Consider the following 144,179-nt stretch of genomic DNA (forward strand, 5'->3'; position numbering starts at 1 on the left):
TTGATAGCTCATGCCTATAATCCTAGCTACTCAGGAGGCTGAAATCTGAGAATCACAGTTTAAGATCAGCCTGGGTAAGAAAGTCTGTGAGACTTTTATCTCCAAGTTCACACACACACACACACACACACATCTGGTAATGGAACTGTGGCTTAAGTGGGAGGGGGGAGGGGAGCCTTGAGCCCAAAAGCTAAGGGATAGCATTCTGACCCTGAGTTCAAGCCCCAGTATTGGCATCCACAAAGAAAAATAACTTACATGAATACAGCTTAATTATTTTAAAAGGTTCCTTTATATGGGCCATCGCACTTGATTAGTTAGTTCAACAGACCAGTGAGATAGTCAATGGTGCTCTTAGACTCTCCAGAAATATGTGTCGCTGCAAAGGAAAATGATTGAGGGCCAGCAATGAGGGAAAGACAAAGCTTTGAGGTCCCTTGAGCTTTCATCACACGACTGAGTTGCCACACTATGACGAATGCATGTATCTTCAACCAATTCATTGTTCATTTGAGTTTTTACTTATGGAACGACATTTAAGCAAAAAAAAAAAAAAGAAGAACCCAACATTATTTTAAAACAATTATTTGGATTAAATCAAAGCATCTCCAAATACTCCCATCCCCAAAATGCTTTGAAAGGCATTATCATTGTATAGGTTTTCTGAATAATTGTCTCATCTTTCCATTACCCTTGATGATTGAATGTTGCCTCTGATAAGGTTCTTTTTTCTTTTTTCTTTCTTTTTTTTTTTGTCGGTTGCAGGACATGAACTGAGGGCCTGGGTGCTGTCCCTGAACCTTTTTGTTCAAGGCTAGCACTCTACCACTTGAGCCACAGTACCATTTCCCAGTTTTGAGGGGCTAATTGGAGACAAGAGTCTTGCACGGACTTTTCTGCCAGGGAAAGCTTTGAACCACAATCCTCATATTTCAGCTTCCTGAGTAGCTAGGATTACAGGTATGATTATTGAGGGTTCTTAACAGTAAGAGTTCATTACCATTCACTTTCATTTTGTTGGCAGTAATGTTCCCTGCCTGAGCAGTCCTTCTTTACGAGACATCTTGTTTTACATGCTTCCACCCTAAACACATGACAAGTGAATCCACCAAGTCTAGTCTGGAAAAGAATAAGAGATCTTACTTATAAAGGAAAATCATTTAAAAAGTGTGCCCTCTACTGGAATAATGGCATCATAACAATAGCTGTGACGAGTAAAATTTGAAAGAATGTACAGTTCTAGTTGTACATATGTTCTTTCTCATATGTGTAAGCTAGAACTCATTTAGACATTTATGAGTAAAAAAAATACAGGGTAGTATTCAAGTACACCCAAATATACTAACAGAGACATTTGTCTGAGAGAATTCAAAAAGTGTAATTATTTTAGAAAAACTAACAACTCATAGAGTACCAGAAAATAAGCACTCAAAAGGTGTGGGGGAGGAGGGAAGGGCACGGGTGAAGTGGCTCACGCCTGTAATCCTAGCTACTCAGGAGGCTGAGATCTGAAGATCAAGGTTCAAAGCCAGCATAGGCACTAAAGACCTTGAAACTCTTATCTCCAGTTAACCAACCACTAGAAAACCAGATGTAGCACAGTGGCTCAAGGGGTAGGGCATTAAGCCTTGAGCTGAAAAGCTCAGGGACAGCACCCAGGCTAAGAGTTCAAGCCCCACAACCATCAAAAATAGTGTGGGGCACAGAAAGGGGAGGGAGATAGATGAATGGAGACAGGAAGGTAGGGGAGTCAAAATATTCCATGTCTATTCAATAAAATAAGAAAATTGAGGGGGTTAGGAAGGAAAGAAAGAATGATTAAAGAGGTGACATCAATCAACATGTATTTATTAATTGATTAGTAGAGTAGTAACTGCTCTACACAACTACTTAAAGATAATAAAAATGCAGTTTTTATTTTGCCGACTTGAACTGAAGGTCTGGATGTTGTCCCTGAGCTTATCAGCTGAAGGCAGACTCTCCACCACTTGAGCCACAGCTCCACTTCTGGCTTTTTTCTTTTGGTGGTTATCTGGAGATAAGACTGTCATGGACTTTGCTAGCCAGGCTGGCTTTGAACCATGATACTCAGATCTCAGCCTCTTGAGTAACTTGGATTACAGGCATGAGCCACTGACACCCAGCAAAAAATAAAGTAAATATACATATGTATTTAAAGGAGCATTCTTAGACATTCTTAAGTCTTCGTTTTATAAAATGCTAATATTCTAGTTCTTAATACTTTTCAAACAAACCTCATATATATATACACAGTCAAGAAAATTTCTAGTTCAGTAGCAAGGTAAGAATACACAATGGAGTTCTCCGCATGTACACAATTACAACTTAAAAAGGTGCATGGTATTCTTAATATGTGGCTATTAGATCCAAACAGTACAAGAGCGAGGACTCAATATTTGCATACCCAATGCTATGGACATGGTATTGGAAATATAAACATAACTACATAGATATAAAAACCTATGACTCTATAGACATAATGTTTTATTTCATAAATTAATATGTATCTATGATATACAAACCCTTAGCCTAATTTTGATTATGTTTTAAAAACTAAGTGCCAGCGATTGTATATAGAGATTCCCTTCTTGAACACTTGTTTGTTAAACACGTCATTTGAAATATGGTGTAAAAATCAATGTTAATAAATTCTTTAATAAAAAATTACATCTTAAACCTAGGGATTTTTTCCTTCACAAATTATTAATGAGAGGAGGCAGAAGATGGCGCCGAGACAATAGGGACGCTGCCTAGCTCTCTCTCACAAAAAGAGAGAACCAGGGAGTCCCACGAGCCAATTATCTTAAGAAATCCACAACAACAAACTCAAAAAGCAATGGAGAAGGACTCAAATTGGAAAAGAAATCCAGATAAAGCTCACATCCAACTTTCTCAAAGAATTCAGAACGCCAGGACCCCTCCCCACCCCTCGCCCCTGGCTCTGAGCCACGAAAAGTGGCAGCAGAGGGCGCCAGGCTGGGCAGCCCCAACCCACAGAAACCAGCATAGGACCAGGCCAGCGAGCCACAGGAGCAGCACCAGAACAGCAAGCAGCGGAACCCAGATGCGGAACACAGGTGGCAGTGGAGATCCGAGGGGAGTGAAAGATTCCCCAACACCGTGCAGCACCCACAGCCAAACGCAGAGGTATGAGTAGTGCAGCGGGTCCCCAAACCCATCGGGAAAGCAGAGCTGGTGCCAAGCAATAGAACTTAACTCAGACCCCTCCATCACACCCGAAAAAGACCGGCAGGAGCAGGGGCCAAGGAATTTAGAATCCTTTCCCTTCCCTCAACAGCCCCCTCCCCCAGGCCAGGCATCGGTAAGACCCAGCACCCCAGAAGGGAGGCAGAGGTGTCCCAGCCCCCACCCGCCCACCAGGTTCCTCTCCCAGGTCTCTGACTGGAGTCCACAGGCGGGCTATACCAAGACTCAGCACCCCACCAAGGGAGGCGGAGCTGTCCCGGCTCCCACCAGCCCAACAGGCTCCTTTCCCAGGCCTCTGACTGGAGACTGACAGGCGGGCGGACTAAGACCCAGCACCCCACCAGGGGAGGCGGAGGTGTCCCAGCTCCCACCCACCCACCAGGTTCCTCTCCCAGGCCACTGGGTCTGGAAAGTGGGGGACGCTGAGACCCTGCCTTACAACAGCGGGTGGGGTGTGTGGGAAAATAGGAACCAGTATCTGTCCCCCTCAGATCTTGAGGTGGGCATCCTCCAGCTGGGAATCCTGAGCAAGACAGCACCGAGGAGCCCCCCACAGTCACAGACTCCTGGCCAAAGCGCCAGAAACACAGCAGGGAACTGAAGGGCCAACCAGCAGCCAGGGTACCCTTCTGAGAATTAGAAAGGCGAGGCTCCACCCTTGGAGCCCATGTCCTGGAAACAGGGCAGACACATGCTGGTCCTGCTGAGAGCCCCTGGAAACTCCCAAACCCCAGACCCTTGGCCGGGGGCCCGCCCCTGGAAGCAGCACAGGAAAACCAACCATCTGCCCAGCACGCTCAGATTGAAGCTCGCAGATCCATCCCATGGCCCACTGTGAGGCCACTGGTTGGGCTGAGAGCTAGTCGTGCAGCAACACATAAGTTTTATCTAATATTTTCCAAACTTTGTACTCAAATACGCTACCTGCTTACCAACTTAGGTCAGTTATCCTTACGCTATACCTTTTCTTTATTTCTATAATAATCTTACACTCCTACGTTATTCCTCTTGTACCTCCCCTGATCTCTCTCATACTATTTTTCTTTTTTAATTTTTTTATTGTAATTAATAGAAGGATTACATTATATTCACCAAATAGGAAGTGCATTACTTCACAAACATTGATATCCTTTCTCATGACATGGTCCCCATTTCCCTCCCCCTCCCCCCAATCATCTTGATTTCTCCCCTTCCCTATCCAATTTCAAATAACTAATTAAGCAAATATAAAATATATCAGATAACAAGGTGAAATATTGTAACAATATGAGATAACCAAGGAATAGCAAAAGAGACGAGAGGTAACATAGTACATTAAGGACAACAGTCACTCATTATATGGCTTTTGTTTCTATATCCTGGAGGTCCTTACATTTATTTATTTATTTATTTATTTATTATTATTTTTTGTATTTCTTTTTTATTGTATTTAATAAAAGGGTAACATGATATTTGCCAGATAGAAGCTGCATTAATTCACATACATTGATACCCTTCCACATGTCTTGGTCCCATTACCCTCCCCCCACCCCCCTCTTGGTTTTCCCCCCTTCCCTGTCCAATTTCAAGTAACCAAATAAAAATGTATCCAATATATCAGATAACAAAGTGAGATATTGTGTCAATATGAGATAACAAAGGAACAGCAAAAGAGATGAGATAACATAGCACATTAAGAACAGCAATCATTCATTATATGGCTTTTGTTTCAATATCCTAGAGGTCCATTCAATTAGCTTCATACTATATGGCCTTATGTATCAAGTTTTTGCTCTATTGCAAATCTCTGCTAGTAGAGCCCAAGGTTTCTACAGGTTATGATGAATGAGGGAAACCATTGAGCCTAAGTTCCTTTGAGTCTGGCTTACTTCACTTAATATGATTTTTTCTAAGTCTTTCCATTTCTTAATAAATGGGGCAATGTCGTTTTTTCTGACGGCAACATAGAATTCCACTGTGTACCAATACCACATCTTGTTGATCCACTCATTAACTGAGGGACATCTAGGTTGGTTCCATATCTTTGCTATGGTGAATAATGCTGCAATGAACATTGATGTGCTAGTGGATTTAGTATGCCCTAGTTTCTGGATGGTTGGGTAAATGCCAAGTAGTGGAATTGCTGGGCCATAGGGGAGGTCTATGTTTAGTCTTTTGAGGAACTGCCATACTGCTTTCATAGTGGTTGAATGAGTTTGCACTCCCACCAACAGTGTAGTAGTGATCCCTCCTGGCCACATCCCCTCCAGCATCTGTTGTTATTAGTTTTCCTGATCCTGGCCATTCTAACTGGAGTGAGGTGGAATCTTAGAGTTGTTTTAATTTGCATTTCTTTTATGACCAGAGATGTTGAGCATTTCTTCATGTGTCTATAGGCCATTTTTGTTTCTTCTTCAGACAAGACTCTCTTTAAAAGAGGTCAATGGTATTGGAAGTATACTTCAGGGAATCATCTCAGAGAATTTCCCAAATATCCAGAAGGGCAGGCCCATCCAGATACAAGAAGCTTTTAAAACCCCAAACAGACCTGACCAGAAAAGAACATCCCACCCCCACATTATAATCCTAACTGGATCAATAGAGACCAAAGAAAGGATCCTAAAGGCAGCCAGGGAGAAGGGATCAATCACCTATAAAGGCAAACCAATCAGAATAACCCCAGTTTCCCACCAGAGACCATGCAAGCAAGAAATGACTGAAAGCATATATGTCATGCCCTTAATCAAATAACTACCAACCAAGAATACTGTACCCAGCTAAGATTTCATTCATAACTGAGGGAACAATAAAAACATTCCATTCCAGGGAAAAGCTGCAACATTATGTGGCAACCAAACCAACATTACAAAAAATTCTCAAAGATGTTCTAGACATAGAAAACCAACATAAATGCAATACAGAGAAAGAAATGGCACCTAAACATCATACCATCTAAGTACCACAAGAACTGTCAAGACACAGGCTCTAATGAAAGCTTTTAAAAATGGTAGGAACTAATAAATATTTCTCAATCCTAACTCTCAATATCAATGGATTTAACTCTCCAATTAAATGGCATAGTCTGTCTAGTTGAATCAAAAAGCAAGATCCATCGTTCTGCTATCTTCAAGAGACACATCTTACCCAAAAAAACAAACATTTTTTTGAAAGTGAGAGGTTGGAATAAACTCTATCAAGCTAACAGCCCCCATAAACAGGCTGGAGTTGCCATCCTCATATCAGATAAAATAGACTTCAAACTAAAATTAGTGAGAAAAGACAAAGAAGGTTACTACATACTACTAAAGGGATCTTTCCTCCAGGAAGACATAACGATCCTAAACATCTACACACCCAATCCCGGAGCTCCAAACTTCATCAAGCAAACTTTACTTTCACTGAAACCATACATAGATTGAAACACAGTGATTGTTGGTGACTTTAATACACCACTCTCACCTATGGACACATCAACAAGGCAAAAACTCAACAGAGAAATCTTAGAATTGAACAACTATATAGACCAACTAGATCTAACGGACATCTGCAGAATATTCCACCCAGCAACAACACAATATACGTTTTTTTCAGCAGCACATGGAACATTTTCCAAAATAGACCACATCTTTGGTCATTAAACAAACCTGGGAAGATTCAGAAACACTGAAATTATTCCCTGCACACTCTCAGACCACAAAGGCATCAAATTAGAACTGAACACACATCTCCACCAACGAAAACCCTGTAACTCATAGAGATTGAACAACACATTGTTGAATCACCAGTGGGTCATCGAAGAGATCAGAACAGAAATCCAGCAGTTTATGAAATTTAACAATAAGGAGCACACAAAATACCAGCTCCTTTGGGACATGGCAAAGGCAGTACTCAGAGGAATATTTATAGCGCTGAGTGTCTACAACAACAAGTTGGAAAAATTGCTAACCAACAAGTTAATGTCTTACCTTAAGCTCCTGGAAAAAGAGCAACAAACCAACCCTAATCCCAGTAGAAGGAAGCAAATTATTAAAATCAAAGCAGAATTAAATAATTTGGAATCCAAAAAAACTATAGAAAGAATCAACAAAACAAGGAGTTGGTTCTTTGAAAGAATTAATAAAATTGACAAACTCTTCGCAAATCTTACCAAAAAAAGAAGAGAGTATAACGAAATAAACAAAATCACAGACGAAAATGATAATATCACGAAAGAAATTACCAAGATCCAGAGTATCATGAGGGAGTACTTTCCAAACCTTTATACCAACAAATTTGAGAATCTAGAAGAAATAGATGAATTCCTAGCCAATATTAACATGCCCACACTGAACCAAGAAGAACTATCCCAACTAAACAGACCTATTTCAAGCACTTAAATAGAAATGCCCATAAGAGACCTTCCACCTAAGAAAAGCCCAGGGCCAGATGGATTCACAGCTGAATTCTATAAGGTCTTCAAAGCAGAGCTCACACCAATACTCTTCAAGCTCTTCAATGAAATTGAAAATGAAGGTTCCTTACCAAACTCATTCTATGAAGCCAGTATAACCCTCATCCCCAAACCAGACAGAGATTCATCAAAGAAAGAGAACTATAGACCTATTTCTTTGATGAACATTGATGCAAAACTTTTCAACAAAATACTGGCCAACCGTCTACAACAACTTTTCAAAAAAATTATACACTATGATCAAACAGGATTCATCACAGGGAGGCAAAGCTGGTTCAACATATGCAAATCAATTAATATAATTCAACACATCAACAGGAGCAGGGACAAAAATCACATGATTGTCTCAATAAATGCAGAAAAGGCATTTGACAAGATCCAACACCCCTTTATGTTAAAAGCTCTGGAGAAACTAGGAATCAATGGAACATTCCTCAATATAATAAAGGCTGTGTATGACAAACCCACAGCTAGTATTATACTTAATGGCGAAAAGCTAAAGCCATTCCCTCTAAAATCAGGAACAGGACAAAGATGCCCACTCTCTCCACTCTTCTTTTTTTTTTTTCTCCACTCCTCTTTAACATAGTATTATAGAATTCCTAGCCAGGGCAATAAGGCAAGAAGCAAGCATAAAGGGGATCCAAGTAGGGAAAGAGCAAGTAAAACTATCCCTCTTTGCAGATGACATGATTCTGTATTTAAAGAATCCTATAGACTCTACTCCCAAGCTCCTTGAGCCGATTCAAAACTTTGGAAGGGTAGCAGGCTATAAAATTAATCCTCAAAAATCAACTGCCTTCCTCTATGCCAACAGTGAGAGGAATGATGCAACAATCTGGAAAGCAACTCTTTTCTTAATAGCCTCAAAGAAAATAAAGTACCTAGGAATTAACTTAACTAAGAATGTAAAGGACCTTTTTGATGAAAACTTTAAAACCTTGAAAAAGGAAATTAAAGATGAACGGAGGAAATGGAAAAACCTCCCATGCTCCTGGATTGGAAGAATCAACATTGTGAAAATGACAATCTTACCAAGGGCTATCTACAAATTTAACGCAATACCCATCAATATCCCAATGGCATTCTTCAAAGAAATAGAGGAGGCAATTCAAAATTTCATATGGAATAATAAAAGATCCCGGGTAGCAAAAACACTTCTTAGCAGAAAGAACAGCACAGGAGGAATTTCAATACTAAACTTTAGACTCTATTACAGAGCTATAATTATCAAAACAGCTTGGTACTGGCACAAGAACAGGCCTGAAGACCAATGGAATAGAACTGAGGACCCAGATATTAACCCACAGACCTATGGCACCTAATCTTTGACAAGGGAGCCAAAAAAATAGAATGGAAGAAAGATAGCCTCTTCAACAAGTGGTGCTGGCAGAACTGGTTAAGCACATGCAGAAAACTAAAGTTGGATCCTTCTTTGTCACCCTGCACTAGAATTAACTCCAAATGGATCAAAGACCTGGAGGTAAAAGCTGACACACTGAAAACTTTACAAGAAGGAATAGGAGATACACTAGGCCTCCTTGGCACAGGTCGAAACTTTCTTAATAAGGACCAAGAATCACAACAAATCAGAGAAAGGCTGGATAAGTGGGACTGAATTAAACTGCAGAGCTTTTGTATGGCAAAGGACATAGCTAGTAAATTAATTAGGAAGCCTACAGAGTGGGAGAAGTTCTTCACCAACCATACAGTGGACAAAGGCCTCATATCTAAAATATATCAACAGCTAAAAAAATTGAATCACTCCAAAACTATTCTCCAAAGTAACAACCATCCCATTAAAAGATGGGCCAAAGTCTGAAAGAGAGTCTTCTCTGAAGAAGAAACAAAAATGGCCTATAGACACATGAAGAAATGCTCAACATCTCTGGCCATAAAAGAAACACAAATCAAAACAACTCTAAGATTCCACCTCACTCCAGTTAGAATGGCCAGGATCAGGAAAACTAATAACAACAGATCCTGGAGGGGATGTGGCCAGGAGGGATCACTACTACACTGTTGGTGGCAGTGCCTCAAAAGACTAAACATAGAGCTCCCCTATGATCCAGCAATTCCACTACTTGGCATTTACCCAATCATCCAGAAACAAGGACATACTAAATCCACTAGCACAACAATGTTCATTGCAGCACTATTCACCATAGCAAAGATATGGAACCAACCTAGATGTCCCTCAGTTAATGAGTGGATCAACAAGATGAGGTATTTGTACACAGTGGAATTCTATGCTGCTGTCAGAAAAAAATGACATCGACCCATTTGTTAGGAAATGGAAAGACTTAGAAAAAAATCATATTAAGTGAAGTAAGCCAGACTCAAAGGAACTTAGGCTCAATGGTTTCCCTCATTTGTCATAATCAGTAGAAACCTTGGGCTCTACTAGCAGAGATTTGCAATAGAGCAAAACCTAGATACATAAGGCCATATAGTATGAAGCTAATTGAAAGGACCTCCAGGATACTGAAACAAAAGCCATATAATGAATGATTGTTGTCCTTAATGTACTATGTTATCTCTCATCTCTTTTGCTGTCCCTTGGTTATATCATATTGTTACAGTATCTCACTTTGTTATCTGATATATTGGATATATTTGTATTTGGTTATTTGAAATTGGTTAGGAAAGGGGGGAAAAACCAAGATGGAGGGGTGGGAAGGAGGGTAATGAGGACCAAGACATGTGAAAGGGTATCAATGTATGTGAATTAATGCACCTTCTGTCTGGCAAATATCATGTAACCCTTTTATTAATTACAATAAAAATATAAAAAATTATTAATGAGAATACTTTCTAAGCAAATACAAAATTGCCTTTTAAAAATGAAAACAGAGGGTGGTGGTGGTAGGGAAACGGGGACAAAAACATGAGAAGGGTTATCATTGTGGGAGAAGGAATGCACCTGAAGAATGTAACTGTAAACCCTCTATACATATCCCAACAATAAAACAAAATAGACACAGAAAATGTAGTAGCAGAAATATACATTGCCTTGTATAGCTGGCAGACTTGCATTCGCCTCTCAGGATTCAAGTCAATTTCCATCTTGTCTGAAAGTTCCATCATAATTTCACAATAATGCTTTCTTGTCTTCTTTTGTGTGCCCTTTTGTCTTTATCATGCTGTATAGAATTATTTGGATATCTTCTGTCACCAAATACCCTCTGATACATTAGAGGAAAAGGAGAAAAACACACATCTTCTCTTTAAATCTGTATTTCCTATGGCAAGTGAGAGAAGTATCACTTATTACAGCTAGAAGGTATCTGCAAGATTACTAACTGGAATATACCCTGCCACCAATGCAATGAAGAAAGAGAACCTGGCAAAGTAATATCCAACTGCACAAATTCTTTCATCTAGCCATTAGAAAAATAAGGCGGTCAGCTCTGCCTTTTGATTCCGATGTTTTTCTGCCATGAGCCATTTAGATATCAATAGTATCTTTCTCTAGTCTACAGTTGTGAATACAGGCAGAGGGCCATGGCCAGCCAACAAGAAGCACATAAAAAGCATGCATGTAATTCCCATCATGTACCCAATGACCCCTAGGCCTGACCTTCCTTGTCTCTGCTAGTCAGAGAGGGAGGGGAGCAAATTGGAAGGTGTTTTTCCAGCCATGATGAGTAATACATGTTTACAACTCAGTAGACAAGTTCTAGCAGGTCCTGTGAGAGTCTGTCCTCAGCAGCAATATGATCACAGAAATAAAGCAAGCACAAAACGCAGTGTTTGGCTTGCATGCAGTGCCTGATTTCTCTTAGGTCTGTCCAGCCTTGGGCTACTTTTAAAGCCTTGTGAGGGGTGGGGGTTGGGCAGGGGTGACTTCTTAAAATGTTTACCCAAAGTTTTTCCTTGAACCTAAGATATCCACTTTTCTGTGGGTGTCATAGTGATGTAAGAAGCTGTATTTTAAACAAACTCAAGGTTATTCTCACATGAAAGTTGAGATCTATTCTTCTAGTCTCTGGTCTTCAGTTTTTTTCTTTATTTGCACTAGTGATTAAGGACAACAGAAGAAACCTGGAAAGAAACATGGTAAGTGTATCTGGATACTAAGTGCCGGGTGGGGGTGGGGGAAGAGACAGAGAAGAAAAAGAAAAAAAACAGCAGAGATATCAGAACTTGAACCCCCAGTTAAATGTTTTGAGGAACCTAGATTAAGTTTGTATCTTAGCTATCATAAATCGTATTGCAATAAATATGAACTTGTGATATTTGGGGGTATGCTGATTTCATTTCCTCTGTTTTTTGATGGTACTGGGAATTGAACTTAAGACCTCATACATGCTTAAACAAGCTCTCTATCCCTTGACCAACACCCCCAAACCTTGTTAGTAGAATGCTAGCCAATGAGCAAAAATTCATTCAGGTACTGAATTTAACTCCAGATCTCAGATCTAAGGGCGGCAGGGAGGGGGGGGGGGAAGAGGGCATATAGAAATCCTCAATAGTGATGGGAGAAAACTGACAAAAAGCAGAGCCATCAAGTTATTTCCAAAATGCAACAGAATGAGGGGCATATTTTCCCATTAAATTTTCTTTTTTTTTCCTAGAGTGCTGGGCTTATTACTATCTCTCTCTCTCTCTCTCTCTCTCTCTCTCTCTCTCTCTCTCTCTGTGTGTGTGTGTGTGTGTGTGTGTGTGTGTGTGTGTGTGTGTGTGTGTGTGTGTATATATATATATATATATATATATATATATTAAAGACCACTCAGAAGAAGAGTTGAAAAATTTGGCAGACATACAGCAATAACATCCACTTAGATGGCTTCAATGAATAAACCCAAGCCAGAGAAATTATTGGGTATCACTCTGGTTCTCCAGGTTCGAAAAGGCTCTGGGATTAAGGAGGGGGTGGTGATAGGAATGGAGATTCAGGCCCATAAGGAAACACATACCCGTGGTATGGTGAACCTATGTAAGATTTTATAACCTCTAGCTGCTCTCAGATGACCGTTTCTTACCAAGATGGTGCCAGGAAAGAATACAAGTAAAGCTGAGCCCCTCCAAGACAGGAATAGCTTACACTGGGTTCAGAGCTGTGAATGCCAGCCAAGAGGGCTCCCCAGCTTTCAGACAATCTGCTGCTCTGCAAAAACCTTAAGTTCTGCACTAGGTTAGTCCCCTGAGATACCAAATATTCTCATGGGTTTTTTTTTTGGCAACATCCCACTAATGGCCGTGAGTCAGTATAGATGCCTTGAAGATGGTTTGATAGGAGGCAAAAGAAAGCAAAGAAAGAAACTCAGAAGAAGAATTACAGCTAATCTTTATTGAATATTCTGTACCATGGTAACTTACTAAGAATTATTTTTAAAAAGAACCAATTATGAAAAAATAAAGACTACATATATACACATATATATGAATTTATAGGAGTGAATATATACACACACATATGTACATATCTATGTATGCCACGAGCCAGTGCTAACCTGCCAGCCGTGTCAATATGCCCCTTGGCAGACTGCCCCAGCCAAGTGTGTAGATGATGACAGTCAACATCTAATAGAAGCCTTTTCAAAGAGCTTGAGCAGAACTGCCCCACATCTATTCCCAAATTCCTGGCCCATAGAAACCTTTTGCTTCTCACGGTTATAAGAGAAGTAAGCGTACATTGCCCAGGGAATCTTGAAAATGCACCCTTTCTAATGAATTCTTTTCCCTCCTCTTCTCTATCTCACTCTCCCAATCCCCTCATTCATTACCTAGGGGTCCTTTCCAATTCAACAATCTACCTCCAGCTTCTTAGGTTGTTTTCAGGAAGAATCCTAGTAAACAAACCATGATAAACTTTTTTCCCTTTCCTTTACATATTCAGATTTGATTTAGAGCATATTAAACAAGGAGCTTAAAATTAGGGCCCAAGTCCATTCCTACAGCATTGTTGTTGCTGTTGCTGTTTTTGCTTTTCCTGCCAAGAAAATAGTCTTAGGAATTTCATAACAAAGCTTTGAGTTCAGCCTCACTAATGTGTGTTAGTAATTTGAGCTCACTTTGGAATCTTGCTTGTGATAGAAGATAAAGAAATAAAATTTTATTTATTTTTTATTTATTTATTATTTGCCAGGCTTGAGCTTGAGCTCAGGGCCTGGGAACTGTCTTGGACTTTCTCAAGGCTAGAGCTCTACCACTTGAGCCTCAGCACCACTTCCAGCTTTTTTCTGTGTATGTGGTACCAAGGAATTGAACTCGGGTCTTTGTGCAAGTTAGGCAAACACTCTATACTAGGTCAAACTCCTGGCCCCATAAATAAAATTTTAAAGACGTCTCTCAAGACTTCAAGAGCAGCCTGTCTGACCACTCTCTGGACAGGTGGACCTTTCCAGTTTGCCCAGAAGGAAATTTGATCAGAAGCCAGAAAGAACTAATTTTTATAATAAAAAATTTGAAAGAAATACACTAGCTATTTGTTGGCTCTTTTGGGGGTTTGCAATCTTTTGACTTTTAGCTAAGTCATAAAATCTCTCTTGAGATCCTTGAGATCCTGGGTTTGGGGCTCTGAAAAATATTTCAAGCATTATTTTAGTGAACAATATCACAAATTCTTATCAAGGTATCCATGTCTAGTCTACTTAAAAGTGGTAGAAGGAATTCACTGAGGGCTGATATGTTCCAACCACTTGTCTCCAAAGGTTGCACTCACTACTCTGATGTGAAACCAGTGTTTCACAAAGAAATAGTTGTTTCTAGAAAGATCAATCCATAGTAGTGAGCATTTCATATACCCAAACCTCCACAGCCCTGACACGCCAAGGCACAAGTTCACAGTATATACCAGTGCCTCCAGCCAAGCTCCTGAAAGCCTTATCTAGCCTTTGAAATAGCTGCAGTTTAATCCTGGAGCCTGAATAAACTTTAAATATTGGGTAAGTTTTTTGTTGTTGTTGGTGGTGGTGGTTATGGGGCTTGAACTCTGGGCCTGGGCAATGTCCCTGAGCTATTCAGCTTATGGCTGAGTCACAGAGCCACTTCTTATTTTCCAGTAGTTAGTTGGAGATAAGGATCTCATGGACTTCAGTGTCCAGGCTAGCTTTGAACTGGGATCCTCAGCTCTCAGCCTCCCTGGTAGCTAGGATTATAGGTGTGAACCACCAGTGCCAGGTGGTAATTTGGGGTAAGTTTTGAAGCCATAGATAAGACATGATTAGGTACAAGGGTGTTTAGTAAGATGGTGCAGTGTGAAAGAGTTAGATCTTTCCAGAGACTGTGGTGGGCACAGCTCCACCATCTATAATGGGGTGAGGATAAGGAGATTCTTAAAAGGGAGTTGGTGACTCACAGGTTCAGGCAATATTGTTTCAGCATGAGGCAGCTATGGGCCAGAGTTGTAAAAGGCAGCAACTGCGCTAGGTCTTATAAATAGCTATAGGTTGGTCTTCTGTATGGGTAGCAGTTGTTTGGTATGGTTTTATGGGACTTTTCAAAGCAGGCAGGCTCTAAATCAGGAGTGGGAGACTTATACTTCCAAGGGCCATTTGGATATTTATGGATATTTATTCTTGGGTTGTACACAGTGACCATTACAGGCCAACGGCAGTGGACAGTGGAGCAGAAGCATCCGTATTTGTTCTGTTCTGTTCTGTACCAAATGGCTTCACAGACCTCATATTGCCTGCTAGGGGTGACATTAAGAAGTTTCCCCATTCCTGCTAAATAGCCCAAAGTGTGCTTATTGGGAGAATATGTAAACCAACATGAAGTGTGAGAATTTGAATTTCATGCCAACATGCTTCCAGCTCACCATCTTCCTTATCTATAATGATGCAAACTTGAGGACCAACACAATTTCATTACACTCACACATTCAGATTTCTGACCCTCATATCAGCATAAACATCGATCCTGCTGTGCCCTTGATAATGAGAACAAGAAACTTCCTCTGAACAAGTCCTCTGTCTTACCTCCTCCCATTATTACCATTTGTTTTTGGTGCAATGACTGGGGCTTGAACTCAGGGCCTGGACACTGTTCCTGGACTTCTTTTGCTCAAGGCTAGCATTCTACCACTTTCACTACAGATCCACTAATGGCTTCTTGGTAGTAATTTAGGTAAGAGTCTCATGGACCTTCCTGCCCAGATTGTCTTTGAATTGTGATCCTCAGATCTCAGCCTCCTGTGGGGGTAGCCAGGTTGGTCTTGAATTGAAAAAAAAAGTTCAGGCTGGCCTAGAACTTGTAATCTTCTTATCTCAACCTCCAAAGTGCTGAGATGATAGGGGCATGCTTGTATGTCTGACTCAGGTTTTTCTTTTTTTATTGTCAGGATAATGTACAGAGGGGTGACAGTTATATTCGTCAGGTAGTAGGTGCATTACTTCCCACACATTGATAGCCCTTCTCATGTTTTTGTCCCATTTCCCTCCCTCCACCCTTTCCCAATCATCTTGTTTTCCCCCTTCCCTTTCCTATTTCAAACCAACAAATAAATGCATATACAATATGCCAGATAACAAAATCAGATACAGTAACAATATGAAATTAACCATAACGGCAAAAAAGAGAAGAGAAAAAACATAGTACATTAAAAACAACAATCACACAAGATAACCTCTTGTTTCCATATCCTAGAGTTCATTTCATTCTCAGTTTTTTTATTTAACTGTCTCCTTATCTAAACCTATTTCTATTTTTTCTAGTTATTATCCTTAAGTAGTTGTATAAGCACTTCTTCCAGTTTTCAGAAGTCTCTGATATCTGATGGCAGGACACGTGGGTGGCAGTATTCAATAACAGCAGTGTTGAAGAGTCTCTGTCCTCTACAGTTACTGCACTATACAGACTATTTACATCACCTGGTGTGTGTGTGTGTGTGTGTGTGTGTGTGTGTGTGTGTGTGTGTGTGTGTGTGTGTTGTGAGGCTTGAACTCAGGGCCAAGGCACTGTCCTTGAGCACTTCTGCTTGGGGCTACTGTTCTACCACTGAGTCACAGCTCCACTTACAGTTATTTTGGGATCAATCAGATAAGAGTCTCACAGGGACTTTCCTGCTTGAGCTGGCTTTGAAACCCGATCCTCAGATCTCAGCTTCCTGAGTAGCGAGGATTACAGGCATGAGCCACCAGCACCTGGCCATTGCCTGGTTTTAATTGTGCGTCTAAGTCATTCAGACTTTCAGGGCATTGACTTGATTTTAGACCGACTCTCCAGCTTCAGCATTAAACAGCTGTCCTTAAATTTGCCCAAGTTGATTACAACAAAGATTCTCTCTCCCAAGAGACAGAAAAGAAGAACCTTCTATCAGTTAAAAATAAGAAAACATTTTTACTGATCTAAAGACAGAGTAATTTTAGGAAAGCAAAACAGTTGACAGTGTTTTTCAGATCCCTGTGAAATCCTTATCACGGGTTGAGTGACAATTGTTAATGACTCTTCGGATATGTATACATCTGATTGTACACCAAATTTGTGGAGACAATGTGATTTACTATGCTACTTTCTGAGGCGAGCTGTTGGTTATATCGCAGTTAAATAGAAGATTCAGATGTGTTCTTGTATATATTTTTGCCCATAAAATGCTTTCGGTCGTGACTCATTGCTGTCGTGACACAGGAGAGTGATAATGTCCACCGTTTCTGTGAGGGAAGGGAATTAATCACTTCTATTATCAGCTCACTGTTGTAACACACAGACAGATAATAGTCACAAATGAGCTAGAAAGTGAATATCCAACTTTCTAGTTTTGGTCTGTTTTGGGCAAAATACTCTTAGTCCTTCTCTGTTTGCTTTTCTATTTTTTTTCCACAGTGCTGGGGATCCAAACTAGAATTGCTAGATCAAAATCTCATTTTGTCGTGAAACAAGCCCCTTGCTAGACAGCTTAGGCCAGAGCCTCAAATATTTGACCTTCTTAACTCAGCTTCCCAAATGCTGGAATTACAGGCATGTGTCACTTTGCTCTATTCACCCGTGACATTCTAACGCATGATTTTTCATTTTCTCTATTATTGTTAAGTTGGCATGTATGGAAGATTATGTTGATGCCTCAGTGATGGGATATGAAGCATTTGTGTATGAGTATCATATATGTGATCATAAAAACACAGGTGTATAACAGTGACAAACTAAAGTCAGACCTCAGAACTTTGGATCAGAGTGAGATCAAATCATAGATAGCTCACTGCAGACAACCAGCCATTCAAACAGTAAAGAAGAGTGGTAAGTAAAAAACTTAATCATCTCCCTGTTTGGACAACTTGGGAGATGCAGATTTGTTGGACAAGGGCCACTGGATAGAGAAGTTTCCTGGATGGACTGGGTCAAAGCTGGTTTCTAGTGTCCAAGTTAGCAGGATACAACCTTGTAGGACTCAGCAGAGTCAAGGATGGAAGACAGACACAGAAAGAACTGGAGAAGCAAATTACCCAGCCTGGCGCTCATTAAGCCCAAGGGCTGAAGGTAAGCCAAGTCTGACAATTGATCCACTTGAGGGACCAAAACACTTTTTCAGATGCTTGCTACTGGGACCAGGCAGGGGGAAATCTCTTTAAAGAAGGACTCCCCCCCCCCCCCCGCCCTTCCTAGTTGAGCTTGGGGTCAGCGAAGTTCTGGCTGGTGTACTTGATGGAGATGGAATGTCTGGCTCATGAAATGGGAAGCTCCCGCGAAATGGAATGGGGCTGGGGGACTGAAGGAAAAGCATGGGAGCCCCAAATCTGGGACCCTGTGCAGGACTGCACTTTCTGGGGTGCCTAGAGACATCATCACAACTTGAATCACGAGCTGTGGAAAATAGCATACTCAAATGTGCAGAAAACACATAGCAATTGGTCGTCATACAGGAAAAACACCCTCTCTCTTAGAGTGTCTCCCCCAGTGCCTGCCATTGAACTGCAATATTGTGTCACCTGCTAAAGAAAACTATACAAGACTCCAGGCTGCTATTATTATTATTATTATTATTGTTGTTATTATTATTGTTATTTATCAGCACAAACAGGGTGTAAAGTTCAAAGGTAGTGAACTGCTAATGTTTACAGCATTGTAACTTATTGTTTTGCCTATTTCATCCATCTATTGGACTGGAAGGAACTATCTCAAAATGTAGTGGCTTAGAGTGCCTGTGGTTCACATCTATAATCTTAGCTATCCAGGAGGCTGAGATTTGAAGATCACAGTTCAAAGCCAGTCAGGGCAGGAAGATGCATGAAACTGTTATCTCCAATAAATTACTCAGAAAAAGCTGGAAGTGGACTCAAGTAGTAGAGCTCTAGTCTTGAGCAAAGGAAGCTCAGAGACAGCACCTACTCCCACAGTTCCAGCCCAAGGACCCACAACAAAAAGTAGAGGCTTAAAACAACAACCCTTCCATTTCACTCCAGAGTGTAAAGAGCAGTGGAACAGTGAGCATCTAAAAGCTCAAGCTTTAGAGTTTCTAAGATGGTTTGCTCACATAAATGGTAAGGTGCCTGGAAAGCTGGGCTCACTTGAGATGCCGAGAATGCTAAAACTCTCCATCCATTCTCTCCTCTCTTGTATTTGAATTGCTTCATCTCAATGTGCATTCTGTATGTGGTTGCCATAGATGCTTTCATGTAAACTTATATCATGGCTTAGGGCTGCCAAAGCACAAGGAGGTTTCCAGAATAGCTTCAAGCTTAGGCACAGTGCCAAACATATTATTCCTTCTGCTTTATTCCACTTGTTAAGGTAAGCCACAGGAGTATTCCAGAGTTAGTATGTAAGATAACTTCTCTAGGAGTCAGGATCAATATGTGGAACCATGGTTCACTGGACATCACCTTTAAGTGCTTGTTTGGCCATTTGGTTTTATTCTCTATAAAAGTGGATTCATATTGCCTGACTCTCAAGCCCCATCAATTTCAAGGAATCCTCACTGAATAGGATTAAAGAAGGGGGAAATTCAACTATTCTTTTCTTCAACTGAGTTGGATTACTTTGGAGGAAGACTCATTTCACAGAATTCTATGCATACCTTGGCCACTAGGTGGCACAATGGTTAAACATTAACTCCACCTCCAGAAACTACCTGAGGATTTTATCTGAAAAAAAAAAAAAATGCTAATTTTCCTTTCTTTCTCTTTCTTTCTTTCTTTCTTTCTTTCTTTCTTTCTTTCTTTCTTTCTTTCTTTCTTTCTTTCTTTCTTTCTTTCTTGTTGAGATAATGTATAGAGGGGTTACAGTCACATTCGTCAGGTAGTAGGTGCATTACTTCTCACACATTGATACCCCTTTTATGTTTTTTTCCCCATTTCCCTCTCCCCACCCTCTCCCAATCATAGTTTCCCTTCCTTTCCTTTCCTATTTCAAATAAACAAATAAATGTATATACAATATACAAGGTAACAAAATCAGATACAGTAACAATATGAGATTAACCATAAGGGCAACAAAAGAGAATAGAAATAACATAGTACATTTAGAACAACAATCACACAGGATAAAGTTCTTGTTTCCATATCCTAGAGGTCCTTTCATTTAGTCTCATCCTATATGACCTTGCGTACCTAGGTTTTGACCTATTGTAATCCTCTACTAGGGGAGTCATAGATGTGTACTAATTAAATGAGGGAAACTAAAAAGCCTATATTTCTTTGGGTCTGGAAAATGCCAATTTTCTTTCTTGTAACAAAGGTTGATTTCATTCACCTTGAAATAATTATTATTTTCTTCTATCACATGGCTCATATGGAATCATGTATTTTTATCTGTTAAATACTTGTGAGTATATGTGTGTGGTGATCTTAGAGCTCCTAACTCAGGGCCTGGGTGTTGCCACTGAGCTTCTTTTGCTCAAGGCTAGTACTGTAACATTTGACTCACAGCTCCACGTTCAGCTTTTAAAAAGTTTATATACTTTATTTTACTTTTTTGTAAAGGTAATATACAAAGGGGTTGCAGTTGCATAAGATAATGAGTACATTTCTTTTTTTATTGTATTTTATTGTTGGGGATGAGTACATGTCTTGTTAAACATTTTCACCTCCTTCATTTTCTCTCACTTTCCCTCCCCCCACCTTCTCTCCCCCACCAACTTGCAAAGTTCATTTCCAACAGAATGTCTTGGAGTATCGTTGTTGATTGGTTCACCCTTTGAACTTTATGGTGGCTAATTGGAGATAAGTGTGTCATATGAACTTTCATACCTGGCATTGGCTTCAAACAGCAATTCTCAGATTTCAGCCTCCTGGTTAGCAGTTTGAGCCACTGACTCTGGACTGGTAAAGACTTTTTAAATGACTTATGCTGTTACATGAATGTCGGGGTTTTTAGTCCTCGGTCCCTCCCGACCTGCAGGAGGGATAGAGAGAACACGCCCCTACAGGAGCCAAGAAAGGAAAGGGCCGACTGACCACCCGCACCCAGCCCTCCCTCGCCGGAGGACAATCAGACGCATCAGGGAGACCCGAGGAAGGAACTGGTTTATTGAGGCAGTCCATTCAGCTAATATAGGGTGCAGGATCCTATCAGCACAAAGGTGGGCAGGGCAGAGGAGGGCCATGTGTTTACTCTCACTGTAGGTCTCAGCAGAGAGTGATAAAGCAATAACACATTCGTACCCAATGGTAATCAAGTCTCAGCAGAAAGTGATTCACAATACCCACGATATAGCTCAAAGTAAGGCATGGCGTTCATACATGACAGTTCTTTTCTTTGTGAGGTTATCTTACCCAGTGACGCAGATTCAGGGGCCAGCCTGACCCTACAATCAGCTCCCAACACATAATGAACTCATTAAAATGAATCTGCCATCACTTTATCATTTGAACTTTAATATGAGAAAAGTTAATTTAGTATTTTATGGCCAATTTCAAATCAGCAAAACTTCTTGGTTGATGAATGTCTTGATTTTGTTTTCCTTTTTTTTTTTTTTTAATTTTGGCTTCATCAGCTCGATGGAGGCCTATTGTCCTTTGCTCTCTGTAATCCCTGCCCACCATATAGCCACTATCCCCCAGCTTCCTCTAGTGAGCACCTTAACTCATATTGACTTCCTCATCTACACTCTGTTTCCTATCATTCCAGATTGCTGAACTCTTCCAAGAGTTGACTATCATACTTAATCTTCAAAACTATCCTGTGCCTGATCCAGCATATACATATACTTGAGATATTGTATAAATCAATGTTCATTAAGATTCCCTGACATGATGAATAAATTAAATATCACTTAGTAAGACATTAATTTGTGCTTTCTTCATGAATGGCTTTCCACCTCTAAAAGAAGTTAACCATGGGTGAAATTTTACCAAGACATGCAAACAACCATGGGACTAGCCGTTTGCAATCTGATGAACTAATTAGATTTATTTGGATTTAATTGTGCTAGGTAAAATATTCTTTGAGTCTACAAATGACATTAAATGAAGGTTCTGTGTGTATTTATATCAATCTCTTTATTACATAAGATTAGCAATTTTGTAAGAACTATAAGATTTTTTTTTTGCCAGTTGTAGGCTTGAACTCAGGGCTTGAGCACCGTCCTTGGGCTTTTCCTCGAAGCTAGCGCTCTACCACTTGATCCACAGCACCACTTCCAGCTTTTTCTATGTATGTGGTACCGAGGAATCGAACCCAGGTCTTGGTGCATGCTAGGCAAGCACTCTACCAGTTGGCCAAACTCCTGGCCCCAAGAACTATAAAGATGTTTTTAATAGGAAACCTGGGGTTCCATGGGAACTGCAACTGGGTGTAGATCTGACTGGAGCTCTTACAGAATGTTAAATGTCAGTAGATAGCCACTAGCTGCATGATCGCTGAATATTTGACATTGTGAAGTAATCCTGTCAAAAGATGGAGTGGGAGACTGTGTGCAATTCTGAGCTTGTTACCTACCTCTTGGACCATGTTCCTTGAATCTGTTCCCTTGAGCTTGTCCCAGGGACAATAAAACCCAACGAAGCAGAGGGAAGGGAGGAGATTTGATGTTTAACCTTGTCTGTTATGAATCTCATTCAAAATATTGACTATAAGATATCACTGCATTTCTTCATCTGCTGCTCCAGTATCTGCTGAACAGGACCAGCACTGGATATTTTTGTTTTTGTTTACATTTTAATGCTACAATTTTCCCCTATAAAATAAAAATTTAAAATCTACCTACAGTGGAATGAAAAGAACTGCTTAAGTGGTAGATCAAGAAAAAGCTGGATGAGGGCATGAGGTGCCAGTCTAAGTCTCAGGATTGTTACACACTCACACGATTGCACAATTGTCCTGGGCAACATAAGCATCTATTATTGAAGTAACCAATTACCTGGACTTCTGACTCAGTGTTTTGAGCTTTGACTGGGTGTCGAGCATGTAGTTACATCCTACTAAAGCATATTGTTAAGGCTGGAAGGTGTGGGGTGGTTATGTAAAGTAATCAGAAATGTAAGCCTTGCTAAGTGCAATCTATCTTGTACAGTTATAAGCAGAAAGTACTCCTGAGTAGAAATAGTTTGTGCTGACTTTTCTGGAGGCTTTTAATTTGTCATCTGCAATGACAAAACCTCCTCAACCCCACCATCTGCGTATGTACTCTAGTCAAGGTTATCAAAACGCTCTCCAAGCACAAAGCCAGCTTGCGCTTGTTCGGTAGCTCAGGCATGGTGAGATCTGACTTCCACGGCAATAAAAACAAAAAGCAAACACAAAACCCATCAAGGCTATTTAAGATGTCTCAAGTGTTTCAGAACATAGAAAGTAGGAAAGATAATGAGTCATCCTTAGGACATTAATTTACGGGTTGTGGCTTTGGTTGATGGTAGTTTAACAAAAGTTTGCTTTAGAGAATGTCCAAGAAGCCACAAGTTCCAGAGGTTGTTTTTTTGTTTTGTTTTGTTTTGTTTTTGTCATTTGTGGGGCTTGAACTCTGGGCCTGGGTGCTGTCCCTGAGCTCTTCAGTTCAAGGTTACTGTCCTACCCCTTGAGCCACAGCGCCACTTCTGGTTTTCTGGTGGTTAATTGGAGATGAGTCTTTAGTGCTCAGGCTGCCTTTGAACCACGATCCTCAGATCTCAGCCTCCCGAGGAGCTAGGATTACAGGCATGAATCCCTGTGCCTGGCTCACAGGTACCAGTTCTCAAGCAAGTGTAGAGAGCTTGTGTCTGTGAACTAATAATTGTTCCATGGCATGTGACCTTGGCTTCTCTTTCAACAGGAATGAGAAGGAGTGAATATTTGCTTATTTTCAGCAAGGCTGAACTGAATCTAGGAAGTAGGTGGAGGGCCAGGTATTTTGTTAATACTCATGTAATTTATCTCGTTTTCAAAATCACCTTGTGCATGGTGGCAAGGATAGGGGGATGGGGGGGAGGCACACTTCTAAGAACTATGCCATGAGTACTTCATAAGGAAGTACTCATGAAGACACAGTGCCCATTTGAGGAAGGCGCTGGGGCTCATGCAGAGATCTGAGAATCATGGTTCATAGCCAGCCTGGACAAGAAAGTGGGTGAGACTCTTATTTCCAATTAACCACCCAGAAAACTGGAAATGGTGCTGTGGCTTAAACTGCTAGAGTATTAGCCTTGAGCAAAGGAGCTCAGGGACAGTTCCCAGGTTCTGACCTGCCAAGAAAGAAAAGAAAGAAAGAAAGAAAGGGAGAGAGAGAGAGAGAGAGAGAGAGAGAGAGAGAGAGAGAGAGAGAGAGAGAGAGAGAGAGAGAGAGAGAGAGAGAAAGGAAGGAAGGAAAGAGAGAAAGAAAGAAGGAAAGAAAGAAAGAAGAAAGAAAGAGACAGAAAGGGAGGAACAAAGGAAGGAAAAGAAAGTATTCATTTGCCTGTTTTCAGATTTTTGGAACACCCCATTGGATGTCTTATTTCATAACCGGCAAGTATTTAATTTGTGTCCAAATTACAGTTAACTCCCAAGTTTAGTATCATTGAATAATTTTCATGTGTGTATTATGTATTGTGCAGGTTTTCTCCCCCCAATGTGCAAGTTAGGCACACATTATTATTCACTCATATACATGAAATTTCTTTTTTATGTATTCAGAGTGATTTTTTTTCTGTCATTCCTGGGGCTTGAACTCAGGGTCTGGATGTTGTCCCTGAGCTTGTTTCAGTCAAGATTAATGCTCTACCGCTTGAGCCACAGCTCTACTTCTTGGTTTTTGTTTGTTTGCTTGTTTTTGTTTCTTGTATTTTATTGGAAACAAGAGTATCATGGACTTTCCTGTCCAGGCTGGCTTCAGATTTCAGTTTCCTTAGTATCTAGGATTACTGATGTGTACCACTGGTTCCTGGCTAGAATACAGTAAGAGACAAAAACAAATGTTTAGAAAGTTGTATGAAGCAGGCTCTCATGCCCTCCATATCTTTGGCTATAGCATCTATGGCTTGTATGATTCTGGTGAGATAAAATAAATCACACAATCAATCAAATGAAACAATAACTTTATTATTACTTACAGAGAAGCAGCAAAAGACAGTTCTAGGATTTGCAGTGAAACAGTTCCCCAAGGCTCAAGAAATCTTCCCAGAGTGGATTAAAACATAGTTCAAAGACTTCAAAAGTACATGGCCCTGAGTTTTATCCACATGGGAACTAGACATGTGAAGCTGAAGCACTGCAGGACAAATCTCTTTTAGGACAGAGAGGTGCAGAGCCAGGAAAGTACTTTCACATTTCCAGTACATTCTACAGTTATTGGAGGACTCAGCAAGAAAAAGGAGAAAAGCTGAGTCACTAAAGCCACCTAGTCCCTTCTCTAGCAATTCACTCAAACATTGAGGATGAATTTGTAGAGTAAATTGACTGTATGTTTTGTGTAAGAACTAAAAAAAATAAAGAAAATACAACAGTGTTAAAACAAACCCATAGATAGGCTGTGTTTCTCTAAAGGGAGAAACCAATTCTTAAAAAAAATGGATCCTTTGTGTTATTTCTTTAGCTTTTATTTCATTAATTTCAGTAATGATTTTTATGCCTTCTATCTGTTTTGGGTTTGATTTGTACTTCTTTTTCTAAGAATTTAACTGTACCATTAGATTATTTGTCCTAGATTTTTTAAAATGTAGGCACTTATAACTAAAAATTTCTCTCTTAGAACTGCCTGTGCTGTGTCACTGTGAACTTAAAGAAAGAAGCACTTCTTTTTCTAGATTGTAGTAGGAGAAATCAAAAGCAATAGTGATTGGGTCTTAAATGGTAGAGCCTTATAGCTTAATATTTTTTTCCAGTCCTGGGCCTTGAACTAGGGCTTGAGCACTGTCCTTGGGCTTCCACAAGGCTAGAGCTCTACCACTTGAGCCACAGTACCGCTTCCAGCTTTTTTTTTTTTTAATGTATATGGTACTGAGGAATTGAACCTGGGTCTTTGTGCATGCTAGGCAGGCACTCTACCACTAGGCCACTCCCAGTCCCTTATAGCTTAATTTTTTTAAAACGCTATGCCTAACTATTACAGGATAGAAGATGAATGTTATTACAGTTAAATATTTTTTTTACTAAAGCATGCTAAAAATAGAAAAGCATTAATGACTCATGTTCCTTCTAGCAGACTTATAGAATTCACAATAACAACAAAGAAAATTCACCATGTAAAAAAAGAATGTGAACACAATCCCATTTATTTTTTTCTGAAGCACAAAGAAGCTCAAATAGCATAATACCAAGAAGCAAATTATACAAATACTGAGAGAAAATGTTCCCATGACTACATATATATATGTATATATATATTTATATATAAATTTTAAGAGCAGCAAGAAGAATTTCAACAACAGTATAGGGTGGTTTCACTAAAGAATGCTTTCTGACAGGATTTTGGGTAAGAAATGAGCAGAAAAATCACTTTTATATAAATTAAGAATGGCATCTATGATTCAAGTCACTTAAGCCCGAAGGACTGGGAGAAGTCCTTTGGCATTTATGTTTGACTTCATTATTGGCCAGTGTGATAGTTTACTAAATTCAGTCTTGATCTATAGCCTAAACCTTCAATTCTCCATCTCATGCCAAGACTGTTGAGAGGAAGGGCAAGTAGGTTTGCCTGTGAAATATCCATAATATCCAATGTCAACTGCATCAGCATTACATCATATAGTGATTGTAAAGGAGATATACAGATGGGGTTACATGTACATCAGGCACTGAGTACATTTTGTCTTGAACAATGTCACATCTTCCCTTATTTTCTTCTAAACCCCACAAATTATATAGTTCACTTTCAATATAGTGTCTAGTGAGTATCACTGCTGAATTAGCTCATCTTCGATCCCACGATATCTGTGTTTTTCCCCTTACTCTCAACAAATCGGTGCTCTGCATTTGAGATCTCTGAGTACTTGTTTAATGTTTTCCATTGTGTTCTTCTTTTACTGCTTTAGAGACATTTATGGAGTGTAAGGTCAAAAGACATATCTAAAGTAGCTAGCAGATCTGAAATTGCAAACTTCACTTTTAGGTCTTTAAAAAGTACCTGAAAATTCTTATCTCTACAATTTAAAAATAATTTCAAATCATTGCCCATCCAACAATTCTTATACCTTAAACAAATTCAGGGCCTTCTTTTTAAACCAGTGAAGGTTTCCTACAAAATATAATAACCTAAAAGCATGCACAACATTGAAAAGATATCCAATAGTTTTGGGTATCATCTAGCTACGTACTACAAGGTAGGCTTGGTACAACATGCCTTCCAGCTTGCCTTTGAAGCTTTCCATATGTTTGGTTCCAGGGTGAAAAAAAGAAGCTTAAAAATAGGAAGAGTCTGATAAAGAGTGAAGATTCAAAGCACACTGCTAGAGATCACATCCATTTCGCATCTTCTAAGATCTCATAGCAGTTGCCAACATGGGTATTCAAAGGGCACACTTCTAAATCAGCCAAGTACAAAGGGAGATTTTCTAAGTTTTCCTTTTTACTGAAGTAGAAAAGAAATTCAGTGTGTCTGCAGGCTAGCAGCATTAACTCAGAAAGGCCCCTTCTTGACAAGAAGGATGTGAGAGTGATCCAGAATATCTTCTTGGATTCTAAAGCTTTGGCAGTTTCAACTGGAAATGTAGCTAGAAGGATGTACAGAAGAGAAGTCTCCTTGGTCTCAGCAAATGCCTAATATCTCGAATATCTTTATCCTTGTATCTTCCATGTTTCCCTCTATTTTATATATGTACAATACATCTTTTTGGATACATTTGTGTCTTTAAAAATGTATCTAAATAGCTGGGCACCTATGGCTCATAAGGCTGAGATCTGAGGATTGAGGTTTGAGATCTGAGGATTGAGGTTCAAAGCCAGCCTGGGCAGGAAAGTCTATGAGACTCTTATTTCCAATAAACTACTCAGAAAAAGCCGGAAGTGGTGCTGTGGCTCAAGTGGTAGAGTTCCAGCCTTGAACACAGAAAGGCTCACAGACGGAGCCCAGGCTCTGAGTTCAAGCCTCAAGACTGGCCAAAAAAATGTATATAGAGGAAAATAACAGAGAAATGAAGCAAACGTGAGAGAAGGATGTAGATGGTGAACTGGAAAGATTTTAATTCTTCCCTGTCAGAGAGCAAACCACAGAAACATAAAATAACAAATGGATTTGGCTTAGAATAGTGCCTCTCCACAATGCACAAAATCAGCTTACATTAAGCAAAGGCAACATTTCAGAGTGCAGAGCATGTGGTCCCATGTATTGTAAATGCCTATAGTACTAAAAACCTGTGCAACATACGGGAACACTGAAGGTGGGGAAATAAAACATGTTAAGTTCTAAGGGATGCAGAGATCAAACTATGTGTGAAACATCTCAACACATCTATTTTTATGTGAAAGGTTATTCAGGTATTAACATATGATCAGGGCAAAAGTGAACATTGGATACATTGGTGTCAGATGTCCATTATTCCTGCTTCTGATACTACACATATTTATATTACTGCCTGTAAATTCTAAGTCTAGGTGAACACTGATGCTTCACATCAACATTAATGAAGAGGTTAAGGCTAGAAACTTGCAAAAGCTGGAAATAGCTGTTGCCTATTTGTTGTTCCCACCCATTATATCTAAAAGCTGCTAAACCTGCATGTGACACCTAAGACACTTCGTAAGGGCTAAGACCTTCGGCAGAAGTCAAAAGATAGAGCAGAAAACACTAGCACTGTAAAAAGAAAATGTGGTAAATAAATTTGATGTGATTCTGAAATTAGAAATACAGACTGAGAGTAGAAATTGGATATGCTCAGTTACTTAATAGCCTACAAAAACCAACAATTGTTTATTGTATTAAAAAGACTAAAACAGGGCGGGGGGGGGAGGGAATGGGCACCATGACATGAGAAAGGGTATCAATGTTTGTGAAGTAATGCACCTTCTATCTGGTGAATATAATGTAACCCTTCTATTAATTACAATAAAAATATATGGAAAAAAAGACTAAAACAATTCCTATCTTTAGATATAGTCTTTATATTATCAAATTTGAAAGTTTTCCTACTAGGAAAAAAGTATCAGGACAAATGACTGCTGAATTAGCATGAATACACGAAAATAACATTTACATTGAAGAAGAGAGAGAAATTACATTCTTAGTTCTGTAAATATGGAATTTGTAGTAAAGTTTTCTATTGCATGGCAAAATTAAACAGTTATACCTAAAATGTAGGAATGTTATGATATATTAAGAAAATCTATTCTCCCTCCCTTTTTGTTTATAGTAGTTGTAATAAATAGAAAATTATAAGATTCACATGAGAATCACATCAATTCTTTCTAAGGATTTATCATAAATTCATCATTTGCTTTTAGTTTTTCTGTTACAAAAAAGAACCCTACAGTAGTTAATTAGGATGCATAAAATCACCTTTAATTTGCTTAATGTTCTCAAATGTCTACTGCAGTTAATGTGTAAGTTCTGTTAAGGTAAATAGTAAGAGACTATACAATTTTTATCATCATGAAATTCTAATTTCTGGGGAAAGTAATAAAAATGGAAAAGACAATTAAATAAAATAGAGTGCTTTCTGCATACAGATTCTGAAGAGTTCTAAATAATATTGAGAAGAATTTGTTCTACAATTTAAAGTTGATGCATTAATATGATGCTAATGCACCAGGCTGATACATTAGCATGATATTTCCAATAACTATGGTGTCCTTTTAGTTAGAATATTTCCCCTTAGGACAGGTCTAGGGTGCCCAGTACTTGTAGTTAGTGAGGACTGACATCTACACAGAAATAGAGAATAGCATTTGTTTCTCTTCTAACTCAACAGAAGCAGTTTTAACACCACACACTTTCAAATTAGGACATTTTAAAAGTACACGGAAATACAACTACTTATAGCATATATTTTTATGAATAATATCCCTAAGAGACTTTAAACCTTTAATACTCAACTTTTTTCAAACACTTTGAAGCACAGAATTATATATTTAGATAAAACAAAACATGTGGCATTCAGCTTCTGACATCCATCCTGAAAGATGTCAGAGCCTAACAATAACACATCTCTGAAATGCAAATTGCATTAGGTGCAGATTTCCAAAACAAAATCTAGAAAGCATTTCAAAAAACCAGTAAATTCTCTTTGAAATGAATATGTTTTGTATATAATTTTCAAGAAATCTGGAATGATTTCCCAAGTTTTGTTCACAGTCTTAGCTTCTCATTCCTCATGAAATACTCTTGGATCCATATTCCATTTCCTAATTTTCACAATTAATAGCTCAATGTATCTAATCATGTGGGGATATCTTTTCCCTCTACCATCTCCCTATATGGAAAAGATTTATTTCAATCATACAATAAACATACCATCAGCAATAACATTCCCTTGAGCTGAATAAAGCTGATCAGCTCAAAAGGGAGACATTTTCATAAGAATATGAAAGCTCCCAGCCAGAGAGGAGAATCAGTGCACTTCCTTCAAACAATTTACCAAGTCAACACTGGAACTAGACACAGAAAGAGAGAGTCATCCAAGAACAAGGTGCTACTTTGACTTTCTAACCATGCCTGGGCACAAGGGAGATGAAGAATCACTTTATCCCAGGAGACATTCATCAATGTTCGGGCATCTTAAACGGAGCTGGAAAATGGAACCACTAGCTTTCCACCCACATAAACCTCCTCAATATTTCGATCATCTCCTGAAAGGAAAAACAAACACACAAAAAATCATTTATAAAGTGCTTTGAGAATCAATCATTAGTTTAATTGCCACTGATTGCAATTTAAAACAAAACACTTCCAAAGAGAGGACACACAAGGCAAAAGCTAGTGTCTCTCACTCTCTTTTATTTTCTTGTCTCCAGAGGTTTGTAATCAGGTCAGGATGGTATAGCTTACTTGAAGATCAGGGTCTGAATTCTTTACCTGTGGTAAACATCACATGAAGTTACATTAACTTTCTGCTGACTTACATTTCTAGCCCAGGTGGAATACGAGTTCTTAAGCTTTTCTTTCAAACAACTGTGAAACCTGATGTAACAAGCATTATCTGAAGAGCGGAGGTCAGGTCTAGCCAGTGCCATATCATTCACATGGGGAATGGTGGGATCTGGCATCTTGTCTTCATGCTGGGTGAAGCCACTGCCTCCTGAATCCCTGGATACAGGGACCAGCACTTGGCTGATAAATTACAAAACCTGTCAGTGCAGTTTCCTGTGATCCTGCCCACCCCCAACCCCTCTCTAGGCCTGATCCTATTTAGGCTCAGACCTGCTCAGGCACAGGTCCCCAGTTACTGTTCCTTGGGCTCATCTCTGCTCTTACCATAGCATCCCAGTTCAGCTCTCCATTGGAGCTGGATTGGTTTGTTGGAATTGTTTTTGTTGTTTCTGTCCTCTGCAGCCTTTTAACTACATTAAGTGTATATGGGGGCCGCAGGCCTTTATAACAATTTGACTGCTAATGTTCTGATAAAGACTCCAGGATTCTACCTCTCAAAATGTGGCTTCTCCTAATTTCTACCTTACAAATCTCCCTATCTCACAATCACTCACCATTGAATTCACTATGGAAGGGAGGGAGGGGGAAAACTTCACTGCCTGCTGTTTCTCTCTTTCTAAGGGAATAGAATCACATGGAAGTTGTTGAACGTCCCTATGATATCCACTGCATACTGTACCCAATGTGGGGAACAGAATAAGAAGAGGGGGTTACACATGAAGCTCTCTCCTCTTCTGCCTTTCTGTTTCTCAGCTTGAGTTTTATGAATAAATGCTTTGGGGGTCATTGTGCATTTCAGAGATTATCTTTAAATATGTTGCCATAATCAGGCCTGAATTTGGGAACTGTTAAACTAAAATGAATCAAGGTAGATTAACAAACACAAAGCTTAACACACTATATACATACAGAAAGTTATGTCAAAGAAAAGGACAAAATTTTTATTTAACACAGAGGTGTCTATTTACCTACCGAGATAGAGAAACTTCTGGATAACAGCCTAAAATGGAAAGTAAAGGTAGTAAGAAATAATAGTTAGTATATTTAGAAAAGAAAATTCAATGTTTGTGAAGTAATGCACCTTCTATCTGATGAGTATAATGTAACCTTTCTATTAATTACAATAAAAATATATGAAAAAAATAAAGAAAAGAAAATTCACAGTAGTCATTGGCAAAGTCCAGGAATAAATTTATTTTCTCAATGGCAAAGTGCTCTATTTCTGTTAATTAAAAAAGAAATAGTCTTTTCAAAAGAAAACCCCAGGGGCTAGGAATTTAGCCTAGTGGTAGAGTGCTTGCCTAACATGCATGAAGACCCAGGTTCGATTCCTTGGTACTACATACATAGAAAAAAGCCAGACGTGGTGCTGAGGCTCAAGTGGTAGAGCTCTGGCCTTGAGAAAGTCCAAGGACTGTGCTTAGGCCCTGAGCTCAAGCCCAGGACCGGCAAAAAAAGAAAATCCCCCAAAACAACAACAACCAAAGATAACCCACTCACTATTAACAAATGTTTACTCCAAACTAGAAAGTTCTTGGTATAAAATCTTGAATTCTTCAAAGGGGACAGTATTATATAAATTAAGGAAATCAATTTAATAAAGTTCTTCAAATATTTCATGTAAATAAAAGAACTATATGAATGACATTATTCTCTAGTATAAAAAGTTCAGACTAATTCTTTAAGGAAATAGAAGAAGCAATCCAAAATTTCGTACGGAATAAAAAAAGAACCCGTATAGCAAAAACAGTTCTTAACAGAAAGAACAGCGCTCAAGGAATATCAATACAAAACTTTAGACTCTTTTACAGAGCTATGGTAACCAAAACAGCTTGATACTGGCACAAAAACAGGCCTGAGGACTAATGGAATAGAACTGAAGTACCAGAAATCAACCTGTAGACCTATGGACACCTAATCTTTGGTAAGGGAACCCCAAAATAGAATGGAACAAAGCCTTTTCAACATGTGGTGCTGGCAGAACTGGTTAAGAACCTGCAGAAAAGTAAAGTTGGATCCTTCTATGTCACCCTGCACCAGGATTAATTCCAAATAGATCAAAGACCTCAGGGTAAAAGCAGATACCCTGAAAACTTTACAAGAAGGAATAGGAGATACACTAGGTCTCCTTGGCATAGGTTGAAACTTTCTTAATAAAGACCCCAAAACACAACAAATTAAAGACAATTTGGACAAATGGGACTGCATTAAACTGCAGAGCTTCTGTATGGCAAAGGACAGACGTAGCTAGCAAGTTAAATAGAAAGCCCACAGAGTGAGAGAAGATCTTCACTATCCATATAATAAACAAAGGCCTCATATCTAAAATATATCTATAACTAAAAAATGGAATCGCTCCAAAAAACAATCATCCATTAAAAGACTTAAAGAGAGACTTCTCTGAAGAGGAAATAAGAATGGCTTATAGATACAGGAAGAAAGCTCGACATCTCTGGCCATACAAGAAATGCCAATAAAAACAACTTTGAGATTCCATCTCACTCCAGTTAGAATAGCCATGATCAAGAAATCTAATAACAGATGCTGGAGGGGATGTGGCCAGGAGGGATCATTACTACACTGTTGGTGAGAGTGTAAACTCATTCAACCACTATGGAAAGCAATATGGCGATTCCTCAAAAGACCAAACATAGAGCTCCCCTATGAGCCAGCAATTCCACTATTTGGCATTTACTCCATCATCCAGAAACAAGGATAGACTAAACCCACTAGCACAATGATGTTCATTGCAGCACTATTTACCACAACAAAGATATGGAACCAACCCAAATGTCCCTCAGTAGATGACTGGATCAAAATGTGGTGCTTATATGCACAATGGAATTCTATGCTGCCATCAGAAAGAATGACATAGCCCCATTTGTAAGGAAATGGAAAGACTTGGAAAAAATCATATTAAGTGAAGTAAGCCAGACCCAAAGGAACATAGGCTCAATGGTCTCCCTCATTTGTAATAATTAGTACACATCTAGGACTCTCCTAGCTATGAGTCTTGAAAATAAGTTACTTACCTTCACTAAGCCTCACTATCTGTACCATTAACACAATGATATTAATTGTTTTTACTCTCTCTGGAGGTTGTTCTTATAATTAAACAAAATTATAAAAGAAAATGTTTAGCCTCACATCTATTTAATGCATGTATCAAGAGCTCAACAGCTGCTGGCTGTATTGTGACTGCTTAGCCAAATGCATTCAAATACACAAGTGCACTACAAAATAAATGTTGCAATGAATAGAAGCATTCTCAATATTCCTGTCATAGAAGGATCATTACCAAATCTGTTTCAGATTGTGATGCATTCCATTAGACTCTTTCTGTTTCAGGGGAGCTGTTAGTGGCTTCCTTGACTCACCTCAGAAATATCACCCAGAACCTCCCCATAGAAGAGATCAATGGGAGAGTCGGAGGCTTTGGGGTTGATCAGAAGAGCATCAAACTCCTTGCCCACTTCAAAATTTCCAATCTCACTTTCCAGCCCCAAAGCTGCAGAAGGGAGGAAAGGGGAATTCTAAGTCAGTACTGCAAGACATCCAACCACACAAAGGACAGAATCTGCCAACATATAACTAGGCTAGGTGGGGAAAGGGTGGCGGGGAGGGGGAATTAGTATCTTAATAGTAGTGAGGTAGAAAATTGTTCTCTCAGTCCAATAGGTCACAAAGCTTCTATTTGCAGAAAGCGGAAAAAGCAGAAGAAAGTGAAATCTAAGAATAAAAGTAGTTCCCTTCATCATCACCATATTAATTCTGATGATGTTTTCCTTTCAGCTCTGTTAGTACAGTTCTGAGCCAGCTGGCCTGTTTTTTTGTTTATCATTCTAAGAAACATGCATGATGCAATGAATGTCCAATCTCTTCCTTTCCCCAATACTTCTACCCCTTTGCTTTTGTGTTCTTTTTGTCCCATGAAATTGCTGACCAGCTTTATTTTTATGGTTGTGAAATAAACTTCAAATATGTAAATAATATTTTTGGATATTTTTCAATGAAAGGATGAACTCCTATTAATGCTTTGGAACAGGAAACTCATCTTTCAACATGAACAGATCCTCATAACTCAAGAGTCCTGATGATAATAGTAGGCCTATTCTCTTTTTTGTAACCTGAAAGGGTTTTTGTTTGGGTTTGCCTGAAAGGGAGAGGGAAGGGCTGAATGTGCCATATAAAGCATTGGAGATTTCCTCTTCCTTTACCAAGTATGCTCTACCATTTTTTCTTTGCTTTTAGCATATAGACAAGCATGCCCTTGTAATGACTACAGTCAATCTAAAATTGTTGCATGCTTAATGGATCAGATAACCAGGTACATTTTGCCAGGGTCAAGACAAGTTTAATAATGTATATAAAAATAATTGGGCCTTGCAGGAAAATCTGAACATTTCAAGAAGAAACAGAAAAGGACATAATCCTTTTAGTGAATTCATAAATGTAGATTGTTGCAAATGAACTCAGCTGGGCTGGTGATCAACTCAAATGCATTTTAGGAACTGCAGTTTTGCTGCCTTTGAAGCAAAATCTTGGCTCTACTAAGATGATTTATAGGCATCTTGGTTTTGAGAGAGAACAAAGTTGTGACGCAACTTCATCTCACTTCACTCGAGCTATGGCAGAGATATCAGCTAAGGAAAAGAAATTCCATCAGAATTAAGCCAGTGTCTCTGAAACACAAATGTCCCAGCTATACTCTAAGGTATAACTGATTTGGTGGGTATCTCATTTCAGTTTGATCGATATCAGGATCTCGATGAGCAAATCCAATCAGTCTAGAATACAAGAGTACTGTTCAATTCCTCTTGTTTGCACCGTGAAACAGACCGTAGAACAACTCAAACCAAACTCAGATGTGCGAATACAACGGTTGGGTAGAGAAGAGAGAGTCCTCTTTGAAAGAATAGATGATTTGAAATTTACAATTTTATTGTTTAAAATTTGAAATTTTAGAAAACAAAACCACAAGGCTTAGGGAAATACAAAGACTATAAACATTACTTTCTTTTATGGTGTCTATTGCAATTCAAAACACTCAAAGTTGCTCTTAAACAGTACTGGTTATGATCATTCTCCATTTTTGCCTTACAATACTATGCTTATCTGTGTCTCAACAGCTACTTTTGATTTTATGGTAATTTCACTGTCATAAAATGCACTGCATTTTTAATATAACTTAAAGTAGTATGATTATACTTTCCATATTTTTGCATAAAAATGCAGTTAAGCTGGAAAACTAAGGAAAGCTGATGAGCAATATTTGCATATCAACTACTTATAGTTTTAAATCTTTCTTCCTTTAAAGTATATGGGCTACCCAGAGATTTGCAAAGGTTATCACAGTGTGGAGAGTGGGGAATAGGCAGAAGTATTTATTCCAGCATTGATTTGTTTTTTGCCAGTCCAGGGGCTTGCACTCAGGGCCTTGGCACTGTCCTTTGACACTTTTTTTGCTCAAAGCTAGTGCTCTGCCACTTAAGCCACAACACCACTTCTGGCTTTTTCTGTGTATATGGTACCGAGGAATTGAACCCAGGGCTTCCTGTGTGCTAGGCAAGCATTCTACCACCAGGCCACACTCCAGGCCCAGCATTAATTTTTTTTTTTGGATTAAAATCTTGGCACATGGTAGTTTAAATGATGTATAGACTTCATTGTCTCTTTGTGAAATTAATAATTGATTGTGAGGCTCCAATATGGACATGAATGTACTGTATTACCTGGTAACTTTTCACATAATACGAGCTCAGTAAATTATGATTATCTCTTTCACTATTAAGATTATTGCCCAGGCTGAGAGAAAATACCTGATATAATGGAAGAGTGGATAATTTTAAAAAGAATTCATATGCATGTCACTGACGTAAATATCCATTAAGGAGATGGCTAGGATAGTCATGTATCACACAAGGATCCACTGTGAATTCAGTGAAAGAATGATTCTTTGACCACATAACTGAACATGCTTTTCTGGGTAAATTTTGAGTGGATCAGATGAGACATGACAGTCACACACATGAGAGACACATGATCAGCAGGACTGTACATTTTGTCTGAGGAAAATCAAGACTCATTACCTTGGCTTCCTCCAAGAGTAGCTAGTCTGAAGACTTCTTTGACTGTGAGGCCTTTCTCATTTACTTTATTAATTAAAAGGATATTGGAAACCATCACTGCTCTTCTGATTGCATCAAGCATGGAGTAGGAATAACCACCAGCCACATCTACAGTAGGCAAAATAAAGCCCAAGAGTAACTTTATGAACATAAATAAGAAACAGGTAAGGCAAGTAAAGTTGGTTTTGCCATTGCTTTAAGTGGCAGACACACTCTCTTTAACATACACAAGGAAAAGCTCCTATCTATGAACATAGGATAGTTACAATCCAAACCAACATTTAAATGGATTAAAGCTTATCATTACTATCATATACCCATTACCCCCCCACACACACATTTTCTAGGGCTACTGCAACAAGTTATCACAAATTTCCTAAACAGAAATCATTCCCTCTCCCATCCCCTTCCCCAGTTTAACTGTGTAGGTCTAGTCTCTGCTTCCATCTTCAAATTGCCTCTCTCTCTATGTCTTAATGAACCATTCCCTTCTTTGTCTCTTAATAAGGACATGGGTTATTAGATTTAGGATCTTCTCCATTTCAGAATGATTTCATCTTGATCCTCACCTTAAATATATCTACAAGATCTTTATTCCAAATGAGACCACAGTTTCAGTTTTGGATATCTTTTGGAGATCTCAGGTCAACCCAAATGGTTAATAAAGTGAAGTGGAAAAAAAATCTCCAAGTACTCATTGAACTCTTGCAGAAATCATTCAGCGATGACTACATAGTTGTGGAGAAAATTCTGATATTCTTTTACATGAGTATAAATTAATTCATAGTCATAAATTATACAGGTCATTCATAAGACCAAAGAAGGATATTCTTAGGAGAGGAAAACAAAGGTACCACAGTTATAGGAACATGAACATATAAAATGATGCTTATTGAAATGAACTTCAAGAAATGGAAACAAGAGGTTTTGTCATTTTGCTTTTTTTCCTTCCTCTTCCTTTGTAGATAGTACTCTGTTTAGAATAACAACACTTTTCCGGATTCCCTAACTCATATGCTCTATATTTCAATACTGACCTAAGCAGAAATTTATAGCCTGCATGGGTTGCCCTTTTTTTTAAATTATCATTATTAGCATCTACTGACTTTACAAAGCAATAGGTTTCACTGTGGCAATTCTATGCACACATATATCAAGCTTTAATCATGTCTGTCTTCCTTCTTCTATCCTCTTCTCTTTATTCCCCTCCTTTAGTCTCCTTCCCAGACTCCTCAAATCCCTCTTTTTCAGGTCATATTTGTTTGTTCACTGGTTTATTTGCCACATATGACAGAAAACATATAATAGTTGTCTCTTGTGTCTGGCTTATTTGGGCTGCTATGGTTTTTGTATTATGCTCTTACTTCCCTATACAGTGGCCCTTCCCTTTGCCTCTCCCCAATCAGATGATAGAGATTCTCAAGAAATTTTTCCAAAGGGTTCTGACAAGAATGTTTTCCAGGCCGGAAATTTGGCTTAGTGGTAGGATACTTGCCTACTATGCATGAAGGCCTAGGTTCGTTTCCTTGACATCACATACATAGAAAAGGCCAGAAGTGGTGCTGTGACTCAAGTGGTAGAGTACTAGCCTCGAGAAAGACCAAGGACAGTGCTCAGGCCTTGAGTTCAAGCCCCAAGACTGGAAAAAAAAGGTAATATTTTCCAAGCCCTTGCAAATTTGAGAGGTTTGTTTCCTTCAAACATGGGGGGGAAATTTGGTTAGCTGTTGTTTTGTTGACTAATTATGGTTTTGCCTCCAAACTCTGCCTTGCCTTTGGTATTGTGTATACTAACAAAAGCATCTAAAAGATAATTGGCATTTAATTATTTATTTGATAACTGTTTTTTTCCTTTGCACCAGTGTTTCAGAAATTTGCTTTTCTCATAATTAAGCTATTCTTTATTAAACTATCTTGCCAAAACATGCTAATTTATTTTAGCCTACCACAGGAGGACACGACCTATAGTATGAGGTTAAAAAACCTTAAATCTATAAGGGAGGGGAAATTGAGATATAAAACTTATGTTTTGAAAATAATGGAGTACAATGTGGCTATTAGGAAACAATTTTGAAGTAGCATTCCCCAAATCAATGAGCTAATGCATCAAAGTTAAGCAAACATTTGGTCAATAAATAACTATTCCTTCCTCTTTAAGTGAATATTGATTGACCCATGATGTGAGCCAGGCACTATATAAACCACTGTGCATGCATTTTTTCCCCTTTAATGCTCAAAACAAGCTTATGAGATAGATATATTTATAAGTGCTATTGTGATGTTGTAGAAGTCAGGAAATAAATCATTAAAATATCAGAACAATTTTCTTAAGCTGTTAGAGCTCCTAAGTGACAGCAAGAACTTTCCTTACATGTTGTAGGCCAGAGGTATATCTAGCTCAAGGCCAAAAAGTGGAGTCATGTGATGCATTTTAAATTCTGTGGACCAAATCTTAGGAAAATCTATAAACAATATTTATTCAACTCATGTATATCTTCTAATTTTTCCATATTAACTAACTTCAGTAAAGGTTTGGATTTTTTTCTAAATCAGAAAGGCTTTTCAGTGAATAAAATAACTAGAAAGATAAAATAACTAAAATCATACTTCCACATCCTGGGATATATCCACAAATTAAAACTTGAATAAAAAAATAAACAAATAAAACCTGTGCCGGGCGCAATAGCTCACATCTGTAATCCTAGATATTCAGGAGGCTGAGATCTGAGAATCTTGATTCAAAGCCAGCACAGATACTAAAGTCTGTGATACTCTTATCTCCAATTAACCACTAGAAAACTGGAAATGGTGCTGTGGCTCAAGAGATAGGACAGTAGCCTTGAGCTACAGCGCCCAGGCCCAAAGTTCAAGCCCCACAACTGACAAATAAATAAATAAAACCTTACTTTAATTGTACATAAAAAGTGGTAAAAGCACACACATCTCTTGTAAATATACATGTATATACATATATATATATAATCATGCATATTATTATGTGTTTAACTGAGTTGTGCAATATTGCAGAAAATGATTAAAAGCAAACAACCTGCAGTATCCATGTGCAGTATAACTTAAGGCTCTAAAATATCAAGATGACAAGTGCATCAACAACAGAAAATAAAGGTATCACGTGATCTCAGTCATATGTTCTTTGATTTCATAGAAGTTGAACATAGAACAGTGATTACTACCAAATGCTGTAGAAAATTGGGGAAGGGAGAGCTGGGAGAAGTTTCGGGATAAGATATTAAGTGATAGGTAGCCAGGGGAGATAAGTTCTGGTGTATTATTGTACAACACATCAGCTAGAATTGGTGACATTGCATTGTACTGTATGTTTCAAAGCATCTAGAAGAAGAAAAAATGAATATGTTAACCACCTACAAACAGAGATGTTTAAGGAGACAGGTATATTCACCCTGAATTAAATGTTAGACAGCATAGTGCATGTATAGAAATATCACATGATATTCCACTTATGTAAGAGTGTTCATGGTACTTGAAAGAAATTGAAAAAATAAAAAGGAGTCTTTAGGCTCTATAAACCTCCCTTCCTTCCATCTTTTAAGTAAATTTTAGTTTGGATAAACCCAGGGACACAGGGCATGAGTATACCAAGATTTTCAGGCCTACGAATCACTTTGAGTAAGCAATTTAAATGCCCAGGTGAGAAAGCAGGTACCCCTAATCCTGCAGCCACTTGGGGTGTCTTTCAGCTTGGCAAGGCACACATGAGACTCCCTGTGGAGGAGTGAGCAGTCTCTTTTGGCCACATTCTGTTTAAAAAGAACTGGTTCTTATCATACCTGAGAATTCCCAGGGCTGGCACAGACTGAAATGTGCTCGTGATGGCAAATCAGTGTGTTGATGTTATTGCAAATTCAGATCCAAATCACACAATGCAGAATACAAATCCAAATCATTCAAACTTAGCCAGAAGAACAAAATAAAAGGGAAGGGAGGGAATCAAGAAATTAAAAGAAAACAACCCGTGAAACAATTGAGGAAAATCATCCTTCACAATCACTACCCTCCAAAAAGATAATATCTTTTGTTTTTAGCATAATGACTTTTGAAGATGAGTGCATTAGTGTGCTCAACCTTTTGCCTTCACATACATATGTGCTCCTCCAGCTTCAGACTTTCTTATTTGGTTAGATACTTAAAAAGAAGTCACTGCCAGATAATAGGATTAGTTTCTTTGGTTGTCTTAGTTTCGGTTTGTGCGCAGTACTGGAGCTTGAACTAGGGTTTCATGCTCTCATTTGGCTTTTTCATTAAAGGCTGGCACTCTACCACTACCACTGGTGCCACACCTCCATTTCCAGCTTTCTACTGGTTAAGTGGAGATCAGAATCTCATGGACTGTTCTTCCCAGTCTGGCTTTGAATTGCAATCGCCAGATCTCAGCCCCTGGAAAGCTAAGATTACAGGTATGAGTTACCAGTGCCTGACCAAAGTCACTATTTCCCAGCACAGGACCGTCGCCTGCAAAAGTCATATTAGTTGTTCCTTCATTGGTTGACCATGTTACCATAGCTTCAAAGGGTAAACTACTAACCTGTTCCCAGCCCTATCTTCACTTGGTGTTTCAGGACTTCAAGAACATTCAGAAAGCCACTGCTCAACCTGGAGAGAGAGAAAGAGTGTGGAGAGAAAGAGAAAGAGAGAGAGAGAGAGAGAGAGAGAGAGAGAGAGAGAGAGAGAGAGAGAGAGAGAGAGAGGAGAATCCTGGTTAAATAGTATTTTCCAACTACCTTAAAGAGTTTGTTATGTGCGTACTGTGTAAACTATAGTTATTTATGTATAAATCTTTCAGCAGACCCACTTTGACTATAGCATTGTCTTGGGTTTCTAAGAATGTCCTTTAGTTTCCCTTATCTTTTGAGAACCATGGTACATCTTCATAAACAGATAAACAAGAGAAAAAGTCTCTTAACAGAGATTAAATAAATTGATTAACCAATCAAATGATATATGTACAATGTGCACAACAGCCTTTCAGTGAAAACCCAAGGACAGAATTCTCTATGGTTTTATGCTTTAATTTGATAACTTTGCAGACAATTGATTGGGTAAAAGAGATTTTATCCAATGCTAAGATCAAACTTCAATTGGGTAAGAAACCCCAGAAATGCCTGATATTTAGATGTTTTTTTCTCTGTGGGTAGAAGTTTGTGTTTTAACTTCGAACATGTTGTACAATTTATGCAAAGGATTCTATAGTCTTCTCTTATGAGACCATGAGGTTATCACTAAAGACACAAGCTTTTCTTTCATGGAAGGCTTCTTTTTTTTCTGTTCTCTTTTTCTTTTGGCAGTCCTGGGGCTTGAACTCAGGGCCTGGGGACCGACCTAGAGCTTTCTCAAGATTATCACTCTACCACTTGAGCCATAGCCACTTCAGGCTTTTTTTTTTTTAGTGAGTGTATGTGGTACTGAGAAATCAAACCAAGAGCTTTGTGCATGCCAGACAAGCATTCTACCACTAGGCCACATTCCTGGCCATAGGGAGTTTGAAAATTCATAGCCTCTGGAGCTCAGTGAAGCACTCCAGAAGGCCTCTTGTGTGTCTATCGGTCGTTCCCCTACTCTTACTGACAGCCACCTGTGCCATTCACAAAGTCCCTAGAATTCCGGCTGTTGACACATGTCAGCCTTAGGAGAAGGATTTTCACTAGGATACCCTGCTCTGCCCTTGTTGCTGAAGGTCAAAAGTTCCAGGGACTTAATGCTCCCACCCAGGCAGCTTTCTACAAATCACAGCAGAATGTTCCTATCTACTTCATAACCCTGTGATTGGGTTGGTGAAGAATGAAACTAGACAAGTCCACAAGGTGACTGATGACACATTCCTTATCGCTTTCCCTTTGTCTGCCCTACTTCTTATAAAGGTACCTTGTAAGATCATTTCCCAAACTATTTGTGCAAGCATGGTTCTTATTTTTGTTTGTTTTGTGTTTTTCAAGCATTGATTTTTAATCCAGCATCCATGGACTAGCATCATGGATTGATGAGGTCACAAAAATTAGATTAGGGACTGGGCCATTTAGGGACTGATTTGTTTTCTTCTTCAGTACTTAAGTTTGAACTCAAGGCTTCAACATGGCCAGAGGAATGCTATACCACTTGCTCTGCGCTGCTCATTAGCCCTTTTCTGTTTTGTTTGTTGCCTTTGGATAGGGTCTTGAATTTCTGCTTCCACAGGCTTGGGATGGGGATTCTCCGAGCCTCTGCCTCCCTCTCACAGGCCAAGTCACTGCTGCTGTGCCTGGGTTTCCCTAGAGCTCTAAGTTACAATTCTTTTCTGACTTCCTTATGAACCCACAATCCTTCAGGAGGTTAACAAATGTTACACATAATGCTTTCATGTTCTACAGAACTAAATTGGTAGAGGTCTCTTCTGGACTCAGCCTTCTGAGCTGGCATCCCTATCAGTCTAAGCAGCTTTGACTGGCGCTGCAGTCTCTTCAAATTGGAACATCTGGAACGCTGGCTGGCCTAGGCATTCTTCCAGTCCCCAGCTGTAAAACCTGAAGGTTACTGGTTTCAACTCCATCTGTTGTGTTTCCTATTGTCCTTTTCTATCCAGACTCAGTGATTTCAGAAGATATGGTACTCTTCAGATGTGTAAAACAATCTTCTTATAAGTGCCCTTACTTCTTTTCTTTTTATTTTCCAGGTAACACAGTAAAATTGCCATCCACCTACTAGTTGTAGAATACATAACTATAGTAGATGGTAGTCAACCCACCACACATTCTATAGTCTACCAAACAATCATTGTCTACTTACGATAAATTAGAATTAGGACAGTGTGAGATGGAGGCTCCTCGTTCACTGAATACGTTAAGCTCTTCTGCAGAAAGGTAGCACGCATGCGCCATTACTGTCTGGAAAGAAGACAGTCTTACGTGGAGTGTTTCACTCAGACTCTGACATTAAGAGTCACAAGCAGGCATCACGAGAAGAGACAGAGCTGTGACATGCCCAGGATCACATTTACAGACCCAATTAGGAGGCTCTAAAAACACAACATCTCTGGCTTCAAATTTTATAACTTAAACAGAGGACTGTAAAGGCATTTTATGTCAAGATTCTCAGCAGATTTGTTAGTCATATTCTTCTTTTCTCTTTCACATTTATTTGTTTCTTTACTTTTGTTCATTTATTTTGGAGTGTTAGGGTTAAATCCAAGGCCTCTTGCACAGTAAATACTCTATCGCCTAGCTTCACCCCTAGTTTTGAAGCTTATTTTTGTTCCTTGGCATTTGATCTATAAAATAATGAGGGTTGGGCCCAGTCAAGGACAATATTGAATACCAATCTGTTTAGCGATGTGATCCGCTTCTCTACTTTAGGAAATTATCATGCTGCTTCCTTTACCAAATCTTTGCATTGAACCACCAGCAGGGCTATACTTGCTTCTATTGTACTCAGAATTTTCTATGCAAATAATTCTGCACATAATCATTATTTCAGCTTCCAGAGTTAATTAATAGAGACACCAGTGGGTCTTGATACATTTCACCAAATAAACTTGAACTCGTGTATGCTCAGTTTCACATAAATGAGGAAATGCAATATTTTATAAAGGATTAATCAAGAAGGTAAATTGATCCCAGAATTTAGGCAATGCCACATTACTCATAAATTTTGAGTCTGGCAATGATTTCTTCAATATGACTTTACCCTCCAAAATTCCTTTTCCCTCCTGCAAACAACATTGTCTAAGTAGTTCTCTCCTTTTGAAGTCATGGTTCAGTAACCACAGGATTATTTGTTAACATTAAACTTGCTCAATTTCTGTGCAAATAAAATTAACATGCAAGTTAAAAGTGAATTTATTAAGCATATGTCAATAAATGTAAAAAAGGGTGGAAGTTATGTTATACATAATCCATTCAGAGTATTAACCTTTCCAGATAGCTACATTTGTATCTCCTCTCAGTCACTAAACTCTCACACAGTGTGTACATTGCATTGAAGACCAGGGCCAAAGGATATATTGCTGTGATGAGATGAGATCATTCACATTACTCTTAATTACTTATAAAGGCAATATAATTGCATATATTTTTTAAAATCCTGAACTTAAAAATAAAAAGTAGGAAGCTCTTCTACTATCTCCAAGAAGAGTAATTTTGAGAATTCAGTATATGAATCCTAGTGGGGTTTTTTTTTTTTGGTCGGCCATGGGGCTTGAACTCTGGGCCTGGGTACATTCCCTGAGCTCTTTAGCTCAAGGCTAGTGATCTACCACTTGAGCCACAGCACCACTTCTTGTTTATTGATGGTTAGTTGGAGATAAGAGTCTCAAGGACTTTGGTGCCAGGGCTGGCTTTGAACTGTGATCTCAGCCTCCTGAGTTGCTAGGATTTCAGGTGTGAGACACCAGTGCCCCTCAATCTTAGTGTTTTCTGAGAGAAACTGTATCTACATATCTACCTTCTACAACAACTATTTCACACATCCTTCCTTGGAAGTCTGTATATGCATTCTTTCTAGGTTATACCTTCTAACTCAAAGGAAGATACATTTGCACAGTAATGGTGCTGTCAAAATGTCCTTGGACCAAATGACATTCCTACTTTCTAAAAATCTAAAAGCCTTTAGATGTATGGAGGAGGATGAAATTCCATGATCTACTAATTACACATGTATACACATGTATACATGCACATGCATATACAACATACACACACATGCGCGCGCACACACACATACACACACTGGCTTTACTCTAGTATGGAAAATATATAGGTATGCATACTATGGAAGTTAATCACTGAAATTTTTAAATTTAGATAGATGTGTCCTACTTTATATAGATTCCATAATAATAGAGAATTTACCTTATTTGTCAGAAGATTGTTTTTATCATAGATATCTGTGTAGTTTTTATAACTGGGGTGTAAGTTTTTCACAGCTTCAACCTCATCCCGATTTTCACTTATATGGCTCTGCAAGAGGAAAATATTCTCATTTTTTTCCAATAACATATTAGAAAGTATATACTTCCTGCAGGAAAATAGTGTGGCTGATTTATCACTCCTAGTGTAAGAAAAACAAGAGTTATTATATGCATATATGTAATAATGTATGATAAAGAAAGTTGAGTATCATGAACATGATGGTATATATGTATAAAATACCTTAAGACAAATTTTTCCAGCAGCGTTTTGAAATTCCAACCAAGAATAGAGTACTTTTTCAAGAGAATCAACAGCCTAGTTATTTGTTGAAGACCTGTCTTCTGATATCAGTTCCTTAAGAGATCACAGAGTTTATTAAGAAGACAGAAAATGAGGTTCGCTCATAAGAAAACTGGAATTTGAGCAAAGAAACGAGTTCTAGTCCAGCTTTTGAGCTTAGTTATGTGTTTTAGGGAGTCAGTTACTTTCTTTGGGCTTCTGCTTTTTCATCTCTGAAATAAAAGTGTCCAGCTAGATGTGTGAGCTTCCAAATTCCTTTAGCTATTAACGTATCATTTATATTTTGTGTTAAAAAATTCACAGAAGTGGGGAGAGGATGAAGTAACAAATTCAGTGTATATTCTACAGGGTGTAAGAAAAGTGAGGGAAGGGGAGAGTTGGGAGAGATGGGTAAGACTGAGGAAAGGCATGACATTAGTCAAGATGCATTACATTCATAAACTGCCTTGTTGAATGGCCTCTCTTTTGGACAACTACCTAAAGATAATAAAAATATTAAAAGAAAAGAAATACTCAATGTGTGTCCTGCAAAATTAAGAAAAGTGAAGGACAGGATAGATTGTGAGGGATGAGTAAGAATATTGAAAGAGGTAACACTGATCAAAATGCACTCATAAGCTGCTTTGCTAAATGGCAACTCCTTTGCACAACTACTTAAAGATGTTTTTTTTGCAAGTCCTAGGGCTTGAACTCAGGGCCCAAACACTGTTTTTGAGCTTACTACCACTTTAGCCACAGCACCACTTCCAGCTACCATACCACATATCAAATCCAAGGCTTTGTTCATGCTAGCCAAGCACTCTCTAACTAGGCCACACTCCCGACCTTAAAGATTTTTTTTTAACCAAAAAGAAAATTCACAGAATATCCAGTCCATAGAAAGATATAAACAAGTTTCCTTTCAGGATGAAACATCACTGGAATTCAGATTTTGGCCCCAGTCTGTCTCTTTTCTGTGTTTTTTGAATGACATCTGCATAAAACAATTCAAAACTAATTGAGCTGAACAATAAAACTATTGTCAAAGTGAGAACCCATAAGAATGCACATGAAAGCAAAACAAGTAAGTCTCAGCTTCCATCCGGGTCTTTCTCTAGAGCAACATAACATCTGAGAGGGTTTAAAGTATTTTTTTTTAAAGTTGTATTTTATTTTCAGTGTGATGTATAGAGGGGTTACAGTTACATTCATAAGGTAACGAGTACATTACTGCCTTGAAGATTGTTACTCCTTGCCATATTTTTCTCCCACTTTTCTTCCCCATACCCACCCCCCACCCCGAGGCGTATAGTCAAGAGCAAGGTGTATGGTTGAGACAGTGTAGAGTTAAGAGCAACTACCCCAACACCTAGTCTAAAACAAAAATAATTTCAGAACAATTGGTGTGAAATATACATTATGAGAAATAACTCATGAGCAATTAGACACTTTCAAAAATGGCAGTTCCATTTCTCTTTTATCATAGAATACTCATAGCAATAACTAAAAGAAAATATAGCAGTTCTCCAAAAACAAGCATTGAATCTTATATGACAAGCTCTATTCCTGACCAAAAGGAAAGAAAAGAAAGGCAACCAGAGAATTCATAATTCATATCTTTTAGTAAATATGTGGGTCTTGGTGCTTAACTCAGAGTTGGAGCTCTTTTTGTTCTAGGCTACTGCTTTAGTACTTTGAACTCCAGTTCCTTTTTTCTGGTGGTTAACTGGACATAGGAGTCTCACGAGTTTCTTATTCAGACTGGAATTGAACCACGATCCCTGTATAACTCAGCCTCCTAAGTAGCTAGGATTATAGGTTTGAGCCACCAGCACCCAGCTGTATACATGTTTATGGTAATTAGGGTTTAGACTTTTGGGAAGTCTATGGGACTAGATCAATGTTACATGACTTACACATTTTTATTTCCATGTATTTTATAGTATTATTTGCATTCCATTTTTTTAATGTGTGAAAAATAATTATTGCTTTATTGCAAAATAAACATTGTTAGGGAATTTTGCCCAACTGTATATAAATATCATTTATATACACATTTACAGTAAGTTAAGTTATATTAGCCAATTGATTAGATGCATTAAACACAGTTTTAAATTATTATATTTCCAAATTATGATTTATGCCGAGAAAACTCCATCAAAGTCAGTGGAAATCTACACATTTCTTCTCCAGAATTACAATCTAAACAATCAGGTACTTCAAAATGAGAAAGAATTTCCTCTATGGCTAACAATATCATGCATTCCATTTTTTAATTTTAATATATTTTTATTGTAATTAATAAAAGGGTTACATGATATTTGCCAGATAGAGGGTGCATTAATTCACATACATTGATACCCTTTCACATGTCTTGGTACCCATTACCCTGCCCCCACCCCCACCCCCGTCTTGGTTTTCCTCCCTTCCCTATCAAATTTCAAATGCATTCCATTTTTTTAAAGATTTTTTTTTTTGCCAGTCCAGGGCTTGAGCTCAGGGCCTGAGCACTGTCCTTGAACTTTCTCAAGGCTAGCATTCCATTTTTTCTTTTTAAAGAAAAGAAGCATTCTGTTTCCAAAGTAGAACTATCATTTAAACTTTGAATTTTATTGCCAGTAGATAGCTCTGTGAAATTAAATCCAGGACTCAAATGATATCTACCACAATAATAATAATAATAATAATAATAATAATAATAAGCAGGACTAGTTAATGGGACCTAAATCTTTGTATAAATCAAATCTTTATATAAAAAACAACAAATGAATAAATAATACCATTCAGCAAAATGGTGAAGAATTAGAACGTTGTCTTTGTCCTGACTTGCCCTTCTCTCTAAGATTATCAGCCTTCAGAAGAGACATTTTAATACAGTATGTAATTAAGCTTAGATTGAAAAAGGGAGTTCCCAATTTTAAGCCAGCTGTAAAATTTTTGAAAAGGAGTTTTATTGCTAACTTGAAACAGCTTAATGATAAAGTAAGATATGCTTTTTTGTTCCTGATCTCAAATTAAGAAACTCAGAACAAAAGGACTTTTAAATGCATTTTTTGTCAAGTAGGAATTAGACTTAAATATTTTTAAAATAATAGCTGGTTCCTCTAAGAATGAAAGTATAGAATACCGAAGAAGGTATCAACCCAAAAGTGAAGTACTTTAAATATATCCAGTGAAGAAAAGGTCCTCTGTCCCTGATCTTGCTATCACTTATACAAATATCTTTATCGCTGTTAAGAATAGTTGACTTATGTGACATTAGAAAGATATCCTGACCTGAAATGCTTCAAAAATAGATCTCAGCAGAACACTGGAGATGATTGGAGATTATAATTTAGAATGCTGAGAAATCTTACAGGTCCAGACAGTGGAAGGAACAAAAATACCCACCTGAATGTGTAAATCATGTTTCTTCGCAATATTACCAAGTTCACCCATCAAAGTCTCAGTGCAGGAAAGGGAAAAACGGGGTGTCACTATGGGCTTCACCCTAGAATACTGGAAAAAATAGAAGTCTTGTGAGAAGCTAAGATTATAAATATAAGCCTCTAGTGTCCAGCTCCATTTTCTTCCTCTTTTAAAAACGTAATTTAGTTTATTATTATTACAGAGATGATGTACAGAGGGATTACAATTACACAAGTCAGGTAATGAGCACATTTCCTTACCATACAGTGTCTTCTGGTCCCTCATTTCCTCCCAGCCCCTCCCCCCTATCTCCACACAAGGGTTGCATAGTTCACTTCCTTCAGTATCCAGTGAGCTCCCCTGTTCTTTATATTTATATAAAATTATATGCATATAATATACATCTAAACTCTAAGATGTGAAAACAAGAGATCTTTCTCTTTTAAGTTTCTGGGTTTTTTTTTTTAAGAGTCTATTTTTCTTTGTGTATTGTGTAGTCACGTGTACATCTTTGGGGATACAGAACTTGAAGTTGAGTGGAAAAGGATGAAAATATGCTTTTAATTGATATGTGGACAGCATGAATAGGCAGCACATACTCAACTGCGTATCACCTAGCAAGTTGATTTATATCCTTTATGTTTTGAGGGCAATTCTAAGTAGTGATAAACGTGTTATGTTTCATGGAATTTAGCTCTTAGCTGAAAATAGATTTTTCCTTGCTATGTTTAGTGCGAGACGTACTCCTCCGGCTTCCTCCATCAGCATTTCAGAATATGTTTGAGCACCTGATCTTAGGAAACATTGCAAGCAGAAAACGAGTTTTGAGTGCTCATGAGTGAGGTGACGTCTTCTACCCTCAACTACGTCAGGAGTGGGTGCGCTGACCACAGCTTTCTTGAGAACAATTTAGCAGGAAGATTGGCTCTGGTATGACTGGAGGTGAAGGGTGGGCAGGAGAACAGGAATCACAGAGGAGTGTTGAGACTATGGATCTACAGAGCCTCAACTCATCCTCCCCAAAGGTGAAGGCATTCTAAGCATCACTGTGGGTCTTCAAGCAGACTGTAAACAGGAGGTAAAGCAAGGGTCAGATTTGCCCGTCTAAGCCATCCACCAGCCTGGTAGGAAGTAGCATTGTTGTCAGAGGCTCATCAATACTAAAATACTGTAAAGGGGATGCTGGTGGTCCTGTGATATGTCAGATATGTATAGATCACAGTAGACAGTGACCAGGAAAAAGAGTGAATATGGCCTGTGCTTCAGACAGCATGAGGCAGGGACAGTGGCCAGAATTAATGGTAAGACTAACTATCACCATGACCTCCAGATCAGACTCCACGCATCAACAGCCTGTGTCTAGGAAGAAGAGGCAGCCCTATCCTCTCCAGAGACCACTCCTATAAAATCAAATGGTCCTCGAAGAGGAAGAGGAAAACTATGGGGGATGGGAAAGCTGCCTTGAGATGATGACTCTCAACTGGGCAGGGATTGGGATTTTCATATGGTTTAGTTTTTAATATTCCCCATAAGCTTATGTGTTGAAAGCTTTAGTCCCCAGCTAATGACATTATTGAGAGGTGGTGAAAACACTGGGAGGGAGGGCCCCGTTGGAGGTTACAAGTCACTATAAGTGTGTCCTTGAAGGGTATATGTTGTCCTTGGGTCTCTTCCTTCCTTTCTCTTTCTTTGCCTTCTGGACACCACACTTTTACCATCACATGCAAAATGGCCCTGGGTTCACAGCTCTGAAATTTTGAGCAAAAATAAACCCTTCCCTCCTATAGGATGAGTAGGATCAGGGATCTTTTGCCCAGATTTAATCAATATGATTACAGTCCTTATTAAACATGTATATGAATGTATATGCATGCCAAATCTTCACACTATTTACAATCTTCGTGGGTTAGATATTTCTGTGTGTACTGTGTGCACACGCATGCATGTGTTTTTTAATGACTAACTCCTCTGAGCTGACTTCTTTGTTCTACTGTGACCACAATTTAAGCTCCTTGGAAAATACTTTTTCATGTGTGGAGTAAGCCAAAGGCACCTACACTAATCTCTATCAAATCCCTTAATAACAAATCCCACAACTAGCAAAAATACATTCCCAATGCAAACCTGGACCAAATTTACTTACATTTCTTTGAAGCATTTCTGACACAAATCTGAAATGAAGCAACAGATGGCAAATCAGAATATTGAATATTTCTCAAATATATGTTTGGAAAGGATGATTTTTTACATGTCCTGATTTCCATGCAAACATTTCTAATGCTGCACATGTTTCACCACCCCTAATTAAAGATTAACATGTAGTAATTACTCTGCCTTCTCATTTGTAACTAAAGATGGAGTACAAAAATCACAGTACAGAATCAGTTGGACTTCTGAAGTATTTCCCATGTACCTACGTTGTGAAACTAACTTAGGCTCCATTTGGGGGACTAAAAAAATGCAATAGGTTTTGTGCCACACAGATTTTAGAAGCATAAACTCCTATGCACCTGGAACTATTTAAAACCCACAAAGTAGATGCTTCTTGTTTCCCTAAAGAGCAGCTACTGGTTTTCACAATATCACCATTGATTTCCAAGGGCAGAGTACAACTTAGTGGCTGATAGAGTTACTGCACCATGATGTACTGAATGACTAGAGGCTCAAAAGAATGGGGCCAGTGGAGCATGCCCTGGGGATCTACAGCTGTGAGCCCAAAGACACCTTTGCAAGCCAGTTACCTCCACTATTTCACTAGGGTATTGGGGAGGTAACTAATGCGGTTGCTGTGGGAAAGATAATTTAGCCAATGTAAGAGTCAATGCTCCTTCAGTCATTAAAAAAAAAGACATGCCTCAGGAGATTTGTATGGGGGTTAAGTATAGCACTACAGAGGTAATGCAAAATGGTTACTGTTATGCATTACCAACTTTTTACTATCTACTCCCTATAGACACTGTATTAAAAAGGATATTGCAGCTACCAAATAGATCACTGCCATATCTGGTTTTCTCTCCCCATATCAAACCCCATCAATCAGTGAGGCAGAAGACTCCCACTATAAAGATGTCCAGGCAATTTACCTCTCTGTCTCCTTAATTGATTCTTCAGTGGTCTCCTTATATTCTGGAACCATGTCATTCAAATCCATACATACTTTGCCAACAAATGCCCGCTGACCAAATTTATCTGCAAAGCATACCAAACAAGAAACTGAAGGCATGCTTTATTCCCACAAAAATAATATATTCCATGAGCTTTTTAGAATCACTCAGAAGTTAAAATCATTATGAGAGGGGCCTGCAGTTTGGCCTAGTGGTAGAATGCTTGCCTAATATGCACAAAGACCCAAATTTGATTCCTCAGTACCACATACATAGAAAAAAGCCAGAAGTGGTGCTGTGGCTCAAGTGGTAGAGCTCTAGCCTTGAGAAAGCCCAAGGACAGTGCTCAGGCCTTGAGTTCAAGGCCCAAGACTGGCAAAAAAAATCATTATCAGAATAGAAATGAGTATCCACCAACAAAGCCCTAAGAACAACAAAACAAAAACCTATTCAGTCTAAGTAGTAAAGGTCCTTCTGCTTATTCAAAATTCCTATACCCTGACTGGCCAGGTTATAATTGGATTTATATTTGTTCAGTTTTTCCATTTCTTATACACTTTATATTTTTTCTGATGCCATAATTTCATTTATTATTATTTTATCACATGGTAAAGCAAAGACCAGCCTCAAATTCTAAGGGTATGTCCTAATAACCTTCTTTCCTTCTCTATGTCCAAACTCACAACTTTTCTCCTATTTCTTACTCAACTAACACCCTTGGAGTGAGTCTCTTTCTTCTCTTTCTCTCTCTCTCCTTATATATATATATATAAATATAATATTACACATAATAGATATATTATATAATAATTTCTTCTTCATAAAACACAGCAGCAGGGCTGGGAGTGTGGTCTAGTGGTAGACTGCTCATCTAGCAGGTACAAAGCCCTGGGTTCAATTCTTCAGTACCACATAAATAGAAAAAAATCAAAAGTGGTACTGTGGCTCAAGGGATCAAGCTCTAGTCTTAAGAAAGCCCAAGGACAGTTCCCAAGCCCTGATTTCAAGTCCTAGGACTGGGAAAAAAGCCCCTAAAACAAAACAGAAAGCCTCACATGGCATCATAATATATGAAGAGCTTAATTATGCCAGGGTGTCCTGTTATTTGCTTCAGGACTTGATCTCTATGTCTCCAGGGTCTCCCGCTATGTGCAGGTGCATGAGGACCAAGCACCATACTATGAAAAAGGCACTACTGTTCTTATCTGTAGCCAGATGAATATTTCTATCTTTGGGGAATTACACTGAATGTTTCTGACAGCTCTCAGCCCTGAGGAACTTGGTCTTCATCAAAAGTGCTCAAAGAATTCTATTTCAGAGTAGAAAGTTGAAGCTACATAGGGCAATGTTCATTGTTTTCACAACGTCACCATAAACGCTCCACAAATCTTTCTGCCTTTCTTGTTCCCCTACAGTTTATTTTAATACCTGGCTGTTAGATTCATCTTCCTTGCAGTGTCACTTTTATGCTGTCACTCATGTGGCTCAAAGCCTTCTTCCAGTCTTTGATGCATATTCAACTTTCTCCACAATTGGAGAAAGCCTTCCCAGCCTCCTCCCCCATGCCACCATGCAAGAATCCATTTACCCATGAAAGCATTACACCCTGCTTCCTCTGTCCACAATGAGCATTTATGTCCCCTTTCCTCTGCAATCTCATTTCCTCTGCCTAGGAGACATTGCAGTCTCTCCCCACTCTGACTTCCCTCTGTACCAAAGGTTTCTCCATGATGATTTCCCGAAGGATGGAGTCCCAGGTTTGCTCTGCCTCTGAAAACTGAAATATTTATTTTTTGAGCATCACTCATTAGGTCTTGGGCATACACTCTCTGAGCCATCAGCAGTGTAATAAGTGCATTCGCCATGGTATTTGCCAGGCACTTCCTATGTGAGAAACACTATACTAGGTACAAGTTTTGGAGTCATCAACCTATAACCAAATCTCAGCTCTGCTTGCTACCTCTGTAATGCTGAGCACATTAAGGAATCTCCCTGAGGATCAGTTCATTCATCTGTACTATGAGGACACCAATCACTGTCTCAGAGGACTATTGAGAGCTGAGTTGACACCATGTCTGACATCTAGCAACAGCATCTACATGTTACTAAAATTATTCATCAATGTAATATTCTGTCTGACTCTCAAGGACAAGACACTTTTTTTTTGTCCCATGGTGCCCTCAGCAGCTACACAGCCAACTGTGTGGAGCCAACAGCCAATAATATCATATAATAAACTGCCGCAATTAAAAACAATGTCATTATTTAAGCAATAAAAAACATTTCAGGGGGAGGGAAATGGGGACCAGTACATGAGAAAGGGTATCAATGTATGTGAATTAATGTACCATCTATCTGGCGAATATAATGTAACCCTTCTATTAATTACAATAAAAAATATATGAGGGCCGGGAGTTTGGCCTAGTGGTTAAAGTGCTTGCCTAGCATGCGTGAAGACCCGGGTTCGATTCCTCGGTACCACATACATAGAAAAAAGCCAGAAGTGGTGCTGAGGCTCAAGTGGTAGAGCTCTAGCCTTGAGAAAGTCCAAGGACAGTGCTCAGACCCTGAGCTCAAGCCCAGGACTGGCAAAAAAAATATATATATATATATATATATATATGAAAAACAAACAATTTCAGGGCCAAAGATATATACAGACACATAACTATTTCTAAGAAAAAAAAACTTCCATGTGAAAGTCCTAGCAATTAAAAGGCAAGACTGCCCATCAAATTTACATTGTTGCCAGGCATAATCTGGCTATCTTTGCTTGATGTACCCATAAATCCTGCTCTCATCTGCTCACCTGTAATTTCTGCAAGGATCAGGGATGCGTCAGTGTGAATTGTTCCAAAGTAGCAAGCTGTGGTTGTTCCATTCTTTAGAGTTCTTCTCTAAAAATAAATCACAAAAACCCAGAATCGCATGTGCTCAGAAAAGTCGCATGGCCCAGACAGATGAAAATAGAATTCTAGTTTTTAATTTTAAAATGTGTTTATTTAAAGCTAGTTCATCTTGATGTGTAACATACTTGAAGCAAATGGCAAAGTACTGATATTCAAACTAATGCTGCAGGAAAAGCTGATACCTGGTTTCCTAGATTCATATAAAGTTCTTATTTCAGAATTCATAAGATGTGATTACTAATAAATTCCTTAGTTCTTATGATTCTTTAAGGATATCTGGGTCTTATTACATCTGGAAGTGCATAAATGATAACAAATGAGATGTTTTTTCCCTATCCATTACAGAGTAAAATTATTCAGCCAGAATTCCAATTCACCAGGCAGATTGATCACCTGCATCTATCCTCTATTCTTTAGTTAATTTCCATTCATATAACAAAAGAAGAATGCAAATTTTATTCATCCACAAGAATCTGAGAGGAAATAGGAACAGAGAACACATTTTGCTATATCATTTGGTGATAATATTAGTAATTTTAGAAAAGCAAGACATGGAAACCACTTGGAAAGGAGGTGGAAAGTATTGTATGTGCATGCGGAGGATTGGCTGAAGGTCGGTTCATAGAGAATTAAATCGTTGTGTCCTTCTCCTTTCTATTGGAAGTCTCCCAACCGCCCTCCATCTGTTCCTTATAGGAAAGATAATTTGTAGATCTGGATAGCGTTTAGGGGATACAAGCCCTCCAAAACACAAAGTGAGGCCTTATGGAAGTCTGGCTCATCTCCAGGGTGCTCAGTCATCATCTCCAGAGGACCCCACATAGCACCTCCACCATTCCCTTCCTAGAGAAAAGGAGAGGCCAGGAGCAGGCTGTCCTCATGGACACTGTGGGGGCCTGCTCACTGCCTCCAAAGTTCACCCTGAGATGGATCTACCTGATGTACTCAGGCAGGATTTCCTCAGATTCTGTTCTCCATGTGGAGAAAACCTTTCAGACTGAGTTCTTGCTTGTGTTTTGCTTGTGATTATCTGTGTGACTTTAAGGAAGGTGCCTGACTTTTTCTACAACAGTTTCTTTCTTTGTGTGATGAGAGGAATTCCTTAACCAGGACAGGAGTCAGAGGTCCAATTGTCAGCAGGAACAAAACAGGAAAGAAGGTAACAGAGAAGCAAAGGTTTTGGCTTCCAAACCTCTTGGCTACAGTCATCTGCTGAAACAAAATTGATGAGATTCTAGTGATATCACTTAATCTCAAATGCCAAAAGACTTAGGAACTTTGGATTTATATATCAATCTTTCCTTTTTTTCCACAGCCATTCATGGGGTTTGAACTCAGGGTCTAGGCTAGTACTCTTACCACTTTGAGCCACTGCACCACCTCTGGTTTTCTGGTGTTTAATGGGAGATAAGATTTTCATGGACTATCCTGCTAGGTCTGACTTCCAAACACAATCATCAGATCTCAGCTTTCTGAGTAGCTAGAATTATGGATGTGAGGCACTGGTGCCTGGCAAATCTTTCCAAATTTTATCGTATAAAATGACAGGTAGGGACCTGTCAGTAGAGGATCACTAGAACTTGAATGTACTAGTAGGATCGCCCATCCAGGTGAAAAGCAAATACCCTGGAAATGATTTTGATCTCCAGCAGCTAGGAAAGCATCTGTATCCCAGTGTGTGCCCTGTGAATATTTACAACTGAGGAAGCAGAACTACTAAAAAGAGTGCACATTAAACTGACTGTAATTAGCCTCAGATGGCTAGAATGCTGCTTGTTGAGGAACAAACTATCTTAAGTAAGAATGAACTAATGATTTGCAAAATTAGGCCATTCCATTGTCCCAGATGTGACAAGAAAGAAAAGTACAGGGAAATTAAATTAAATTCAAAATGTCAGTATCTTCTTAATAATGGTCATGAACAGAAAGAATTGGCTAGAGAGAAGGAAGGAGATAAACAGAGAAACAGACACACAATAAATAAGTTTCTAAGAACACAAAAGTTCTCAGTGAAAAAAGATCTTACAAAATTAAATCTCTAGTTACAGTGGCTCACTGTAGGAGGATCTCAAATTGAAGGCCAACCCAAGATAGATAGTAAGACTCTCAAAACAACAATTAAAAAATACCAGGTGTTGGCAAAAGAAATGCATACAGTTGTTAAAGATACAAATTGGTGCAACCACTACAGAAAACAGCACAAAAGTCTCTGAAAAAAATTTACAAGTGCAACTATAATCTGACCATAGCAGTCCATGTCTGAGCATATACACGCAGGAAATGAAGCCAGGATCCTCAAGAGACACCTATATTGTCATGTCCTTTGCAGCATTCTTCTCAATAGTCAAGACTTAGAATCCCCTCTAAATGCCTGCTGGACACAGGAACTGGACGAAGCAATTGTGGTTCAATTGAGCAGAGAAGTGGTAGCAAGTCTCCAAAAAAGAAGGAATCCTGCCATGGACAGTGATGTAGATAAACCTTGCAGACACTATCTGAAGTAAAATAATCCAGACTGGACATGACAAATGATATGATACCACCTTTGTGAGGAAATAGTCACACTCACAGAAAAAAGAATAGAATGGTGTCTACCAAGGATTGTGGGAGAGGAAGAGGAAAGAGTTAGCCAGAAGTACAAAGCTTCAGTTGTACACAAGAATTCCATTCTGGAGATCTTATCACCATGTGCTTACAGTTAACAGTATAATAAAATTATATACTTCAGATTTTGCTTAAAAGTAATTTTCTTGTTGAAGGTTATCACCACAAAGCAAAAAGTAAAAGGTACAATAAGAAACTTTGAGAGGCATATAGTATATATTATACATGTCATATATAATATATAATATTTAACTCTGCATAATAAAAATTACATGGTCTCCTTGATATGTGGATATTAGGTCCAAACAGTACAAGAGCCATGACTCAATACTCCAGCACTCAAGGTCATTGACATGATCTTGGAGCTATAAATATAACTACGTACACATAAAAATCTATGATGGGATATATACTCTATAGATATATTGACATATAGATCGATATTTATCTATGGCATACAAACTCTTAGCCTAATTTTAATTTTGTTCTTAAATTTATGTGCTAGTGATTGCATATAGAGATTCCATTTTTGAATACTTGTTTGTTAAACCTGATATTTGAAACGAGGCATGGTGGCTCATACCTCTAAACCTAGCTCAGGAGGCTAAGATCTGAGGATCAAGGTTCAAAGCCAGCCCAGGCACAAAAGGACCTGAGACTCTTTTTTTTAAAAATATATATTTATTGTAATTAACAGGAGGATTACATTTTATTCTCCAGATAGAATGTGCATTACTTCACAACATTACTACCCTTTCTTTTTTTTTTAATTTTTTTTATTGTAATTAGTAAAAGGGTTACATGATATTTGCCAGATAGAAGGTGCATTAATTCGCATACATTGATACCCTTTCACATGTCTTGGTACCCATTTCCCTCCCCCCCACCCCCCTCCCGTCTTAGTTTTCCCCCCTTCCCTATCAAATTTCAAATATCCAAATACAAATAAATTCAATATATCAGATAACAAAGTGAGATACTATACCAATATGAGATAACCAAGGGATAGCAAAGGAGATGAGAGACAACATAGTACATTAAGGACAACAATTATTCATTATATGGCTTTTGTTTCAATATCCTGGAGGGGCCTGAGACTCTTATCTCCAATTAACCTCTAGAAAATGGGAAGTGGGGCTTGGCTCAAGGGTAAGGCGGTAGCCTTGAGCTGAAGAGCTCTAGGACAAAGTCCAGGCTCAAGGGTAGGGCAATAGCCCGAAGAGCTCAGGGACAGTGCCCAGGCCAAGTTTAAGCCCCATGACCCACCAAAAAAAAAAAAAACCCAACAACAACAACAAGAAAAAACTGACATTTGAAATATGATGTAGCATCTTACCTGTGATCTAGTATATTGTATATACATTTATTTGAGATAGGATAGGGAAGTGGGGAAACAAGATGAGGGGAGAGGGTAGGGGGAGGGAAATGGGAACAAAAAGATGAGAAGGGGTATCAATGTTTGTAAAGTAATTCACCTTCTATCTGGCAAATATAACTGTAACCCCTCTACTAATTACAATAAAAAGTAAATTATAATTTATCTGTTTACCTACCAGAAAAAATCAGTGTTATAATCTTTTAATAAATCTATGATAGTATATTTTTATAAATAATGTAATACACTATGACATATTAATATATAATATATGCACAATTTGATGAATTTCACCAAATAAATTGACATATATGTATGCCAATCAGCCCACCCAATAAGGTGGGCACATAAAAGAAATTGAAGAGAAACTATGTCAGGAGAGCAAATTAAGATGACTGGGAGGAGGCGAAGGGTGGAAAATGGGGACAAAACGTGAAAAAGGGTATCAATGAGTGAGAAGGAATGCACCTACTACCTGGCAAATGTAACTGTAACCTTTCTATACATTACTCCACCCCCCCCAAAAAAAAACCACCACCAACAACAGCAAATTATCCAGGAAAGAATGAGGGCAAGGTTGTCATAACCTCAGTAAATGGTGACAGGTAAATTATTCCAAACAGAATTCTCCTTATGCGACAGATTCTAGTATAAGAACAAAATGGAACCAGTTTTGTGATCCAAGCGGTGCCTTCACCTCTCACCTCATCTGAAATTCCAGTCAGAAGCTATATCTCAATGAATGAAATAGGGATCCAAATCGCAAAAGTAAATGTAAAGCTCCTTTTAATAAGTAAGTAACAAACTAGAGTTGGATTATATGAAATATCCATCCTCAAACCAATACTTGGTGAAAAATTAACCTAGCTAGACTAATGCCAAGAGGCACACCTCTAATTCCAACTGCTCAGGGGGATGTGATCTGAGGATAACAGTTTGAAGTAATCCCAGGAAGACAAATTTGTGAGTCTCATGTCCAATTAACCTGTGTGTGTGTGTGTGTGTGTGTGTGTGTGTGTGTGTGTGTGTGTGTGTGTTTGGCAGGGGAAGGGGGTAGCTAGAACTGAAGGTCTGGCTCAAGAGGTAGAGTGCCACTATTAGTAAAAATGCTGGGTGAGAGTGTAAGACCCTGAGTTCAAGTTCCAGTACTGGAACAAAAACAAACACAAACAAAACAAAAACGAAATAAATATAAAGGATAAAATGAGTACATGAAGATTATGAAGATTATTGGCTTGTTATATAGAAGAATATAGAGGAAGTAGGGATGATATATACTTTCAACCATTTAATATCAGAAAAATATAGAAAATGTCATAGCAACAGAGAAAATGCATACTCTATAAAATGTACCACATAAACATAAAAATTAATCTCTTACTAAGTCAAATAATAAGTCTGACTTCTGTGAATGCTATAAAACTGAAAATTGAAACTATAAACCTAAATATTTGTTAGGTTAGCAAAAATTTAAGCACCTTCCTGAAAGGCAGAATGGCAATGGAAATACATAAAATATATGAGAATGGAAATGTATGGAATAATTATATATACAATAAAATTATAAACAAGAAAAAAGAGTTTAGGGATGGCAGCTTAAAATGGAAAAGTATTCAAGTATTACTTTAATGAGTTGATACATTTTTAGAAACAGTTGGATTCCTTCCATCATAGAAATGAGGGACTCATTCCACTACTTGGGAAAATATCTGCAATATTCTGTCTTAACACATTCATGGAAGACCTTTTTCTTCAATCCTTTATAATTTTGGAAAATACTTGAACTTTCTGGTCTTCTTCATTCATTTCAAGTCTGATTTGAAATTTCAACCTGTCATTCCATTTGCACTGGCTAGGAAATATTCTAGGATTTGTTTCCTGGCATTTTTTTGTTAATAATCTTAGGAGATATTTGCTAATTTATACATAACTATTGGCGTAATCTATGGATCAAGGTTGTTTTCTGGGACAGAAAACACTTGCTTCTACTCATGGATACTTCCTTTTTATCCCTATACACTGCCACAGGAAGCCGTCAGCCTACAGTTGAGATCTAGTGAACAAACTTCAGCTTTATTACATAGGTGTCATCAACACCATCTCTCATCCAGCCAGTGATGGGCTTACTCAGATCCAAGCAGATGCTTGTCAGGAGTGAAACTGATTTTGCATCCAGTGACACCATATACCTAAGTCTCTCATGTGTGTATATATATGTATATATGTGTGTGTGTGTATACATACACATATATATGCACATATTTCTTGGTATTCTGTCTCTCTAGTCTGATATGGTTGGGTGGGATTTTGTTATGTAATCCAGACTGGCCTCAAACATTTGTGATCCTCCTGCCTCAGCCACTCAATTTCTGGGACGACTGACATGACCCCCATGTGAATGAGCCCAGCCATTTGAATATTTTTGGATATGATAGCATCCTTACAGCTATGTGGATATATCATCCATGCACACTGAACAATAATGGAATGGATTTTCTTATATTTCAATATTAGGAATAGACATGCTACATCCCAACAAATGTGGCTTTGCCAATCTTATTCACACTGTGAGCCTCATATCTGATTTGCCTCTCTGGATGAAGCCAGATTCAGGATGGACTCTTCACAGGAGTGTGGATACCACAAACCCCTGTGGTGTGCAACGATTTCTTGGTTCCCCTTTTTCCATTTGGCTTTCTTCCTTGGCTGCAATGAGATGAGTCATTTTCTTTTGTTGTATACGATGTGATTTTAAGCTATACCAAGCCCATTTTCAGAACAATGCGAAGTATAAATAAATGGCGAGAAGAGAGGTTTGGTTAGCACAATTCACTGACATCAAGCCCCAGCAACTTCATGCAAAGCTTTTATTCTTCTGTTTTTCTGCTGTCATGTGGATGCATGGTGAATTTGTGAGACCCACAATTACACTGAATTTAGAATTAAGCAAGACAAATGTTAGCATTCTGCTTGGTGGAAATGATTCATGACCAGGAAACTGGTGGGCAAGATCATTCTCTGTAGAAGTCTTGTAAGACTATCACCACCAAACAGCTCAAGAGGAAAACTCGCAGTGAGTCCAACAAACACTCAGCTCTGTAGAGACTGATCAAGTATATTGAATGGCCTGAGGCAGTAGTCAGATTGGAAAAAAGAGGCACGAGAAGGGGTGGCAATGATTGTTAAGTAGTGCACCTTCTATCTGGTGAATATAATGTAACCCTTCTATTAATTACAATAAAATATATATTATAAAAAAGGCACTTGCTCAGTGGCTTATACCTGCAATCCTAGCTCCCCAGGAGGCAGAGATTTGAGGATCATGCTTCAAAGCCAGCTTGAGCAGGAAAGTCTCTGAGACTCATTTCCAATGAACCACTCAAAAACTAGAAGTGGACTAGTGGCTTGAGTGGTAAAGCACTAATCTTGAGCAGAAAAAGCTAAAGGACAAAAGTTAGGCCCTGTGTTGGCACTAAAAAAAAAAAGGCAATTGAAGCTCTATGAGTTTGAGTGCAGGGTTGGGATAGAATAAATGGAAATAATTTTCATGAAAAAGTTCATATAAGAAAGGACTTTTTTAGAGCCTTTGATGGGTGGTGAGTCAGCACAGCTAGCATTGTTCAGAGACCTAGCCCTAGATCTCCCTCTAGTGGTGTTAATATTCAAGTCACAGCCCTACCAGTTCCTGAAATATGCCCCTAACCATGCAAACTTACTAAAAAAAATGCAATATACATCCAATGAGAATTTGAAAATTTAATTTGAAATTTTCCTGAGCATTAAAAAACACATATATGAAGCTTTATCATTTGCTTGGCACTATTTTAAGAACCTCTCAAATATTAACTTACAGAATTATAACAATCATACGAAACGGGTATTATGTCTATATTTGTTGTTGTCTAAGATGGAGAAAATGAGTCACAGAACCTTCCAAAGGTCATACGGCTACCCAATATGGTTCTCAGAACAACGTTAGGAATTGGCAGGAAGAAGGGAATTCACACATGCACTCAGATGTGATCATGCAAACCCCAAGTGAATGATACAGAGACCACCACAAGAACTTAGACTCAAATTATTTCTTTGCCACTATTATAGTGAAGTGGTCACAAAATTGATTGATAGTGAAATCTTGCACCTATAATCCTAGCACTCAGGAGGCAGAGATGTGAGGATCATGGTTTGAAGCCAGCCTAGGAAGAAAAAGTCTGCGACACGCTTATCTCCAATGAACCACACAAAAGCCAGAAATGGAGTTGTAGCTCAATTCATAGAGGAAAAATGCTGAAGGACAATTCTCAGGTCCAGAGTCAAAGCCCCTGGACCAGTACAAAAATTGGTTTTGAAATTGCCATAGGCTATAAGAGTCTTACCTTCAATCTGATTCAAGAAATTATACAGGTGATTGAGCAAAGGACTGAGGAACTAGCTCAAGGGTAGAGTGTGTGTTTAGCATATGTGCAGCCTTGGTTTCCATTCTTGGTAAAAAGGAGAAGGGTAGGAGAAAGAGAGGAAAGGGGAGAGAGAGGGAAGGGAGAGGAGTGGAGAGGAGAAGACTTTGCTGGGCTTGGTAGCATATGACTTTAATCTTAGCACTAGGAAGGCAGAAATAAGAGGAACACTGGTTCCAGGACTGCCTGAGCTACATAGCCATATCCAGGTTCAAACAAAACAAGAGCAGAATACAATAGACATAGGTTACTTACAACAACTCTGGTGTAGACTTCTTCAGCAAGGTCAATGCTTTGGAACCTATGTTCCATAGGAAATGTGTAGTTGGTCAGCCATTCCAAGAGTGGCAGGTCTACATTACTTCCAGCAAAGGAATACTGTGGAGCGTGGATGTGTGTGTCAACCAGTCCAGGCATGAAGAACTCACTGGAAATTAAGACGAGATGAAAAGCATTTAATGACATCTTTTGTCCCTTCTGTATCTTTAAAATCACATTTGTCTTGGCAATGTTGAACCTGCACAGGATTAGAACTGATAAAAACTGAACAATGTTGGTTTCTCTATTATTAAGAGGTCAGGACAGATGAATGGAAGACTGCTACAGAGCCTAAGCTTCAACAGCAGGGTGTGGGGTTAATTAGGGATGGTGAGGGAAGAAAAGACACAGAAACCAGTAGAAACAGGCAGCGCTGGCAGAGATGGGAAACTATGACCTAATCCTATGACTTTGCTTGCAAGAAGACAAAAAGAAGGGAGGTTCCCCAAACTCCTGGAACAATGCAGGGTGAGCTGCTCATGGTTTATTATGGCTGACTGAAAATAAAACTCGGGTCGTTTGTGTGAATGGCTGAGTGAAGAAGGTGAGATGATCACCATTCATATGAAAGGATGCATCCTCCATCTCTTCCCCCCATTTATCTTTCCCCTTCCCTCTTTTTGTTCCTTCAGTTCTTCCTTCCTACCTCAACCCCTTTCCTTCCTCTCTCAATCCTCCTTTCTCTTTCTCCTCTCTCCCTTTGCACCCATCCATCTCCCTCCCTTTTCCTGCCCTCCCTCCCTTCCTCTTGGCCTCCTAACTTTCCTTCCACTTCTCATCTCCATCCCTCCATTTCACTCTTCTTTTTTTCTTCCTTCTTTTCCTTTTTCTTTTTATAGAGTCACTCTATAGAGCCCAGGCTATCTTTGAACTCATGATCCTTCTGTATCTTCCTCTCTAGTGCTGGAGTTAAGTGTGCATTCATAGTTTCTTATGATGGTTTCTGCTTGCTGTCATCCTCAGACACCACTTAGTATTGATGTTTCCACTAATTCTTTTCTTTTTTGCCAATCCTGGGGCTAAAACTGACAGGGCCTGAGCACTGAACTTTCTCAAGACTAATACTCTACCACTTGAGCCACAGTGCCACTTCTGGCCTTTTCTGTATATGTGGTACCAAGGAATTGAACTCAGGGCTTCTTGCATATTGCACAAGCACTCTACCACTAGGCCATGCTCCTGGCCCCCTGACTTCTTATACTAAGAAGGAAAAAAAATAAAGTTTTTTCAGAAATATTATACCCAGAACTAAGGCAGGCCAATACAAGCAGGTACAAAAAAAAAATGATTCTCATGAGCCACCTGTTTTTCCAGTGCCCAGTATGTATCTAAATTCATCCCAAATATATGTATTTTAAAGACAGTATGGACTTCACATTGTCTTCTCCCTTGGCAATTGTTAAATTGCATAAGGATTTGAAACTCAAATGGCACCCCCAAAAAGTATTTTATATTCCAAATCAAGTGTGTGCATAGTTTCCAGACAAGTAGAAGACAAATCAAACCCTGAGTATCTATAAGTGCCTTGTTTTATAAGGAGAACTAGAGAATGAGGGTATGGTACCAGTGTCAGAACACTTGCCTAGTATACTCAAGACCCTAGGTTCAATCCCTGTAATCTAAATGTGTGTGTGTGTGTGTGTGTGTGTGTGTGTGTGTGTGTGTGTGTGTGTGTGAGAGAGAGAGAGAGAGAGAGAGAAGGCAGACAGACAGACAGACAGACAGACACGGACAGAAACAGGGACAGACAAAAAGATATAGAGGAATAAGGAGAAAGAAGAAAAGAGTAGAGAAGATGGATTTGATCAAACATGAAGGCTCTGAGTGGCTGATTACACTGTTCTTTATTTTTTATTTATTTATTTTTTTGCCAGTCCTGGTTTTGGGCTCAGCCGAGCTCTGTCCTTGGGCTTTCTCAAGGCTAGAGTTCTACCACTGGAGCCACAGCACCACTTCTGGCTTTTTTTCCCTATGTATGTGGTACCGAGGAATCGAACCCTGGTCTTCATGCATGCTAGGCAAGCACTCTGCCACTAGGCTAAACCCCTGGCCCCTGATTATACTCTTAAATATCTATCCAAGTGAACTAACACAGAAGCCTACAAAAACAGATTGGTCGCAAATGTTTGAAGTAGCTTTATTCATATATTAGCCTCAAATTAGAAATGATATAAATAGCCACCATATAAAGCATTGATTAACAAACTGGTACAATGGAATGCTATTCAGCAGTAAAATAATGATAATAATAATAATAACAATAACAACAACAATAGCAGTAATATCTCTTATACACAGCAGCGGGGAGGAAGCTCAAGATATGATGTAAATGGAAGAATCCAGATACCCAAAGCACACATTAATTAGGCATCCTCTTTGTTTGATATTCACAAACAGGTTAGAAATAAGTTGCTGCCTGTGAGAAGCTGCAGAGCAACTACTAGAAGCTAAAGGAACTTGCTACGGTATGAGTGTTTTGAATCTTTATCAATATATTGATTACCTGAGTCTATATTAATCAAAACATTTAGTTGTATACTTGATCTTTGCATATTTCAGTGTATATATTTTTCTTGTAAAAATTAAAAGATTCAGGCACTGGTGGCACATGCCTATAGTCATAGCTACTCAGAAATCAGCCAGCACGAGGATGAGTGGCTAAGCCAGCCCAGGGAAAAAGTGAGACCCTCATCTGCAAACAAATCAGAGGAGAATGAGCTAGTGATCAGCCTTTAGTACCTAACTTGCAAACATGAGCCCTGAGTTCAAATCCTAGTATCACTCAAAAGAAACAAAACAAAACAAAAGCCAAAACCAAAATACCAGGGTTCAAAGCCAACCTGAGTTTCACAGTTAAGTTCAAAGCTGGCTATGTAATAAGATCCTGTCTCAATAAAAAGAAAAAATTATAAAGGATAATGAATACTTCGGTGAGTGATCACATATAAGTTAGCCAAGATATACGGGATAATAGAGTTATTGTTTCTTGTTTCATTGTTTCTTGAGTCATATTGATGCTCCTAAGGAAAAAAGTTCTCTAGAAAACAAAGGAGAATGAGTTAAAGGCTTTGAGCATGTGAATCTAAACAGACTAATTACTGAGAGCACAGGCGGAGGATTTGCTTTCTGCAGTTTGGAGAATGAGGTCAGTTTGTCAGAAGTCAAAAATAAAACAACACATAGTCCTATGTACACTTCATACAACACCTACCTATCTTTGACTTGTTTTTAGTTTTAATTTGTTCAGTGCTAGGGATTAAGTCCACAGCCTCACAAATACTAAGCACAAACTCTACCCATAAGGCACAGTTGCATCAAACATCCAACTACCCATCCATCATTTAACAAGTAGATTACACCAATAGAAGCTCTACAATCAGTCCACAAGGCTCTCATTACCCAGCAGTTTACCTACTACCATCCTCTACCTCCATCTGGTGAGAAATATCTGTAGATATTGAGCGAGATTATCAGAGACATTACCTTATGGTATCTGAGTCTTCACTTACAAGAAACTAAACTGCACGTGATTCATATTAGATAGCATTACTTTGTGTTAGAAACACAATTTTTCTTCAAAATTCTAATTATGTCTTCATTAAAATTTAATTTCTTCTCACATCTCCATGTCATCCTCAGAATATGCATTTTTGACTCATAAACATGAACCAAAACATTTATAGACCATAGAAATGTTTGCCCCTGGGTCTTTGTTCAGCCCATTTCCTATCTTCTCATTTCCTCTCAACCTCCATTTTACTCACTTCCAAGGCTTCTGCTCAGCTTTCATCATATAGGCGTGTCAGATGACTAAATGTTTATGGTACTCAGTATAAACTCCAAAAGTTCAGCAGGCAGTGTTGCTGACACTTCCAATCCACTGAGGGACATCGGGGAGAGAGGAAGGAAGACGGGAGACCTGAGCTTCATATAAGAGCCATCATCTCTCTGGACTCTTCACAGATGAGCTTTTCAGCTGATACCATTTTACAATGCTTTATACTTAGCTGATGCAAAGTTATAGTGTGAGGATTCAGACTAAAGGCTTTAATGCTAGTTCAGTGCTCCTTTGGCTGTTTTCTCCTAAGGTCAAGTACTTTTAGAATGACAGCAGCTTCACTTTAACTGAGTGTAGAAGGATGGTTTGCCTGTAGCAATATAAAAACACTTCAGATGAAAATAAGTGTTCTCATGTGTATTCAACAAAGCAACCAGACTTGAAAGATAGAGTCTACTAGAGAAAACACATTTTGTACAATTATATATATATATATTTTAAAGAAAAATCACAACTCAATTGCAAGTTGGTCTGCAGAAAGACCTCTGGACAGAGTACTTCCCAAACTATACTACCAGGGTAATCATTTCTCAGATTCTGCATCCCAGTAGTTTATCATCTGTCATTCCTTCATCCTCTCCCACTTAGTGTCATCAATCTCATTTCACTATCTTCCACTGTCAGGCTTATGTATCTATCTACGTGGGGAAGAAAGTATAATGGGAACACAGTCTTGATTACCTTTTCCATTTTTCAGTCCTAACACTAGATAGAAAAGACACAGCAAATTATTTGCTTCAGAAAAAAAGAAAAACTGACAGCAGCCTTCACTTCTCAAAGTTTATTTGAGATGCCTCTTCTCTACTGCCCTTCCTTTTCCCTCCCCCGTGAAAAAGCTAATTAACAGGCCTAAAAAGCTTCTTCCTATCTCTCTCAAAGAAGGTTTCCAGTCTTTTGAGCCTGTTAATGGCACTGAGAAAAATGCACAAGTATGTAGTGACTTACTGGTGACTCAGTTCTCTTATTTCACATGGCTTGAAGCACCATTCTTGGGCCAGTTTTTCTTGTTGAGATGCTTCTTCTAAAAACACTATCTTTAAAAGAAAGAAAGAAAAGCATCATGAATTAATGAAGCTTAGCCATTTGTTTTTAACAAATAAGAGATTACATTCAAGAAGTGCAAGGGCCTATGGAGTATTTTGATCAATAAAAGGAAAAAGTTAATGGTTTAAAATAATAGATTAAAGAACTTGGAGCTGGTATGCATGCCTATAATCCTAGCTACTGAGGAGGCTGAAATCTGAGCATCACAGTGTGAAGCCAGTCTGGGCAGCAAAGCCTGTGGACTCTTATCTTCAATTAATCACAGACACACACACACACACACACACGATGAAAGTGGAGCTGCAGTTTCACTTAAAGAAAATATCAAACCACTGCATTTATATTCCATCTGAACCATTTGGGAAAAAATGCCGTGGCTTAATTTTAACATGTGCATATTTCTTTCCAGACATAATAGGATTTCCACATCTTTAAATTTATGAGCAATTATGCATACTGATTTTAAAAGTATAAATATTATAAGGTTTTTCAAAATCTGTGAGGGATTATATTCATAAAATGAAGTGTGAAGAATGTTTTCCCGGCCAGTGTATGTTCCATCTGTCCCCAACGCTGATTGTAACTGTTACACTCTCTCCAAATCTCTCAGCCCATCTACCTTCAATGAGCACATCATACAGTAGTGAAAAGTTGCAAACAATCTCAAAGTCAGAAAGGGATTAGTTAAATAGAACAATCAGTGTAGAAATTTAAAACAGTCAGTAAAGACACTTACTGAATGGAATTTTTCCTTGGTTCCATGTTAAAGATTTTGTTTATAAAGTATTGACACAGTGAGTACAGAGGGTGATATTCTTAGGAGAGGATCACAAGGGCTCAAAAGCTATGTGCAAATGATCACGTAAAATGATAATGTAAAATGATATTTATTGAAATGATCTCTGAGAAATGGAAATAAGGAGTTTTTTTAATTTTTTTTTGCATCTATTTTCCTACTTTTTTCCCTGTTGTGGCTGTATTTGATTTCTATACCTTTTGTCTTACTTCATCTGACTTGAAGAGGGGAAAGGGAGGCACAGAAACAGTAGGGAAAAGGATGAACTTGTTCAGCAGTGATACTCTCTGGACACTATATTGGAAATAAAATATACAACTTGAGGGGAATGGGGAAAAGAGGTAAAAATGGGAAGAAAATGAGGGAGGGTGTGTCACATTGAAAGAAATTTACTCAATATGTGACTTATCTAACTATAACCCCTCTGTATATTACCTGTACATTAAAAAATAAAATACAGATTACTTCTGCAATTACGATATAATCACATTTTTATTTATTTAACTTATTTTGGCAGTCCTGGGTTTGTACTCAGGGTCTGGACATTGAGCTTTCTCAAGGCAAGTAGCACTCTACCACATGTGCCACAGAACTACTTCCGGCTTTTTCTGTGTATATGGTACCGAGGAATCAATCCCAGGGCTTGATGAGGTGAGTACTCTACCACTAGGCCACACTCCGGGCCCCATGATCACACTTTCAGTAAAAGCATGATGTGTGTGTGTGTGTGTGTGTGTGTGTGTGTGTGTGTGTGTGTATCTGGGCACATGTGTGCACATGCATGAATTTTTGGAGAGACAATGTGTCTTTAAATACTAACAATGGGCATTTCTCTTTTGAATGTGTACATGCATTTTAAAATTATTAAGTAGTTGTACAAAAAAATATAACTCCATAGACCAGGTTGTGAATACCATACATCTTGAGAAATGTCATCCTCGTCATTCTTCCCCTTCCTATCGCTACTCTCAAGTTACACAGGTCAATTTTTATAATGTGCATTAATGATAATGACTGCATTTTCCCCCTTCTCCCCTCTACTTACGTACTCTCCTCAATCTCCCTCACCAAGTTCCCATTTCCTGGTGTTCACCTTGTGAAACAGTTCATTAGTTGTTCAGAGGGGATTCATCTCCCAACACAACAGTTATTTCTTTAGGGAAAAAGCCGAGAGTATTGCCAGTTATTACCTCTTTACTAAAAAAGTGGAGAATGTGTCCACTTTGATCTTTGCATTCTTTTAAGATGTAAAATGTCTGGCTAAAGACATAGTTCTAATTCCACATCAAATGCACATAAACACACATAAAAGGAGAGGAAGTCTAGTATCTGCACATGAAGCCTTTGTTGGAGAGCTAAGACACACTGAGGCAGGTCATAAAGGAAATAAGAGGGGTTCCAGTTGGAGCACCTAGGCTGGAACCAGGGGCTCATGCCTATCAACTCAGCAATTCTGAAATTTCAGCAAAGCTGAAATCTGAGGATCATGATTCAGAGCCAGCCCGGGCAAGAAAATTCATAAGACTCTTTTCTTCAATAAACTACCACAAAATCAAGAAGTAGAGCTGTGGTGCAAGTGCTAGAGCACTAGCCTTGAGCACAAAGAGGCTCAGGAACAGTGCCCAGGCCCAGAGTTTAAGCCCCAGAACCAGTAAAACAGCAATAATGACAACAAAAACCCAGCAAGTTTGTCTGACTTATTTAACTGTAACCCTTCTGTTTTAAACATTTTCAAATAAAGAAAATACAAAAGAAGAAAGAAGGAGAAGAAGAAAAAAAAGAAGAGAAGGAGGAAGAGGAGGAGGAGGAGCAGGAGGAGGAGGAGGAGGAGGTGGAGGAGGAAGAGGAGGAGGAAATCAAGAAAGGACGAAGAAAAAACAGCAAGTTTCCTACAACCACAAAATCGTAAATGGTTACGTGGTTCCGGATGACAGGATCTCTCATCCGAACCCCCCTGTTTTCCAGATGAAAATGTGGAGTACCTTCTGTTATGCAAAAAACTCCAAGTGCTTTCTTACTTGAAACTGGGGCTATTTCAGATGAGCAATAATGAGAATGTCAGGAAAACTAAAGCCAAAGGCAGATGAATAATGACTATTGGCTGAGGAAACAAATCTTTGTAAGATATAGGCTTCAGGCACCAGATGGCCAATTTGGGGAAGAGGTTCAGTGCCATAGAACACAGTAAACTGCACTTTGAGCCATTGCAAAATACCTCAGCCACCCAGCAAAACAAGGTAGCAGATATCTCTACTCATTATGCAATCTCTTCTCAATCACTCTCATGGAAGGTGAAACAGGCTTCCAAGATTTCCGAAGCCCTTGGGCAAAGGTGGAAATGGCCATGTTAGTTCAATTCGTGTCACACAGATTAGTGGACTAAGATTGACTTTGCTGGCCGGGAGTATGGCCTTGTGGTAGAGTGCTTGCCTAGCATTCCTGAAGCCCTGGGTTCAAGTCCTCAGTACCACATACACAGGAAAAAGCCAGAAGTGGTACTGTGGCTCAAGTGGTAGAGTGCTAGCCTTGAGAAAAATGTCCAAGGACAGTGCCCAGGCCCTGAGTTCAAGCAACAGAACTGGCAAAAACAACAACAAAAAAACAGTCATTCTATACAGATAGAGTTTTGGCTGGGCGCTCATGCCTATAATCCTAGCTACTCAGGAGACTGAGATCTGAGGATCACGGTTCAAAGCCAGCCTGGACACTAAAGTCCGTGAGACTCTTATCTCCAATTAACCACTAGAAAAATCAGAAGTGGCTCTGTGGCTCAAGGGGTAGGGCAGTAGCCTTGAATTGAAGAGCCCTGGGACAATGTGCAGGCCCAAAGTTCAAGTCCCACCCACACAAAAAAGATAGAGTTTTGTAAATAAGAGGGCAGATAAGGTTGTGGGAATTGCCCAAAATACAGAGTATTTTCTAGAATAAACTCTTCTCCCCAAAGATCCTTCCAGATTTTATGACTATGAGAAGTAAAGTATCTTCTATCTGGCGAATATAACTGTAACCCCTCTATTAATTACAATAAAAAATGAAATAAAATAAACAACAAATTGCTCTTGTAGTACAAATGAAGACACAGACTATATACAAAAATAAATGTGGCTACAGCCCAATAGAAGTTTACTTAAAGTTGGGTGCTGGTGGTCATGCCTGTCACCCTAACTACTACTCAGGAGGTTGAAATCTGAGGATCACAGTTCAAAAGCAGCCAGGGGCAGGAAAGTCCATGAGACTCTTACCTCCAATTAGCTGCCCATGAACCAGAACTGAAGCTGTGGCTGAAAATAGTAGAGCACTACCCTTGAGCAAAAATATTCAGGGACAGTGTCCAGGCCCTGAGTTGAAGCCCCAAGACCAACAGCTTCTACCCCCAAAAAGTTTACTTATAAAAACTAAAAGAAAAAAATTGAAGTTGCTTAAGCTATAATTTCTTGGAAGTTTATCCTAACTTATGATTGATTTTTCAGTCGAAATCACTTTAACCAATTTTTCTTCTAATATTAGGACCTAATCAGATGGCTTTGCAAAAATGCAGATTCTGATGTTTTACAAAGACCTATTTTGCTATAGAAAATACTTTTTGGTCATCTTTTTTATTAATGGGTATACAAATATACAGATTCTCATATATATATATATATATTTACAGAGTCTATATTTGCAAGCACTCTTCTATTGAGCTAAACCTTCAAGTCAACAACTAATGTTTTTTTGCAAGTCCTGAGGTTTGAACTCAAGGCCTGAGCACTCTCCTTGGGCTTTCTCAAGGCTAGAGCTCTACCACTTGAGCCACAGTACCACTTCCTTCTTTTTCTATATATATGGTACCAAGGAATTGAACCGGGCTCTTTATGTTGCTAGGCAAGCACTCTACCACTGGGCCAAACTCCCAACCCCAACAACTACTTCTTGAAAAATAAAAATTAATTTCAGGAAAGCATCAAGATGTCTTACAGTAGGTAGGTAAACAAATTATAATTGTAATTCTTGGAAATTCAGGAACTGAAAAACAAGCAATTAGAAATGATTATTGTAATGAATGATTCATATCACCATCATCAATGAATGTTAAAATGATTTTTTTAACTTCAAGCATTTTTATTGTAATTAATAGAAGGGTTACAGTTATATTTGCCTGATAGAAGGTGCATTTCTTCACACACATTGATATCCCTTCTCATGTTCAAACGTTAAAACTATTGGGTGAAGTTTTGACAAGAAACAGAACATTGACATAAGCATCCGAAACATTTCCCCCACAAAATTCATTGCATAGAAAAAGTAGTAACATTACCGTGAAGAAGCATGACAAACGCCAGTTTAACCAATGCACCAAAGTTAAAACACTAACAAAAATGGCATAAATCACCATATACCTCCAATAGGCTATACAGACAAAAGGCAGAAGCATTCTGACAGCAAATATAGCATGCTGCAAATTCATAATCTGAATATGTGCATAAGAAACATCAGATAGAGCCAGAGTGTGGCCTAGTGATAGAGTGCTTGCCTAGGAAGAATGAAGCCCTGAGTTTGATTCCCTGCTACCACATATACAGAAAAGGCCAGAAGTGGTGCTGTGGCTCAAATGATAGAGCACTAGGCTTGAGAAATCCCAAGAACAGTGCTCAGGCCCTGAGTTCAAGTTCCAGGACTGGCAAAACAAAACAAACAAACAAAAGATTGAATTCATCAATCAACGAAGAGGAAAATGTGGTAAAGAAATGAAAAGTGATGACATAGGAAGTAAAACTAACAGTAACAGACACAGATACAGCTGCAAGATTGCCACTGCTAAAAAAAAATAAAAATAAAAGATTGCCACACTGCTGTCCTCTGTGTATAATCACAAGAATTTAGAGGAAGAGAGGGACAGGGATAGTGGTGCACGTCTGTTACCCCAGCTCCTTGAGAAGATGGATGGAGGAAAACCACAGTCTATGCAAAATTGTGAAACCCTATCTGAAAAATAATTAAAGCAAAAAGGGCTTGGAGCATGGCTCAGGTAGTAAGGCATCTACCAAGGAAGCATGAGTTCAACCTACAGTACTTCCAAATATGAAAGAGAATTTGGCAAAGGAAAACATTGACGTGAATGTGGCTAGGGATTGAAGATGTGCCCCATGTGAAACCAGAAAAATAAAAAAATAAAAAAAATTCACACTAAAGTAATTGTCAGTGAAGTATTCAAGAGACATTGAGAGGCAACAGATAATGTTGGGAGGCTATTCAAATTTGAAATAGGATGCGAAGCAATGAGAAGATGTTTGGTCAGTATTGTAAGTTATAGTCATTTATGGTATTCAGATCACTCTAAGGATGTGGTTTGATTTATTTTTCTATAAAGAAAACACCTTGCTTCTCTCTAACTATCTAATGCTTTAACACCTTTAACACATAGTATATTAAATGAACACTAACCTTGCAAATTTTTTATTGTAATGTATAGAGGGGTTACAGTTATATTTGCCAGTTAAGAGTCTTGCAAATTTTTTGCACTTAAATTTGGAATCAGTTTCGAAGATTTAACAGAAAAATTTAAAGATCACAGAACAGGTGTAATTTTTACTGGTTGTTCAGACCATTTTTACCTGACTTCAGCTTCATGACCTGCTTCTTGGGTCCTTTTTGCACTATTGCTAAAACAAAACAAAATAAAAGAAGAAAAAGAATGTCTTCTTGTGTCTTCTTCCCCATTGCTTCAGAAACAATCATGTTCTGGGGAGACCTGACGATATAATAATGTCCAAAGAAGAGAAAAGTCAATATGATCATAGTTGGATATACTACTAGACAAGCCGTCATATAGAAGTGAAATCCAAGATCAGCCCAACCCACTTCAATATGCAGCAACAGAGGTTTCAATTTCATGAAAAGAAGAATCTTCCAACAATTAGAATGGGATAAAAATGGAATTCACTAATTCACAACCCGGCGCACTCTTCATAGTTGGAAGTGCCAAACAGGCTGAATGACCATCTGCCAGGGATGAAGGAGAAATCAATTACTACTGGAGGCGAGAGAGGCCTTATCCTTGGCCCAGATTCTGCACATCCATGTGGTGATTCCAAAATACGCCCACAGATTTTCTGACTCACCTTCCTTCTAAGAGTGGAACTAGTTCCTCCCCCATCCTTGAGGAGGGCCAAATTTAGATACTTACTTAAAATGAGGTGTTCACCACAGTGTGTGACTTATAAAGCTGGAGTATAAAATAGATAGCTGCCACCTGTCTCTTCTTTTCTTAGATTGCTCCACTTGGGTGGTAAGGACATTCAAACAGTCCCAAAGAGAATCTTTGATGGGGACAAAGCAAGGATCCCAGTAAATAGCAAGCCCCAGCTTACAATCATGTGAATGGATGTGAAACTGGGAAGTGGATCCTTCAACCAAAACCATCAGATGACTTTAGCGCCACTAAAATCTCCTAAGCATTCCTGAGAATGAACTATTCACCTAACTGCTCTAAAATCCCTGGACAATCATAACTTTAATTGTTGATTTAAGCTCCAAAAGTTTGGGGTTATTTGTGATGAAGTGATAGCTACCAAATGCTAGCTATTTCAACTTATTTTGGGCTTATAATGCAGTCTAAAGAAATTCTTTGCAAAGATTCCCTCCTCTTCCTCCTCTTCCTCCTCCTCTTCTTCCTCTTCTTTTGGAATTGGCTCTTAATAGATCCAAACCATAATTTCCAAAAATTAGCTCGTATCATTGAAAAAAAATTATAAAATGCTATTCTGCTGTTAGAAAATAAAGAAACTGGAGAATAAATCTAAAATTAATCCCTCCCTATGCTATGGTTAGCATGTTCAATCCACTGGTCTCAATAAATCTCATGGATAGAGAAGCCATACATCTCCATCCTTGAACTCCCTGACAACCCGTCATGGCCTAGCATATAGTAAGCACTTAATAAATGTTTACTATCTTAAAGGCCTTGCCAACTTATTCAGGTCAGAAAACAATTTCCAGAATGCAAAGGGGAAGATCTATCTGAAGTGTCCTGAGAAGAGAGAGCAAGCCCTCCACCACCTTCACACTCACACCACAGATGAGGAAGTTAGACACACAAGTACACTGACTGGAATACCATCAGCTATCTTAAATTATGGTCAAAATGTTTTCCACAGCATTTAATCATAACATCTCCTGTGCATACAACTTCATCAAAATCCAGTTACTATGTGCTAAGAGAGATATGTGTTAGTATAAAGACAGTAGGAGCTTTATTTGTTTAGTTAGTTATTTTTGGTTTGGTCTTTTATTTTTTTGGACATTCCTGGCTTCTTACTATATCTTTTATATACTATTAGGAGAGGAATTTTTACCCATCAGTATTCTGTCTTTAAAACTAATTTACATAATCCAGGCACCAGTGGCTCATACCTGTAATTCTAGTTACTTAGAAGGTTGAGAACAGAAAGTTGTAATTCAAAGACAGCCCAGGCAAGAAAGTCCATGAGAATCTTATATGTAATTAAGCACCAAAAATAGTCACAAGTGAAACTGCTACTCAAGTGGTAGAGCACTAACATTGAGCAGAAAGCTCAAGGACAGCACCCAGGCTCAGAGTTCAAGCCCCAGGACTGCACACAAACACACATGGTTTCCCTCATTTGTCATAATCAGTAGAAACCTTGGGGTCTCCTAGCAGAGATTTACAATAGAACAAATCCTAGATATATAAGGCCATATAGTCTGACGCTAAATGAAAGGACCTCCAGGATATAGAAAGAAAAGCCATGTAATGAGTGATTGTTGTCCTTAATGTCCTATGTTATCTCTCATCTCTTTTGCTGTCCCTTGGTTATCTCATATTGTTACAGTATCTCATTTTGTTACCTGATATATCGGATATATTGGTATTTGGTTATTTGAAATTGGATAGGGAAGGGGGGGAAAACAAGATGAGGGATTGGGGGGGAGGGAAATGGGGACCAAGACATGTGAAAGGGTATCAATGTATGGGAATTAATGCACCATCTATCTGGTACATATCATGTAACCCTTCTATTAATTACAATAATAAATACATGAAAAAAAGAATGTAAGTGATACTTTAAGGAGAATGTTTAGGGACACAAGTATAAATATATTAAAATTAATTTTTCAGTCTTCATGATAAAATTTTATTTGAATTTTGTCTTGTAATCATAAATTAAAATCAAAATACATCAAACATATAATACTGAGAGTTCCTCCCATTGCTTGTTTACTTGATGCTCATATTTAAAACAACTAGCCGTGTAGTAATACAATGGTCTCAATAAAGTCGTCAGGCTCATAAAAAAACACACACACACAAACAATACAACATTCACATGTCCTTAGATGCTACCTTGATTGGTTCATTGTAAATGCCCGGGGATAATTGGGAATATCGCATTTCAGTGCACATCCATGCATATTTGCAGATACATCACACATCCCATGTGTTCAATCCATCTTTCCTGGTGTGCTTTTATAGCAACCAGAAATGATTTTGGTGTCATATTCTCCAATTTTAAAGGAAAAAAAATCCTTATGTCCCATCTCATTTGCTTGATGTACAATTTGTCTCACTTCAGTCCATTTAGTCACTGACATACCGATGTACTTAGTAACAGAGACTATTTCCTCCCAAAGTTCTTACATTAGAGGCTACTTATTTGTTCATTCATTTTGATGATACTGGTTTTAATTCAGGTTTTGACGTTTGCTGGATAGGCATTTTACCACTAAGCTATGCCTCCAGTCCTTTTTCCTACTAGTTTGTTTTGAGATAGGGTCTTGCTTCCTCCATGCGTATGCACCTGGATGAGGATCCACCTATTTTTGGCTTTCTATCATATTGGCCTGTTAAGTGCACACAACTACACCCAATTTCTTTCACTGGAGATAACATTTTACAGACTTTCTAACTACCTTGTCCTAGAACTTTGATTCTCCCAATCTCAGCCTCTCAAGTAGCTCGGATCGCAGATGTGAGCTACCTGCAGCAGGCTTACATGATTAAGCCCCTCGTTTTTGTTTTTGTTGTTTTTTTTTATTTATTATGTTTTTGTTGTTTTGTTTTGGTCTAATTTGTGTAGGTATACCAGGCAGCTTTCCATGACTATGACACGAATTCTTGAAATAATAAACTTAGAAGGATGAAGAGTTTATCTGGGCTCACAGTTGCAGAAGGGTCAGCCCATGGTTGATTTTCCCTCTGCTTTTGAGCCTCTGGCAAGACAGTACGTCATGGTGGGAGGTGAGCATATAGTGAAGCAGCAAGGCATAGCCATATCATTGGGGACTGGGAAGCAAAAAGGTAGAGAAGAGGAGCCAGAGTCCTAATATCACTTTAGAGGGTACATGTCAAGTGACCTAACCTTCATCTATCAGGCCCCACTGCTGAAAGGTTCCATTACTTCTAAATAGCATCACAGGCTGTAAACAAGCCTTCAACAGAAGGGGGACTTCTCCAGATCCAGAGCAAAGAAAGCGAAACCGATAAACCTCTTTCAGCTTTTCCTGTCACATGAATGACAGTGTGACTCTCAGTTCCTCTGACAAACAAAATGTTGTACAGTTTCTTATTCTAATTCTCACTGTTCTGTTTGTTTTTCAGATGACATTCACATAGCAGGAGTCAGGTAGTAGCAAAGAAACAAAAGGTTGGTCCAATTTGTTTCTGCCAAGCTGAACTTCAAAGACTTTGTACCTACGATATTGGGTACACTCTTAAAATAAATCATACCTGTAAGCTTAATTCCACAGTTGGCCTTATTGAGCCTACTCACCAAATCTATAAGAACACACAAGGAAATAGTGGTATCTAGCTGGTTGCTGATGGCTCATGCCTATAAATCTAACCACTCAGGAGGCTTTGATCTGGGGATCATGATTTAAAGTCAAACCAGGCAGAAAAGATCTTGAGACTCCTATCTCCAATTAACCACCAGGGAAAAAAATCAGAAATGAAGGTGTGACCCAAGTAGTAGAGCACCGACCTCCAGTGAGAGCATCTGTGCTCTAGGTTCAGGCCCCAGGCATGTTAAGTCACATTTTTTAACTCCACTCCCATTAGTACAGATTTAGAAAACTCAACTACTTCTAAAACAGAATAACAGAATGTTTCCTCCTGGATATTCTTACACAGGATGCCCTTTCCTACCCACAGAGTTGAAGAGGACTTTTTTAAGCATTGTTTTTAGCCAACACAGTTCAAGTTAAACAAGAACTATTCATGTGACATGATGCTCTCTGTCTTTATGTTTTCTTCACAGAGACTCTGTGGTTGCCCTGAAGCAAAGAAAGAGAGAGAAGACAGACAGTCAGTCAGACAGACAGAGCTAAGGAGAAGAAGAAGGAGCTGGGATACAAATCTCACCATTCAAGAACACTCCTCCAATGACCTAAAGTCTTCCCATTTGCTCACATACCTTACAGGTTCCACCAACTTTCAATAGAACTGTGACTCGCTGGAAGCAGCCTATAGCACATTGATCTTTGGGAAGCAATTGTCCAAAATACAGCAATGCTGCACATTGTTGCTGGTTATTTTTTTTATCTTTCTTCCCAGTAATCATTTTCTTATTCATACTACCAATTATTTCTGATCACATTCCATCTTGATATCCCAGCAAGGATCAGGTAATCCCTAAACTCCTGGGTGTTTTACAACCCATGGAAACAGCAACATTAGTGTAAAAAAATCCCATTTCAGTAGAATATATCTTTGCTCAATTAGTAATTTTCTCAAGAACACTACAGCATTTTGTGAAAATTCTAAGCCTTTGGTTGTTTCCTAATGGCTCCCTGAGCGTTTCTGCTGCTATGACAGGATGAGAAATGCTACAGAGGTACCAATCTAGAGACAAGATGAAGGGTCACCAACCAACACAACAACCTTTTGTTCTTAGAATTCACACCTCTTCTGCAAATTAAAAATTGTCTTCCAAGCTCATCTATAAAAGTCACACCTGTGCAAACCAAGGGCCTGCATCAGAATATCTGTCAGGCAAATTATTGGGAACGAGAATACAGGCTTGGCCAAAGGTTTCTGGAAATGCTTCTCAGACTACTTATTGTCCAAAAAGGCAATACTGAAATTGATAACTCAAGAAATCACATATTATTTTAATTTCATTATCTTCCCATCAAATTGCCAAGGATGCAGGTAAATGTACAAGAAATTGCTTGAAAAAAAATTGCTTGAAGAGTTTATTGGGGACAGAGGAAATGGAATTTACCTACAAGTAAAAACTTAAAAACAATGTATTTAAAGAGCCAAATTGCCATACAGACTGATGGTGAATTTTCAAAGAAAGGAAAATAATCAAAGATATTTCTCAAAAGAAGGTAATGGTTATACAGAGATGAAGTATAAGTAGAGATGGTAAAGGTGTGGACAAAAGACAGGAAGTTCAAGGCCATTAAAAAGCATAAATGGCACCCAAATGTCCATTCTCTGGCTGTCTTCTCCTACTATTTTCCCAAAGTAGTACTCTAAAGTATCACAAAACAACCAGTCACATCTACATTATAGAAAGAGTATTCCCCATTCTAATTTCAACTGTCAAAAATCCAGCATAAATCTTGTTTTCCTCCTTCCTACTCAATTGTCTGAACAGAGAAAGAAAAGAATGACTACTAATCTCCATTCATACACATAAAAGCTGTGGCTTTCATCCTTACAGTGCGTCATTGATAGGTTGTTTTTTTCCTGTGCTGGATTAAATCTTCCCTATTCAATCACTCATACAGGAGGGCGGTGAGAAGGAAGCGGAGGAAGATTATCCTGTTCTCCAGGGGAGGGAGAAACTTGCAAATACTGTACTTAGACCAAATCCACTTCTGTCATCTTACCTGGTTTGTATCTCTGTTTCAGTTTCCGAAAAAAATCTTTATGCGGCCAGGAGTTTGGCCTAGTGGTAGAGTGCTTGCCTAGCATGCACAAAGTCCCAGGTTCGATTCCTCAGTACCACATACATAGAAAAAAAGCCAGAAGTGGTGCTGAGGCTCAAGTGGTAGAGCTCTAGCCTTGAGAAAGTCCAAGGACAGTGCTCAGGCCCTGAGCTCAAGGCCAGGACTGGCAAAAAAATATTTAATTTGTAGAAAAACTGCCTTATCTGTTCAACCTTCAGAAAAATGTAGCTTCATTACAGGCATCCAACTCTTTCACACAAAATTACTGTGACCTTCAGTGTTGCTGAGATGCTAAGTTCTAATTCTGAGCAGAAGTAATAAAATGATTATGAAGAGAGTTGCAACTATTTTAAAGCTCTGGTACATATGTGTTTGTCCAGATCTTGGTAACTCACAGGTATGATCCTGACTGCTCAGGATCATAATCTAAGGATTATGGTTTGAAGCCAGACAAATCTATATGACTCTTTTTTCCAATTAACCAACAAAAATCCAGAAGTGGAGCTGTGGCTGTGGATCAAGTGGTAGAACAGTGGTCTTGAGGAAAAAACTCAATCAAGAGTACAAGCCCCAAGTTCAAGCTTCAGTACTAGCACGCACACACGTGCATACACACACACACACACACACACACACACATACACACACACACACGCACACACACACTACCTGAAAGACGTACCTGTCAATGCTTCGGCATCCATTCAAATTACAAATTTGCATATAGCCAAAGCAGCCTGCTTACGTAAGTTTTAAGGTCTATCTGAGAAGAAGTTTATCTGTGTAAAACATGAGATAAGCATACGAATGAGCACAAGGGAAGCTGAAATTGTTGTTTCAAAGTGAACACTGATACTGAAGTTGAAATGTAAATATTCACGGAGACCTTAGCAGAGTATTGGAAATCTAGAGGACAGCATTATGATGCTCTCAGAAAGCTACAAGTATAACCATCTCTGCTAACTGAAGCATTGAAGAGCAAAATACAGGTACTTCTTTGTATTTTATTTCTGTTGGAGGTATTTTATTATGTTGCTCAGGTGATACATGAGAGTACTATATATTCATTTTTTCCCATAAAGTTTGCCTAGCATCATGCTCTACATTTCCTTATCTTTGATGGAAAACCCAACCCAATCTGACTGCAACCTTCTATTTCCATGTAAAGTAGCTTCCTACCATGAACAATTACCTGGGTTGCTAAAGTGGCTGGACATGTTTCCAACATGGTTCCCACTGCTAGTTCTCAGTAACACGTGATCTCAGCCCTACTCATTTCTTTACTCATTTTTCTATATCATCTCCACTTAGGGTTCTTCCTATAGGCTTCCCCTGACCTTCAGGTTGCCTGAGAAGGGCATTGTACTCATTCTCTTTGACCTTAAACCAACCACAGGAATTGATCTAGTTCTGGTTTTCTTCTTATCCCTTATTGGGCATTCTTAACTTCAATCAAATTATTTCCTCTGACACCTCGAAGAGCCCCAATACAAGGTTGGCATTATGCTGTAGATGTCACAAAGGAAGTCAAGGTCAACTCAGTACAATTACTTTGAGCTCTGAAGCTGTTATTTCTAGCTGTGTCTCTTCTCAGCGGTCACTGAGATTCAGGTGCATGAGTTCAAACCCAGGGAAAGCTTCTCCTTCTCCCTCAATATCTACTTGTTTACCAAATGCCATTGGCCTAGCCTCTATATTGTAATACCTATATATCCGCCTCTATACCAGAGTAGTGGTGTTTCCCACCCAGGCTGGCTTTGAACCGTGATCCTCAGATCTCTGCCTCCTCAGTAGCTAGGATTACAGGCATGTGCCTCTGGCATCTGGCTTCTGAAATTCTTTTTAATACTTTAGTATTGCCTTATATTTAAGATAGAGAGATTCAAATGTTTTTAAAATACATATTTGAAGAGAAAATCTAATCTACCATCTTGTTTATTTGCTTTCCATTGCCCTTGGAATAAATGAAATAATCTATGAGGCACTCAGTGAGTCTATAATTATCTCTCTGGCTTCGTCCATCCACCACCTTCTGCTTCTCTACTCATTATCACCAATTCCTAGGTCTTCCGCGCCTGGGTCTTAGCACAGGCCTTTTCTATCTTTTTTGCTTAATTAAATTCTACTTAACTTTCATACAGAGCTTAAATACCCATTCCTAAGAGGTGCATTCTTAGGACAATGTGAGTCAAGTCCTGTGGACTTCCATCTCCACAGCACTGGGCGTGTTTTACTTTTTTGGAATTATTTTCTTACTTATGGACACATCTGATTACTAACACTGAGCACAACGATGCTAATCAGTATTAGTGATACTTATTACTAATACTGAGCTGCATTTCTTTTGCCTTCCATTTCATTGTAATATCCTCAAGTCCTTCATCTTCATCAACTATTATCAGCCTTCAAGAGCCCCGAGAATAATAGATACAAAAAGTCAACAAGGCCAGACACTTTGGGGGCACAAAGAGGTACAGATATGTACACTAAACTAGGTAGGGACCCAGAATGGCTTCTGTGATTCATACATCAAACCAGGGTTAAAGTTTACAGGGGACTCTATAGACATGCAAGAAGAAAGCAAATTCTGGGTTAAAAGCACAGGGGAAAAAAAATCTGCTCCAGTTTGTGGAAGCCACTGTTACCTCCTGGGTTGGAAGCATATTGGTTACAGCTAGCTGAGAATGATTTGAATTAACCAGTTGATTAACTATTTCTTGTCAATTATGTATAGAGGTCTCAACAGGCCATTCTATCCACTCTTTCAGTCAAAAGCATTGGTTGAATGCCAGTTTTGTACAACAGCACTGTATAAAAAGTACTGTGTAGAATAGGAGATAGATAATAAGGGCCATTGTTTATAGAAGGTGTAACATGTTCCAGGACTATAAATTATAAGTGGCAATTTACAATCAGTGTTTCAAGAAAATTACCATTTTGGAAGGAAGCAAACCCCTTTCTACAAGGCCAAATTAAAGAAGTAAGCAGGCCTTTATAACTTACATTATTCCAAATCCTTTACATAGGGCTATGTTAAAGGCAAGGGAGAACTTTATGAGGTCTTGGAGTTCTAACCAGAATCTACTCTTCCAGGGCTCTTAATTATTCTATAGCACATGAAACTAGGTACAGTTCCCAGTGGCCAAATATGTTATCATACATTGTAATTCTTAAAAAATAACCTAGAGTTCTTATTTAAACAATAGGTTATTGAGAGGATATCGTTAGCTACTTTACATTAAGCTGGCTCCTAAAGTGAACTTTTCAGCTTGGTTAATCAGTGATGAAAATAAAAAATAAATCCAAATGTCATTCATTCAACAAATATTCATCTGAATCCTACCACTTGCTAGTAATGTAGATACAAATTGATAAAGTCAAGGAATGATCTCCCAGGTTAGGCTAACAGGGAGATTGATTAGATCAATTAAGAGCCATAAAAAGGTATTGAACAGAAAGTGGAACATAAAGAAGCCAGGGGTCAACCATGCCTGTGAATAAAAAGGTAGAGAGGTGTCAGTGGTGACTTCATTGAGAAAATGACATGTGTATTGAGATTTGAAAGGTACATTCGTACTGGGCATGACACTTGGAATCTCAGCACTTAGGTGACAGAGGTAGGAGGATTGTGAACTTGAGGCCAGCCCAAGCTTCATACAGAGATCTCGTTTTAAGAAGACAGGCCATAAGAAGGAGGAAGAAGAGGAGGAGGAGGAGGAGGAGGAGGAGGAGGAGGAGGAGGAGGAGGAGGAGGAGGAGGAGGAGAAAGGGCAGATGGGAAGGAGAGAAGGGAGGAAAGAGGGAAGGAGAGGGGTGAAGGAGGGAGAGAGAGAGAAGGAAGGAAGGAAGGAAGAAAGGAAGAAAGAAAGGAGAGAGAAGATAGAAAGTAAAGACAAGCATGGACTAAGTCAAAAGGCATTGAACACTAAATCTGGTCACGCTGTCGGCAAGGCTAGGCCTACAGGTAACTCATGCTAGGCAATCGGAAGCCACAAAACATGTTTTAAAAGTAAATTGAAAATAAATAAAATAACTAAACTTGTGCATAAAATGTTCTTAATATCACTGTTGATAATAGTTAAAGTATAGAAACAATCTAAATATTCATCAGCTGATAGCTAAACAAAATATGGTATATGCATCAATGAAATTATATCAAGCCATAACAAGGAATTAATTCCAACACATACCATGTCATGGCGAACATTAAAAAGATGGTAGGTAAAGAAAGGCCAGACACTTATAAGTGTTAAGACATTTATTTGAAAAATCCAGAATTGCCAATAAGCGAATCTATGAAGAAAGCAGATTAGTGAATTTTGGTGGGATGAGGGGGCCCAGAGAATGACCACATCATGGGCAATGAGTTCCCTTTGAGGTAATGAACATTTTATGGAACTACTGGTAATGAGGATGATCATTGTAAAGCACTATGAATATAGTAAACGTCACTGAATCATGTGTTTAAAAATGGTGAATTTTGTATTTTATATATTTCCACAATTAAAGATTTTTAAATAAATTGGTTTTAAATTATAAAATCAAACAGAAGCAAAGAACAGACTAGCAGAACATACACAAATTTAAATTACTCTCCATGCCATCATTTCTCCACTAATGCTCCACAAAACGGTTACTAAGGTTTTGTCTATAGTTCCTACCAGAATTATATATATATAGTGTATAAAATTATACTTTATGAATAATATATAAAATTATATATGTAGTATACACACATATTTATAAGAAAGAGAGACAAAAGGGAGAAGAGAACGAGCAAATATCCCATAGACATTTACTTTTATATATTTTAGTTTGGCAGGGGGCTTGGACTCTGGGCACTGTTGCTGAGCTTCTTTGCTCTAGAGCAAAGAACTTTGAGCCATAGTTCCACTTCCAGTTTTTCTTGTGATTGACTGGAGATAATAGTCTCACAGATTTTCCTGCCCAGGCTGACTTTGAACCTCTATCCTCAGTTATCAATCTCGTGAGTAGCCAGGATTACAGGTGTGAACCTCTGGTGCTCAGTGGGAATATATACTTATATAATATGTTAAAAATAGAATATATAAATAGCTCACCTCTATTTCATTCTTCACTTCCAAGGCATTTTCAACAAATTTTGGTTTTCTATTTTCATATATGCATCAACCATATCCATCCTCTTTCATCCCCTGCTAGTGTCACACTCCCTCTCCCCATATAGGACCTACTGCACTTTGCTGTTAATCTGCTTTTCCCTGATTTTTTGAAAATGACATACATTGTTTTTGATTTTTCCATTTTAATGATTGGAGAATCTAGAGATTACAAATTCTTTTTATTATATATAAATCTAGACATTTATTTATTTATTTATTTTTTGAGACAAGATTTTTTATGCTGCTTAGGCTAGTCTTGAACTCACAATTCTTCTATTTCAGATTCTCTAATATATCAATTACAAGAGTGAGTCACTGTGCCTGATAACTCAGTTTAAGTTAAAATTACTCTGTAGTCTCTTTAGTCTTCCGAGATTTCTTTTTAAAATCATGAGTCAGGATATTGTCAACATACTGAGTTGGGTACACTTGAGTTTTAGTGTGGAGTCTACTGAGAAAAAAGAGTTATCTTCAGCATAACTTTCTAATCCCAAGAGTAGACTGGAAAGAAAAAGATCGCTGGGACTGTATAGGCACAGGTTCTTCCATAATGCTAACCAGAACAGACCATGAGAGGACAAAAATGATGAGAGGTGTTTTTTGAGGAGTAGATTCAGGACATAATGAGATGGGAGGAAAACAGCATTTCACAAACTGACACACCGATTTCAAAAAAGGAATTCAATTAAAAGGTACAAAGTAATGTAAATTACCCTTTTTGAGATAGTAAGTCAATCAAACAATGCTTTTACCAAGGACAGAAAGCTTTTTGGAAGGTAGGTTACAAGGTCAAAGATATAAGAAAGAAGATCTATAGAGGGATGTATACTTATATGTATTATTCAGCCTTAGAAAATGTGTCAGGAGACATGAATCTATCTTTGGTCTTAAGAATTAAATCCACACTAATAATTTAAGCACGGGAATAGGCTTGTATATTGACTGTCTGATTACCTCCAAGCAAAGAGCTACACAGCAGCTTTAGGATTTAATCAACAGAAAAATTTCCAAACATCTATATTATGTTTGATTAAAATTACTTATGGGGAAAGATTATAGTACATTTAATATTATACTTTGTAAAATACATACAGAAATGTATGTATTATACTTTGTAAAATACATACAGAAATGTATGTATCTTAAGTAATTTTAGCAAAGATTTGCTTTTCAAAGTAATTTTTACTTTATTATTTGGAACATAGAGGTGACATTAAGCCAGAAATGGCTATTGAAAAGAAGCAAAGTGAATTTCTTAAGAATTAGCTCCTGAGCTGGGAGTTTGGCCTAGTGGTAGAGTGCTTGCCTAGCATGCACAAAGACCCCAGGTTCGATTCCTTGGTACCACATACTTAGAAAAAGCCAGAAGTGGTGCTGAGACTCAAGTGGTAGAGTTCTAGCCTTCAGAAAAATCCAAGGACAGTCCTCTGGCCCTGAGCTTAACCCCAGAACTGGCAAAAAAAAAAAAAAGAATTAGCTCCAAAAGAAGATAGGAATATGGCAGAGGTGGGTTTGGGAAGTAACTGAGCTCTCTTCAAGAAACCAGAGTTTTAACATTACAGTGAAAAGTCCAGTCTAGAGAGTCACACCAAGTATACTGTAATTATACAAAGATTCCATGCACCCTACTTAAGAAGACAGATTTGAGCATATGCTGTAGCTGCATGCAGAGAAAGCTCAGAAAAAAAAGCACCAGAGTTACTGTATGTGCAGCTTTTCACTCATCTCCAGCATGAACTGAATGACTAGGAGTGGAAATCCATACCCTGATGGCCACAGACATAGATCACAGATGGTCCAAAACACCAAGGGAAAGCATCAGTACCGCACAAAAGACATCCTCACTCCTCACAGAACAGCTTCTGGAAGTACTCCCCATCCCAGAAGAATGCCATCTTTGATACTGGCATGGAGCCTGCTAGAGCAGTAACAGATAACTCAGGCCTGAGAAGCAGATACTGTAGCATCATTTTTCAACAGGTCATACAAATTTGACCACTGAGAGACAGTTCTATCCAGGGAAACATAGCCAACCTAGGAGGAGAAAGCATCTTCCCGGGACAGACAGCCTTCCCCAGGGCAAGCATAGCTAGAGGTGGCCCAGCCCTCTGCAACAAAGACAAGGAGTACAAGGACTCCAAGCTTGTAAGGCAGAACTTTCTTCTTCCCACTTAAACTGATTTGAGAATCCAACCAAGCTATTAAGCTGCAAGGAAAAGTGAGACTATTACCACAGGTTCTTCCATAATTTATAGCTCTCATGCCTAAATCAACAAATGAGAGAAATCTCAAATCAACTATTTAATAATACACCTTAAATACCTTGAAAGTGCAACAAGCCAAACCCCAATCCAGTAGATGGAAACAAATAATTAAAATTAAATAAAATTGAGCCAGGAGTTTGGCCTAGTGTTAGAGTGCTTGTCTAGCATGCACAAAGACCTGGATTCTATTCCTCAGTACCACATGCATAGAAAAAAGCTGGAAGTGGTGCTGATGTTCAAGTGGTAGAGCTCTAGCTTTGAGAAAGTCCAAAGACAGTGCTCAGGCCCTGAGCTCAAGCCCAGACTGGCAAAAATAAATAAATAAACAAATAAATAAATAAAATTTAATGAGTTAGAATAAAAAACATAGAAAAGATCAACAAAACAAAGAGCTAGTTATTTAGAAAAAATAACAAAATTGATAGACCATTAGCAAATCTGACCCAAAAAAGGGAGACGAGAATACACACAAATACATCAAATCAGAGATAAGAATAAGAACATCATGTCAGAAATAAATAAGATTCAGAAAATTATGTGTATAAGTACATATAAAATTTATAATTTTATAACTAGTATTTTTATATAATTATAACATAAGTACATATAAATTATATGTATGAATTATAGTTTGCAAACTGTTATGCTAACAAATTCAAGAATCTGAAAGAAATGAAAGAATTTCTAGCAAATATTGATATATACAAACTAAATCAAGAAGATCTAAACCAACTAAATAGACCCATATCAAGTATTGAAATAGAAATGGTCAGGTGCAGTGGCTCACGCCTGTAATCCTAGCTAGTCAAGAGGCTGAAATCTGAGGATCAAGGTTCAAAGCCAGCCTAAGCACAAAAAGACCTGAGAGTCTTATCTCCAATTAATCTCTAGAAAATGGGAAATGGGGTTTGGCTCAGTGGTAGGATAGTAGACTTGAATTGATGAGCTCAGGGACAGTGACCAGGCCAAGTTCAAGCCCCATGACCCACAAAATAAATAAATAAATAAAAAGGCCTCCCATCCTAAAAAGCCCAGGACCAGATAGATTCACAACTGAATTCTATAAGGATTTCACAGAAGAACTCATTACTCATTCCAACACTCCTCAAACTCTTCAATGAAACTGAAAGAAGAGATCACTACCAAACTCATTTTATGAGGAGAGCCTCGTCTTAGTCGAGGTGTGTTCTCTCTGTCCCTCTTGCGGGTCAGGAGGCAAGAAGGACTAAAAACCCCGACAATTATGATCTCAATAGATGCAGAAAAATCATTTGACTAGATCCAATACCCCTTTATGATGAAAGTTTGGAGAAGCTAAGAATTTATGGAACATTTCTCAATATGATAAAGGCTGTGTATGACAAATATACAGCCAGCATTATACTTAGTGATGAAAACAATTTTCTCCAAGATCAGGAATGAGACAAGGATGTCCACTCTCTCCCTTCTTCTTCACTATAATATCAGAATTCCTAGTCAAATCAACAAGGCAGGATACAAAAGTAAAGGGGATCCTAACAGGGAAAGAAGAAACAAAACACTCTCCCTCTCTCTCTCTCTCTCTCTCTCTCTCTCTCTCTCTCTCTCTCTCTCTCTCTCTCTCTCTCTCTCTCTCAGATAACATGATCTTGTATTTAAAGAACTCCAGTGAGTCCTCTCTCAAATTTCTTGAGCTGATCTGAAACTTTGGCAAGGAAACAGGGTGTGAAATTAGCCCATAAAAAGCAATAGCTTTTCTGTATGCCAACAGTGAGAAAAATGAGGCTGAAATCAGAAAAGCAACTCCTTTTGTAATAGTCCCCCCCACCCCCCAAAAAAACCCTAAAATAAAATACCTAGGAATTAACTTAACCAAGGTGTGAAAATTTTAAAATTCTGGAAAAGGAAATTAAAGTAAATTTAAGGAAGTGGAAAACCCTCCCATAATCATGGAGTGGGAGGATTGACATTGTAAAAATGGCAAAAGCTATCTACAAATTCAATACAATACCCATCAATATCCCAACAACATTCTTCAATGAAATAGAAGAAGCAATCCAAAAATTAATATGGAATAATCAAAGACCTCAAATAGTAAAAAAACAATCCTTAACAGGAAGAACCCTGCTGGGAGAATATCAGTAAAAAAAATTCAAACGTGATTATAAAGCCATCGTTATAAACAAAACCACCGCCACCACCATCACCACCACCTACAACAAAAACAGCTTGATACTACCACATGAACAGGAACCAGTGGAATAGAATTGAAGACACAAACACCAACCCACAGACCTATGGTCATCTAATTATTGATAAGGAAGCTAAAACAAAACAACAGAAAAAAGAATGGAAGAAAGATTGCCTCTTCAACAAATGATGATGGAAGAATTGGCTATACACAAGTAGAAAATTGGGGTTGGATCGGTATACCTACTATCTGATGAATATAACTGTAACCCCTCTATTAATTATAATAAAAAGGCCTCATATCTAAAGTAGATCTTTACTAGACTTTTTTTAAAAAGACCTCATGCTGGTGGGGATGTGGCCAGGAGGGATCACTACTACACTATTGGTAGGAGTATAAACTTGTTCAATAACTATGGAAACCAGTATGTCAGTTCCTCAGAAGACTAAGCATAGAACTCCCCTATGACCCAGCAATTCCACTACTTGGCATTTACCCAATCGTCCAGATACAAGGACATACTAAATCCACTAACACAACGATGTTCATTGCAGTACTATTTACCATAGCAAAGATATGGAACCAACCCAGATGCCCCTCAGTAGATGATTGGATCAACAAGATGTGGTATTTATACACAATGGAATTCTATGCTGCTGTCAGAAAGAATGACATAACCCCATTTGTATGGAAATGGAAAGACTTGGAAAAAAATCATATTAAGTGAAGTAAGCCAGACCCAAAGGAACATAGGCTCAATGTTTGTAATAATTATCACAAATCTTGGACTCATCTAGCAGAGGATTACAATAGCTCAAAATCTAGATACATAAGGCCATATAGGATGAGGCTTAAAAGAAAGGACCTCCAGGATATGGATACAAGAGCTTTATAATGTGTGATTGTTGTCCTTACTGAACTATGTTATTTATCATCTCTTTTGTTGCCCTTTGGTTATTCTCATATTATTAAAGTATCTTACCTTGTTATCTGGTATATTGTATATACGTTTATTTGATTACTTGAAATAGGAAAGCAAAGGGAGTAAAACAAGATGATTGGGAGGGGATGGAAGGAAGGAAATGGGGACAAAAACATGAGAAGGAGTATCATTGTGTGTGAAGTAATGCACCTACTATCTGGCGAATATAACTGTAACCCCTCTATTAATTATAATAAAAAGGCCTCATATCTAAAATATAGAGTAAAACAATTGAACCCCCCAAAAAACAAATCTTCAAAGAAACAACTACTCCATTAATAAGAGAGCTAAAGACTTAAAGAGTGACTTCTCTGAAGAGGAAATAAAAATGATCAACAGACAGATGAAGAAATGTTCAACATCTTTGGCCATAAAGAAATGTAAAGCAAAATAACATTGAGATTCACCTCACCCCTGTCAGAATGGTCATTATCAAGAAAACTAACAATAATAGATACTGGTCAGAATGTGGCCAAAAAGAAATTCTACTGAACTATTTATAGGAAATGTAAACTTGTTCAATCACTCTGGAAAGCAATATGGAGTTTCCACAAAAGGCTAAACATACAGCAACCCTATAACCCAACAATCCCACTCCTGGGCATTTACCCAAATGAACACAAACAAGGCAACATTGAAGCTCCCAGCACAATTATATTCATTGCAGGATTAATTATCAAAGCCAAGACATGGAATCAACCCCTCAGTGGATGCATGGATCAAGAAAATGTGGTATATAGACACAATGGAATTTTATGCTTCCATCAGAAAGAACGGCATCACCCCATTTGTAAGAAAAGAAAGACTTGGGAAGAAAATCATACTAAGTGAAAGAAGTCAGACCCAAAGAAACGCAGGCTGCCTGTTTTCCCCCATTTTTAATAATTACTATGTATCTAGCTGGGGATCATATTAGCTCGAAAGCTATGTACATGTGACCTTATAAGACGATGCTAATTGAAATGAACTACAAATACAGAAGTAAGAGCATTTTTTCCTTAGTGCAGTTATTTCTCTTTTCTTTCATCTCCCATCCACCTTTGTTTCACCCTCTGGTGTCATTGTTTTCATGTCAGCCTTCTTTGTAGTATATATGAGTTTATCTGATTTGGAGATGGGAAGGGGAAGCACAGAAACAGTGAAACAAAGGACAAAGGTTGAACGGATGCAACTGTGATACTCACGTGACACTATGTTGGCAATGAATGTTACAGCTTGTAGGAGGAGAGGCGTTAAGGGGGATAGAAAGCAGGAGAAAATGAGGGAGGGGGTTGCAGTTACAGAAGTAAGAAAATGAGTACAATTGTTTCTGAAAGTTTATTTTTTTCTTTTGGGAGCTATCCAAGAATAATAGTGTTCATGTTTCAAGAAAACCGTAGTCAAGCCAGGTGCCAGTAGTGGCTCAATCTTGTGATCTAGCTACTCAGGGATTGTAGTTTGAAGCCAGCCTGGGCAAGAAATTCTTTGAGACTCTTATCTTCAAAACAAAACAAAACAAAACAAAACCCTACTCAACAAAAGCAGGAAATGGTGGTGAGTCTCAAGTGGTAGCTTGAGTAAAAAGAAGATCAGGAATAGTGCCCAGGCCTTGAGTTCAAGACCCAGGACTGGTAAAAAAAAAATAGCATTCAATAGATGTGGAGGAAATGTTGGAATAAATATTCCTTCCTACACTCACTACTCAACTCTTTAAACTTGAGTAAGGGGCAGTCCCAACCTTTGACGCTTTGACTCCCAATAGCAATGTGATTCTTTATAAAGCACTGCAATGCTGATGGCTTATGCCTGGAATTCCAGTATCCAGGCAAAGAAGTGGAGAAAGTAGAAAGGAGAGGTTGAGTCCAATTTAGGTGACAGAGCTGTCTCAATTAAATATAAAAAAAAGAAAAGAAGGAAGGAAGGAAAAAAACTAGGCCAATGCAAGAGTAAACAGAGTGCCCAACTAACAGATGTTTAGACAATAAGTGTCTCAGGAAGAATGTGAAGGCAAGTAGTTGTACAGATAGTGACATGGCATAAAGATGTCAGACTGAGGTGGCATGTCAGAAATCCTTCTACTCCCAAATCATGCCTGTAGCAGCTGCATGAATCCCATCTTCACATGTGAACATCTTTATAAAAAAGAAAGAAAAAGGCGGCCTCTCTTCCCACATCCCAAATGTTTCTGAGGAGACTTCTGGCATGTCAGAATGTCATCACCTGCCACCCTTAGCTATCAAGGAAGCTGGAAGAAGACATATCAGGTCAAGGCCTAGTTTACCAATGCCCAGCTTGTACTGTGATGTACCCACAATACCCTGTATGCATGTACTTTACAGGCTGAGCAAATCTAGGATGTGTTAACTGAAAATAAAAGAGCATGGCTATGTAGAGTGAGAAACATCATGACATCATGAACAAAGAAATTTCTTTCTGCAAGACAAATCCTCATGATGATTCTGTGACATCTGGGCATGAAATATTCTTTCTATGGGAGCTACATTCCTATTTCAGCAGCCTCAGAAGGATGGCTTAGCCCAATTTTTCTCTTCAAGATGTCTAGGGTATCTGGAGTTTGAACCTGAGACAGGAAGGATCTTCATCCTCTCAAGCAGAAAGGAAATTCAGTAAGGTGTGTGAGTTCAGGCTGAGCAGACATCTTCAAAGCAAGATCTGAGGCAGTCTCAGCTGAAATCGAGCTATTTCCTCTCGTCAGACGTAGAGGTAAAAAGCATTAAGTTCATTCCCCTTTGCCAGGGCTATTTAGTCTTTTTTTTCTGAAGGTCAACACAGCTCAGATTATTTCCTCTACCTAGAAGATCCTTCTCCACCTCAAATCATACGTATTTTACCTACTTAACTGCTACTGACGCTTCTGATCACTTTTCAGATGTCACTTCAACTGAGGGAAGCCATTCCTCATTCCCAGACTAGATCATGTCTCAGCTCCATCAGCTGTAAGAGGAATAAGGACGACACCACTCAAGATGCACTGTATACACAAACTGCTTTGTTAAATAGCAGAATAATTTCAATACATAATCTAAAATTAAGATAAGGAAGGAAGAGGAGGGTTGGCAGGGAAAGGTGAGAGTGTGGAAAGGAGTGACATGGATCAAGATGCGTTATATTCATGAACTGATTTATTGAATGGCACTCCTTTGCCCAGCTACTTAGAGATAATAAAAAGTATTAAAAAAAAGCACAGAGAAATACAGAATTTCAAATGGTGAATGAACTCAGCAGTAAATGCTCCTTAGATTTCTCTTCCCAGGGAATGAGATGATGGATAGCATTCACTGCTAGGTCTACATCTCCTTCCACCCCCAGTTCTTTGTAAGCCATGGTTACGGTCTCTGTATTTGGCCTACAGAGGTACCACCACATAGAAGCACATGCAAAAACACTACGGAAAACCACAGGTTTAAGGAATTGTTATGAGTAATAGTACAGAAAAACAAAACAAAAGCAACCAAATGAAAAACATAATCCACACTAAGCGTCCATGGTCAGGCAGTTTCTTACACCAGTTCCTTCAGTATCTGATTCAGTCTGATTATTCAAATAAGGAAATTCAAATTCTGGGAAGTTAGTGGCTTATTTACTGTCCCCAAGTCAGTAACCACTGGAAACTCCTATTTAAACCCAGGTCTTTGATTCTCCATAGGATTGGTTTCTTTCCTCACCCTGAGACACAATTTCTAAAAATATCCTTCTCACTCCTTCTCTCTGGGTAAGACTACATTTAAAGGTCTCCAGGCATCTAGATATACCTTCAAAGTTATCCTGACCCTAGTACATGTAGGGAGAATTGGGTAACTCAGTGGTGTTTCAGTATACTGGGTCTCACAATTGATTAAACATTTGCAAATGAATGGCCCATATTGGAGGCTTATTTTTTTTTTTGCATAGAGACAGTTCATTAGGAACTTGAAATATTTTATTTATATTCTTTTTTAAAAATAATTTTTATTGTGATTAATAGAAGGGTTACCTTATATTCACCAGAGAGAAGGTGCATAACTTCACAAACATTGATACCCTTTCTCATGACATGGTCCCCATTTCCCTCCCACCCTCCCCCCGCTTATCTTGATTTCCCCCTTCCCTATCCAATTTCAAATAACCAATTAAGCACATATAAAATATATCAGATAACAAGTTGAAAAATTGTAACAATATGAGATAACCAAGGGATGGCAAAAGAGATGAGCAATAACATAGCGCATTAAGGACAACAGTCACTCATTATATGGCTTTTGTTTCCTTATCATGGAGGTCCTTGCATTTAGTGTCATACTATTTGGCCTAATGTGGAGGCTTATTTTTTAAAAAAAAAAAAAAGCTATATGCTTCTTACATAGGAAAATTCAGTCTGGATTGAAAAGGCCCAGTTTCAAAATTCGACTAGAGAATATTGTTTAAAATGAGCCTTATTTAATGAATCAAGCATAATTACTCATCATTCTTTTCTGTGCTTTGAAATGAAGTCTGCAGTCTAGAAGGAAGGAGTGCAGAGAAACCTGCATCCCCTTTCTCTGAGATGTTGCCCCAGGCCTAGGTTTGAAAACAAGAACTGGACTCAGTGCATCTCACCCAGGTGGTTCCATCACATGACCCAAGATCAATTACTCCAGATGCAATCCACCCACTCTCCTGTTGTAACACCTGAGATGCCTGTTACAATTAATATTCAGAACTCACGCTAGGCTTGTGGAGTCAGAATCTCAGAAAAAGGAACCCAGGAATCAGCATTTTAATATCTACCTTCTCCTGTTCCTGCTTCATCCCAGTATTCACCCCAGGAAGGAATTCATGCATAATTTAAAAACCATGATGATCCCCCATATTCATTTATTTATTTCAAAGGGATATTATTTTCTTCTCTGAGACTTAAAAAGGTTTAAATAGTAGATACGCAATAATAGATAAAGCAACATATCCTAGAGATGAGGTGTTTTCTATTTCAACATGAAGGAAATCAAATTTTGAAATGTGTATATCTCACAGTCTCTTTAAACACTACCTACCAATCCACTGACCAGGGACTTTGATCCCTAGGTCTAAGCCATTCCATTAGCTCACCTTTGCAGTCAGTTCCTATCATGTGAGAGAACAGCACATTATCTGAATGTATAATCTCAGTCATCTCCCTAGTTAGGAACAGAGTCCCTGACTCAACCATTAATTGTATGTTCAGGACACTTATATTCTTCATCTGTTCAACCATCAGTAGAGGTAAATTTTTAGACAACTTGTCCCTCTTTTCTAGAGTTAGAGCAAGTCTCCAAACTCATTGTCTTGACTACTATGATACCAATTAGAATTGAATGAGGGCAATCAAAGAGCAAGAAAATAAAGAGCTAAAGAAACAAAGAAAGAAAGGGAAAAGAGAAGGAAGGAAGAAAGGAAGGAAGGAAGGAAGTCAGTCTTGATAAGACTAAAACCTCTGTCTCTGATAGAAGATTCAGGGACTTGTGTCCCTGACACTTGAGAACCATATCTCCACAAAAGGTCTACAGTCCAAGGATCTATTGCTGCATTTATATGAGCTTAAGAGTTTTATCACCTTGGAAACATGACAGCAGGATATCTAAATATGCAGGGATTTTTTTTAAGCATCATAAGAAAACAGGGATTGTTTACTGTACCCACACCGCTCTGCCCAAACATTAGAGTCACGATTCAAATCTATCACTGATTCAGTAGCCACTTCAATCGGGGACAGTATCATGAACCTGGCAAATCACACATGTATGTACTTTGACCAAACTGATAGTTGGAAAACAGTTCCAAAAAATGCCATTCATATATGTATATTTTTCTTGTAAAAACACAGAGCAGTTTCCTGCATCTAAGTGGCCAGGCAACAATTGCTAATACAGTCACCAACTCTGTGAACAGGACAGTGATGATTAGGCATCGAGTTGCCCATTTGTAGAAGAAATTCTATTTGTAGAAAAAAAATTATATTTGTAGAAGAAATTTTGATGGAGGAAGGAAAATAAAACGAAGTATGAAAGATTAAACTCATAGAGGACATGTTTGGGCCTTAAAATGGAAGTACTTGTTTTGTTGCAAATGGCTCTGTGTGTGTGTCTCTCTCTCTCTCTCTCTCTCTCTCTCTCTCTCTCTCTCTCTCTCTCTCTCTCTCTCTCTCTCTCTCTCTCTCTCTCTCTCTCTCTCACACACACACACACACACACACACACACACAGAATTCTCTAGGACTCTTTAGTGTTACAAGTAGTTACATCCTGTATCATTAGAGCATGATCTGGCGGAAGGAATCAGTCCAGGGTTTACTCTGTGTACTCAACGAGGGAGGGGTAAATAACGCTGATAAAACATCTCTCCTCTGTTAGTTCTTTCACAATAAATCCAATCGATGTTATAGGGCGCCTACCTTGTGCCAGGCACTGTGCCAGGCACTGTGCCAGTCACGGGAGATGCCCATGCTGCTGTAGTGCCCATCTCTTAAGATGAGGAGGAGGATGGCTCCCTGCCTTCCCCTTTCCACCGCCTTTGACAGCTGCGGAAGCAGAAGTGGTGTGAGTACTGTAGGGTCCCCCCCCACACACCCCGTTATCTGGCTTTTGGTAACTCATGATTCCCTAGCCGGCTCATCTACCAAGCGCTCCCCAAGTTCAACTCCAGATCCAAGGCGCGCGCGCTCGCGCTCGCCTGGGCCAGGATGGGAGCGAACCCCAGGACTTGACAGCGCTCCCCGCGGCCCAGGAAAGACGGCCAGCCCTCCCGCGCCTACTTACTTTGCCACTGTCGCTCACGCCCAGCAGGTGATCACGGAGCACCTCCATGGGGCAGGTCGAGGTGGAGTGGACGAAAGTCCCGCGAAAGATGTGCGCCAGGGGCGCCATCCGGGCGGCACACATGTCAGCGACGGGGGGGCGAAGCGCGGAGTCCAAAGCGGAGATGCAGCTTGGGGCTCCTGGCGGCCGCTTCGGGAGGCTGCTGCGGAGCTGGCACGGACTCGGGGCTGGTCCAGTCCCGCGTCTCCCCACCTGGAGATCGCCTGCCCCCTGCAGGCCGCGCCCAGGGGCTGGCGCTTTACCTCCCGGATGCCAATAGGATTTTCCCCCAGCGAGTTGGCTCCCACCGCACTGCCCGAGGGGTGTGGTTTTCCTCCCCACCCCTGCGGTCGTTTGGGGATGTGTTAACTCTTTGCGCTATCAGGATCGAGTTCCTCTACCTGGCTCTAGTTTGCACGGGCACACTGCGTCGGTCTTCTCTGCCACTCCCACTGTGAGAGCCCCGCTGAGCTCTTCAACTTGGAGGGCCAGCTTTTGAACTTGCACCCGTGGTTGGACAAGTGGAAGGCAGCGGGGGGGCGGGGGGGGGGAGCTTGTCTGCCTGCCTAGAGACCAGATTGGTTTCTAGTTTCTCTGAGCTGCAGATTATATGTTGCACCGACAGGTTCAGGTAGCATGTCTCATCTGATACCTTCCCTCCCTCACCCCCAGCCCTTATTTTTTTTTAATTTTGGTATGTGTGCAGGTACTGGAGCTTAAACTCAGTGCTTGACTACTCTCTCTTACCTTTTTACATAAGACTGATACCCTACCCCTTGAGCTGCAGCTGCTTTTTGCCGGTTAATTAGAGATAAATGTCTCGTAGAAATTACTGCCTGGAATGGCTTGGAATTTTTACCTTCAAATCTCAGCCTCCCGACTACCTTAGAGAACAGACAGGAGCCACCAGGACCCTACTTTTTTTTGGGGGGGGGGATGGGTCATGGGGCTTGAACTGGGCCTGGGTGCTGACCTGAGCTCTTCAGGGTGACTACCCCTTGAGCTAAGCCCCACTTTCCGTTTTCTAGAGCTTGACTGGAGATAAGAGTCTCAGGTCCTTTTGTGCCCGGGCTGGCTTTGAACCTTGATCTTCAGATCTCAGTCTCCTGAGTAGCTAAGATTACAGGCTGAGCCACCACATCGGCTCAGCGACCTGATTTTATTCACCCTAAATTCAAGGGATGAATCTGGGTGTGAAAGTGCGTCTCTTCACTTTTTAAGGTCGTCTTTGTACATATCCACAAACAGTTCCAAGAACAATCCCTCCACCTCCCCTCCACCTCTAATGTAAGATGACTGCTTTCACTTCCAACTCTACCAAGAGAGAAAATGAAGTTCTCATACTATGCAGTAGAAATTGCTGGGTGCCCAGCTCCACAGAATCAAGACCAACCAAAGAGACCTGATTAGGTTAAACTTAACTCAGAGTGAGGCATTGCCAAACCTGCCTGTCACAGAGTACAGTGGCCTCCTTCAGTGCCAGAAAAAAACAAGAGCCATTGGACACAGCACTTCTGCGTTTCTCAAGCTTGGTATGGCCAGTCTTCTCAACACTGCTTTGCCTCAAATGGTAGTTGTGAAGTTACTTGTCCTACTCAGCCAGATAGAAGCAACACCTGTTTCCCCTCTCCAAGTTTCTATTCTACCAATCCATCTTTTCTCTGTCACCACCGCCTTGATCACATGCATCCTTCTTTGTGTCATCTCTTCTCAGGGGTTCCTGTTTCTGCACATATACACGTGTCCACATCAGCTGTACCACAAGAGCAGGAGATTTTCTTGGGTTCTTCCCATTTGTACTTATTCAGTAAATGAATGACTAAATTTTCTGTGAGCAGACAATAACCTGATACAAATGTGATTCCTATGTGAAGGATGAGATGTCATTATAATATCTGGGCAGATTTTATCTGAATTGTGGCATTATATCAAAGGAATTATTTAGTTCTTTCTCAGTTTCTATATCTCTTCCATACCCAGATCAAGGGCTAACAAGCCAGGATTGCAGCACACTTGCTGTTCTAACCTTTAAAATCTCAAGCTCTAGAAAACATCTTGGTCATCCAATTGCTTGAAATTTAGATAGATAGATAGATACATAATCTTTAAGTAGTTGTACAAAGGAGTTACCATCCAACAAATTATAAGTACAACATATCTTGATCAATATCATCCCTTTTATCACTTTCCCCCATCCCTCCCAGACCAAACCCTTCCCTGGATTTTCTTAGTTTCTAGGATATGCTTGAATAGTATAACTGTGTTTTTCCACACAAAGAAAATTAGGTGTTCTTGAGGCCGAGACTATTGCATTTGTCTCTTGGAAACCTTAGATACTTCTTGCTGTCACTGTCTCTAGCACACAGAAAACATTTTCTGGACTTAAGATTGGATACATACTTTGAGAAGAGAGAGCTCAATTGTATATTTTTAATAGATCTGTTAGGTTCTAAAACAGATACATGTAGATAACAATTCTTAAGGGTAGTAAATCTAAATGTCCCAAAATTAACCACATTGGTTTTATGATTTAGAATATGCTATATACTGTTTCTTATGCTTATAGTCCTAGCTGCTTGGGAGGTTGGGGCAAAAGGATCCTTTAAACTCACGAGACTAAGGGCATTTTCAACAATCTCTTCTCACAGAGCAAGGAGTGTAGTGGTACAGTGCTTTCCTAGCATGAATCTCAGCACTGCAGGAAAAGAAAGAGGGAGAAGGTATAGTACTTTATACAGTTATTTAAAACAATAGGGTAAATATGTATAAACATGAGAAATATATATATTGCTGTATATATATATATATACACAACATCAAGGTTTTAAAATGTGTTTGTAGTACGGTTACACTCATGAAAAAGCCATAAGCATGTCGAATTAAAAAGGTACACATATAGGAATTTTTTCTTTGGAGGTAATGGAGATAGTTTTAATTGTGTTCTTCATGGAATGAATAATCATAATATAGCTTGAAATAAAGTTAATATTAAACAGAAAATGACCACAAGCCTAATGATGACATCAATTACTGCCCCTAGCAAATAGGTAAGTATAGCTCTTTTGAGCAAATGCATAGTTCTAGTCCATTGTCAGTCAAATGATAGCTACCTGTGCTCAGGATCCAGAAACCAGGAGCCAGCTCAGAAACCTTGATATCCCCTTTAGTCTCACTGGCTCTCATGGCTCTGACTTGATGATACCTTTATCATGTATCCCTGGAATACAGATTGCTGAGGCTTGGAGGAAGAAAGAAGTGCAGAACATAGCCCAAATACCTTCAATGTCCACCTCAACCCCCTGTCTGTCTGTCTGTCTGTCTGTCTGTCTGTCTGTCTGTCTCTGTCTCTCTGTCTCTCTCTGTCTCTCTGTCTGTCTCTCTCCCTCTCTCTCTCTCTCTCTGTCTCTCTGTCTCTCTCTCTGTCTCTGTCTCTCTGTCTCTCTCTCTGTCTCTCTGTCTCTGTCTCTCTGTCTCTCTGTCTCTCTCTCTCTCTCTCTCACACACACACACACACACACACACACACACACACACACACATACCACACACAGTAGCCTTTTTCAGAAAGTCTAGACTGCTGATCCTTTTGTTTCTCTCCCTTCAATATCCCAGGACACTACATCTGTTTTGCTCACGCCCTTGTCCTTGCCTATGGCATCCATTCATACCAGATCTACTCCCAGCCTCATCTCCCCACCCACTTTGCATCTGCTAAAGGTTCTGCTAGGTTGCCTACCCCCATCCTCATCCAGGAAATCTTTTCTTCTTAGTTCTCTCTCTCCCCACTCCCTACATTAAATCTTCCTCTTTTGTAATTGTAGGGTGCTGAGATTGCTCCTTTACTCTTCATCTCCCACCCACCCATTCCTGTGAGAACTGTGTACTCTCCAGACAGATTCTTTGCCTTCCTTCCCCTCTTCTTTCTCTTCTTTTTTACATAATGCCTGTCAACAGGAGGTACTCAGTAGATTTATTATAGGAATATTGGATTCCAAACAACAGTTCTATTGCCTACACTGTAGCAATAAAAATTTAAGGCTATATAATAGAGCTACATTATTAGTGAATAATTCATTGGGGATAAAATGTAAACGCTTTTATAGTATTTATTTAGGCTTCCAACATTTCATAATGAAACATTTTCAAATACTCGGAAAAAACAGATGCTTCATTTCTCAAGATCACAATCCTTCCCAGTTCTGATGGAGCCAAGTCCTGAAATTGGGCAAGACCGGTGTAAGGTCTAAACCTGGAATGAGGGTGGGACCACAGTACTACCATCAGATTCTCTATGTGGGTCATCTTACCGATGTCATTATACCTGCAGCAAGGCAATCCTTCCTGCAAAAGACAATTGGACTTCCTAAACCATTTGTTGCCCATGGCTCATGCCTATAAAAACTGAGATCTAAGGGTCACAGTTCAGTGTTCGCCCAACGAATATAATCTGAGGGACTTGTATCTCCAATTGACTAGCATAAAACCAGAACTGGGGGCATAGTTCAAGTGACAGCACTAGCTGTGAATGGAAACGATGAGTAAGAGTGTGAGGCTCTGAATTCAAGCTCCAAAAAATAAAAACCAACAAAAAAGGCTTTGTCTTATACATATCATATCAAGACAAGCTACAAACTGGAAGAGAATGTATTTTAATCATTTCACAGCTAAGAAGACAGTTTCGGGGAGGTTGGTTTTTCTGTCTTCTTCGTATGAACAGGGGCTTGACTCCTCCTGGGCTCTCTCACTCCGGTAGTGAGAAGTGCCACATTCCACTCTTACAAGACTCACTCACCACACAGTAGGCTGCAGAGGTTTATAAGTCACATTTCTCATGATTTCTAACAGCTGCTAGGATACAGATCTAGCTTGAAATGGGAAATAGTGAACCTTGAGAAGAGAAGCCTAATCTGCCTGGGTCAGTAGAGAGAGTAATTCATATTTTCATGAGGCGTGGAAAGTGAAGTGCAAATGGGTTAAATGAGAAGCCATTTTTCCCTCTTCTGTCATTGCTTGGTGGAATAAATGCTTGCCTATTTTATTTATTCTCTTAGTGTAGCTAAATCTATCAGTTTCCATGGTGCTCTCTGTTCACCATGGAAACTCTGACAAGCTCGTTATGCTTTAAGGGGAAAAAAATACACCAAAAAATTGAGGTGGGATAAATGCACTCCTTTTAAAAACTGTGTTCTTCTGAGTGGGAAGCTTTGATGGGTCGCAAATCATAATGCTCTCAATTTTGCAGTTCTGAAGTAAGAACTATGCCTATCTGTCATAAAGGACCTTTGTGCCCACCTCCAAATTACTTTATCTCCAGAGCAGTAAATACATCCGTATCTGCAATTACAGGCAGTAGAGAAATGGTCCAACCCTCATTTTGTTGTTTTATAAGAATGTAGTGCTAGTGTGTGCATGTGTTTGTGTGTGTGTGTGTGTGTGTGTGTGTGTGTGTGTGTGTGTGTGTGTGTTTCATTCAAGTATTTACTGGACATCTATTTTATAACAGACACTATGCTAAGCCTGTGGTTATGATTATGTATAAGACAGATGTCATCTTACACATATAGAACTTACACTAATCCTTTTTCTACCACATAAAAACTAATGACATTCGGGCTGTGCATGGTAGCACACACTTGTGATTATAGTTATAGAGGGCACCAGAGACACTGGAGGACAGAGCAAGGAGGATCAATGCTCGAGGGAGACATAAGTAAAGTCCCTGCTAGATCCGATTTGCAAAACAAACAAAAAGCAAAAGGACTGGGGCATGATTCAAACGATAGAACATTTACCTAGCCAGCACAATGTCCTGGATTAGATCCTCAATTACTGCACATGCACCAAACAAAATAATAACTATAATTAATAACAACAATTTTCATAGTATTACCATGACATTTTCTTAGAATGATTAGCAAATACTATGTGTCAGATTTTAAATGGCATAAATTAATAACTGAAGACTGACAGTGAAGCGGCACATTGAGAACAGTGAAGAAGTGTATTATTTCTTTAGTATTCTCTGTTTTGAAGAAGGCTTTTTATTAAGAAAAAATGTAGCTAGCTACTTATTACTTTGGTAAAATTCACCCATGCTCCTTTAAAAAGATTTGAACAGGCAGCGCGATCCCTAAATCCAAGCTGGATAAGAAAGTGTCCCTAACCAAAACCACCAAAAAAGGCCTGGAACTGAAACAGAAGCTTATAGAAGAGCTTCGGAAATGCGTAGACACGTACAAGTACCTCTTCATCTTCTCTGTGGCCAACATGAGAAACAGCAAGCTGAAGGGCATCCGGAATGCCTGGAAGCACAGCCGCATGTTCTTTGGCAAAAACAAGGTGATGATGGTGGCCTTGGGACGAAGCCCATCTGACGAATACAAAGACAACCTGCACCAGGTCAGCAAGAAGTTGAGGGGCGAAGTTGGTCTTCTTTTTACCAACCGCACAAAGGATGGTGTGAATGAGTGGTTCAAGGAGTACACACAGATGGACTTGGCCCGAGCAGGTAACAAAGCAGCTTTCACCGTGAGCCTGGCCCCAGGGCCTCTGGAGCAGTTCCCCCACTCCATGGACCCACAGTTGAGGCAGCTAGGCCTGCCTACTGCCCTCAAAAAAGGTGTGGTGACCTTGCTGTCTGACTATGAGGTGTGCAAGGAGGGGGATGTGCTGACACCGGAGCAGGCCCGAGTTCTGAAACTCTTTGGGTATGAGATGGCTGAGTTCAAGGTGACCATCAAATACATGTGGGATGCACACTCCGGGAGATTCCAGCCCATGGAAGATGACCTGCCCGAGAGTGCTCCTGAGTCTGAGGAGGAGTCTGAGGAAGATGAGGACGACTGAGGCCTTTCAGCACCATCAGCACAGTCTTCACCACACAGGGCTCAGGAGGACTCCACTGCCTTTTGCAGGAAGTCTCTTATTTATTTTGATATAGATGAAGACAGGAGAGGCTATTTCCAAAGAATAAAATTGAGTCCACCGCAAGAGACCTTGTAAGTAAAAGCCCTTGGGTTTGTGCTCCACTCAGATTCTAGGATTTCTTGTTTATCAGGCAAGCTACTGGAGTCCTGACCCTGTGGGACCTCTCCTGCCCTGGTAGCATAACAGCTCTGGGGGTGGCCCAGAGCAACTCCCTCAGCGGGGCTTCCTCCTGTCTAGGAGAAGGCCCTCGGTGCCCTTCACTTCCTACAGGGAATTTCTCAAAAAAGTTGGATGCCTATATTCCAAACGCAGAGCTGATTGATGGATACCAGCAACTCCAGGGTCTTTAGGAACTCGAGAAAGGCCAGGGACCTGTGGCTCATATCTGTAATCCTTGCTACCCTGGAGGCTGAGATCTGAGGGGTGCAGATCAAAGCCACCCTGGGCAAGACAGTCTGGGAGACTTAACTCCAGTTAACTGCCAGAAAGATGGAGGCAGAGCTGTAGCTCAAGTGCTAGAGCACCTATCCCCTGAGTTCAAATCCCAGGACCAGCAACCTAAAGAACAAGGGGTAGAAGAGATGCTGATATCAAGTAACATTTTATGTTGGCCTGCATGAGTGCTAGGGGACACAGTCTGGTGGTATCGCATTTACCTACTAGTTCCATCCCTAACTCCTCAAGAAAATAATTTTCTGTGAGTCTGGCAGAGTAACAACTCAGTAGTGAAGTGCTTGCCTGACTTGGGTGAGTCCTACGTGCTGTGGCAGTATCCCCCAAAAGAAGGTGACCTGTCTCAGAAATTAACCTGTTACCAGGTTCAAACTACAAAAACAGGTGTAGAAAAGCCATGGAACTTGACACCCTTCTCACAAACCAGTCACTTCATGAATCTCTTCTCCGTGTACTTTGTGATAATACCTTTTATAATAAAACAACAATTTCCCTGAAAAAAAAAAGATTTGAACATTAAATCTTACTCCTCAGATATGTCATCACCATTAGCACACTTGTGAGGTTCTTAGAAAACTTCAAGTGTAGACATGACCACTCAAGACTAGAAATTGATAAAAAAAGAAAATAAGAAGAGGGAGAGCTGGCCCCTAATTTGTAGAAAAAGCGATGACATTTGCAGAAATGCATACATTTCACTTGAATTTTAATGAAGAAAACCTCAAGATGAGAAGAGTGGGTTTGCGATTTGAATTATTTTTAATCTAGGATTTCTTTATCCATTATTTTCTTACATTAATTCTTTTTATTTTCTGAATTTCCAGAGGTTGTTACAAGGAAGTTTCAATTTTACGTGTCCAACTATGTGTCCACTGCTTCTTGATGAGCCGCCCCTTGCATCATTCTCACCCTTTTTATCTATTCCTTCTCCCCAATCCCCTAGGTGACCCAGGACCCTTTTAGTTGCTAGGCAGGTGCTATGCTACAAAACCATATCTCCAGCCTGTTCTTGGTAATCATTGTTTTCAAGTGCTTAATATATATATATATATATATATATATATATATATAGTTTTATTTTATCAGGATTTTTTGTTTTGTTTTGATTAGCTCAATCCTGGATTGTGCATAACCTTCCTATTTTATACTTCTCACCATGACTGCATGACAACTGCACAGATCTACGCCCAAATATTATATAGAAAGGGATCTTGTGAACTTTTTGCCTGGGGTGATCTTGAATCATTATCCTCCCATTTTTGGCCTCCTAAGTGAGGCTTCCAGGTAGGAGCTACCATCCACAACACTGATTTGCATGCAGCTTTATCACAGGAATTTTTATGGCAAGGGGTTTAAAGTTTAAGGCAGAATTTAAGGTCCAGGTAAGCTGGATCCTGTTCCAGAGAATGAAGTCTCACCTCAGCAGAGTTGAGCGCATGCCACTTCCCCACCAAGACAGCAAGCTCAAAACAAATACCACTTACCCAGCTTCCTTTGTGTACCTTCCCATTCTCACAGGCATTATAAAGATATCTAATTGTTTTTCCTCCAAAGAACATGCAGTACATAGAATCAGTATCTTTGAGTCCTTATTCCAGCTCAATCACTAGCCAACAATATCTTTTTTTTTTAGTTAAAGAATTTATTTTTTTATTGTAATTAGTAAAAGGGTTACATGATATTTGCCAGGTAGAAGGTGCATTAATTCACATACATTGATACCCTTTCACATGTCTTGGTACCCATTACCCTCCCCCCCACCCACCCCCCACCCCCAGTCTTGGTTTTCCCCCCTTCCCTATCAAATTTCAAATAACCAAATACAAATAAATTCAATACATCAGATAACAAAGTGAGATACTATAACAATATGAAATAACCAAGGGACAGCAAAGGAGATGAGAGACAACATAGTACATTAAGGACAACAATCATTCATTATATGGCATTTGTTTTAGCCAACAATATCTTGAGAAACTTTCTACATTTTGGGCCTCATGCTGTCCCCTGTAGGTCACATAGTATCATTGGTCCCATAACTCTCAAGAATGTATTTTCTGGGCTGGGGATGTGGCTTGGTGGTAGAGAGAGAGCTTGCTTAGCATGCATGAAGCCCTGGGTTCAATTCCTCAGTACCAGATAGACAGAAAAAGCTGGAAGTATATAGAAACAAGAGCTTTTATCTTGTGTGATTGTTGTTCTTAATGTACTGTTATGTCTCTTCTCTTTTTTTTTTTGCTCTATGGTTAATTTCATGTCACTACTGTATCTGACTTTGTTATCTGATATAGTGTATTTACCTTTATTTGTTTATTTGAAATAGGGAAGGGAAGGGAGGGAAAAAAGATAATTGGGAGAGGTGAGGGAGGGGGAATGGGGACAAAAACATGAGCTGTATCAATGTGCAACTAGTAATTCACCTACTACCTGATATAATCCCTGTATACATTATCCTGACCAAAAAAAAAAAAAAAGAAAGAAAGAAAAGCCAGAAGTGGTGCTATGGCTCAGGTGGTGGAGTGCTAGCCTTGAACAAAAAGAATCTTAGGGACAATTCTCAGGCACTGAGTTCAAGTCCCAACACTGGCAAAAAAAGAATACATTTTCTTATTTCACTTGCTTCTTTTTACATTTTAAGAGTATTTTATTTATCAAGGAAGCTAATATAAAATAAAAACTCAATAAATTGGTTAAATAACCAATTCTATCATTTTTCGTTAATTAGAAACCAAAGCGACTACCAGTCAGAACTTCAGCTTAACATGAGCTTTCTAATATATTACCACATTGTTCGTGTGTGTGTGTGTGTGTGTGTGTGTGTGTGTTTATAAAGAACTTGATCTAACATTTCCCATGGTCCATGACTTCTATGTTAAGTTGAACACAGTTTTGCTTTTAGTGTATTTTCCAGATACACACTCGTTTGCCTGGGGCTTGCCTCAGAGTAAGGTCATCCTACCTCTACTTTCTGCTTAGCCGGAATTACAGGGATATGTCACCACATCCAGCTTTGTTTCTTTACATAGGGCCTTACTAACAGGAGAGGCTCAGGATGGCCTTTCAAACAGCAGGATTACACAGTGATACACTTGGCCTGAAATGGTTATTTCTATGGAGAAATATTTTAATGACCTTGAACATGTAACCTTGAATTCAGTTTGTCGATGCCAGCTTTTATCATTAGCCTTTACAATTTTTTGGCTACTTTAACATGCCACACTGAAATTTATTATAAAATCCAGTAAATTTGCACTTGATCAACTACAACTAAATTCCTGATTCAAATGAAACCACAACAAGGAAAAAAAAATCTGTGCTTTCATCAGTTGTGATTCTCAGAACTTAGTCTCTTAATAATGAGGAAAAGTGCTAGAAAAAAGGATAGCATGAGATGCATGGTTCATATGTTAAAGATATGCATAGATTTGTTGGGTGAAGGATTCTCTTTTTAGTTCTTTTTTTATTTATTTGCCAGTCCTGGGCTTGAGCTCAGGGCTCAAGTCCTTGGACTTTCTCAAGGCTAGAGCTCTACCACTTAAGCTTCAGCATCACTTTCAGCTTTTTTCTATGTATGTGGTACCGAGGAATCGAACTAGTGTTTTCGTGCATGCTAGGCAAGCACTCCACCACTAGGCCAAACTCCCAGCCCTGATTGTCTTTATTAAAAAAAAAATGCCATGAAACTCATGGGAAAAAATACAAGGATAGATACTATCTTTTAAGATGCAATAAAACAGCTTAATAATGCAAATTCTCTTTCCCAAGTTAAACATGATCAATTTGCTGTGGTGAAGCTTTCTTCATGTGCTGGGTAGGCTACCTTTCCAAGACCAGTCAATCACTTAAATCTATCATGTATTCAGATAACAAACATCTGTTAATCACCTCCTCTATTCCGGAAATTCCACGAGGCTCCAGGAAGTAAAACATTAAAACAAAATAAAGCAAAAACCATGACTTTCACCCTTAAGAAGTTCCCAAGATAATGGTGAAAATAGACAAGTACAAAGAGAATTATGGGAAATTATATGTAGAATTGTCCCTCTTCCCAATCCTAGAACACCCACTCAATGCAAGGCTTTGTGAGGACTAAGTCTGTCTCTTTTTACCCCATGGTTACAGTGCTTAATGCAGTCCCTGGCATGCTACAGATTCCTAACAGACATTAGATACAAGTACAAAGGTGAAGTTTATGCACAAGATATAAATATTTAAGTAACACTGACTCCTATCTCAGAGGAATAGATGCATGGAGATATAGATCTGAGGAAATGAGTTTCAACTAAGACTGGTTCTGTCTCTGGGAGAACGATTGGTAATGTCTGGAGATACTTTTGGTTGTCACACTGAAGGTTGTGACTATCATTCGGTAAGGAGAGTCCAGGGAGACTGTTATTCACCCTAAGATGCTCAGTTGTCCAGTTCTCAGTGTTCATGATGCTGAGGTTGAGGAATCTTTGTCTAGGCAGTGACCCCCAGAACCAGGATTTTAAAAGTTCAACAATCTATCCAAAGCTATTCAAAGCATCATACAGTCTTATCAAATAATGGACTTTAAAAAATTCTTAAAATTGTTACAGTATTTTACCTGATATATTGTATATATGCTTATTTGGTTATTCAAAATAGGATAGGGAAGGAGGGAAAACAAGATAAGGGGCAGGGGTTGGGGGAGGGAAATGGGGACTCAAACATGAGAAAGGGTATCAATGTTTGTGAAGTAATGCACCTTCTATCTGGTGATTAATTAATTACAATAAAAAATTCTTAAAATTATGAAATATCTTAAATGTAACTCCAATCCCCAGAGCTGATAAAATCATTTTTTAAGTAATTTTTTTGGGCCAGTCCTGGGATTGAGCTCAGGGCCTGAGCACTGTCCTTGAACTTTCTCAAGGCCAGAGCTCTACCACTTGAGCCTCAGTATGTGGTACTGAGGAATTGAACCCGGGTCTTTGTGCATGCTAGCAAGCACTCTACCACTGGGCCAAACTCCCAGCTGATAAAATAATTTTTATATTATTCTTGGAAGATGATCTGTTGTCAGTTTTCCAGGGCAAAGAATGATCTTCAGTTCTGTTGGCTTTAACGTTAATTTTGAATGTTGTTTCTATATTATATTCAGCCAAAAGTTGCATTTCAAAAATCATATAATTTATCCTATTATGGCTTTCTGGATCCAGATAAAATAAACCATTACTTTTTTCCATGTGTAATTTTTTTAGGATGTAAAACCACGGGTATTGCTATAAGTTTTTTTTTTTTGCTTTCCCTGGATTCATCACACACTATTCTTAAAGGCACAGATTTTATATTAAAGTATTGGGTATAATTGTTCGTGGACTAGGAGATGAGTTTGATGATCCAGGACGTTGTGGTTGGTATGGGAATCACCACTTGCAGAGGCACATACATTGAAGACTTGGTCCTCAGCTGGTTGGCACTCTTGGGAGGTAAATAGGCATGAGAGGTGTTAATTTTATCAGTGGATTTATCCAGAGATGAGTTTATACCTGAATGGACTATTAGGAAGCAGGGTCTGTTTGAAGGAACTGTTTGGAGGTCTATTGAAGATGTAGGGAAAAGGGAACTTTGTTTACTGTTGGTGGAAGCATAAGTAAATGTAGCTACAATGGAAATTAGTATGGATGTTTCTCAAAAAGTAAAAACAGGGTTTAGGGGTTTAGCTCAGCGGAAGAGCACTTGCCTGGCAAGTGCAAGGTCCTGAGTTCAGTCCTCAGCTCTGGAAAAAAGAGTAAACTAAACTAAAAATAGATCTACCTGCTAGACCATTCTTTTTTATTATTTACATATATTTTCATTCCAATTAATAGAAGGGTTACATTATATTCGCCAGATAGAAGGTGCATTATTTCACAAACATTGATACCCTTTTTCATGTTTTGGTCCTCATTTTCCTCCCCACACTCCCACCCCTCATCTTGTTTTTCCCCCTTCCCTAGCCAATTTCAAATAACCAAATAAGCATATATACAATATATCAGATAATAAGGTAAAGTACTGTAACAATATGAGAATAACCAAGGGACAGCAAAAGAGATGAAAGATAACATAGTACATTAAGGACAACAATCACTCATTCTTGAGCCTATATATTCAAAGGAGTGGAAACCAACTTACAAGATATATTTGTACACCCAAGTTTATCACAGAAGTATTCACAATATTTCTTCAGAGGTGTCCAATCATCAATGAAAGGACAAAACGAATGGGGAACATGTGCACCATAGACTATTACTCAGACATCAGAATGAAATTATGTCACTTATAGGAAAATGACAAAAATGAAGATCATCATGTTCCGTGAGATAATCAAAGCTCAAAAAGCCAAATACTGCATATTTCCTGTCTTTTACACAATTACACAATTAAAGTCTACAATGATAATGGTAACAGTAATCATGAAACATGAACCTAAGAGGATATGTCTGGAAGTGATAATTAACTGGAGAAGGAAAGGAGAAAGGGAAAGAGTAAAGGATTAAGATGCTCCAGATACCAAGCACAGGTGGCTCATGCCTGAAATCCTTGCATTCAGGAGGCTGAGATCTGAGAATCATAGTTCAAAGCCAGCCTGGGCAGGAAAGTCCATGAGACACTTAATTCCAATTAGACATCAGGAAACTGAAAGTAGTGCTGTGGCTCAAAGTGGTAGAGAACTAGCCTTGAGCAAAAACGCTCAATAACGATATCTAAGTCCTGAGTTAAAAAAGATGCTCAAGGCATGATACATACATACAAAAGTAGCATAATGAAATCCCATCAAATCCAATTTCAAAAATAGTGAAGACAATATAATGGGAAGGGGGTTAACTTGCTCAAAGTGCTGAGTGGAGGCTGAGATCTGAGGATTGCAGCCTGGCCAGTAAAGTCCTGCAGACTCTTATCTCTAACTTACCACAGAAAGTGGGAAGTGGAGCTGTGGTTCAGGTGGTAGAGCACTAGCCTTGAGCATGAAAGTTCAGTGACAGTGCCCAGGCCCAGAGTTCAAGCCCTAGAATTGGCACACACACACACACACACACACACACACACACACACACACACACACACACACACTATGCACACTGTAAGTATCTATAGAATTATAGCAATGAAACACCTTTCTACTAAATAGTATTTGCTTACAAAAATAATTTTTTAATGTAACACATATAAGCCACTTAAGAGCTCAATAATTCACCTCTAGAGATCTCATTCCAGCTTGGTTTTGACTATTAGCCAACACATCTTATTATGGAAATTTGATGAACTCAGACTTCCCCAAATTATTTTCCACTTCTATGCAATTTCTACAACCTTCTCTCAAAAATTTTATGAAAAACTCATTACTTGATGAAACAAAGAAACACCATGCATTCTAATAGGAGTTCTATTTTTATTGTTTGTTTTTATTGTTAATATTTTATTAGTTCATCTCACTGAACATGATGTAAAATTTATTGTTTCTATGAAAACATTAGAGTAATCATTCATTTCACTCTTGTATACCCTCTCAGTAACAGCTCACCCAAATGCTAAATAGAAGTTGATGAAGTCAAGATACTACTCTGTTCATTCTTCTAACACTGGGACACAGCAGGTGCCTAAAATGAGACGAGAAAAGCAAAGTAATTCAAAGCCTAGGAGTCAGCATCAGAGAAAGGTGGGTTTGCATCCCAATATAACCTTGTCTTGTAGCTTAGTCTTCAATCTCACTCTCTTAAAATGAGAGTACAAATACCAACTTTTCACTATTAGAAATGGATGAAATACATGCAATACTTAGCATGGCAGCTAGGATATAAAGATGTTCAAATAGCAAGATTATTTTTATTTTCTCCCTAGGTGATTGCTTTTGTTGATTGCAATTGAAATCAGGAAGTCCAGGATCATTCTTGATAGAAAGGAAGATATAAAATTACACTCAGTTTGTCACTGAGGATATTTGCATAGCAAAAGAGAGGAGCAGGCTGTATTTTGCAGGCATTACTTCCTCCAAACTGTTACTATCTGTGCTTACATATATCTATTACTTGACAGAGAAGTGATCAGAAAAGAACTCGAGAAGTATCACATCCCGCTGCCCACTATAATTTTCACTAATCATGGCTTTTCATACCCTCAGCACAGTCATGGCAATATGAGAATTATGACAGAGCAAAACTCTCCAGTTAGAAGCTGCTGTTTCTTAATGTGGTTGACTAAAATTAATGTAATATTATACACTCTTGTGCTCAATTTCTTTCCCAACGTATTTTGAGGCCAGAATTGTGTGTGTCTTCCATATTATGATAGCAATCAAATGCGTTCCTAACTCAGAGGAGTTTTCATGCAGAATTTTCAGACGTAAAAAATGTGGGTGTCCCAATCAGCTCAGGTACTCCAGGGCAGGCACAGTACCTTGCATGTTACACAGGAAGAAAGAAATTGGGGCTAAAAAGCATTAACTGCTATGTCCAAGGTAGTATCACTAGTTCTATAAGATCCACAGATAAGTGGCAAGTTGCTCAAGTCTACTTTCAACAAATAATGTTGGTTTTGTATGTGATCAAACTGTTTAAAACAGGTCTATGAGCCAGGCACCAGTGACTCATGCCATAATCCTAACTACTCAGGAAATTGAAATCTAAGGACTGAGGTTTAAATCTAGCCTGGGTAAGAAAGCCTATTAGATCCTCATCTCCAATTAGCTACACACACACACACACACACACACACACACACACACACACACACACACACACACACCCGCAAGCCAGAAGTGGAGATGTGGTTCAAGTGGTAGAGAACTAGTCTTGAGCACAAAAGCTCAGGAACAGTACCTAGGTCCTGAGTTCAAGCCTCAGGACTGGCACCAAAAAAAAAAAAGGTTGCCCCCCCATTCAAGCTGGGAACTGTGGCCCACGCCTGTACTCCTAGCTACTCAGGAGGCTGAGATCTGAGGATTGCCATTCAAAGCCAGACCAGGGACTAAAGTTCATGAGACTTTTAAGTCCAATTAATCACTAGAAAATGGGAAGTGGGGTTGTGGCACAAGGGATAAGGCAGTAGCCTTGATCTGAAGAGCTCAGGGACAACGCCAAGGTCAGAGTTCAAGCTCTACAACCGACAAGAAAAGACTCCCCATCCTTGTTCCCTCTCCCATTCTCTTAATATTAATCCTTGTTATGTCAATGGTTTCCACTCTTTTGACCAGGAGTAGAGAGCCTGATAGTCTCTTCTAAGTGAGATGAATGTGGTACTGGGGCTTGAACTCAAGGCTTAGGTGTTTCTTGTCCCTTAGTTTATGTGCTCAAGGCAGATGCTCTATCACTTGAGCCACAGCCCTACTTCTAGCTTTTTTGAGGGTTAAGTGGAGAGAAGTGCCTCATGGATTTTTTGTCTAGGCTGCTTTCGAATACAAGATTATTTGTGACATGAGCCACCAGAACTATTTATACATTAAAGGACAATAGAAGTAGAATATGCAACTCAAAGGACCGGGCTGCTAGGCATCAAAACTAGGTGAGAGCACACTCTTACGATTACACAAATTCCACTATCAGAGCTTTATAGATTGGCTTTAACCTTCACTGCAGGCTGTCCCCACACACACCCTAAACCAAGCATTAGAGCAACATTGTTTCAGTGACTATTTTGAATCCCATTCATGTAGTTACAGCAATGCCATTATACTGGAATTTCTGGCATCATTTGGGAAAATATTTATAGGAAGCCAGTTAGTGAAAGAAGAAATGAGGGAGCTTTCCTAATTCTTCTTAAATGAGCATCTATTTATGCCACATGAAACCGGAATGATTGCAGGCCTTGGAATTTATAAACAAATGAACAGAGTAATCACTTTGTGGCCTAAGGTCACTCAGTTAATCAAAAAATAAACTCTCTCAAGCATGACATTCCCAAAGAACAATGTTCACAGAGATAAAAGAAATAAATCCAGGATATCAAAACCATGCATGCTGATTTGTTGGAATGGAAAATAAAATTGTGTATTAAGATAGCTGAACTGCTGGAGCTTTCAAATCAATAGGTAATACAGAGCCAAAAAAAAAAAAAGGCTTGGAGAATGCTTCTTCAACAGAAAGTACTTCTTATCAAATGAGGGTAGTTCTGAGATTGATGGTTCCACATGGGGCGTCAGTCAGCCTTTTTTAAATTCTCTTTGTCCTTGTAGATGACTAGACCTATTTCCATGCCCAGCTGTCATGTGTCACCCCATTACAAAAACTAGAACCATATTCTGGATAGTGTACTTAGGCCTGGGCTCAGAGATATTGTCCTGTTGAAGTTAGAGGATGGAGCAGCAAAGAAACTCAGGTTCCCTGGACTCCTTGTGGGCTAGATTAATGTTTCTGAACTTTTGCCATAGTGGTCTATTGGGCAACCTTGGAATCCTAGTTTAGACACAAGTCTGCAACCTCTTGACTGATTCGGAGAACTTCAGAATTTATAAACAACAACAACAACAAAGGCTGAGATGGTTGCACTTGTCATTTACTTTCAAAGTGGATAAACATATTCTTCCTGCTCTGTTTCTCCAGTTTCCTATTGGGCAGTGTTGTCTGTTAGCAATGCTGTCATTTCCATCCCTCTTAGAATGGAGTACCCTTTCTCTATTTTGTGTTCTTTTCTTTCTTTCTTTCTTTTCCTTCTCTCTTTCTTTCTTTCTCTTTCTTTCTTTCTTTCTTTCTTTCTTTCTTTCTTTCTTTCTTTCTTCTTTCTTTCTTTCTGTTTCTTTTCAGTGCCAGTTATGGGGATTGAACTCAGGCTACGGGCACACTCCCTGAATTTTTGTGCTCAAGGCTAGTGCACTACTTAGGCCATAGCTCCACTTCCAGCATTTTTTTCCGAGGGTGGGAGGGGGTAATTAATTGACAATAAAAATCCCCTTGACTTTCCTACCTGGCCTGGCTTGAAACTGCAATCCTCGGATCTCAGCCTCTTGAGTAGCTGGGATTATGGATATGATCCACCAGTACCTGGCTTCCTTCTTCTGTACTCATAGAAGCCATGTATGATTATACTATTTCAGGTTCTTGTTAGGGTACAGTTATATCTTGTGCCGGAAGAAAATATATATATATATATATATATAGTGTCTAAATAATATATCTTCTATCCACCTTGGTGAGGACCCTCAGAATCTAGCCCTAGGTATAGAATCCCAGTTAACTACTCTTGAAATGGAACTAGAAGGAGTATAGGACTTTTCCTTCTCAACCACCCCACAGATTCTTCAACAGAATCATTGTGTGATTTATTGACCTAGTGATTGTATGATGCTATGTAGAGACCTGTGCATTACTTCAATGTGTGTGTGTGTGTGTGTGTGTGTGTGTGTGTGTGTGTCCCTTAATAGAGAGGAGGAATGGACCAGTTTTGCAGACTTAGACAGTTCATGAGAATCTGGAAAGTCACGATTCCTGGAAGGGGTAGTAACATGGAGACATTGGCATCCCAGGTTCATTTTAGGGAGTCAACACAATTGATGGTCACGGATGGTCACAGTTGTGAGGAGAAAGTAGTAAGCAATTAGATTAAATAGCTTCTACACGGAAGGGGTAAGAGGTAAAATTTAAGCCCATAGTGTAACGGGAATCTAAGGGTTTATATTTTGTGTTATACAAGTATCTTATTTTGACAATTAAAGATTGTTAGCATGACCTAGTAGTATAATGCTTACCTAACACACATGAAGCCCTGGTTTTGATTCCTGGGTACCACATACACAGAAAAAGCTGGAAGGGGCACTGTGGCTCAAGGGTAAAACACAAGCTTTGAGAAATCCTAAGGACAGTGCCCAGGCCCTGAGTTCAAGGACTGGTAATAAAAAAAAGATTGTTAGTATTAATCCATTGACCAGTTTTTCTGTGACTGGTTTAAGTTAGAAAGTCAGGTTGCTTTCACCTAGCAACAACATTTTATTTTATTTTATTTTATTTTATTTTATTTTTGCCAGTCCTGGGCTTGAGCTCAGGGCCTGAGCACTGTCCTTGGACTTTCTCAAGGCTAGAGCTCTACCACTTGAGCCTCAGCACCACTTCCAGCTTTTTTTTTCTATGTATGTGGTGCCAAGGAATCGAACCCAGGTCTTCATGCATGCTAGGCAAGCACTTTAACCACTAGGCCAAACTCCTGGCCCACAGCAACAACATTTTAATTGGCTATTTTTTGGGGAGCTCTATGGTTTTTTTTGCAAAACAACCATTTAAAATGAGACACTTTGCAAAGGCAAAAAGAAAAGAGGAAAGAAGGCAAGAGGAAAGAAAAAGGAAACTCCTAAACAGCCTCATGAGTCTACAAAATAGAGTCCTATTTTTCTTTTGAAACAGTGTCTCAAGACCCATGGCTGGTAGAAGGGCCAACATCTTGCTCATATGCTCTTCTAGCAACACTTTGATGCTTAAGAAAGAGGCCCTGTGAGTTTATCCTTGCCAGGCCCTTCTATTCTCCTTTCTACTCTCCATCTCTTATTCAAATGATTCATTTACCCTAGCTTTAGCATAGCACACATACCTCATCTATTTTTACCTGGCCTTAGCCTCACATCCAAATCCCTTTCCTCATAATTTAACAGATCAGTACCTCTTGGTATACTTCCAGGGATGTCCTCTTCCCTTCACACTTAGCATTCAAATTAGTGATTCATCAATCTCAGCCTTTTGCTAGCTTTATCCCATGGCATCATGGAGTTTAACAGCAGCCCCTTCATTCCATGGTCCTTATTATTGCCATTTCCTTTCTGTGTTTCAAATGCCTGATACACTGCATTCTTTGGCTATCAATGCCAGGTCACCACTGATAGAGAATGTTTCCCGTGTTGCTGTAAGTAGACAGAGTTCACACAGCTTTTCTGGTTTGGATGGAGGCCCTATAGAAGATGATACTATTTACTCAGAAGCAGGCAGTGCCTGCCAGTTTTCCAGCTGCACTAATGGTAGCCTCCTCCTGTTCTTTTTTCAGGATCTTGAGAAGTGAAATAAAAACAGCATAATGGACAATGAATACGAACAGCTTTATTCAGAACTGTTTGTTGTTGTCCTAATAGCTTTGTGTGTCCATCTCTGAATCCAGGGTTTTTAAAACCCTGGGCTATGCTTCTGGTTGACTACCCTTCATGTAATTACATGTTTGGTGATGCTTTGTTGGTCAGATTCACAACTTTCTCATTGGTTGTGGTTTCCTAAGTCTCTTTTGCAAATCCTTTCCCTAGGGTCAGGAGGAGATTATTGTCACTAAAATGGACTAGGGAAGGGCAGAGGCCTGATGTTCTGGAATGATGTCTCTTTAGCATCTGATCTGGGCTCAAACTAATCCACCCTTTCACCACTGCTAAAGTGCTACTAGTTTCACAACTGCCAAGCTCTACCCAATGATGACATACGTCTATCTACACAGGAATCCATTTCATTGTAAATCTTTCCTGAGCCTTCTAGGTCCTACCTGGTTATTTCCGCCTCCTCCATCACATTATACCACACACAGCTATGTACATGTGTCTCACATATGTCCCTTTCCCATACAGGTTGTTTTACCCTCAGCTACACATAAGAATGTGGAACTTGGAAACTGACAGATTTTATAAGCTCTCTCAGTGAATCCATACCATGATGCAGATTGAAAAATCACAGAATTAAACCATTACTTTTTCCATGAAGACACATCTTCTAGCTTGTCTTTCATCTCACACGATATCTATTTGTAAGTAAATAAGTGAGAGCTTAAGAATACTGTGAGCACAATCCATGTATAGTGATAACTTTAGAAAAACGCTTAGCCAAATAAGACTTATTACTCTCTATGCTAGTGTTATATAGTAGTTTGTTTAGATAACTCAGAAACTTCCTTTAAAAATGCATCCTGTCCTGTTCATCCCTTAAAGTCCAGTTCATAAATTTACATCTCTGTCAATCCTTTCTCAGCATACAATTTTGTTCTCCTATCTATAGTATTGTTATACTTTTGACACATCTGAATCATGGAACAAAGTATGTTGTATCACATTTGTTTAACCGAAGAAGTTCTCTGTTGGACTATGAGTTCTTGCAGGCAGAAGCCATATGCTTTTCATCTCTCTATTCTCTGGGTCAGACTCAATGCATAGCTTATTTGTAGCTCAACAAATATGGAACAAAGCAAAATGAGACTACTACCTTCTTGAAAAGTCCTCATTAACCAGAATTTCCAGGCCTTATTTTCCACCATCTTCCTATGGCTTCGTTTTCTCCTCATTTACTTGATGGTAATAAAAATGATTCAACACCACTTGTCCCATTCTCCAAGGCACACTCTCCTGTTTCCTCATTCTCTTAAGCATTGCATTCTTATTTGATGAATGCCACCAAGGCCATAGAAGAAGTACTTGTGCAAAAAGCTTTGGATGGAGAGTTAAGTAGAACAAGTGTAGATTTTCCCCAAACTTCAAACCAGTGATATGAGCTTCAGCATGATGCTGAGACTGTAGACCTTCATGCTTCTTATGTAAATTCCTGAAGCATAATTTTCCATACATCAGCCATGAGATCTCACCAGAAATGATTCATTGAAGTGTGCTCAATTGTAAGCATGGCTTGGGCTTAAACCTTATGATTGCATCTGTTTTGTAAAAGAACCCTTACCTACATAAATAGCATGAATTAGGGACTCTTCCTCCCCTTCTGCATTCCTTTTCTGACATTAACCTATCACCTCCATTCTCCCACAATGAATAAAAGAAAATCACTTGGCATCTGATTTCAGAAACATGATCGCTTCCTTCTGTGAGGGCAGAATTGGATTAAGGGCATTTCAGGTGTACAGGTGAGGAGAGTTAGTTGCTTAACCATCTTTCTTTTAATGCCTGCTCAGTGTAGTGTGCTAGGGGTAAATGGAGGCCAAGGGATATATTTCCAGTGTTTATCCAATGTGTCTTGCATGACACATCAAGTCAAGAGAATTTTCAGGAAATTCTCTGGCTCAAGAATTTGTCAGGTTTCATCTTCCTATCAAAATGTGAGGACTGAACCCAGTCTGATTTGGGCTTTTAAATATTCAAGTCATTCTACTCATTTCTGCCCCACTTTGGGTACTTACTAAGAAATTGTCTGATTAACATTCAGTCTGGGGTTTCCAATTTCACTAGCAAAGAAACTTTCAGGCATTTGCATTTCCTATCATCAGGTAAATCCCCTAGTAGTTTGTCTTTTCCATGGAATCTGTTGCGAGTTAAGTGAGCATAAGTCAATTGTCTCGGATATTCTGAGATCCTAGTAATATCACATCAGTGGAACACTAAAACCAAAAGCCGAACTATGAGATGGAGAAAAGATAGTAGGTGGCATGAGTTCTGTGGGATAATCTTTCTTCAATACTCTCCATCCTCATCCTGTGTATGATTTAACATTTACAGAGTTTTAACTTAACCTGAATGAATAGAGTGCTCTCTGAAGACAGGAGTACACAGATAATGCCTGGGGATATGAAGACAGAGCAGGGGGCAGGCAGGGGTGTGTGTGTGCAATCTCAGCATGCCAGGAGGAGCACTCCACAGTCAGTGGCCAGCTGTGTCTGATTAGTCTCTGTTTTACTCATGGAAAGAGAATGCTGGCTTAGTCTGCTGAATGCTAGAATAATTTTCTTAGGGGGGAAAAAAAGAGAAGTAATTTTATTTCATCTTTCAGTACCAGCCAAGGACAGACATGTTTTAAAGACAAATCCTCCAATGCAATCCCACTTGATCTGAGAAGTATATTTCAATAGGGTTCATTGTATTGTTTTTCACTCTTTTATTTTTCCTACTCTGTTGAATTCCCAAAATAAGCTAGGTGGTAGGCCAAAAAAAAAAATCAGGCTATATAAAGAGGTTGGTAGCTAACTTATCTCCTATAAAGGTTTAGAAGAGACTTGAAAAGTGGTAATAAGGGACCAGAAGTATGGCCTAGTGGTAGAGTGCTTGCCTAGCATGCATGAAGCCCTGGGTTTGATTCTCAGCAACACGTACACAGAAAAAGCCAGAAGTGATGCTGTATCTCAAATGGTAGAGCATTAGCCTTGAGAAAGCCCAAGGACAGTGTCCTGGCCCTGAGTTGAAGCCCCAGGACTGGCAAAAATAATGGTAAAGAATCCCTTCAACAAATTGTCAAAACATTAATGAAGACAATTAATCTATATTGATTATATTAGCATTGTATGTTTATAATATCACACATTGCACAGTGAATAACTTCTTTCTTCTGATATAGTATGAAGGTAAAGGATACAAAATACCTAGCATGTAGTAAGTTCTGACAAATGGTTATAGTGGTTTATACATTTTCATCATTATTGCTAGTACAAGTAGCAAAGAGATTACTAATGTAGAATAAGATTATTCTCAGAAGAATGGCAGAAGAAATGCTACCCAGCAATCCCTTCTCATTTTCACTGTTTCACTATTTGTTCCACATATTTGGAAGTGGGGCAGGGTGGGTATGTGCAGAAAGAAAGACAGGCTAGTAAATGAACTCATTTATCGGGTTCTATTCATTAAATCATAAAGCTAGCCTTGTTAATATGTCAAGACTACCATGGTGGTGGTTGTCCAGAAATAGCCACACAGCTCTTACATACTCTTTATTTCTCTGCCACTTGAATTCATGTCATTCTGATATTAAATATGTCCTCAATTATCACAAGTCCTTGCACTGAGGGGGTGGGGAAGGGGCACTTTAACTGATAACAAAATCCAATGAACAGCAAACCCTGGAAGACACTGGCTCAAAACTTCCTGGCAAAATAGTTAAGAGGATTGAAATATGATCCAAAGTTCACTCTAACAAATGGTTTATCAAACCAGATAGATAAGAAAATGAACAAACAAGCCAAATGTCAAGGAGAACATGTTCATAAAAATTGAGGGGAGTGGCTGGGAGCATGGCCTAGTGGTAGAGTGCTTGCCTAGCATGCGTGAAGTCCTGGGTTCATTTCCCTGGTACCATATACACGGAAAAAGCCAGAAGTGGTGCTGTGACTAAAGTGGTAGAGCTCTAGCCTTGAGAAAGCCCAAGGACAGTGTTCAGGCCCTGAATTCAAACCCCAGGACTGGCAAAAATGCGGGGGCAGGGAGGGGGAGAAAGTCATCTAAGTTATTTCAAACAACTTCCTAAGTCACCATTTGGAAGTGGTATCCGACTGTTGCATGAAGCAGTAAGCTTACAGCACCATGACTCATAATTCATATTATTTGATTCTAGAAACAACAATGTGCAGATACCACAAGGAATTTCCAAGAATTAGTGGAATGAATAAGAATGAGAACTAGAACAGTCCGTCCATAGATGTAATGTGCATTGTCCTGGAAAGGGTCTGCCTTTCAAATCTCTTTTTGGTCCTGTTTTTCCAATCTTTCTTTAGTTTAGAAGAGAATTTCTTGTTCATGTAATTTTTCTGAACTAGAAAAAAAAACTGATTTTATTTCAAATGGATTCAGATACACATTTGAATGAAAAGGGAGGGCCAGCAGTTTGGCCTAGTAATAGAGTGCTTTTCTAACATGCATGAAGACTTGGGTTCAACTCCTCGGTACCACATACATAGAAAAAAGCCAGAAGTTGTGCTGTGGCTCAAGTGATAGAGCTCTAACCTGGAGAAAGCCCAAGGAAAATGCTCAGCCCATGAGTTCAAGGCCTAGGACTGGCAAAAAAAAGAAAGAAAGAAAGAAAGAAAGAAAGAAAGAAAGAAAGAAAGAAAGAAAGAAAGAAAGAAAGAAAAGGGAGTAATTTCTACTCCACTCCAAGTCAAACTGCCATTACATGTAACAGAAATCCTTCGGTGTAAACAAGATTAGACTAAGTCTGCTATAAATCATCATAAATGCAACAAGTTTCCAAGTTGTAACCATGCAGGTGTCCATTTTGTATCATAAGGGTCATAGAAAAAGTTTTATTCTGGGACAGGAGTTTAGCCTAGAGGTAGAGTGCTTGCCTAGCATGCATGGAGACCCAGGTTCAATTCCTCAGCACCACATACATAGAAAAAGGCCAAAGTGGTGCTGTGGTTCAAGTGGTGATGCTCTAGCCTTGAGAAAGCCCAAGGACAGTGTTCAGGCCCTTAGTTCAAGCCTCAGGACTGACAAAATTAAAAAAAAAAAGAAAGAAAATGTTTTATTCTGGAAATTTCCTTAGGAATGAGTGCTCTGTTTCTGGGCTAGCCTGTCATAATTCATCGCTTTGGTTAAAAATAAAAAGCTGAGGGGGATCAGATATTCACAGAAAAGATAAATAAGTTAAAAGACACATCGAAAACAGAGAGCAAAATTGAATGCTTTCCTCAATATTACTTCACAGTCCTTTATAATCCTAATATCCATCTCACACTAAAGTAGCAAGCAAAATATGGTCAGACTTTAGGTTAACAGGGCATTTGCCTACTGAACTACTATTTCCATCTGGCAATTTGGTGAGTTGAAAGATTGATTATATAACCCAGCAGAGTGTCTGGTTTATAAGCAGATGGTCAAAATACGTTTGTGGGAAGGATGAATGGACAACTAAGCACTAAGAAGTCCAATACATGGCGTGTCACTTCTTTATTTGTGACACTGGAGTCTGTACCCAGGGTTGCATTCTTGCTAGGCAATTATTCTGCCACTTGAACAGTGCCCACCCCCCTTCCTGTCCAAAGGGGACATGACTTCATCCAGTCAGGTCAGAATACTCGCAAAGACCCTATCTTTATTTAGAAATACTCTTCAATCTGTCCTTTACCTTCTCAATTCATTGAAAAGCTATATTCATAACACAAGGATGGACTGTAAATAATTAGAAGCTTGAGAAGGATATAGACAAGACATTACTTTCCAGGGATGTTTCCTGAGAAACACGAGGATATCCTTCAACCATTCAATCTTAGAAGGTAGAGAAACCAGCCAGGCTCATGCCTATAATCCTAACTACATTAAAGGCTGGAACGCAGAGGATGACAGGTAGAAGTCAGCCCAGGGAGTAAAGTATGTGAGATCTCATCTCTAAATAAACCAGAATAAAGTTGGTTTGGAGATATGCTTTACATGGCAGAGTGCCAGCCAAGCAAGCAAGAAGATGATTAATCAACAAGGCCTTGAATTCAAACCTCAGTTAGGCCAAAAAGAAAACAGAGAAAATGAAGGAGAGAAGGGAGACAAGGGAGGAAGGAAGGAAGGAAACAATGAGCTATTGGCTGAGAGGCGACATACCAATTTACATATCCCATCTCCTCTCTTACCAATTGGAGAGGAGCAGAGGGAGATTTAAAGCATACAAGGGGAAGGATGACCAAACCTCCTGCAGAGGAGAGTGATAATGGACTTTTTATCTAGACCTATATTCCTAATAATATTTTTAGTCTTTCTCCCAACCATTCAAGATTTAAACATAACTATTAAGCAAAACTAAAAAAAATACCATTTATTCTTTCCTAAAAAGACAATGACTATTTTATTGTGCTAGGGTTTCCAAATAAGATGGATGATCAGAATAAGATAAGAACTTTATTAAAAATAATGTATCTCTAAGATATAGATATATATAGATAAGCTAGGCAGTGGTGGCTCACATCTATGAATCCTAGGTGCTCAAGAGGCTGAGATTTGAAGATCATCTTCCAAAGTTTTGAAGTCAAGTGGAACAGGAAAGTCTGTAAGTCATTCATCTCCAAGTAACTAACACAAGCCAGAAATGGAACTGTGGATCAAGCAAAAAAAGAGTTCAGAAATAGTGCCCAGATCCTGAATTCAAGCTCCAAGTCCAGCACCAAAAATAAATAAATAAGATATATACATATATACTTAATTCCAAGTATATATATATATATGTACGTATATATATATATACATGCTTTTGCTTCTAATACCCAGAGATTCTAATTCAGTAACTCTAGGGGGAAATTTGCAAACATATTCTAAACATTTCTGCAATGATTCCATTGAGTTCCATATTTGATAGTCACTCTTGATTATTTACTGAGTATTAATCTACCTGGATGCAGAAATTCGTTCTTACCTTGAGTGATGCCGTTAATAAATAGTAGTTTGTATGAAATTTATGAAATTATTCTTCTTGATTAAAAAATCCAATTATTCTCCTACTCTCTTCTCTCTTTCTCTCATTTCATCCTCCCTGCTCTCTTTCCTTTTCCCTCTGCCTCTCCCACTCCCTTTAGATTTTTATCAATAATATTAGGGTAGTAAAATAGTAAGATTAAAGTATTCAACATCATTTTCTATTTGTCAGTATCATGTGACACTATGAAAATATGATCACATTTGACACTCATAAAAGTCTTCTAACATCAGTATCATAGTTACTGTCCTATTTGATAGCAAGAGACAATGCATAGCTTTAGTGTTAGAATGGAGGAAATGCATTTATATATTAATATCTACTAAGTGTTAGGCACCTACCATGTGTTCTCTCACTGAATGCTCCCAGAAGCAAGATGAGCAAGACAGTGTAACTGTGCTGATTTTCAGGGAAGTAAAGTTCCTCAAGGAGTAATACAATGGAGGCTATACAGATGGTAATTGGCTTAACTTGATAGACAGTCATAACTCAAAAGATATCAATTTACAGGGACTCACCCCTAACAAACTTAAAAGTCATATAATCCTAGTTACTCAGGAAGCTATGCCTATAATCCTAGTTACTCAGGGAGCTGAGATCAAAGGATCAAAGCCAGCCCAGGTCAGAAAGATTATGAGAGGCTCTTCTCTCCAATTAACCATCAAGTAGCCAGAAGTATTGGTGTGACTCATGTAGTATAGTAGAAAAGCAAAGAACAAAAAGAACAACACCTAAACCCCAAGTTCAATCCCCAGTACACACACACACACACACACACACACACACACACACACACACAGACACACATGTACACATGTGTGTACACACATGCATATTAAAATACATTTTCCTACATATTATGAATAATTTTCCTCAATAAGATTCAACAGAGTAGGTGCTAAGTTCTATAAACTCTAAATGCATACATTCATATTTTAAAATATTGAATTTCAAGGGCAGATTCTGATGGATGACATTAATACAGCTTAACAGCTTATTTTTCTTTCTCAGTAGCACTAAAATAAGTGATTGACAATTCATAGCATCTGACATGTAATAGAATATAGTACCACAAAAAGTACTTTGAGGTTTAATATTTTACTGTGGCTGATAAAACCAATCAACCAACGATAGGGTCTATGGTCACAATCTCAGGAAATTATTTTTCTTTTTCTTTTTCTGTTGGTGGTTAGCTTTTTGAGTCGACTCTGGCAGATTTAGGTCCTTATTTTCTTCACTATATATCTTAATATATTAGTTTTTGCAAAGTGCCATACTCATTTCATGTGAATATGACCTTGGGTTTTTCAATTTATCCTCACTAGATTTTTCACTGTCTTCAGCCCTATTCTATTTAATCAAATTCATTTGTACACAACACAATTGGCTGATGCAGTTCTAGTGAAATGAGCACTTTCTTTTTTATGATACCTATTTAAAGACTGTACAATGTCTACTAAACAATAGCACATAGGAGAGCAAAATAAAGAAAACAGCCCTCACAGCTGGAAGTATTATTTATCAGTGAGCAACAAGCAGTAGAATGAATACCTGGCTTGAGAAAAGGCAATTAAGGAACAGAAGAACAATTGTAAAAAATTTCTAAATGGAGTTTTAATGAGATTTGAGAACAAGCCTCCTTAAAACTAAGAACACTAAGTTGAGAAAAATAGCAGTTAGAAAATATTTCCTAGAATTAAGAAAAATAAAAATTCATTCTAAAATGTTACTAACATTTCCCATGCTGTTCCCTACATAGTCCTGAACAGAGAGCTATGAGGTCAATTTTGGAGCAGAAAAGTTATTTTTGGTCACTGTGAAGGAGGGAATGATGGGAAAGGATGGGTGATCTTGAAGACATAAGGTAAAAGGAGTATTCCACTAGTGGATTGTGTGTTAATATGTGTGATCCCCTGAAGTCAAACCCAACCACCAAAAATTTAAATTACAGGTGTGAGCTAAAGGCTCACTGGCTACTCAGAAAGCTGAGATCTGAGGATCCAGGCTCAAAGCCAGCTAGGTTTGGAAAGTTCATGGGACTACTTATTTCCATTTAACTACCAAAGAGACAGAAGTAGAACTAAAGTACAAGATCACAGTTCGAAGCCAGCTTGTTACGACTCTTTGAGTTGTGGCTCAAAGTGGTTGAGTGCTAGCCTTGAGCAAAAGATGCTCAGGGACAGCTCCCAGCCCTGAGTTCAAGCCCCATAATTCATAAAAACAGAAACAAAAGGTTCCATTGTATAAAAATTGTGTGTTAACTCAAAAATATATAATAAAAAAGATATGTTTATAATAAGAGTTTGATTTGGATCTGCCTTTACTATATATTTCTGGAATTTTCTTGGATGGCCCTTAACTATTCGGACCTTTGGTTTGTTCTCATGTGTATATGGTAGAAAACAACACTGACCTTAAAAAGAGATTGACAAAATTAAATGGATATATTTAAAGTCTCCGGCACCATGCTTGGTATAGGCTAAATGTTCTGAAACTAGGAATTGACATTTTAATATTTAAGATGATAATGTAATGTACATTCTTTTTTTTTACTTAATTTGTGCTCAAGACTACTACTCTACTGCTTGAGGCACTTTCCATTTTCAGTTTTTGAGTGCTTAACTGGAGATAAGAATCTCACAGAGACTTTTCTACCCAGCTGGTTTCAAACCATGATCCTCAGATCTCAGCCTCCTGAGTAGCTGGGATAACAGATGTGAGCCACACAAGCCAGGCTGAGATATACTTTCTTGAAGTAAGAAACTGAAGGTAAAGGAGACAGCATTAAACAGTTGGTTGACTGCAGTTCCTGAGAAAGTTGGCAACATGAAAGCTGGAGCATATGTAAAGATACTAACCAGAGGAAAAAGAAAGAATTGGCAACTAGGCAAATTTGTAGGTACTGGGATATAGTCGTCATATTCTGTCTAGTTTCTGACTGATAAGTGTTGGGGTCAGGTGATGGAAATATATGCTGGATACCAGTAAAATACATTAAATATCTCCATTGGGCCCTAGAGCAAGTTTTTGATGAACATGGCAGACCTAATTAGATACCCCACTATGAATAGCCATAAACATATGACACATGATAGACAATTGGGGTCATATATATGGAATGAGTCATGTTTAAAAAAAAGGCCTGGATGTATGTATCTAGAACTAATGATGTTAAATAAAGTAATCCAAGCTCAGAGAGACAAATAGCACATGTTTTCTCTCATATGTCAAAGCTAGATCTAAAATACCCCAGGACCTAATAAATTATATAGGACTCTAGGCATACACACACAGTGAGAACAAAGTAGGATATTTTTAGGAGAAGAACACAAAGGCACAATGCCTATGTGCCTATGATCCTATAAAGTAATATTTATCAAAATGAAAAAAAGCCATATTGGAAGGTGATTAAGTCATTTGATTTGTTTCTCATCCACAGTGACATGGAATGACCAAAGTAAAAAACACAAATCCCTCCAAACAGCTCCTGATAGCCAGCCTTCTGATGAATACCATTTTGCTTGGAGTTGAAAAAGTGTTGCTATTTCTTGTGACTATTTAATGTGACTCAGACATCCTATTGATAAGTGTGCTTTCAGTGATTTTTTCAATTGCCTTGGGAAGAAAAGCAGGAACGCAGCTTTTTAAAACACTGAAGTGTTGTTCTTGCTTTTGAGATATATAAGAATGATGTTTACCTTCAAATACACTAGATAGATCAGATTTAAAAGATGCTGTTCTCCAAAAAAAAAAAGATGCTGTTCTATGGTTTGCACAGAAATTTGTGATGTTATCTTCATATGTATCTTTTTTTTTTTGCCAGTCCTAGGGTTGGAAATCAGTGCAGACACAGTCCTTAGATACATTTCGGTCAAGACTAGTGTTCTACCACTTGAGCCACAAAGCCATTTCCGGCTTTTTCTATGTATGTGGTACCGAAGAACCGAACCCAGGGCTTCATGCATGCTAGGTGAGAGCTCTACTACTATGCCAAACTCCAGGCTCTCATATGTACCTTTTATGTAGAAAGCATAGTAAAAAACATCCTACAATCAATTCTCTCTCTCTCTCTGTCTCTCTCTCTCTCTGTCTCTCTCTCTGTCTCTCTCTGTCTCTCTCTGTCTCTCTCTTCTCTCTCTCTCTCTCTCTCTCTCTCTCTCTCTCTCTCTCTCTCATACACACACACACACACACACACACACACACACACACTACGACTAATTGGTTGTTTGGCTTGGTTAACAAAATATGTTATCTTCATCAAGCTATCATGATTTACTAAAATAAGGAATGAAATTGGATAAGGAGTTACAAAATGAAGACAGTTTTCAAATCACATGAACAAAAAAATCTTCCATACTATAAAATAATTCATACTTTAAGCAAAGAAAACTATTTTAAAATTAGCTTTCTTCATATTACAGGAAATAATGAATGTCCATATTTTTCTGTGTATTATTCTTTGCTTAAAACATGAACAAAAAACTCTCATATTGCAATAAAGGCTATGCTTTAAAAAGAAAATTGTGGCTTCATTACAGGGGCTTAAACTCAAGATCTGGACACAGTCTTTAAGCTTTTTCATTCAAGGCTGACATTCTGGCTCTTGAACCACAGCTCCACTTTTCACTATTTGCTAGCTTCCTGAAGATAAGAATTTCACATTGTCTGTGATCCTCAGACCTCAGTCACCTGAGTAGCGAGGGCTATAGAGATAAGCCACTGGCCGCAGGCTTATGCTTACTTTTTTCATATATTTTATTGTAATTATTAGAAGGGTTACATTATATTCATCAGAGAGAAGGTGCATTGCTTCACAAACATTGATACCTTTTCTCATGTCTTGGTCCCCATTTCCCTCCCCTCACCCCTGCCCCTCATCTTGTTTTCCCCTTTTCTCTATCCTATTTCAAATAACCAAATAAGCATATATACAATATATCAGATAAGGTAAAATACTGTAACAATATGAGATAACCAAGGGACAGCAGAAGTGATGAGAGATAACATAGTAAATTAAGGACAACAATCACTCATAATATGGCTTTTCTTTCTATATCCTGGAGGTCCTTTCATTTAGCATCATACTATATGGCCTTATGTATCTAGGTTTTGTTCTATTGTAAATCTCTGCTAGGAGAATGCAAGGTTTCTACTGATTATGACAAATGAGGGAAACCATTGAGCCTATCTTCCTTTGAGTCTGGCTTACTTCACTTAATATGATTTTTTCTAAGTCTTTCCATTTCCTTACAAATGGGGCCATGTTGTTCTTTCTGACAGCAGCATAGAATTCCATTGTGTATAAATACCACATCTTTTTGATCCACTCATCAACTGAGGGGCATCTGGGTTGATTCCATATCTTTGCTATGGTAAATAGTGCTGCAATGAACATTAGTATGTCCTTGTTTCTGGACGAGTGAGTAAATGCCAAGTAGTGGAATTGCTGGGTCAAAGGGGAGCTGTATGTTTAGTCTTTTGAGGAACCGCCATACTGCTTTCCATACTGGGTGAAAGAGTTTGCACTCCCACCAACAGTGTAGTAGTGATCCCTCCTGGCCACATCCCCGCCAGCATCTGTTGTTATTAGATTTCTTGATCATGACTATTCTAACTGGAGAGAGGTGAAATCTTAGAGTTGTTTTGATTTTTATGCTTACTTTTAAAACACTTGTTAATTCAACAAACATACTGACTGTCCAAGAAATAGGTAGAAATTAAATATATATTTGTTGAATTAGTGGTTTAGGCATCAGGACTACTAAGCTGGAGCAAGTACTAAATAATGCTGAAGTCTAAGGAAGAAGACAGAAGTAAACAACTCTCCTTTGCCATTGTCAAAATGACAAGCAAAGGGATGCGGAATGTACATTTCTCTACAGTCTTCCCAACCTTTAATACTAAGCTTCAGAAAATAAGATGTTAGTTTAATGTGCAAAAAAAAATGGTTTCCATGATAATTTGCATTTCTTTGATTACTAGCGGAGCTGAATATTTTTTATTTTTTTAACTGCTCTGACATAGTTTGGGAGAAAATGATGCTTCAAAAAAAATCTATGCCATTGTTTGGCTTTCCTATCCATCTTCTTGTAGGTTTATTTTTCTTTATGAAGTGTCTTCAGCTCTTTAGAGAGAGAGCTGACATAATCATGTTGTGATAAAAAAAATTGTGTTTCTAATGTAATTTTAGATTTAGTTGTCCGTATAGTGCCATAAGGAAGAATGAGAGAGGAAATGGTATAAGTAATACAAATGTAAATTTTCAGAAATTATCAGAGTATTTGTTTAGTGACTCTAAAGAAAGGCAAAGTGAACCAATTTCTTTTCTCAATGATTGAATCTACATTTTTTTTTTCTTTTTGGTCTTTCGTAGGGCTTTAGCACTGGGCCTGGGCACTATCCCTGAGCTCTTCAGCTCAAGGCTACTGCCTTACCCCTTGAGCCACAGCCCCACTTCCAGTTTTCTGGTGATTAATTGGAGATAAGAATCTCACATACTTTAGTGCCAGGGCTGGCTTTGAACCTTGATCCTCAGATCTCAGCTTCCTGAGTAGCTAGGATTACAGTCGTGAGCCATCAGGCCCAGTGAATCTACAATCTTAATCACAAAAAAGCTGGAAATGAAGCAGAGGTTCAAGTGGGAGAGAGCTAGCCTTCAGCACAAAAGCTCAGGGATAGCATTCAGGTCCTGAGTTCAAGCCCAAGGACCTGCCCCCTACACATCCCCTCCTCCCCTCTCTACCAGCACACATACATACAGTAAGAGGACTGAGGGTATGTCTCAAGGGGTGGAATACTTGCCTAGTAATCATGATGTCCTGAGATCAAACCACCAAAAAAGAAAAGAAAGGAAGGAAGAGAGGGGGAAGTGGAGGGAGTTGGTGGGAGGGAGGAAGGGAAGGAAGGAAAGAAGGAAGGAAAGAAGGAAAGAAGGAAAGAAGGGAGGGAGGGAGGGAGGGAGGGAGGGAGGGAGGGAGGGAGGGAGGGAGGGAGGGAGGGAGGGAGGGAGGGAGGAGAAAGAAACAAGCTGTCCTCTAGAGTGGTGGTGGAACCCCAGTATATTCAGCTTCTTAGCTAGGGACACAAGATATTAGTTCTGTAGTTGAAGAGTAACCGTGACTAATAGACAGCATGACCATCCAGGTGCCCAGTTCTTACAGAAGCTCTAAGTGGAAAACCATAGGAGAAAGCCGTCAGTAAGAACCTGGGATTGATCAAAATAGATGTTACTTTACACCATCCAATCAAGTGAGATCTACAAAGTTGAAGACTACCTCTTTTGCCTCTTTCTCCTCCTTTTCTTCCTCTTCCTCTTCTCCTCTTTCTCCTTCCCTTCCTCTTCCTCTTCCTCTTTCTTTTCCTCCTCTGCTTCCTCTCTTACCTCTGTTCTCCCATCTTCCATCTCCTTCTCCTGGTCCTTCTTCCCCCTTCTCCTCAGATTTATATCCACTTAAAAAGCCAGGACTTAAAAAGTCAACTCCTCTGCTCCAAGGATCAAAACTCACTACAAGAGAGGAAATGGAATAGCTACAAAAAACTGGAGCTGGGCCAGAGTTTGGCTGGCATACATTTGCTATCTTTTTTGTTTGAACAGCAAAGCACTCTTTCTCATCAAATGAATCAAAATAGGCCCAAGTCAATAATAGTGATTGTATATTCCTCTTATACAAGGTGTTCTAGGGGTGAGTTTGTATCCGCTTCCATCTACAATGACGAAGAGTCTGATCAAATCTCTCAGAGATTTTTGTCCCTGATAAGAAAGGCGTATGTAGATAGAGTCTATTATCTTCAACATCCTTTATTCTTGCTTTGGTCATTGCCAGATGATAAAGGAGCTTTAGACACCTCATATTTGTAAGAGGAAAACCAGGAGCATTGCAAATATATTTATTTTTTCATCCAACTAATGTTTCTTAGGCATTTAGTATTACCAGTTATTGTAGTTTTGAGAATATACTAACAAATAAGACTGACAAAAATCTTACCTTGTACATTCATCATCCTTGAGGTTGTGCAGCAAAAGCAATAGTAGGACTGTTAATATTCAAAGACATTATAAATCAACTATTGTTACTTGAATCATAAGCATTCTAATTTGAATTAGCTAAGCTGATACTGGCAACTTACTCAAATCCCAACCTCAGAGATTCATTTGAATCATTACTTTTTTTTCTTTATTGTTAGCATTCTTTAATTGTACAAAGAGGCTTCATTGTGATGTTTACCTATATACATATGATTTATTTTGAGCAAATTCACCCCAATACTGCTCTTTCATAACCCCTTTCTTTTCTCTCCCAACTGTTTTCAATTAGTTTCATTACATTGTTTTCATATATATATATATATATACACACATTATATCTAATGTCATTTCAAACATATCATCTATCTATTGCACTTTATATAGAAGTCATCTCATGTCTTAACCTGCAAACACCACACATAGAGAGAGAGAGAGAGAGAGAGAGAGAGAGAGAGAGAGAGAGAGAGAGAGAGGATGGTTTTTCATAATATGCTGGACCAGAAGAAAATAATGTTGAAAAGATAGATGGAGAACTATATAGATACATAAAAATTTTAAGTACCATTAGGTACTCAAGATGATAATTACCATTATAAATGAAAGCTATGTGATACAAGTCTGTAAGACACACCATTTTCACAATAGCATTATGGAGCTTAGCCACCAAATTACTACTTAGAGAGGAAAAAAGTGTGTCCCCAATCTGGACAGCACTGGTGGCATCTGGCAGGAATCCCAGAGCAACAGTGGAACAGAAATGCCACGAATCAGCCTTCCTCTGGTGGCAATAGTTTTTCTGATGGGCCACTACAGAATGGCTGGGAGCCATTGCTTTCGTCATTGTACAAAATTAGAGCAGGGCTTGTACCTGAGGTCAAGTGAGACACCCCTAACAGTAGGAAAAACTGAAAATGAACTACTATACATGAGGGAATGCTGTTAAGATGGAAATCTCGCCTATTTAATGTTCCAGTCACCTCATTTATACCCACTGTCAGGATGCAGTGCTATGTTAGAATAAAAGCTTCTCTTTCTTTCCTTATTTTCTAATTTGCTGATAGCTCATCTCTGTTCCTTAAACACTCCCTCTCTCCAAAAACCATGAATCTGATTTTAGATTATGAGTAACCAAATAAATTCTAATTTTTCATACAGAAGTGATATATAATGATTAGAATACATGGTACAAAGTGAACTTAGTTGAGAATGTTATGGAAAACACTAGAAATTTGTTGTTAAAGTCAGAAGCTCGTAAAGTTTTTTCCCTTTAAGAATCTGAGGACACTGGGCATTGCAGTAGAGAAAGCTCATTTACAAAAGCCCATCCAAAACCCATCCATTGCCCACCATGTTGGTCAAAGATTAAAAGCCCTTGCATCCAGCCTATGGGCTCCAGTACCCTCTGAAGTTAGAGTCTGAGGACAAGAAGCATGCAGTCTACCTACTAGTTGGCTAGCATTGTAATTCCCAAATACCATCAAAATATACAAAGTATAAATTAAGGTAGCACTGGTGAATCATTTAATCACCTTTCCAAGTCGGTAGACTTGCAGACATTTACCTGTTCCATTTCTATTGAACACTACTGAAAATATCTTTATCAAACAGAGCAAAATCACATAGTGCTCAACTGCATACAAAAGGCAATAGAGACTAAAGGACACTTTTCATTCATCAAAGAGTGTTAATAAAAAGCTACTTAAGCATAAACCATCACCAAACACTGCAGATGAGTCACTTCATTGTCACAGGAGACTAATATGACTCTCACCTTGCAAGTGAGAAAACTAAAGGTCAGATGTCATGACCAAAGTCATGCAAGTACTCACTGACTGTAACGTGTTCTTGCTTATACACTGAACATTTGTGCCCCACCCTCTGCAATGCATATGTTGAAAAGTCACCTCCTAATGTGATGGTGTCAGGAGACAGATAGGCCTTTGAGTTGAGTCCTCACAATGGATTTAATACTGTGATAATAGGATAAGGAAAGAGGCTCCAAAGTTTCCTTTCTCTGACACATGAAGCTAGAGTGAGGAGGTAGCTGTCAGAAAGCCACATAAGACACTGAGTCTTCTAGAACCTTGACCTTAATCTTGCCAGCCTCCAGAATTTTGATAGTTAACAACCTGTTGGTAGAGCTTCAGTATAGATTATTTTGTTTGGGCAGCCAGAACGGACATCCAAGATGGATGTACTTATAAATTATGGCTAATTGTTTTGTTGTTGTTGTTGTTTTTCCCTTCTAGCACTTTTGCATTCCAACTAATTGAATTGATGCACTCATAATCTTAATCTAAGATATCAACCACAAATTAACCCAGATTAATAAAAGCTCAATGCAAATACTCCTAACCTCCTGAAACTGTCTCAATTAAATAAGATTGACTTTAGAAAAGCATTTAGATGTACATAAAAGAAGAAAAAGATGGTTTTTTCACTTAATTGTTAAAAATCCTCTCCATTTATATTCTACCCACATAATTCTCAACTAATGATAGCCTATTTTACTCAATGTCAGGGACGAATATCAAATGCTATAATCCACATGTGTGTTATTTTGTTGTACATGCCTGAAAAGTATAATTAGCATATATCTTCTTTCAAACATCAAGCCAAACATTTTGGAAGGCTTTTTTATTTCTTTCTTACAGAAAATTCAGGAACACAGGCAGTGTGGAAAACCATGTTTTAAAGACAAGAAAAAAATAAGCTCTGTTCTATCTGATATCACGATTTGCCTTTGTTCATTCTTTGAAAATTATGTCTGAAAAGGTACAAGTTAAAGCAAAGCATTTACTTTCCAAGATACAAATATCAGAAAATGCACCCAAAAATGACCAAAAAATGAGGTCATATACCAAGTCCTTAAAGAAAAAAAACTTCCTTACTGATTTTGAAGATATGAAAAGTATTTGTGACTTTAGTAAGAGTCCTTTTGTTATGGATGCATGTGAGGTAGAAAAAGAAATGATTCTGGATCTAAACAAAGGAAAACCTGCAGTGGGCATTGCGGTTACACACTGACAATATAAAAACGAGTGATTATTATTTTATCTCAATAAAAATTATGAACACTAAGATTTGGATTTTCTATGATTTCTTCTCTTGGGTCATAAAATATTACTCTTTCGTATTTTTCCATCATTTAAAATATTTTTTGCAAGCCTTGGGAGCTGAACTCAGGGCACTGTACTTGGGCTTTCCTCAAAGCTAGTGCTCTACTACTTGAACCACAGCCCCACTTCCGCCTTTTCTGTGTATGTGGTACCAAGGAATGGAACCCGGGTTTTCCTGCATGATAGACAAGCACTCTACCACCAGGTCAAATTCCCAGCCCTAAAATATTTTTTTTTAATTAAGACTTTTCCTTTGGAACCAGTATTTTTTTTTTGGCAGTCCTGGGCTTGAGCTTGGGGCCTGAGCACTGTCCTTGGACTTTCTCACGGCTAGAGCTCTACCACTTGAGCCTCAGCACCACTTCTGCCTTTTTTTCTATGAATGTGGTACCAGGGAATCAAACCCGGGTCTTCATGCATGCTAGGCAAGCACTCTACCACTAGGCCAAACTCTAGGCCCCCTAAAATATTTTTTAAAGGTGAAAAAGTATAGTAGTGGAACTGAATGGACACTGATCTGATAAAGGGACGCATACAAGTCATGGGTGGAGACAGGAGAGACTAGGAGACAGTGAGAGAAAAGAAGACACTGTAGGAACAGAAATTCACTGACTCATGGCATTGTAATCCCTCTGTATATCACCTTTATTACACCAATAACATAAATTAATTTTGAAAAACACTGTTCTTATAGCTCATAGATCATGTGGAAGCATAGAATAAATTTTTATCTTTTTTTTTCAGTCCTAGGGCTCGAACTCAAGGCCTTGTCACTGTCCTTGGGCTTCCTTAAAGCTAGTGCTCTACCATTAAGTCACAGCACTACTTCTGGCTTTTTCTGTGTATGTGGTATGGAGGAATCAAACCTGGGGCTTTGTGAATGGTAGACAAACAACTCTACCACTAGGCCACGTTCCTGGCCCCATTTTTGGCCTTTTATCTGTAGTTTTCTGCCTTGAGCCACAAAAAATATCAAGAGCACAAGACCCTGAGAATAAACTCAAGCACTAGCACAAATAAAAGGATTTATTTGAAGGAAGTTTTTTTTTCTCTTATTTTGTTTTGTTCTAGAATTCCTATCAGTGTAATTAATATAATGAGGATGAAATAAGAAAAATAAAAATTAGAAAGGAAGTGTCTGCTAACTTGTAATTCATAGCAGATAGGAGTGTTCATGTGGGCAGTGGAGGGATTTGCACTGAAATCAAAGATTCAACATCATAAAAGTATTATTTCCTGTTAAGCTATTCATAAATTTTGACTTTCTTTTGCAATAAAAAAGCAGATTCTGTATTTATTGGAAAAATAAGCAATCTAGAACAGTTAGGGAAATTTTGACAGATTTTAAACAATATTCCTAATGAATTACCTAATTAACAATAAAGATTAAAATGAACTTCATGTTGCATATAAAAATATATAAATTGAAAAGTAATTAACAGAATTGTGTGGTGATGCCTGAAAAGACAAATCAGTGGAACAGAATGAAGAGTCCAGAAATAGGCAAAATACATATGGTAATTTAGAATATGATAAAGGTGGCATTTCAATTCAGAGCAGGAAAGATGGGCTCCTCAATAAAAAATGATGGTTCAAACAATCAGCCATCTGGCAAAAGAGGAAAATTGGATCTGTTCCTCATTTCTAATAACAAAATAAATTCTAAACAGATAAAAGACAAATCTAAAAATGAATATATAAATCTACTATGCTTGTATCAGGGCCTAAAGACAAGGCAATGACTGCTCATGAGGTATGCTTGGTTCTCGGCTGGCACTCTACTACTTACATCAGACATGCATCCAGAGCCTGATAGAATATTGCCTGATAGAATATTGGGAACTTTCTTGCCCAAACTAAATACAAACTGCTGCAATCCTTCAGACCACAGCCTCTTGAGTAGTTGAGATTATAGGAGTGCCCTTGCATGTTCAGCAAAACAATAATGGATTTGGAGGGCAGGGAGGTAGTCCTAGAGTTTAAAACCAAGGCCTCATGTTTGAAAAGCCTGTGTTTTACCAGCTGCCTGCATCCAGGAAGTATATTTGTTTGTTATTTGGATTTTTTCTATGTGTTCTTTCAACACATAGAAGAGATTCTAAAGAACTGACATGTAATTTCATTTTTTCATGAAAAATACCCAATCATAAGTGAAAGTTAAGGGACAATCAAGGAAAAGTGCTTAAAGCATATATACATATTCAAAAATTTATGTATGTTTGACAGAAAAGAAGATGATGCTTTCTTTTATATATAAAGAGATAAAATAAATGAAAAACTATACAGACTTTAAACTGGTTAAGAACATGTGAATCATATGGATAATGGGCGTAGAGATATTAACTCAACAGAAGAGCAAAAAAAATCACAATATTTATAGCATGTATTAAAGACTAGAATCTTAGGAAATGGGTATTAGCATGCATTTTTAAAGGAGGTATAATACTGGGCAGTTTGGAAACTGTTTGATAAGATCTATCAAAATCTGGACCCAGAAATCTTTTCTAGAAATACATCCTACATAAAAGCCATTGTTTCATATTTACAGCACAAAATACCAAACATAATTAAATGCCATTACTAGGATTTTAATTTAGTGCATCACTTTAGTGGGAAGCTCCACAGCCTTAAAAATAAAACAAAATTGTCAACAAATATAAAATTATCCCCTAAATACATTTTTACAGAAATAATCAAATAAGAAACAATGAAGTAGGTTTCTTCTTTAGGAGGAAAACAGAAGCAGGAGTGTATATTTTTATCCAGTGTGTGTGTGTGTGTGTGTGTGTGTGTGTGTGTTTATCCTGAAAGCCAGGTACTGGTGACTCATGCCTGGAATTCTGGCTACTCAGAAGGCTGAGATCTGATGATTGAGGTTCAAAGTCAGCCTGAGCACAAAAGTCTGTAAGACTTTTACCTCCCATTAATGACCAGAAAGCCAGAAATGGAGCTGTAGCACAAAATGGTAGAGCTCTAGCCATAAGAAAGGAAATACAAAACTCAGGGACAGCACCTAGGCCCTGAGTTTAAGCCCAACTGACAGAGACAAATTCTTGAAGCCCATACCCAAAATGTGGTAATAAGGTTTTTCCATAAGAAGTTGGGCTTTAACAATGATTTGTCTGTTCTTCATTATCTAAGTTATCCCTTTATGGTAAGCCATAATTTAGATAAAAAGGCATGCCTGCCTAAAATTAAAGTCTTATTTTCCAACTTTCTGACAAACATGTGTGACTTAATTCTGGGTAATTGTGAATCTTCCCAAGGAGGTGGCTTTTCTCCTCCCATTTCTGCCAAATGGCCAGATTGTTTACCTGATTACTGGAGTTTAAATAAACTATGTGGAGCATGAGAGAAAACTTGGGTTTTGACAAAGCTGCAAGGTAAAAGATTTCAGGGACCACTTAAACTGTGGTCTCAAAGAATGCATTTTTTCTCTCATATATAGGAGTTAGATCTAAAATATGAGCATATATGAAAACTCATGCAGGGATATATGCTTACATACACAAGCTGACTAAGGCATAAAAGACACAAGGATGGACTTTCATGGTTTAACTTCTTTGAACAATAAACAGTTTGACAAGATGATTATCAGGAAGCTAATATATCTTGTCTGAAAGGGATGGGGACTAAGAGGAGGAAAAATAGAGAAAAAGAGAGGAATGACTGGTGAAAAAAAAACTATATATTCAGTGTACATAGGTGAAAATGGAATTAGGAGACTTGAGGAAATGATGAGTTGGGAGAGATGGATGGGGAGGAATGGTGGCAGCGATGACACTGGTCAATATGCGTTGTGCATATGGATTGACATGTGCAGCTATGCAACAGTAGGTTGTTTTGTTTTAGACCAGCAAAAAAGAAACATCTATAAAAAGCTGTGATTTCCCAGTCTATTCAATTATTGGTGCTGGAAAAACTGGGCAGCCACATGCAGAAAACTAAAAATTGACCCTAGCCTTTCGCCATGCACAAGCATTAACTCAAAATGGATCAAAGACCTCAATGTCAGACCAGAAACCGCGAAAATGCTACATGATGAAATTCATAGGCACAGGCAAAAGATTCCTGAACAGAATCCCAGGGTCACATCAGATTGGAGAAAGACTCGATAAATGGGACTACCTAAAAATAAAAAGTTTCTGCACTGATAAAAGCATAGCCGCAAAAGTAGAGGGACAGCCAACCAACTGGGAAAAGATATTTACCAATAATACATTTGACAAATGCTTAATATCCAGTATCTACAGGGAACTCAAGAAACTAATCCCCCCCCAAACCCAACAAACCATTCACTAAATGGGCAAGGGAACTAAAGAGAGACTTATCAAAAGAACAGATTAAAATGGCAGAAAAGCATATGAGAAAATGTTCATCATCCATGGTCATAAAGGAAATGCAAATAAAAACAACCCTAAGATACCACCTTACCCCAACAAGAATGGCCAAGATTTTGAACTCAATCAATGACAGATGCTGGCGGGGTTGTGGAGAAAAAGGAACCCTACTACACTGCTGGTGGGATTGTAAACTATCGTTCAACCACTCTGGAAAGCAGTGTGGAGGTTTCTTAAAGAACTGAAAATAGACCTTCCCTATGATCCCGCCATACTACTTCTGGGCATCTACCCTGAACATCATAACCCAAGATATGATAAGGACACCTGCTCAGTTATGTTCATCTCTGCACTATTCACAATAGCCAGGCAATGGAAACAATCCAGATGCCCTACTGCAGATGAATGGATATGGAAAATGTAGTATATATAAACAATGGAATTCTACATAGCCAACAGACAAGATAAAATAATGGCATTTGCAGGGAAGTGGATGAATCTAGAGCGAATCATGTTGAGTGAGACATGTCAAGACCAAAGGAACAAAAGGCACATGGTATCCTTAATATGTGGCTATTAGATCCAAACAATACAAGAATGAGGACTCAATATTTGCATACTCAATGCTATGGACATGGTATTGGAAATATAAACACAACTGCATAGTCCTAAAAACTTATGACTCTATAGACATAATGTTTTATTACATAATTATGTATCTATGACATACAAACCCTCAGCCTAAATTTGATTATGTTCTAAAATCTAAGTGTCAGTGATTGTATATAGAGATTCCCTTTTTTGAATACTTGTTTGTTAAATAGGTCATTTGAAATATGATGTAAAAATGTTAATAAATTCTTTAAGAAAAAAGAAAAAAGTATCTAAAGAAAGGATTTCCACTTAACATGTACATTTATATGTATAATGTACCTTGATCAGTGTCAACCCTTCTATCATTCTCCATGCTTATCACTTTCCTTACAGCACTAAGCTTCCTAGTTGCACTTTTATACATGTATATATAAACATATAATTAAACATATATAGAAAGTGAAAAAAAAACTGTGATTTCCTCAAGCCAATCTTAGCCTTCCTGCCATCGAATCTGGCTTTTGTGGGAGAGAAACCAATGGGTATGTCATTTTTCAAAAGTTACTATGCATGAAGCTAACCCTAACTGACTCAGAAGGTGGAAATCTAGGAGGCAGAATGGAGTAAAGAGAGGGACAGAGACCTATTATTAGACCATTTCACAGTGTGGGCACATGGCAAACTATAGAGGGTAAGGTAATATTCTGTATTAAGAGTTCTGTCTCCTTTGCACTTCAGTTTCTTTAATTTTGAGAGCTGCTGGGAGCATCCTCTAATATTATCATTATTTCTCAACATGTTATTCATTCAAAAAGCTTAAAAGCCCACACGATAGGCCCAATAATTTCTTACTGAGTATTCTGGCTGTGAGAGAAAGCTATGAAAAGATAGGGGTGGGTGTGTGTGCAGCGGGCGAAGGAAGAACAGGAGAGTGTTCATCTCAGCACACCTCAATCTCTGCTGGATTCTTCCTAATTACAGATATTCTGAGGCTGAGGCTTTTTATACCATCATAAATTAAGTTGTTTGTTGCTGGATCAGTTCTTAGCTGGAATTATTCCAGTGGCCTGCTAGGAGAAGCAGCTCTTTTATTTAATTTAGGATGTGCTGGCAAGACTGTGAAACACCAACAAGAACCCAGAAACATTCTCTAACAGAAGGCGTGATGCATAGCCATGATGCTAATTATCTCTTGGCTTTCCATTTTGATTTATGAGTATGGTTCCAAAGAAT

At 38.7% G+C, this 144,179-nt stretch overlaps 1 protein-coding gene and 1 pseudogene across 1 annotated transcript; one reads left to right on the forward strand and one right to left on the reverse strand.

Annotated features, from left to right (window-relative positions):
• Positions 1–25,009: 25,009 nt before the first annotated feature.
• Gda (guanine deaminase) lies at positions 25,010–99,631 on the reverse strand. The gene is made up of 14 exons (XM_090329641.1): positions 99,389–99,631; positions 69,290–69,378; positions 64,444–64,615; positions 55,656–55,743; positions 52,826–52,931; positions 51,886–51,913; positions 49,725–49,832; positions 45,996–46,103; positions 43,936–44,033; positions 41,702–41,769; positions 37,100–37,246; positions 34,388–34,518; positions 31,983–32,010; positions 25,010–30,709 (listed from the first exon to the last, which is right to left on the reverse strand). The coding sequence occupies exons 1-14, from the start codon at positions 99,509–99,511 to the stop codon at positions 30,639–30,641; spliced, it is 1,365 nt and encodes a 454-aa protein (XP_090185767.1). The 5' UTR covers positions 99,512–99,631; the 3' UTR covers positions 25,010–30,638.
• A 5,931-nt stretch (positions 99,632–105,562) lies between these two features.
• On the forward strand, positions 105,563–106,273 carry LOC150065063 (mRNA turnover protein 4 homolog pseudogene; annotated as a pseudogene).
• The last annotated feature ends 37,906 nt before the right edge of the window (positions 106,274–144,179 follow it).

The sequence above is a fragment of the Megascapheus bottae genome, chromosome 3 (genome assembly GCF_031878675.1).
Source record: "Megascapheus bottae isolate mThoBot1 chromosome 3, mThoBot2.hap1, whole genome shotgun sequence".
Classification (NCBI taxonomy): Eukaryota; Metazoa; Chordata; class Mammalia; order Rodentia; family Geomyidae; genus Megascapheus; species Megascapheus bottae.

Coding starts and splice junctions, on each gene's coding strand:
- Gda (XM_090329641.1), bottom strand. CDS start 99,511: ATGTGTGCCGCCCGGATGGCGCCCCTGGCGCACATCTTTCGCGGGACT. Junction 49,833..51,885: donor CAGAAATGCTTCAAAGAAAT/GTAAGTAAATTT, acceptor TATTTTTTCCAG/TATTCTAGGGTGAAGCCCAT. Junction 32,011..34,387: donor TTCTGGGTGATATTTCTGAG/GTGAGTCAAGGA, acceptor TTTCCATTTTAG/GCTGTTATCCAGAAGTTTCT.